The 144179-nt window shown below is 42.0% G+C and overlaps 1 protein-coding gene across 6 annotated transcripts; it reads right to left on the reverse strand.

The window, feature by feature from the left end:
• Positions 1-23788: 23788 nt before the first annotated feature.
• Positions 23789-118422, reverse strand: carmil3 (capping protein regulator and myosin 1 linker 3). Of its 6 annotated transcripts, none has more exons than XM_030403180.1 (40): positions 118081-118422; positions 113600-113694; positions 101457-101507; positions 99578-99637; positions 99365-99486; positions 95789-95883; positions 95299-95369; positions 95030-95103; positions 88603-88678; positions 87257-87345; positions 84216-84310; positions 82713-82799; positions 79475-79584; positions 75749-75826; positions 71472-71548; positions 64302-64406; positions 60367-60436; positions 60175-60256; positions 56595-56691; positions 56452-56506; positions 53754-53926; positions 52725-52793; positions 52215-52308; positions 49254-49352; positions 48999-49118; positions 47050-47163; positions 46223-46398; positions 46026-46113; positions 43240-43365; positions 42328-42394; positions 41568-41701; positions 40655-40734; positions 34455-34574; positions 33260-33428; positions 31470-31836; positions 29132-29232; positions 28815-29028; positions 27426-27494; positions 26994-27113; positions 23789-24584 (listed from the first exon to the last, which is right to left on the reverse strand). In XM_030403180.1, exons 1-40 carry the CDS (start codon positions 118136-118138, stop codon positions 24544-24546), a joined length of 4188 nt encoding a protein of 1395 aa, XP_030259040.1. In that variant the 5' UTR covers positions 118139-118422; the 3' UTR covers positions 23789-24543. The 6 variants fall into 6 exon arrangements, with proteins under 6 accessions (XP_030259040.1, XP_030259039.1, XP_030259038.1 ...); XM_030403179.1 differs by having other exon boundaries at positions 33260-33425; positions 41514-41701; XM_030403178.1 differs by having other exon boundaries at positions 41514-41701.
• Between the last annotated feature and the right edge of the window lie 25757 nt (positions 118423-144179).

The raw sequence follows: 144179 nt of genomic DNA on the forward strand, positions 1-144179 counted from the left end.
CAACTCTGTAAGGACACTCCCACACAGAGTTTAAAAGCCAGCCAACTCCCCTCCAGTTAGTTAGAACTTAAGACGCCTCTTGGATCAGATGTGAAAAGTCTTCAAGACACTGAAACAACTCCAGTTGCTTACGATACAGCACTTAGACTTACCATGACCTGAATGACTCAGAACCTTAATCAACATAGAGATAATGGTATTTTTGGCTTGAATTCATCTGAAGTCTCTGATACAGCAATAGCAACCAACATCAGAAACAGTCGGTAGTTCTCATTTCACTAACTCACGCAAGATTTATTAATATTTTGCGCGCCTCGTTTATTAGAATTATTTAAAAAAACATCACATCGATGTCACCTCCCTGGCTCTATACTAGTGTTCCTACTGGAGACATGGCACATTTCAAACATGCTACAAAACTAAGGGTAATCCTTTAAAAAAAGGACTGTTATGCATGATATTTTTGTAATGGATAAATTTAGATTTTTTTGAGACTCAAGACAGACATATTTAATAAATGCTGGAAAGGATGGATTGACTTTATTAACCCATATAGAGCAGACTTCAGGTAAAAGAGTCATTAGTACTGTAACTCCACCTGGCTCTCCACTACACAGACTCTTTGTTTTTAGGATTTGTTTTGTGTTTTGTGTTGTAATCTGTTAGTTTTTTTTTTGTCTTTGTCTCTAATGTCTTCTTTTGTTTTAAAAACAAAAATGTACAGTGCAAGAAGCATGTCCTGCTGACTTTTATTTCTTCAATAAAAATAAAATATAAAAAAAAAGGACTGTTAATTTCCTATAATAGCATGGCACTTGCAAGCTCACCTCTACAGGCAAAGTGATACTCACACTTGTATCACGCTAGCAGGCAGTCTCGTCCGCGGTGCCACAATACGATACCGCAACACCGACAGCGCTGCCAGGCTGAAGATCTCAGCTCCCACCGTCACTGAAGTCATGAAGCCCAGGAGGACGCAGGTCCCGCCACCGAGCTGCCAGTCCTGGAAGCTCGCACTCAGGAGGACGCAGGGCAGGGTGAACAGGGCGCCCAGGTCGGCCAGGCTGAGGTTGAGGAGCAGGAGGGAGCTCGGCTTGGAGCGACTGCGAGGGTTCCTCACCAGCACCAGCCACAGCAGGAGGTGACCTCCGACCCCGACCACGAGAGAGACCAGGCTGACCATGGGGAGAACCACGGTGAAGGCGATGGTGGTGTTGGTGGAGACCATGTTGAAAAGGAGGTTGACTATGGCAGGCATGGTGCAGGCGCTGCTCTGGGTAATGAACAATATTGCTGGGATGAGGCCAAGATAGAGAAAAAAATGGTGAGTGAGTGCTTCAAAAAAAAACCAAACTGGAGCAACGAGAATGGAAGTGCCATATGAAGGGAATCGAGAGCATTGAAGGTGATACGGGGTCGAGAGGAGAGAAAAAAACTGTGCGAGAAAGTAGAAATGAGACGAGACAGGAGCCGCACAGAGATGATGAGAAAGCGAATGAGCAATAGAGAATATTTAGAGGTGAAGATTGCCAACAAGTGTGACAGCAAAGTAGACGAAATCAGAAATATGGAGTGACTGCAGGGTGATTATAGTTAGAAAACTAATTTAAATAATGAACCTTCTCCCATGTATTATTCATGTTTATAATAGTCGTCGCTCCGTGGGTCCCAAATCACCTGTAATTCAGATCTCACCAGGCTCCCCCTGCCGCCGACAGGCCTGATGAGCCCCCCCACCCTTCGCTCAGGAGGATTTAGCAATAAACACTTGATGACATCGGCGAGTCGACTGCATCGTGTCAGAAAGAAGGCAACTCGCCCTCATGGCACAGACAGAAGACGGGAGCTTGACAAACAACACACAGACTAGTCGTGCAATGGTAAAAAAAAGTGCGGTCCACGGCAAAAGAGCAGACGGTCAACCAGAGTGCAGAGCTGCAAGTACACAAACCACTTATCCCCGTCAGTAAACATGGCATTTATTAGACGTCTTGGCTACCTATTCACTGACATTTAGGAAGGATTTCTGAATTAATGATTTTACATCAGTGCCTGAGCAGAGTGTCCGACGTTTGCCTTGATCCTTCAACCCTCAAACGCACAAACAGGAGAATACCACTACATTTTCGGCAGCGTCGCCGGTGGCTCTGCTGATCGATTGAGCCTGTCGATGTTAGCATCCCAGAGGAACCTCAGCGACCAAACAAACCACAACGCTTTGAAGACAGATTAAACCGAAGGGTCTTTAAAAACACCCAGGGAGTTGTCTCCTGAGACACGTCGTCTAGAATCTCATATATTCTACAACTTTTACTTTGACGCATTTTGTTAAACCTAACGGATACAATATGAGGCGAGACAGCCACACCGTGCTCGGCAGTTGAACGCTTAAAATGTGAAGCAGTAGAATTGGAATGTAACCAATTACAGCTCCGGCCTGGTGTTAGGAGAGTGGCCGCAAGCCAATATCAATGAGATAAAATTGCAATGGATTACAAGCGTGCTTCATTTTCCGGTAAATCCGCTCAGGTTTAGGTAGATAATCCAAATCCAGAGGGGCTTTGCCTGGGAAATAGCAGACTTCACCGTCAACATTAAAACCTCCTACATAGACACATAATAACATAATGTAAACAAACTGAACAGCTATTACAGGAAAAAGGCTTATAATAGATTAAGCGATAAAGAATAATAAATGCTATCAGAATTAATTAATTTCAAATTATGAAAGACGTTCTCAAAGTTACTGTAGTGTTTCTCAACTTCTTAAAGGCATTAATACTCATACTCCGCTTGGGCAGTCATCACCATGCTCTTTATTTACTTCTCTCCCGTTCCCAGTATACATCACGTACTCTGACGTCATTACGTTTACACAACGTGAATTGCCAGACACTACATCCCTCCCCTTCTAGATAATGACTTACATTACAATAACTCATTATACAACCATTAACACTTTTTAACTTGTTGCCAATGGACCAACCTGCAATAACATCTATAACCTTGTAATAATGTTTTTTTTTTTTTAAAACCATCCTACACTTGTAACAAACTCAATTATAACTTTACTTTGACACGTCCTCGTGTTAAATACACTTGCATAGAAAACATAAATTCCACTTCATTGTGCTGTAACCAAAATAAGTCTGTTAAGGCTAGGGATGTATTCAAACTTATCGATTTTACAAAAAACCTTATTACAACCATAAACTCAATTTCACGGAAACTTCTTCAGTTTACTCAAATATAACTACCAAATATATCAAAAAAGAATCTTCAGTTTATAAAACTTAAACCTTTTCCTTTTTACACAAAATGTATCAAAACAATAATCTTCATTTCAGAGCTCTTACTTTTCCAACATTACCTCAGATACATTTTCTTTTTATGTTATAACAGCCTGAATGGCGAGGGGTAGACTACCCTGCCATTGAGACATGCGCCGGGGATTATTCTGCCCCTTTATGGCACTGTCCGTCTAAGTGACAAAGTGTGTGAGATGAGCCGGCAGCCTCCTGGTTCTTTGAGGTCTACTGTCCTGCTGGGGAGCGTCATCAGGCACTATTTCAGCAGGTCCCGTTACACGATTCGGCTCCATAGTCTCTTGTTCAGGCTCAACCCACAGCTTCACAAATGATACATGACGCATCATCTTCTTGCCATTCTTTTCAATAATGACTGATTGACCTTTCCGATTTATCACTGTATAAGGGTCACGTTCATATGGTGTTGACAATTTGTTTCGCTTCTGCTGCCGTAACAGTACTTTGTCACCCTGTTTCACTGTACTTTCTTTTGCTCTTCTGACTCTGTTTGCATGTACACGTCCCTTCTCCTTCCTCACAGCATCAGCTGTACGAACAGCAGCATCCTGTCTTGAAGGTTGTAGTTGAGATTCTGACAGTTCAGGAAGTTTGGTTCTGATCTGGCGGTTGAATAGTAGCTCGGCCGGACTGCGACCCGTGACACAGTGCGGGGTGCTGCGATAAGCCAGAAGAAAACAATCCAGCTCGGTGCGCCAGTCCTTCCCTTCAGCGTGAGCTGCACGTATGGCCTTACAAAGTGTTCTGTTCTGCCTTTCAACTTCGCCATTTGCCTGAGGCCAGTATGGCGTGACACGGCGATGCATTATCCCATGTTCCTGCAGATATGTTTTGAATTCCTTTGACAGAAATGGAGTGCCGTTATCAGTCACTATGCATTCTGGGAGTCCATGTGTTGCAAATGAGTGTTTCAAACGACTTATGATGTTCACAGAGGTGGGGTTCTGAAGGATATCAACACTCACCCACCTGGAGTAATAGTCAGTCAGTACCAGCAGATGGTGTCCTGATGGAAATGGTCCACACAAGTCCATAGCAAGCATCTGCCATGGTTTTGCTGGGAGCTCTGTCCTAGTGGTAGGAACCTCCTGTGAAGTCGGACTGTTGATTTGGCATGCGTGACATGACCTCACTAGCTCCTCTGCTTCTCGATCAATTCCAGGCCACCACACTTTTGTTCTCAGTCTCTGTTTCGTTTTTACTATTCCTTGATGACCTTCATGTGCCAACATCAGTGTCTGTCGTCTTGCAGCCTGAGGAATTACAATTCTGGAACCTCTCAACACTATTTTCCCCACAGTGGAGAGCTCAGATTTAACTGTCCGATAAACAGGTTCACATTTGCTCCAGTCACCAGTTTTGATACAGCTCTGTAAGGCAACTAGAGTGGGGTCTGCTGCTGACAATTCCTCCATTTGTTGTGGTGTGAAAGCATGTGGCACTGCATGTTGAGTCACCCAGTAAACGTGGTCCTCCATTGTTCCTTTCTTTACTGGCTGGTTGACTGTTAGGCGTGACAGCGAATCAGCTGCATTCTGTGGGCCTGGCTTATACACGACCTTAAAGCAATAAGGCTGCAGCCGCAAAGCCCATCTTTCAATCCTGGCAGGTGGTTTGGACTTTGGTGAATAGATTGTTTCCAGAGGTTTATGGTCGGTGATCAACACAAAGTCTTTTCCATAGAGAAATACGTGAAATTTCTCACATGCCCACACAATAGCGAGGGCTTCTCTTTCAGTTTGGGAATAGCGACGCTCCACATCAGACAAGGCTCGGCTAGCATAGTAGACAGGCTTGTGTGTTCCATCACCTTGTTTCTGGCTCAGTATCGCTCCTAATCCCACTGGACTAGCATCCACAACCACATGTGTCTCTGCATCTTGTTTGAAATATGCCATTACATGAGAACTGGCCAGCTGTCTCTTTAACTCCACAAATGCCGTTTCCTGCTCTGATCCCCATGTCCATTTACAGGACTGCCTTGTGAGCCTCCTAAGTGGTTCAGATGTTGTGGCTAAATTAGGGATGAATCTGCCACAATAGTTCACAAGTCCCAAAAAACTCCTCACCTCAGCAGCATTGGTTGGCCGACGTGTATTCTCCACCGCCTCGATCTTGGACTGAGCTGCTCCTATTCCATTTTTGGATAACACGTGTCCCATGAATTCCAGTTGTGACATTCGGAATTGGCACTTTTTGCTGTTGACTGTCAGATGCCTCTCTTGCAACCGTTGCATGACTTGGTGCAGCCTCTCATCATGTTGCTGTATGGTTTCTCCTGATACAATGATGTCATCTGATATGTTGTGCACTCCAGGAATGGCTTGTAGTACTTGTCCAATGATGTGTTGATATATCTCGGGTGCAGATGAGATACCAAACATCAGTCTCTTGTAACGCCATAGCCCTGTGTGTGTTACAAAAGTGGTGAGCGACCTGGACTCTGGCTCCAGCTCTATCTGATGGTATCCCCACTTCAGATCAATTTTTGAAAATACTGTGGCTCCTGTCATGTCCTCCAGTATCTCATCTATGACGGGGATGGGGTGCCTTTCTCGCACTATGGCCTCATTCGCTCTGCGCATGTCCACACACAGTCTAGGCTCTTTCTTACCATGTACCACAACCAGAGGTGATACCCATGGTGTTGGTCCGTTTACCCTTTCAATGACATCAGCTTCCTCAAGTTGTTTCAATTTCTCCTCCACTTGTTTTCTCACGCTGAAAGGTATTCTGCGAACAGGCTGTGCAACTGGTCGTACGCTGTCATCCATATGCAGCTTCAGCTGAAAGTCTTTCAGCTTTCCTAAGCCCTGAAAACAGTCTTTATATTTGTCCTCAATGTCAGCTGCAAAAGCTGTCATATCTTGTGGCTGGACTGTGTTTACATGTTCAATAGGGCCGATGTGTAGAAGTCCCAATTTCTCAGCAGTGTGTCTTCCCAACACACAGATTTGTGCCTCTTTAATCACTTGGATTGTCGCTGTGACTGGTTCTGATGTTTCATTAGCTTTGAATCCAGCAGTGAAAACACCTTTTACACAGAGTGGTGTTGTAGAGCCGAATGGATAGACTCTCTTCACTGGACGCCGTAGCTTGATGTGACCTTTTGACTTCAATTGCTCAAACTTGGATTCTGTCACAATATTACATGAAGCCCCTGAATCTATCAGCATGTCTACTGGTTGGTCATTTATTAATATGGACAGTGTTCCCTCAGCAGCACACTTATTTACTGTAAACACATAGTCATCTTCACTGTCGCTGGGTCCTTGGTGTGTTACTGTGGTTGTGACTCTGTTTACTTTATGTGTTTTCTTTGTCTTACACATCTTTGCGAAATGTCCTTCTTTCCCACAGTTATTGCACTTTTTGTTCTTTGTCACTGTGCACTCACGGCTCATGTGTCCTGTACGCCCACACCTGTAACACTTGATGCCGTGCTCATCACGTGGTGACTGACTTTGGCTTTTGGAGAATCTGGATCTTACAGATATATCTCTACTTTTGTCACATTTCTTTTCCACAGCATTAACTGTTAATTTTTCCATCCTTTCAGCTTGATAATCTGCTGTCTCCATCACTCTTGCAATTTCTTGGAGCTCTGGGAGTTTTAAATCTTTCTGTCGCAGCAAGCGTCTGCGCAGTGTGTTTGACGAGCATTTATCAATCACTTGATCACGTATGAAATCATCTCTGTTGTCCCCAAACTCACATGTAGCTGCAAGCTTCTTTAATCTACGCACAAAACTGTCAATGGACTCTCCTTGTGTTTGCTCTGCTTGTCTGAACACGTGTCTTTCATAGGGGATATTTTTCTGCGGTGTAAAATAGGCATTCAGCTTGTTTACTGCACCGTCATAGCCACCGTCGCCTGCAGTTTCATCCATAGTGAAGAAGATGTCTTGGACTTCAGCTCCTGCTAAATGTAGCAACAAAGCCCTTTTCCGTGCATCGTCGCGGATTCCCGACGCCACTAAATAGAGTTTAAAACTATTTAGCCACTTTTGCCAGCGGACGCCAACATTAGCTGAATCGCTCAACACATCAAAGGGAGTTACCGTCGGTAGCGCCATGTTCACGGTCCGTTCACTTTTCTTCTTCCTCCTCGTCAGATTCAACTTTCTTTTCAACTGGTTCTGCTTTCTCCGCGTACCATTTTAGATCCTCGTCGCCATTTGTAGTGTTTCTCAACTTCTTAAAGGCATTAATACTCATACTCCGCTTGGGCAGTCATCACCATGCTCTTTATTTACTTCTCTCCCGTTCCCAGTATACATCACGTACTCTGACGTCATTACGTTTACACAACGTGAATTGCCAGACACTACAGTTACAAATCATCACTTAGTGTTGTAGGTCTACAATAGGCAAACTCAAGTTAAAAACAGCAATACTATAGTATACATTTGATAACAACATGTTACTCACCATGCCCCTGTCAGTATTATATTAGTATGTTATAACTATCGAACTCTTCTGGTTGCTCTTTAATCTTTTTGCTAACTCTGCTCTTTAATTTTGGAACTAACTCTTCTAGCTGCTCTTCACTCTGTTGGCTAACTCTGTTCGGAGCACTGCCGTTTTTGGAGTTGACATGTACACAACTAGCGTTGCCACCCGTCCTGTTATTTCCCAGAATTGTTCTCTTTTTTCATCAGCTGTCCTGGGAAAATATAAATCTCTCCCGGGACACAATTTGTCCTGTTTTTTTTGGGAAGATGTAAAACCTTAATTTGGTTTCCTTCGTTCTGTAGTCTAGAAAAGCTCCCATCAAAAATGTCTCTGTTTTCTTCCCGTTTATAGCCTACGTCTACGTCAAGATTCCAGTCACGTGATGGAGTGCACTGTGCACGCGCCTCCATCCAATGATCAAAGAAGTTTTAGCATCTTCATTTGAAATGGGAGGAGAGGCGACAGACAAGGAAGGAGATGGAGCAAATACATGCAAGCCACCAGCGTGAAAAACCGATATACTATTTACAATCCTGACTGGGCGAAACTTTCGTAGTTTGAATGGGTACAGCCGATCCAGCGAGACAAAAATTCCACCACATGCGTTTTGTGTCCGGTGAAAATCTCTGTACAGTATGAAGGAAAAAACGCATTGAAAATCCATGCAAAACCAAAAAAACATCAAGGTGTCATATCAAACAAACAAAACCATGCAGCCATTTCAACTTGTATGCAGTCAGCATCAGGGGTGTGTGTGTGTGTGTGTGTGTGTGTGTGTGTGTGTGTGTGTGTTTGCGCGCGCACACGTGCACGTGTGTTGCACGTTGTGTTAATACAACAAATTGGTTATTATTCTCTTTATGAATATATGTATGAACACATGATTAAAATTACTATGTGTCTGTCTGCTCATGTTGATTGGTCAGTCTGAACTGGTAAACGTGGCCAAACCCCCCTCCCCCCAACATTAGGTCGAGTGTTCCTTTTTTCCACAAATCCAAGGTGGCAACCTTACACACAACTATCGCATCAGCTTTGGACCGCAGAGAGGTGGACATTTTCAGGTGCAGGGCCTGAATGGGAACCAGAACCAGGTGGCAATGGCTCAGAAGCTTCTACGGACATCATGGCAGAGGTAAAAAGAGAGAGAAAGAGGGAATGACCAAAGATTAGCTAAGTCACTAGCTTGTAGTCATTGGTGACGGCTTCGCTATATAAAAGGCTGCAGACAGACACTGAGCTGGACTTATTGCTGCTGTTGCACGATGTACGACTGTACTAGCCACGCTGGCTAGTTTTTGAAGGAAACCACTGTTGTCATCCCTCGGTCAGGTTGGTCCGAGAGAAATCTGACCCTGTTCGCGTATAGGGATTAGACCTTAGATCGGGCCCACAAAATCAAGCCCGACCCGACCCCATGTAGTTGTGTCCGAGCCCGGCCCGGCCCGACACATTAACTGTAATTATGAGCCCAGCCCGATTTAAACCTGACAATTTGTTAATACGTGGGCTGTTATAACTGACATTCTCAAATACAATTCCGAGTTGTTTGAACTGATCTGTTTAGAATTATCTGAAGGAATAATGCAACAAGTGCCGCACTTAACACACTCGACAAAGACACGTTAACAAATTTTGAGCTGACCTCTTTTTTCAGTGACGAGTAATCTAACGCCTTAATATTTCCAAACCAGCAATCAGATTAAAGTACCTATTCAAGTCACTGTGCGTCACTATTATTTTTGTCATTTTCCTTAGTAAAAATATATATTTTTGCTCTCTTCTTGCGTCTCGGAGAGTGATGTCACGTATGTGACAAGCCACCTTTTTCAACATGAGGTCAACTCACATGTACACCATGCAGCGACACAAACACAAACAAAAATGGAGGGAGGAGAGACATTCTAACCGAAAGTGGGTGAATATCAAAATACATGATAGAAACATTTTGTTAAACCGCTTAGAAGTGTTATGTTGACAACACTATTGAAACAATTACTTTTTATTACAACTGTACATGAATAAATAGGCCTATTGGCCCTGGACTAATAGGGTATTCTACTGTATTTGTCCATTCTATTGGCTCCATTCTATTTTAAAGACTTGTGTTGGCTGCACAAGTCTAATTTAAGGCTCTAACAAATAAATAGTATGGGTATATTATACATTTTCTGAATCATCAGAGTGCCTTGAGTATTGAAATTGTTGAGTTTTGTGTCCCTGGTGTTCTTTCATGTCACAGGGATAAAAGAAAGCATACAGTTTTGGCAGAAATTGTGAGAAAATGTGTGTTATTTCTGGTTTAAAGAAGTCATGTGACGTCTGTGTTTGTCAGACAGACAGTACTGGGCTTAAATAAAAGCCTAAAAGGTCCCCTTTCCAACGATACCAAGCACCATATTATAGAATATTGACAATATCCCTACCATGAGCCTAAACCAGATATACACCAGATTTCAAAAACGGAACTTATCTTAGGGGGTTAGTAACTTCATGAGCTGAAAAAAGTGATTTCGCTACCACCCCTGCACTGCTATCGTGATTTTTCTAGTACTAGGGGTGTATACCTTGCCAAAAAACAATGATAGCATTTGTCCCCCCGATGATACCGGTCAACCCCCCTGGCTCATGGACTACATCTGGCATTTTAACTTTGCTCCACGGATAAGCTCCTTAACCAGTAATCGTGTTCGATGTGACATCATCAATATAAATTGAAAATGCCAGTGTGTGGCGGTGGGATGCATCATTACTCCCACTTCTGTCAAAACCTGATCAACTGTGTCCTCAATACCGCGTGAGGGACAGATGGACAAGCAAATGAACAAACGTTTGTTCGTTCGTTTTCATCCATCTGTCCCCTTTCGTGCTGTATCTCACTCAAGCTCAAACATGCCTGTCCAAATCTCATCTTCGGGGATGTGTTATAATGTGGGCTTTACACGCAAAGCAAAAAAGGTCAGCGAGGCAGCCCAGTTGGTGTTTTGGACAAAGATTCATCACTTACTACTCACTGTTTATGTTGAATAAAGGCCTTAAACGAACACGATTAAATCATTTCTTTGAGGGGGAATGACAAATTAGCAACCTGCCTCCAGCCTTACTAAATTTGACATCACCCATCATAACACAGAAGCTGACGACAGAGCTTCGTAGTATTTACATTTGTCTTGTCACTCTGGTTTAGCACAGCACCAGTTACAGAAACTGTACGAGAAGTGGAGAAGAGCTAAAAGGGAGAGCTGTAACATGACGGATGAGGAGAGACAGCCAAGCACGCTGTGATAGGAAGTGCACGGACAGGAATTGAGCAACACAAGGCTAAACTAATTGTGTTTCATTTTAAGACACACTGACCTTCATGTGAACTGATTTACTGGTTTAGAAGTTGTGATGGGCTCAGGGCTATTTTTAGTCCAAACACTTTTCACTCCTCTGCCACAGTATGGATTAACACTCGTCTGCAGCATGAAAATCAATCAATCCCGGGTTGTTTTCAGAGGAAAGCAGAAGGAAACCGTTGATATGTTGACAAAAATGTATTTAGAAATACAATTGGGTGACATGTTCAACGACAAACCTGAATAAATGTGTGGTGAAACTTTAAGAAAGCAGATGCTTCCATACAGGCGTAAAGAGTTAAAGATTGTTTGATGTCTGTAGGAATATTATGAATCATTGTCTCTGGTGAGTCAGCAGGTCGAAACTCAAATGAACAGATATATGTACAGTATGGGAGATTTTGGAGCATAGAGCAACACAACACTCTCGATCACCATCAGTCATCAAAACACCAAATAAGGGGATATGGCATTGATTCCTCTATTGCAGTTCTGCAGTTTGCAATTTGTTGAATCTATGACCGGGAAGCTGTCTGGCTCAGCCAGCCAAGTCTCATCGATCTGCATACAAATTTTGCACGCAGGTGATACGCCAGTCGTTCCCACTGACTTCTGTGGAGGGCAGATGTGTCCAAATAACATACATTAAAACAATGTCAGGTGACATAGTCTTAAGATTGTGAAAGCCCAGGTATAGGGTGGAGTGGGACAGACAAACATTGGACTTTAATCAAGGTGACGGTTGTTATGTCCAGTGTGAAAACAAAAGTCAATATTGAGTTTTTTTAACTCTCATCCCAAGGATGTAATTTAATGCAAGGTAATGTAATGTAAAGTAACGTAACGCAACATTATGTAATGCAACATAACCCAATGTATCTTAACCCAGTGTAACATAATGCAATGTACCATAATGCAACTTAACTTAGTGCAGTGTAACACCATGCTATGTAACATCACGCCATGTAACGTTATGCAACATACATTATAACCCAACCCACCATTGTTTTCTAAACCTTACCAAGTAATTGTTGCCAAAAAACAAACAAGCTGCGGCCATTAAACATTAACCACAATTATTTTTATTATCATAACAAACTTTACCTGACCATCAACTAAACTGATATCTAGCGCCACAATGTTTGAGAAAAACGGTCCAGTTCGTTGGATTGTCACCAATTACTCGCAAAAATGACACACAATTCCAACCAGCTCCAGCAGTAACATTGTGTTCAGTGCTCATTGGCAAATGTTAGCATGCAAAACTGAGATGGTGAAACAGTTTAATAGCATCATCATGGTGAATATCTCAGCATACTAATGTGGGTTCAAAGCACTTAGTGTGCCTACAGTAGGCGTTGCCCCCACTGAGCTGCTTGCATGAGGTTTGATTGAAGTTCTTTATGGAATCGTCAATATTATGTAACCCTTTCCCCAATAAATGTATATCTAAATTAAAGTTAATTTAAAATCAAAGCAGAAAAAAGTCTCCTTGAAGCATAATTTCATATCCAGTGGTTTTAAGTAGATCTAGGTTGAACTAGGTCAGGCAATTGGGTCATAGCTCAACTACACTGTATAATGCAATTATCGGCAACAGTTGTGGCCACATCCACAAAACTTTGTTGGAGGAGATGCAGGTATGTATATATATACATATATGTATATATATATATATATATATATATATATATATATATATATACACATATATATACGTATGAACTGATCAATAAAATACAAGAGAATAGTTGCACATTGGAACCAGGCCTACCTCAGGCTTTACTGGCAACATTTCAACCCAGCGCTAAGTCCTCCTCAGCACAACATGTAGACCCACGACAGGGAAATTACGTAACAGGCTGTCCAGTCACATCATAATCACTTAATCACATTCATATGTGCCAGGACATCCTGATCAGGATTTAAATGTTAGGGTGCTACAGTAGCTCAGTTGGTAGAGCAGGCATCCCGTGTTCAGAAGCCCTGTCCTCTGCAGCGGCCCAGAGTTCGAGTCTGATATTTTCCTGCATGTCATTTCCCCCCATCCCGTTTCCTGTCACTTTTCAGGGCTTTATTGATACGGTTGTATCAATAAAGCCCTCAACCCCCCCCCCCAAAATGCATTAAAAATGAAACACTTAAGTATGAATAAGTGCACAGCGTTAACTATAAGATTTGCTACACAATCATTCACTCGGCAGGTCACAAGAGCATACACTGAAAATGTCAATAAAAATAAAAATTTCATCAAATCGTCAAACCTCAAGTGGGTTAAATCAGAAGCCAAGCATTTAGTGCTGCAACTCTGGCCCAGGTGTGGACTGAAAGTAGAACTTTAAAGCAAATGCAGAGGTCTGAAATGTGCAGAGAGCCAGAGGGAAGTATAAAGAGGTTAAACGTATGTGCCTCACTTACTGCTCAGGGGACAAGCCCTCCGCTCACCGTCAGCTGATGTGCTGTATAAAGAGGAGAAAGAGAAGACACACACCTGCGGTCCTCTCTTTCCCTGTATCCCCTCCTCCTCTTCACTCCCCATGCTGCCCTGTATGCACACACATACACACACACAAGCCGTATAGTGTATTAGTGCAGTATGCGATGTGACAAGGAGGGAGGCTGTGCTTTCGTTTCTCTTTACCCACAAAGTGTAAGGATAATGTGAAGTGCCAGTCCAGTGAGCTACTGACTGTATTAATGGGATGAAGTCCAGATTCCATAGACTGTATAATCAATAGTGGACAAAAACCAATGTGTTTTTTGAAGTCTTGGTAAAGTGGCCATATTTGGTCAGGAGGGTTCATAATGTACTAAATGAACGAGCGACTGAGACAATAAACTAACCAGGACACTGTTTACTGAAGTCATATATAACTAGAAATAGGGTAATTTTCTCATAAGCTTACATACAATTGGACCTATTGCAACCAGTGGATTTTCCCCCTGCTAGTGAAAGAATGGGGCTACTTCTTTTATAGTTACTGTTTTATGAGCAGCCATTTATGCCTTTGTTGACTGGAGGGCTGAAGAACTGACAGGAAAGAGGGGAGAGAGAGGAACCATAAAGCTTAACGCACCGCTAGTCCAAGAAGACCCGCCTGCAGAAATATACGTTTGAACAATTAAATCCTTTGTTTTGGTCTCACAGCACCCGATACTGTATGAAAAAAACACCACAGAAGAAACTACCTCAACAACCAGGTCAAGGACAATATATGGCTTGAGATTGCCCAGTGAAGATGGTAAAGAAGCTGATATTCACTTGATTACACTATGGAAAGGGGTAGGATGAGGACGGAGACGAAAATGGAACACTGTGAGCATAGTTTTGCATTTTTGGCATCGCGCTGGTGGGAGAGGTTTTTTCTACTGTCAATGTCAAATTCTGTAACACCTTTATATGGCCAAAGGTATGTGGACACATGCTTCATGTGCTTCATGTTTGGCATGTTTTGGGCTTGTTTCCATTAAGGTCTTAAGGTTAGGAAATACAATGATATTTTAGACAATTGTGTGCTTTCAGTTGGACCAGCAGGGCCCTCTCTTGTTCCAACATGACAAAAAGAATAAGATGCATATAGATGTGGTTTTCAGGGATTGGTGTGGATGGACTTGACTGCCCTGTCAACCATAATGAACACATTTGGAATGAATTGTAATGTCGACTGAGAGGCACGTCTTAAATCATATCAGTGTCTGACTTCACCAATGCTGGCTGGATTCAACATAACCAAAGGCCCAAATGTCCTCCCAAGAGGACACGTACATGGAAAGCTGCTGACATATGGTCGTTCTGCTTATAATAGAGCCTTACAGATACCTGATTTTCAGGGCCAGAGTTAATACCAATATTTGCGAATAAGAAATTCAGATATTGACATATTGGCTGATATAAATACATGCTTTGCATTGATCCTTCAAATGTGGTTCTCAAACACAAAGATATGTAATAGGACAATATATCTACAGTAATTTAATCAATGCACTGAAACAGCAACATTTACTGGAAATGTAATTCTTTTTGTAATATAATAATAATAATAATAATAATACATGATTTATATTTAATACAAAATACCCAACGTATCTTTTACTTAATAACAATCTTTATAGAAAAAGTTATACAATGCAAATCGAACAGCATATACGGTACTTCCACGATATCCACATTGGCCAATCAACATTAGCCAGGCTTTCGCTTAAACTACCTTCTAGAGTTCACTTGGAGTATGTGATTTACATACAAGTAGCCGCATTCTGTAGCTTGTTGTAGCATCGTAGCCAAGATGGCATGGACTTTGCTAATGTTGGAAAAAAATGGAGGTCTGTGGATGTCCACACCCTGGCAGACCCTTCCGCACTCGCTGACTCGGAAAGTTTCATTTCACCTTAATTGTCTATTGTGATGACAGCAGCTCTGTGAGGCTGTACACAGGCACGGTAGCTGTTTGAGCTAAATGCTTACACTGACATTATAACATGTATATGGCAATGTCAACATGCTGATATTTAGCAATATACAATTTACAGCATTATTGGTCTTTGTTTAGCATGTTAGCATCGCTAATATTTGTTTGCCAATTAGCAGCTGACACAAACTAAAGACCTGACGATGGCGCTAAAGAAAGTCTGGTGATCGCCAGTGTTTTTAGAGTTCATCCTAGTTGGGACATGAATGTCTGTAAACAAAGATGCCAAGTTGTTCGACTGGATAAGTGACAACTCTGGCAAAAAATTTATAAAATTCAAATCAAATCAAAAAGTTCACTGAGATTCATCCTCTGAGGAACATGAATGTGCGTACAATCCAATCGTTTTTCTGATATGTTTGAACGGAGGACTTAGAGTTACACCACCAGAGAGGCCAAAACTCACAAATGTTTTTTTTTTCTGTAGGGTTTCCACATATTTTTGCCCATACGGTGTTTCTTGAGTATACAACTTTGCCGTCTCAAGTGTGAAACTTCATCTCTTCTCCATGGCTTTGTCACCTCAGTCGGCCTCTGTGCCTGCAGGTATTTGTTGTCTACAAAATATCTCACTCCCACTAAACCTGACACTGCCTCAGCTCCTCTAACACAGACCTCACTATCGCTTTCCTTTTCACTCACACAAACTGACACACACACACACGCACCTAAACAAAGGGAGCGCACAAACACAACACCTACACAAGTGCAGAAAAACACCTAGACATCCGCATACAGCTTTAATCTCCACTAATTGCTGGCAGCGGTTATTATGAGGCTCATTTGTCTGCAGGGAAAACAAACAGGTATAAATGAGAGAGAGAGAGAAAGAGCAGGGGGATGAACAGAGTGAGAGAGCTTTAAGAACGAGGCAGATGCAGAGATGAGACGGACGGAGGAGGGAGGGAGGGAGGGCAAATGACTGCTCCCACCGAGGCCTGCGTGGAAAGTGTCAAACACGCCTCCTCAGATCGTAAAGATGGATGCGAGCTGAATAGCAGTCTTTTATGAACCTGAGAGGAAAAACACAGCGACAGCTGCGTCGGTGGGAGATGTCTGAGGGTTCAGCGCGGAGTCAAAGGAATCCAAGTGCGTGGCGCTCTGTTACGTCATGTTCATTCTTTCATTGGAGGGATAAAGGTTCTAACCTGAGCTGTGGCAGGAAAGTGAAAGCAGTAAAGTTTATGGGTTTACTGGTTCACTGGATGCTCTGGTTGTTGCCTCTGGTAGGTTTTACAGCACAGTGGGGTTCAAACCTAGACTTGGTTTGACTGTGTGGTTGGTCTTTGTTTATTGTCTTTGTTTTTGCTCTGTAATCTGATGTTTCTTTGCTGTATATAGTCTGTCTGCCTGGCTGCACTGTCATTCAGGTACAGGGGGGAAAAAATCACTGTGGCTTGATTGTATTTTTCTAAACCAATCACAGTTTTCAGATTGGCTTAAAATTGTCACAGGTGCAGAGAACAGCAGTGGTGCGCCAGAAAAAAAAACGTCATGGGGAACTTATTTTGCACATGGTGAGGCAAGACCTGGCAACAAAAACATCGACATCGCCTCAAAAGAAAGTATAGGAGTTATTGGCTTGTTGAGATTTGAACCTTCAGCGACCACGTTAGGGTTTGAGTAACCTGCCATCTTCAGGACATAGGTTGCTCAGTCTGAGGTTAACATGCAGACAGCAGAATGAAAGAGAATGCCATCTGAACCAGTCGGCCAATGGAACATTTTCACATGGCGGCCATTTTCTTCTGACATCGCTGAGGGTGTGAAGCTCAAAAGTCGTCCTGCTGTATTCCAGGTTGTAAGTCGTGTAAATTAGCGAATCTGGCTAATTATCATCATTTCACTGCTTCCTGATTGATCAGCAACTGAAAAGGCAATTGATGGTGAAAATACAGCAGGACATCAGGCTATATCTCAATGTAAAACAACATGTTTGATAATGTTAGCATTCAGCTGCTTCGTAGCTAACGTTGCTGTATGACAGTGTTACACGATACGTTGGGAAAGGCATAAAATTCATTCTAAAATACCAACACACATCTTGGACACATTTATTTAAGCCTGGAAGTGAAACACACCCTTTTGTAATGCTAACGTTAGCTAACTGGTACCTTGAAATAAGGCCGGATGTCCCAACAGATTTTCACTATTCATCATAATCGCAGTTGCTGATCAAATCGGGAAGTGGTAAAATGATAACTATTTGTCATTTTGCCTTCATGAATTGCGACCTGAAACACAGCAGCTGAACATTATCCCAGTTGTGGGCCTCCCACCCTCAGCATGCTCCGAGGAAAATGGCCGCCATTGTGAATTTGGTCTACGACTGGCTCGTACTCACAGTGTACATGAAGGGAGTCAGACTATACTCTTTACTATTGTTTAGCAAAACATATGGAAGTACTGACATATTTCTATCGCTGACAAATGCTATCAGCTAGCATTTTTGTGCTAAAACGTTTTTTAAAGACACCTTCACCAATGAACACCAATAAATGACTCAAGCCCTCAACTCGGTTTGCTTCTGTGTGACAAACAGCTCCACTGCTGCATTCTTATTTTCCACTTCACCAAACCTAAATGAACTGGAGACCTCAAGCTTTTTTTTATACGTCCACAGCACAAACGGCTACGAGGAGATTAAAAAAGAAGAACTGCACGATCAACCCAAACAAAAACAGCTAACCTCAGCTTTGTTGTTTTCATCAAAAGACTGTGCAATATTACCACTGCTCCTAAATACCACAAGGACCATGATAATAAAGTCTCAGTCATGAAGGATGTGAAGGTGAGCTGCTGATCTCTATCATTCATTCAGTCTGTATTTTTACTGTATTCCGCATGACAAATGTCAGATAATGGTCATGACGTTGTTGGGGTATGTTTAGTAAGAGGACATTTTGTGTTCCTGATAATCTGTGACAAACTTGTCTCGTGTGTTCAGAACTGACCACCTGTCCATACTCATACTAACAACTAGAACGGGGCGTATATATATATATATATATATATATATATAAAGAACTGCTAACTGCTGCTAGCTGGAGCTGCTGTAGGCTAGGTTGCTCAGTTAGCTGTGCAGCTAGTGGTCCGGATTAAGAGTTCAGAAGACGAGAGATGTGTTAGTGTTGATGCCACTAGCACAGTCACTTTGGACTAGTATGGGATGGGACTAGCTGGTTGGTATGCAACACAGTACACAGACATCATAACGTCAAAACTGTTTCTACTGTTATTCACATTCACATTCCTTTAAAGGGACACGTATGTAGTTTTGGAGAAGAAATTCAAAAATATGGATGTTAGATTCTACAGAAAGAGCAAAATGTCTGAAAATTGACTCCCGTTTCAAACATTTAAACTTCGACCACATTGTTCCATTACTCACTGACTCTATGAATACACATAATTGAAAGCTTAATGACTTTTAATCTTTTTTTTTTTTTTTTTTAACTGGTGGTACCCACAAGTAAGGTAACACTGGTGACAATATTCATGAAAAATGCATCTTGCAAAGTGGCTGCTACAGGGCATCAAACCACATGGTGTCATTCAATCCATTCGTATTCTACTTTTTTATTTTTTATTGAACAGAGCCCCACTACTAAAGTAAAGTAGGTCACACCAGTGACGTCAACTAAAATGTCATATGAAGTCTTGAGATAAATGTGAACATTTCTTAGAACTGAAAAGAGACAGTGGACTAAGCCATGTCCTTTCTCCACAGATCTTCAGGAAATAGGTCAGAGGAATTAACGTGATGTCATCAGTGTGATTGTACTTCAAAATGATAGACTTTTGGTAACACCAGTGACGCGGCCACAGCTATGATTACTTTCACAGTATATTTTCTAATATTTATTTGGAGTTGTATTTAATTTCTATCTATCTATTGATTATTGATTAAATAGTAGAATTCAGGCCAATCAGGTCTGGTTTCTATGAACTCTTTCATTCGCCTCTTTTCTTTGAGACTCATCCCTCTGACTTCTGTTTATTCAGTGTTATATGCCGTCAGCCGGTATTTGCATCCCAGCCTCACTTTGAATGCTCGGCACATAGGATGCATTACAGTGATCAGAGCCCCTAATAGTACTTCATATCCACTCCTATAATGTGTGATTAGGGTCATTCAGAGCTCTGACAGCTGAACGTGTCCAAATTATTGGTCATAAGCCCGCAGAGCTCTGACTGGATGGAGTTTAATAAACACTGCTCGTGTGCAGGAAAACTAGGATGCGCTGTAGTTGTTTGGAATTACACTGACATCGGACTGAAATCCCTTTTTCTTTTTTTCTCCTGATGTTATTGCCCACAGGAGCTTACCGTGCACACAGAGTAAGCCTCCACGTGTCAGTCTGTGTCACCTGGTTCTGTGCTGCACAGCAGGCTGCACGGTGGAGTCCGCGGGCTCATAATAAACTCATTACCAGCCCTCCACTGTTGACACAGCGAGTCAAACTGCTCGCTGCTGACCCATCTGCTGGTGCTGAACACATGCAACTCACCAACACGCACAAGCACACACACACACACACACACACAAATGTTTGAAGATGATGATACACACACGGGAAGGATGAGAGATAACACACACACAGTGTACAGCAACTTCTAGTGGCTCAATTTTCCAAACAAAGTTAAAATATGCAAAAAATGAAAATGCCACATTATACTTGTGTATAACATCAGTCTACACAAATCACTTATCAGAGCATCAAAATGTTCCGTTTCTCATAATGTTGAGATGCTCTACATTAAGCTATTGTTTTATATTAAAGTGGTGTTCATCAAATAATGACGTCAATAGCATTGTTAGCCCCATTTACAGCGGACTAGAATTACCAGGGGACCTTGTGATTTAGAAATTGCAGCCCTCCATCAGTGTTTCATGTGGCGCATTTGCACAGAATAAACACTTTCGATATTTTACTCAAATTTACTGACATTAAGCCTCGAATATGATGTCGAGGCATCAGCAGAACACGTTTCAGAAGTGCAGCAGCTGTTTTTCAGCAGCCACATTAACAAAGTAGTTTACAGTTGTTTCTCCCACTTTTCACGTGTTACATAAATAGATATACATTTGCAGCTCGTTCAGGTCTGATGAATATGATCCTGCTTCTCTGTCGTCACTCAGTTTAAACATCTACGCAGCCCATCTCAAAGCTCAGCTGTGGACTTCTCTACACGAGCTGCAATCACATTTCCAAAATTGTTCAGCTGTCTGGCAGCAGAAAACAAAAGCTAAATAAAATGCAACCCCAAACCACAGAGATGCCAGTTAGTATTGTCGCATGACCTCCGTGTTGAACAAAACATGGACGGTAATTTGTGGTGGAATACTTTGCAAAATGATGGACGACTGCTCGGGATTCAGATGGCAGAAGCGGGCCGAAATTATTTCTGATTACTACAAATCCTGAGGTAATACTAGTACTGTGGGAGTATAACTCTTTTCTCACCAATACAAAATCTGCAATAGTGATTTCCTCAAGATTATATAAATGGCACCGAGGACAGACACACACACTTCTTTAGAAGAACACAAACTTCCCCTCCAAAGCACAGCTCACATCATCAAGATGAATGAGCTGGGTGATAACGTATGCACATCCACGCCGGGCTGTGGAAACGCCGTTGTGTTCATGCATGTGTGAAGCGTGTAGGTTTACATACAGTGTGATGAAACATTCAGCTGAGCATACGGTGTGTGGTGACTGTGTGCAGATGGAAAAGACTGAGCGGGGGAATTAAGCAAGCTTATCCGGTGACCCAGTGAATGTGAATGCGACACCCCTGGCTGTGATGTCGTCCTGGCTGTGTGTGTGTGTGTGTGTGTGTGTGTGTGTGTGTGTGTGTGGGGGGGATCAGGTGACCTGGATGGAGGGAATTAAAGGGCTTCTCATTTTCACGAGACAAATGGGGCTCATCATTGTTTGGGGGGGGAGGAAGCTGTCCAAACCTGATCTCACCTGCATGTGTGTGACAGAGGGCATGCAGGTGTAATCTGCTGCTTGAGCATGTTCGTTCTGACAGTTATGTTTGTGACGCCGCTCATTAGGGAGCCTCATCTGCAAACGCACCACAGCTGCTGCAGCATCGTGCATATTCCGCCTTCGTCGGTGCAGCGACGGCGACTGCTGCTGTTGAGATTCCATGTTCACGGTGATGTCAGCGCATCATGACATGTCATCGGATCAGCGAGCAGGCGCCTTCAGGGTGGAGGTGCGCACAGTCTCTGCCGCCATCTGCTGCTCGGAAACTGTAACAGCCCGTCTAAAGAGTGGATCTGAGGTCACCAAGAAATAACATATGAGAGTCATCATGTCACCGTTAGACGGTTGTTCTGGGCCTAATGACTTTTAGACATATTTTTCAAACTAGCCTTAAAAACTATGGCCCAGATCCAGGTAAACCAGTTGGACAGTGGCTTTTTTTTTTTTTTAAATAGACCTGGTTGTAGAATGCTTAAAATTTCCCTCAAGTAGAGAGAAAAAAGACAATCTGTTGAGTTGAGGTCTGCAGCATGTGAAGGAAAGAATCAAAACGCCTCCACAAAAAGGCACTGGTGTTGTCACACCCCCCCGATTGGCTGTGAGGGAAATCCCCCCCAAGCTGCTTCCAATCATTAATTAGGAGCAAGTCTTCTATATATATATATATATATATATATATATATATATATATATATATATATATATATATATATATATATATATATATATATATATATATATATATATATATATATATATATATATATATATATATATACATATATATATATATAACCACCGGACATAATGGGTACTGCATTTCCTTCCCCTCACTGAGACATGTAATAGAACAGAGCCATCATTAACGTCCTCTCCCACTGTGAAGGGGTCCAGAGCATCTTCTCTTCAGAGCCTTCCCTGCATAGCAAATGCCTGCATCTTTCAAACTCTGCACCCCCACTTCATAAAGACGACTGAATGAATGACGTGTAATAAATGTTCTTTTTTAAAAAAAATATTTTTGCCTTATTGCGATTTTTATCTAAGCTTCCTGTTTGTTTCTTACAGTGCAGGGATCGTTGGGATATTATTTTATACTCTATACTGTACACGAGATCTCGGCAGGGCAGCTGTGGCTCAGGGAGGAGGTAGAGCGAGTCGTACGGTAATTGGAAGATCGCTGGTTTGAATCCCCGGCTCCCCCCCCAGCTGCACGTCATAGAAGTAGTTGCTCCTGATGTGCAGTTGGCACCTCGCATGGCAGCCTCTGCCATCAGTGTATGGATGCGTGTGTGAATGGGTGAATGTGACCAGCGTTGTAAAGCAGCTTTGAGCGGGCAGGAGTCTATTGAAATGCACGTCCATTTTACCACAGTGTGTTTAGAGGAAATGAATTCCCCAACATGTCTCACTGCTCTTTTTCAGATGAAGCTGTAGCCAGGAGGAGGTTAGCTCAGCTCGGCAGAAGGAATGGAAGCCAACAGACACATCTGTCCACTAGCACCTCTGTCCCTCACTCATGGGTCACCTCTTCTGTGTTATCCATACATGAATAAAAACAACTAAATGTCGAACTATAAGATAACCACCTCATGGCTACAGCGCCATACTTGACAGATCGACTTATCAGGGTGTCTACAGGTATGAGAGGCGGACATTTAATGTTTTTAAAACCTTTTCAAAATAATCGACATTTTGCCAACGTGTCAGTGCAACTGAAGAGACAGTTTTAGTTTCAGAGGTAGATTTAAAGATCAGCAAAATCAGAAAGGTGAAAGAGCTCGACTCATTTTGACGAAAAGCAATTAAAAGGTGAATATATTAAATTAAAATGTTTGCAGCAATTAAGACCTCACAATTTCATAAGTAAGACTAAGACTAGAACGTCCCCCTGAAAAGAACCACCTTAAAGTTGTATCAAACTCTGGGAAAACAAATGAGTGCAAATTAAAATCTCTAACTGTTCCTTTAAAATGTGTAATCAACCAGTTCGAGCCAAACGAGCCCAGATGATCTGATTAGCTCCATCTGAAATTTGTTTTGCCTCGACAAAAGCTCCTCTGCAACAACGCAACACATTAAACAAATGGTAAACCCCGTGAGTGATAACCTGACCTTCGTGTGTAAAATAAAAAAAAAATAACTGTATATGCAGAAAAATGTACACTAAACATAACTTTCAAAGATCCAATGACTCCATGTGTAAAGTCAATTTTATTTATTCTGATTCATAGAAGCATTTTTAGAAAATATACTTGTTTTCAGGCCTGCAAAATCAGATTCAACCTGTACGTGATCCACCGACTGACTTAAATACTCTTGGAGAGATGGGAGTGCTAAGTGCATGAAAACACATTTCTCAATCATCAAACGTCAGCATACACCAAAAGCATACTTACAAACACAGTTATCAAATGGTACATCATCACAAATAAAAACATGATTGTTAACTGGCAGAGTACCACAATGGTTAGTGCAGTTTTATATTCAGTATTTACACCTCCATTAGAATAAATACAGTACAAACTCACTCTTGGTTCATCACAGATTGTCAGTAAAAGACAGGGAGGAGGGGGGGAGGAGACGGGAGTATTTTCATTATTGAATGATTCTGCACAAACGCATGAAACAACGGTTCGTGATGAGCATACTGGAGAGACATTGAACTACCGTGTGTGCTTGTGTGAAGGGTACTTTATGGACTGCAGGTCAGAGCCTCCCTTATGCCTGAGAGAAAAAACCATAGCAAGTGCAACCAGTTAAAAACAGAAAGCATACAGTACATGCATTTTCAGCGGACGAATGTCTATATGGATTAAAAAGGAAAAAACAGCTGCGGAGTGGAGTTTTGTCAGTTGAGTCCACAAAAGTTTTAAAAGCTCGTCTCTCTCCAGTCCTCCACGTTCCAGCCTTCCCTTCCCAGCACACCTCCTCTGCTCCGCTGGTAATGTCATAACGCGTCCCTGTTTCCGAGCTGGGGGCTTTCATAACCTGAGGAAGCAAAAAATACACTGTCAACACATGGCTTTAAAGGCAGCAGTCATCAAAATAGTGCACTCACAATGCATCAAGTGATTATGTGTAATAGGAGCGACAAATCCTCCGTGTATTTTCGCCCAAATCTGCAGTCCTCTGGTTCTACGGAGCATTTTAGCACACGGTCAGGTCCACAAATTCCACTTTCATTAATGATGTCTCCGGCAGCAGAAACATTTTTCGGCAAATACCTGCCGATAACGTCCGTGCACTACCTGCTCGGCACCAAACAGACAGTTAGTGGCTAGCTGGTGAACATGGTGGAGCATTTATCTGCTCAGGAGGTGGTGGAGATGAACACGCAACTAAAAAGAAGAACACAGTCTGCAAAGAGCAACAAATTAACTGTTGAAAAGCTTTTATCTGATAACCACAAGTGGCCAAAAAGACCACTTGTTGCAGGTTTAAAGCTACTTAATATTTTATATTAAGAATGGATCAAATAACTACTCAAGGCCCAGATGTACCAAACAGTTATCAAACAAGACAACTAGAATTTAGTAGACAGCCGGCTAACCTGAGCAGAAATAACCCTCCCTATCAACCAGGTAGCTGTGGTCTACATTCATCAGTGAAACTGGATGACTCAGGGCTGTGGATATACAAACCACTGTGTTTTTACTACCATAACCACTTCTAATCAAGAATCATGTCTGATAAAAAGTTGCAAATGGCATTGGTGAGGAATAAGAACCTGCTCTAAATGGGTGAATCATGGATACCATTACAACAGGCTTTAAAGTTTTATAATTTCTCTTCTCGTACTTTGCTAAACAGCCAATCAGAGGGATTTCTTTCACCACCGGGCTCCACTGCAGATTCAACATGCTCAGTCTGCCTAAAAGCTGGTGACAAGGGCTGACTTGCGACAATGGAACGGGACACAATGGCAACAACTGGGGCCACAGACGCACACCGATGGCCCCGACATTGACCAATGGCTGACCGTCAGCCTGTCTGCCTGGTGTGTCAGGGCCCTAAAGTCAAAGGGCTCTCCCAGACTCCTGAAGTCACGTCTCTTCTGGTGGACCCCAAGGGACCTTATTTTGGAAATACTTTGTATGGTAATGGTTGGAGAAAGACAAATACATTTGATCTCGCTTGCTTTGTGCCATGAATTATACACTGATGTTAATCAATTTAAAAGATCATTTTAAAGTCAATAAAGTCACAGTTTGTAATTAAATAATAGATAAAAGAACAAATAAACCAACTGTACTCTGCCTGCTCAGGAAAGACAAAGTCAGCTGAGAGGCTAGTTAGCATGGCAGAGCATTTAGCTGCTAAATGGAATAAGGAGAATAAAAAAATCGGATTCACATTCATCAGGTGGAAGAACACTCAACTCCAAATGCGAGTGCTGCTCAGTGTGTGCCGATGTGTGCCAACACATCAGCCGGATCAGTTTTATGTCTTCCAAGATGTTAACGCTGTACGTCAGATGGGCTTTCAAGTGGCCACAGAGAAATCAATTGATGCAGCTTAAGTTTGTCAAACTGGGAATTAAGAGCAAATTGATTTAGCCACAAAGATAATGAATCCCTCCAACACAGACGTTACACAACCAGCGGTTACAGGAAACACATGTGCCTGTCCCAGTCTGCGCTCGATGCATCAGCCTACCTAAAATGTACGCAGACAGGACACAGAGGAGCACTCAGCTTTCACACCCGCTATATAACTGCCTTTTATGCCGTCATTTGTGACATGTGGACCCTTTTATCATTCTCACAGTGCTGGTAATTGAGTCCCCTGCAGCAGGTTTCACACACACACACACACACACACAGTTCAGTATTACAGAGCTTATTGGCAGTAGTTTTGCCGTGTCGTTAGTGGCCCTTGAATTCAACTGCCTCAGGGTTTTCATCTTCAATGCCAAACAGCTCCATGTAGAAATGGCTGATTAATCAGCCGTACATGGCTGCCAATTATCTCAATAACGGGACATAGTTGTTTTAAAAAAGGATCAGCTCCAATTAGAGAGATACAAGGTCCTCGTTTCAAAAATGCTAAAGTTCTCGTCTATTAGCACACTCATCCCGGCAGTGTCGCATCTGGCCGCCAGCTGCAATGAGACCTTTTGAACAACAGCCAAATTAGATTGTTAAAATATGTTTTTATGATCTCCTTTGTTTCTGGTCAGCCATTTACAAAATACCGCAACAAGCATGCTTTCAATATGTATGGTATGACTCAACCATATGCACCGCCATGAAGCAACTTTCCCCTTGCTTTTAATTGACTTCACAAAGATTAAATTGAATTTCTTGCAGTAAAATTTAGACAAAACATTTTTTTGTTGCAGACGGCCACATGGCTGTCATCCCACACATATTAGCAGGAGGAGAAACAGATACATACACCTGGTCCCAGCAGGGCAGTCCAGAGATCTGTTTCTGTACTGGGGGAAACAGGGCTTTTTCAGAGGGAATCTGCGATCTGAAGACCTCTCCAGATCGTAGGGGGTGTCCGGTTCCATGCCTGAGGGGAAATGGCATGAGACAGACAAACAGAGAGGGGTGTAGGAACTGAAAAAAGGGAGGTTGCAGGATAAAGCGTAACACAGTACACAGCCAGCAGACTCTACGGGTCTTGGGAGCACATCAAATAAGAGACCGCCTGCTGCTTCCATTTGATAAAAAAATAACAAAGGCATTGCACCATTGTTATGAATTATGAACAAAAGCAGCAAGACGTGCACTTGACTCAGACAGCCGTGTGTGGAACTGAACAGCATGCGTATTGCGCCCGTCGTGTGTGCACAAAAGCAGGGGAGTGACAGGCAGACGGTACCTATGTCGAATGAGTTGGACTTCCTGGTGTGTTGTGATGCCGCCGGAAATCCATTACGACCTTCATCAGCTGGTTGGTGGAACAATCATAACCATCATCAGTGTCATCATCATCATCATCATCATCTGCACCATCCTTACTCTGGCTCCCACTTACATCAATAACATACAGGCTAGGTTTGTTCTACCAAGCAGACTTGGATATTAGCGTTGCCAGCTGAATCCTCTTCAATAGAAATTCCAAATAAAGAAAACTCATAGTAGGCCCTCTTCAGACCGGGTATTGACATCCGTCCTGAGTGATCTGACAGCTGTATGAAAAGGTGTGAAAGCCTCTGAGGACGCACTTGAGATCCGATCAGTAAGACAGCATTCAGAAGTGATCTGGGCAACACGTGAGCACATTCTGTTAGAAGTGTGTACAGACACGTGTCCTGGGCCGCACTGGAGGAACGCCTGCTCAAACTGACGTCCTCTGCGTAAAGGCAAGAAGCCCCAACAACAGGCAGAATGGACTACACCCTGTCTGACTTCCATGCAGTTGTAAATGTAACGTAAATGATGTGATTCTTTCAATCTGCCCATATTTGCAGCAGATATTTGTGAACTCACCGTTTCAACCAGTGAAACCACTGAACTAGGAACCATAATATCCCCAGAGTCCCTTATAAATTGCTCAATTTTGAGAGTTTTTAAGTGAGGAGAAAGTCTGCTAAACAGCTATAGCAACTTCTAAATTATTCATGCCTTCTTGAACAGTCAGCATTAAATGCATAAGATTAAGTTGCATCCCTTGTGAAAAGCGTTGATTTGCCACAGCATTGCTGTACCGGCCTGTCTGCTGCTCAGTGTCAATAAAATGTGTCGATTCTCCCAACGGCAGAACTTGCAGTTTTGACTGATTTCACAATTTACACTAAATCTAAGAAAGAAGACAACATTTATTGAGTGAAACATGTCCGATTTTCAAAAAATAAAGTTAACAGTAACCAATATATACACCCTCTTTTTTACCCATGGGTAAAATCCAGACTTATTGAGAGTTGTTGAGGTGAAACTGTATTAACATTGTGAAAGATTGTCAAATGCTCACATTTCAGCCATTCTTGTAAACTCGGCACTTAATATATAGAGATATTTCTTTCTGTGTGTAAAAAACATTGTGTCCATTTGTCTCAGTAATGTACGTGCTTATTTGCATATAGAGCAGGAAATGCGATCTGATCACAAGGTCACTTGAGACGCACGGCGAGAGACGCCGTTAATGCCAGAAGTGAGATGGCGGATTGAGGAGGTGGGATGTTAATACAAGGTCTGAACTGGGCCTCGTACCAACCAGGCTGTCAGACATTGTAAAGTGGTAGATCACTCATGATAAAACAGACGGTACCTTGAGTGGCAGGATCTCCTGCTTCTGTCCCCGGCCTGGCAGATGCTGGTGGTGGGCTATTGCTCTCAGTTACCTCTTCTTCAATGATTGGCTGAGTAGAAGGCAAGCTCCTCTGCTCGTTGGCTGCTGCTTCACCTGGACTGAGGGGTGAGCTTTTGGGAGAGGTCACAGCCTTTTCCGGAGAGGTCTTGTCTCTCGAGAGGTCGAGACTGGGCTAAAGGAAGAACACAGAATTTGTATACGGTGCATCTCAGAGAGTTACTACAAAATGTGACTGTTTTTCTTCCTTCTTGATGTTTCACTTGCTGCACACACACCTTATTGGGTATAAGAGGACGCTGCCCCTCTGGCCCTCGCGCTCTCTGCTTCTCCTCATGCTTTCTCTCGTCTTCTTCTCCCATCAGCCTTCCTGCCTCTTCTGTTGAGACGTAAAAACACAGTGAACAATGATGACATTACAGCGATGCTTTAATGCTTTGTTTGAGAACTACAAGTAAAAAACAAAACTTTCATAAGTACTTAGTAATTGGAATGTTGGCTGGGACTGAATCTTTGCCAAACATGTACAGCAAAAACAAAACATCAATATAAAGCAGACAGCCAACATTATAATGGACTGAGTTGCTGCTACATTTGTGTGTTGAGCGCTTTCTACAACTTCAAGAGAGGGACACTGATATCTATATTGCTAATTGCCGAGGAAAAAATAACAGCAGCAGCTCTTGTTAATAACCTTTTCGCTGTCCACATCCATAAGCTGGGTTTTCAATCAGAGGATGAAAGTGCACTTTTCTGTATTCCACCTCTATCCTTACTGTCACTCTGCATATTTTCACATTGATTTTTATGGTCTGACCCGTTCTGGCCTCGAGCTATTGTACTGACCTTTTGATTCCCTCTGAGCCAGAGTGCAGTCGATGGCTACTTTTGTAACTTTGATGGTTTGGCTCATTAAAAAGTCTAGACTTGAAACTGATAAAAAGACTTTAACAATGGCCCTCTCTCTTTAAAGGCCTCTGAAGTTCGGAGCAGCGTACCTTTTCAGACGAAGCCAAAGCAATCTCTGTCCTGAGCCATGTCTCTGACTGAACTCACTTTGACAGAATTGTTTTGAACGAACCTTCTTTTAATGACGCTGATCAATTTTCTTTTACAGAAGTTTGTTCTCTTACTTTTTAATGTCTTCTTCAGAGCTTTTTCTCCAGAATAGTATCACAAAAATGTCTCATCTGACATCCTTACATTTCTTTGTATATGTAGATCTGATAACGCATCATTAAAGTAATATTTTTGCCTGTACTTATTTGTAATTGAAAGTCCCAGCATGATAAAAACAGGTGCCATATGCTGCAATTTAACATCAGCTTAAGTATTTTGGATAAAGTGTGTAATTACACCGAGGCGGCCAGCTTTCCTCCTCATTTGTTTACAGTAATTATATATGGTACTGCACCGCAAATATCTGAATGACACACACACACACAAAAAAAACGTTTGAAGATGGGGATACACACACGAGAAGGATGAGCGATGACACACACACACACACACACACAGTGTACAGCAACTTCTAGTGGCTCAATTTTCCAAACAAAGTTAAAATATGCAAAAAATGAAAATGCCACATTATACTTGTGTATAACATCAGTCTACACAAATCACTTATCAGAGCACCAAAATGTTCCGTTTATCATAATGTTGAGATGCTCTACATTAAGCTATTGTTTTATAATAAAGTGGTGTTCATCAAATAATGGCGTCAATAGCATTGTTAGCCCCATTTACAGCGGACTAGAATTACCAGGGGACCTTGTGATTTAGAAATTGCAGCCCTCCATCAGTGTTTCATGTGGCGCATTTGCACAGAATAAACAATTTCGATATTTTACTCAAATTTACTGACATTAAGCCTCGAATATGATGTCGAGGCATCAGCAGAACACGTTTCAGAAGTGCAGCAGCTGTTTTTCAGCAGCCACATTAATAAAATAGTTTACAGTTGTTTCTCCCACTTTTCACGTGTTACAAACATTGCTCGAGATTCAGATGGCAAAAGCGGGCTGCAATTATTTCTGATTAATACAAATCCTGAGGTAATACTAGTACTATGGGAGTATAACGTTTTTCTCATCAGTACAAAATCTGCATTAGTGATTTCCTCAAGATTATATAAATAGCACTGAGGAAGAACGTGTACAATTTTGCGAAGATCAAGAGGCTGGCTTTACGTGAATGCAAGCCAAATTAATGCTTGTGATTGTACATCACTGCATCAACTTAGGTTTCATCATCACTGTAAAATAAAGAAAACTATAATAATACTGTCATGCCGCAGAGCATAGAAAATTAAACCACAATTTACCCTGGTGCAGCAGGGAATCAAACCATTGTGACTTTCTGACAGTGGTCAAAAGGAAAGAAACTGTGCTTTTTGTATGTTGTGATCGTAAAGTACAGTATTAATTATTAATTCATTAATTATCTTACATGCCTGCATTTTATTAAGCAATCTGTACCTTTGAAAATAGAAGCTGAAACTAACGGTCTGTATTCTGAGGAATGAACATGTGATTTATCAACTCTATTGATCAAACTGAGCCAGATCAATCAGAAAATACTGTGATGCAGCTTCACTTGCAGTCTAAGTTGCAGTACCTAAACTCTCCTGCAGATGTCTCTGCCTCATGACAGTCAGGCTGGGCTTGGTGCTCTGTGGAGGAGGCTCGGGCCTCGTCCCAGAGGGGGCCACGTTTCCACCGCCGCTCTGTCTGTCCTCCTCCGTCTCAGTCTGTGAGTCTGTCAGGGGTACGATCCTCTCCTGCCGGCCTGTCTCCATCTGTCTGTCCGTCTGCTGTTTGGAAGACGGCACGTGGCCGTTGCTCCGAGTATCGGCGGGGGCATCTGAGACGGCGGTCGATCTGTCAGTGTCGTCTGTCACTTTGATGTCACAGGTGCTGCTCCCATCCGAGTCCTCGATTTCTGCCCCGATGCAGCTGTACACCATACTGACCAGGTCTGTGGACTGCAAACAGATAAAAATACATCGATAAATTAGTCAAATTCAACCCATTGTTCACACACCTCTGCATTCCACAATAAACTGACTAGGATTCCCTGCTACTGATTACGTACTGAATTATTTAACTATACAGTCTGGTGCTGACAGTAGACAGTGACGGTGATGATTACAATTTGCATTTCAAGCAAATTCAATTATACCGGAATTCAATTATCACTCATTTTACTGGTGATGTCCTCAAATCCCCTCATGGATCAGTGAGGATCCCTGGACTCTACTTTGAGAACTAAAGGGATTTGGATGACTCCGGGTGTGTGCATGTTTTGGCAGAGATTTAAATAGGCCATTTAGTCCTCCACACCTCTGACAAGCTACACAAATACAACAGATAAAAAGGCTGGAAATAGCAGGTGGTGGACACAGCGTGCACTATGTAGTTCCATGTTAAACTACAGAAAACCAGGAGCAGGACTCCAACATTTTGGACTTACGGGTTTTATTGGAAAGTGGCAAAAGATGTAAGAATAGTCGCACATTTGCATTCAAACTGTTTGTATTATTATTCCTTTTTTTTGTAGAGAAATGCAACAAGCTGGTGCAACAGTGTGTGCCACAATGTTTGGGCTATTTGAAAGTTGAAGACACACTTAAGGAGTGTCACTTTAGACCACATTCACAGGGCCATTTTCCTCTGCAGGGTGGGAAGCTAAAATGTTGCGTTCCAGGTTGCAAGTCGTATAAAAGTAGGGAATCAGACAAAATATTGAAAAATACAGCTACCTGATGGATCAGCAACTGTAAATAGAACGGATAGTGAACATCTAAAAGGGTCATCAAGTTGTGTTTCAAGGTAAAACAACAAATTCGATAACCCATTAGCTACTGTTGGCCAACAGCTAAAGATAGCTTGCAATTACTTCCTAGCTAACATTACACTTTGATACACATTGTTACATTAATCAAATAACTTAATTCTGATAGATCAACTCTTAAGAGACATTTATTTCAGCCTGGATGTAAACAAGCTTAACATAAACTGTCTTGCTGTCTCCTTCTTCACCCAACCTTCCAAATATTCTAGTTGTCAGCAAGCTTATGTGACATTACGCTCACTGAAACGCATATTTCTGCGTAAGGTTCATACATATTACATTTAGCACAAAAGCACTTTAACAGTGAGTGTTGTGTGTGGCATGAAGAGACCAGCAAGACATGCCTGCTTCAATACATTACATTGAAAGCTTGATTACATTTACAGTACATTTTTTCTTCAAGGCTTAAATAGATTTGTCCAAGATGTGTGTTGATATTGATCTGTATGCTGGCAAAGGTCACAGTTGGCTGGAGCACAGTCCCCTTAGAGCTGGCTGAGATTCACTGTCTGTAGCTGTTTGCTTTTCATAAGAGTTTGGATTTCTCTCTGCACCTGTCTTTGGATGAGGCAGGGGGGGCTGGCAGCCCTCAACCCGTGCACAGGTACGCCCTGTGTCGGCCGAGGTGAAGACATGGTCCCGTTTGCCCCTGGAACAGCGCTGTCTGGCCTCCCGGCATCCTTAGGGTGCTGAATCATTGAGTAGACGTTCTCTAAAGCGCTGCTGGAACAGACAGAAAAAACTTAAGAAATTTTGATGACCGAGTCATATTTACTCACTTATCGGGCTCGGATTTGAGCTGAGAGGTGGAGGTGGGTAAAATTGCTGTATTAGATCTATTTTGTAGATTAAAAAACTGTATTTGTCATTTATAAATACAGATATGTACTGTGCAGTACAGGAACAAACTTCATCCGTCATCGATTTGAAAATGTTGTAGTTAATGAACACATCTTTGGCCCAGATGCTGTTACACTTCCCACACACACTGTGCTGTTGTAGAAAGACAAAAGAGACGGATGCAGAGGGCAGCCAAGTGAATGTTCTGACAGTCTCTTTGATTGCTTAGCAACAATATGTGAGTGAAACACTATAAAACATGCTAAACGGTCTTTAAAAAGCAGTTTCTATCTATAGCTGGCTTTAAGGTGAGTCATCCGTTCTGTTATGCCTCTCTGTCAGACAGCTGTAGGCTGCTGTAAAACTTTGTGTCCGTGTAGGAGCAGAACTCCTGCAATCCAGCAGAGGCGATGGCGTCACCCCTTTTTAGCCTTGCCACAGTTCCTTTAAGTTGAACTCGTTAGTGCCTCCGTTAGCCGAAACACACGCTGTCACTCCCACTTAATGCCTTTTTCCCCTGCATTTTGTGTAACTCCTTTTAATGGGGAAGTTTCTAAAGAGTGCCGTCGGAGTGTTGTTCTCTCAGCTACTCATCTTTGCAGTTCAATTTTAACAATAAGTTTGCCGCCTTGTACTTTCTTCCTCTTTGCCACTCTGCTGTCTTCTTTTCAACTATAGGCCTTGTTATGTAACAGCAGATTAAATGTATATAATGCCATACTTTTGGAGTGAAAGAAAACAGTTGAAGACGGCGAAACATTTTCTCCCATTAAAATATTTATGAAGCTGGGAAGTGACGTTAATGCCCTGCGCTGGATTAATTTAACAGCCATCTCATTCTGTGCGCCTGTGCACTTAAATGATACTTCCTTCCCCTTTTTCCACTCAGCCCATGTGCTGCAGACTTACTCTGAGTCCTGACTGGAGATAGTGGAGTTGCGGTTCTTGCGGAAGCCGGAGAAAATGGACAAGACACTGCGTCTTTTCTTTCTCCTCAGTGACTGGGCCTGATGGAGGGATGACAACTGACTGAAGTGGAGAAAAGAAAGGGAGAAATGAGAGAAGTTATTGGCGGGAACAACAAAGTGGAGATATAAATCCTATATAGATCATCATTGGCTAGCAGAGTTCATTGTTTACTGCTGACTTCAATGTATGTGCTACTTATGTTTAGGTTTTTTATTTGTCACATGCACAATGCTTCCTTGAAAGCAGCTTTAGCAGGGTGGACTTGGGTCCATTCTTGTTATGCTAATGAACCATTTGACAACAACAGAGTTTGTTCTGGCTGAGACCGTGCACATAGTTAAATATATTTGACAGGAGGCATAGTTTATGCTCCCTCGCTGAATCTTTTTCATGCGCTGCTGGTGCACATTAAGCACACACTGTCATCTTGCCTCAGATAACAGTGTTTGTGAAAAACTATTTTCCATTTCAGTTGGTTAGTCAATTCCGTTTCAGTTGTGAAATCTGAGCCGTGTGTGATTTTCCTGCGATTTCGGCCAGTATTTTTAAGGCTATGATCAACACAAAATAAATGGCAGGCTTAAAAACAGGACTTTGATGTGTCAAAATCTTCATTACACCATCGCTAACATGTAGTTAAAATTAGTGAGAGGTGTGTTTGCCCCTAGGTGGTGGAGTTTTTGTTGTAGGCAAAACTTCTGTGGTAGGTTTTATTTTCTCGGTAGCTTGAGCATTGTCGGATTTCTAAATAAAATACACAGAGACTCAAATGAAGTGGTTGACTGAGGGCAGCGACAACAAGCTCTAAACGTTAACATTTACATATCAAAATGATATGGAAAACTTGTTGGCAATCAGTTAACTTTTTATACACACTGCCAACTGTATACATTAGCATAATATTAGCATTAGCATTCATTTGGAGCTCTGCATCTGTCCTCTTCCTCCTTTTAGCTGTATTTCCACAAACTCCTGAGGGAATTATCTGACCTTTTAGCTGCTAAATGTTCCACTATGTTCACAGATAAAAGCCAACTTTGTCTGGCATTTGGTGCCAAGTGTGGAGTGTAAAGTGTGTTTTTCTAGCTTAGTCAGTGAAACTAGCCACCTGCTGAGGGCCTGAAAACCAAAACAATTACATTAAAGATGCACTTTATCTGTGGGCTCATCACTTAACCCGGCCTTTTTCTAGTGTGGACAATAAGTGTTTATAAAGAAATATTGATTATAGCTACCTTAAACTGACCCAAAAGGATACAATCATATCTGCACCGCACTAAGTGATGACTGAGTGAAGTGTATTGATTATGACTGTAATGGTTACAGTTTCTCTGCTTTCTCCCCTGTTGATGAGCAGTTTCTTACTGAGCTTGTCACGCAATCCAGGACCACCATAAACTCTCTTGGGACCATGCCCACTCCTCTGATTAATACAAGTCTGCCTGTGCTTTGCCCCATGCTGAAAACTATTAATGCATCTCTCTAGTCTTGCTTTGTTCCCTACAGTTTGAATAAATGGCTGGTATTACCCAAGTCCTGGAACTGACCTGAAGGTCTGTAACAACTTCAGACCAATTTCCCATTTCTTGCAAAATCTCTTGAGCAGACTGTTGCCAGTCGGCTCCAGGCTTGTATGTCTAGTAAAAGAAATATGGGAAGAGGTTCAATCTGGGTTCAGGGGAAAAAAATAAAAGAAGAGACTGTCCTTACCAAGGTTAAAATGACCTGCTTTTAGGTGTTGACTCTGGTTACCTTAACACAACAAGTATCCTCCTAGATATTACTGCAGCTTTGATGGTCTGTCATAGTTTTCTTCTGAACTGGTCAGTATCACTATTTGTCACCAGTACTCTTCTATCCTGGATCAAATCCTACCTCACAGATAGACAAAAGTTTGTTTCTATTAGTAACTATAACGCCCCTTTCCTATGGCAGTCAAAAATCTCATTTTTTATTCCAACCCTTTGTTTTGACACACATAAAAAAACTTTACCAAAACAGCATTTTGCTCACCTAAAGAACTCCTCCTGACTACGCCCCTCTCTTTCCCATTCTGTCGCTGAGACACTAATTCACAAATTTATCAAATCAAGACTTGACTACTATAATGCTCTTCTCCATGGTTTACCTACCGAGGGGCTTAAAAGATTAGTCCATCCAAAGTTCAGCTGCAAGATTTCTTTACCGCAGTCCAGGGAGCACATCAAACCTTTCTTTCAACAACTGCACTGGCTCCCCGTCAAATATTGCATCTTGTTTGAAGTACTTCTACTTATCTGTGGGTCTCTAAATGGTTTGGCACCTGTCAAGTCTTTTACATCCTTACTGCCTAACTCTGTCACTACGATCATCTGATGCCCATCTACTCTCCCCTCTGCCCATTGAGTTTGCACTATGGGTGACAGAGCCAACATCTGAAATGCTCTCCCCTCAGTGTTGGGGCATGTTGTTTCTGTCGGTTGTTGTTGGGGGCATGTTGTTTCAGTCGGTTGTTGTTGGGGGCATGTTGTTTCGGTCAGTTGTTGTTGGGGGCATGTTGTTTCTGTCGGTTGTTGTTGGGGGCATGTTTCTGTCGGTTGTTGTTGGGAGCATGTTGTTTCTGTTGGTTGTTGTTGGAGGGATGTTGTTGCTGTTGGTTGTTGTTGGGGGGCATGTTGTTGCTGTTGGTTGTTGTTGGGGGGCATGTTGTTTCTGTTAGTTGTTGTTGGGGGCATGTTGTTTCTGTTAGTTGTTGTTGGGGGCATGTTGTTTCTGTCGGTTGTTGTTGGGGGCATGTTGTTTCTGTCGGTTTTTGTTGGGGGCATGTTGTTTCTGTCAGTTGTTGTTGGGGGCATGTTGTTTCTGTCGGTTGTTGTTGGGGGCATGTTGTTTCTGTCGGTTGTTGTTGGGGGGATGTTGTTTCTGTCGGTTGTTGTTGGGGGCATGTTGTTTCTGTCGGTTGTTGTTGGGGGCATGTTGTTTCTGTTGGAGACATGTTTCTGTTGGTTGCTGTTGGAGGGATGTTGTTGCTGTTGGTTGTTGTTGGGGGGATGTTGTTTCTGTTAGTTGTTGTTGGGAGCATGTTGTTTCTGTTAGTTGTTGTTGGGGGCATGTTGTTTCTGTTGGTTGATGGGGGCATGTTGTTTCTGTTGGTTGATGGGGGCATGTTGTTTCTGTCGGTTGTTGTTGGGGGCATGTTGTTTCTGTTGGTTGTTGTTGGGGGCATGTTGTTTCTGTTGGTTGTTGTTGGGGGCATGTTGTTGCTGTTGGTTGTTGTTGGGAGCATGTTGTTTCTCTTAGTTGTTGTTAGGGGCATGTTGTTTCTGTCGGTTGTTGATGGGGGGGATGATGTTTCTGTTGGTTGTGTTGGGGGAGTTGCTACTGTCGGTTGTTGGCTGTTGTTGCAGGATTGAATGATTCATTTTTAATGAGAGCAAGTAGTTGTTTTTCCTCAGTATATAAACACTTTAGCACAAATCGGTATATACAGACATTCAGTACTGTCTGTAACACAGAAAGAAGCACAGGAACAATTTTGCGTGGGCCACTGTAAAGTTTCAACATTTGTTGAAGAGAAGACTGGACTGTATCTGTAAACAAGCATTTATTTTATATAAAGGAATATGTTGGATTTATTCAAGAAATAGGGCTACAAATTAGGCTTCTATTTAGGGCAAATGGAACATCTTCCCTACATCTGTATTCGGCCGCTTTAAGAGCATGCTGTTCATTCGTTATACCGTAACATGAGATACAAAAGCATTACAGAGAAGGACATCAAACAGTTCTGGTTTTAATGCGTGCAGTATGTCTTTGTATTATGTGGGTTCATATTAAGATATTGCTATTCTTGATGCAGCAGGTTGATAGATGTACTTTTATTTTGTGTCTAGTAGATGTACCCTATAGTCAGTCCGTGCATCTCACCCACTAAAACCAATCTGATTCACACAATTAATTTGATGGATCTAGATGCGTGTTGAGCAACAGCAGTATCTACATCACTTACTTCGCAATGTCTAGATGAAAATGATTCTACTCAATTCAATACAACGTGATGGACTCTGATAACATTTTCATTCTAATTATACTGATATAGTACTGAGGCACATTACACTCACGATAGGGGAAAAAAAAAACAACCTCAGAGGCCTTCTAACGTCAGTATAAATCTCTCATAATTATGACTCAGTATCTCATGATTATAAGTTTGCATCGTATAATTATGAGGACACATTTTCATAATTAGGAAATCTTAATGTGATAATGATGAGAGAACTAGCCCATATTTCGGATAAAGAAGACCAGTCACCATTGAGAAGACAGACTGTGAGACACAGTAATGTATCCTGCTTGGTTAGGGGCTTAGGAAGACACTGAGTCACTGACTAATCCTTGCAGGGACATTCATATTGCATGTCAACACTGCCCCAGAATCTTTACAGTAGTTATTGGAGTTTTTAATGTGAAGAACATTTTAAGATTTACTCAGACCTGTGTTAACTGATTTGCTGCCCGCTCAGGGCAAGCTTGACATGGCAACCTTGCTTACAGTATTTACACATCTATCAGATACTGAGCAGGCATTTGCTCTGTGTCATGTTTGTTGCCACCTTGTGACTTTAAGTCTGACTTTCACTCTTTTACCACTGTTTCCAGTAAGCTTCTAAATGCTTCACTGTGTCCATAAGCTAGTTGTTAACTTTGCATTTTTGCCATTGAAGGTGTTCTCTGGAGTTTTCTTGTAAACAAAGACAGCTTGTCTTCACATCAAGTGTTACTCACTAAATGTCTGTATTCTTTAGTTGTTTCAAGTTGCATTTCCTACATTTTTAAGGCCAATTGTTCTTCAACATTTAAAACCAGAATTGTTTTCCTAGCTGGCAGTCTTCCTCCTCGTTTTAACTGCCACTTTGTTTAATTTCTAGTTCATTTCCCATTGGCTGGAATGTGACGTATCACTCCTGTGTGCATGTGTCCTTGTGCACAATAACAAACAGCATAGGCCCTGTTCAGAGTGAAGGTAATTTACATTAGTTTCTCGGGTAACATCTTTAAGATAGACTGTCTGCACTATCCCTTGCAATTTATCAGATTGGATTTTTGTGTCCAGACACCACAAACCTATCTGCATGGGTTTCTGTGGTTATACCGCAGGCATCAGCAACTACACTGAAGCATGAGAAATGAAGATCCATCATCCAACTCTTCAAACAATCGCGCTTTCATGTCGGGGAGTAAACAATTTATATCAGTGTAACTTTCCACAGAATATTGCTCTCTGTGTTGTCTCCCATTTCACTTTGTTGGCAGAAGCAGCTCTGATGCACTTCAGTCTCTCTGGATTTGACATCGTCAAAGACACTTTGAAATATGATATGAGAGCTCAGAGCGTCCGGACTGAGATGCATCTGTAGAAATTTTAAACCACATTTCAAACCACCTCTAAATAAGGGTTGGATCTGAGCGGCAAAAATCACATGTTTTTTCGCTGTCCAGACTTCCTAAGATCAGTCTGGATAAAATGTGGATGTGTCGAAATATAGTTTTGGGCTGGTAGTCTGAACAAGGCGACCCTCATGCTGGTGTACAGTGCTTGGTGTACTGTAGTGTATGGTGAGTTTTTTACTTTTTCACTCAAAACAGCCGCCTGCTGCTGCTGGAACCGACACGGATAAGAGTACTGAGAGGGGAAAAAGATAGTTAGCTGTGCTGATGGCTGTGGGTTGTAAAACCAAAACAATGACCCGAAAGACAAAAAATGCTCTGGGGAGCTGAGGGGAACTTTGTGTTAATGATAATTCACTTTGGGTTCACCAATACAATGACTACTTCTGATCCACTGTTCATATGAAATATTGATTTAGCTGCTTTAAGGTTTCTCTAGTAATCTACAAGCCCCAAGTCACAGTCACCAGTGTAACACTAATGAGAATTCTCTTACATAATAACAAGATTAAGTTCTTGCATATCTGCTTAGATGCAAAAGAATAAAATATCAGGTTACTGATCCACTCGATTTGGAGTGCAGCGCCCTGAATGTTTGTGCTTTCACTCTTGTGTGTGTGTGTGTGTGTCGTCCTCAGGGGCCAGTGGAGTAATGATACAGCTACTGCATTTTTAAATGACTGCACAAACATAAAACTGAATCTGTAAGCTACCTGTCTGGTAGAACTCTCTTGCTGTAGAAATCAGGCAATCCATCCTCCAGCATATTGACGCCTCCATTCTCTGAGCAATGCTACACACAAACAGACACACAAACACACAGGAAACGGATGGAATAACAGGATAACAATGATCAATCCACCATGTCGTCAGAAAGCTGAAAGGCTGACAAAAGGTATTATCATTTCGAATGGCTGGCTGGCTGGCAAAATCCAATTGACTGCCAACAGAAGTCTGTTTGTAAAACAACTCCTCATCATGCCGCGCTAACAGAGTTTGTACCGATTTAGAAAAAGCTTTTTACAAAGTCTCAAAACAAACAAGCTGCTAAGTTAGAGGCTGCCCTGGGGCCCTTGGGAGATGCTTGTTCATGATTAACATTTGAGTCACAGAGACACATGTGACAGCTTCCTACTTTAAAAGGAGCTTATTTTTGGAAAGTGCCACTGGCATGGAAAAAAAGATAAATAACAACAGTTCACACAGAGCAGTCACAAGATTAAAAAAAAAACAAAACTAAAACCTACACATGTCAGGTTTACTTTTTCACCTCTGCACCCTTATGAACTCTTTTGTGGAAACAAGGACTACACTTCAAGCTTCCTGATGAGGTTAAAAGTAAAAATTAAATTGGCACAATAAAAACTCCTTTACCTCCTAGGTGCCATAAAAAAGACCAGACAGCATTTTAAAAGTGCTAGCTGTTAGAAGCTGGTGAGCACAGATCTTATACACTTGTTCATGTTGGAGAAACTTCACTGCAGATTGTTCCCCATCAGCAGAAGCTCGAGGGAAAGGTGAGTCGTGCCTACTGGAGCTCATAATGAGATCAAAGGTTTGCCAGCAACTTACAGATTCTGGGGGCAGGTGCCCTGCTCTGTGTCTCCGCGGTGGGCGAGGCCTTACGTGGGTCACGTGACGCAAGGGCGAGCCGTTGGTGGGGAGGGTTGACAGACACTCCCACGATGCTGAGTGGGTGAGAGGGGTCGAGTGCGGTGGAGCAGAGGGCGTTGGAGAGGGACTGGCCTCATCACCTAGACCTGCAAATAAGCAAAACATTGATTGATTTTGAATACATAGACAAAGTTGCAATCCATAAAATGAAAATCTGATGAAGGCTCCTTGGATTCCATTTTGTAAAGTTCAAATGAGAACCTTTAATGTTTTTAACCTTTGTTTTTAAGAATGATTTTGCATTGTTAAGAAGCCCGTAGCCACACTCTGAGGCAGAAAATGGATGGAAATGGAGAGGGGACTCTCTGTTATTCCTGGATCATTACCACTAATGGGGCGAAAAAATGTCAAGCTTGGCCTGAGGGCAGTATCAGAGAAAAGGTTGTGTTATTGTTAAATAGGGTTTATCCATTCATTCCAAGATATCACATGCTAAAATACACTTGGAAATAACGAAGTTGCTATTAGCATTAGCATAAGTATGACCATGGGGTGAGAAAAGTTAAAGGCAGATTAAATATTGAAAGACCTGAGTCATTACAGTATGGCAAGGTGCTCACCACTTATATGGCTGAAGAAATACAGTACTTCTCCTACTCATTTTACTACAAATAGAAAGTCAATTGACCCTGACCCTGCTATCACTGTAAATACATCATGCTAGATGAGCACTTCAGGGAAATTAGCAGCACATCGGAGCACAAAGACTCACTCAGTCTGGTGGAGACGGGACGAATCCTTCTAGTTCTGGAGCTCCGCTTCTTAATAGCCATCGTGTCCTTTTTGTTAAAGCAGAAAATGTTTAATGAGCGGTGACTTGTACCGACAGTGCATTTTGAAGTATTAGCATAAATGTTTTAACAACAAACAATGACAAACACTGCGCCTTCATTTCACAGGAAATTAGGAGAAAAAGGCTTTCAAATGTGTGGGAGAAGAGCGGAGGGAATGAAAAGCTGATGAGGGAATTACTTTAAACAAGTTTGTCCTTTTCAGTGAAGAAAAGAACACATACAGTGTACAAGAGTGAAAGAGGGGGGGAATCAGCAGCGTCTTTGCAGTGGGAATCAACAGGGATTATGGGAAATGATGTTGTGATTTTGAGAAAGACTCGCACTAAAAATACAGTAGTACATGTATAAGCACAGTACAATAACATAATACATTAGGTCTGTAACAAATGATAATTCTATATTAATCATGCATCAGTTTTTGTTTTGATTTGACTGATTCCAATATTCATCTATTAAAATTCCAAAATAGGGAAAATGTCAAGACATGTAAGAGGACAATGGCCCACTTTCAAATCGCAACAGCCCAAAATCCAACAGTATTTAATTATAGTATTTACTACAGAGGAAAAATAGCATAGTCTCATATTGAGAAGCTGAAATTGGTAAATATTTTTCTTGAAATGATTTATGGTTTATCAGCTGATTGGCAAAATTGTTATTCACTTGATGCAAATCAACCAATTGAATTAAATATATCGGTAATTTATTCATGATGAATAATTCTACATTTATTTTCACCTTCCAAGCGCGCGCACACACACACACACACACACACACACACACACACACACACACACACACTCTCTATCAGCATGTCCTCAGACACTTACAATTCCCAGGTTGACGCCCAAGTCCTCATCAGGAAAATCCAAAGACTCTATCAATCTGGACTGTCTGATCGTGCGCCTGCCTGTCCCGACGTCATCCCAACGCTTCGCCTGCGACACCTGCCGCAGCTGATGCAACACACACATCAAACACACACATGAACACACGCACACACACAGCAAAGATGACACCTGAGACAACCTCCTTCAGCACAATCTCAGAGGAGGAGTGTGTCTGCCCTTGCACTGCAGAATTTCGCAAACAAAACAAAGGGTACTTTGCTGCAGTTTGGGGAGCCCAAGAAGAATATGAATAAAATACAATATCTTGATTATCAAAGTGGAGGGAGGCATGATAGAGGACAAACTGGCACTGCGGTAAAACAGAGGCAGGAAAATGAGATGTAACAGCAGAGGCAGTGAATGGAATGTAAAGCAGAACGGGGCAGGCGGTGTTATTGCCAAAAGTCTATTTTTTGCCTCCCTTTCCACTGGCTTCATTTTAAACAATTTTGTTTTATTGAGAGGAGAACCTGCAGGGTCTAATCATGGCCATAACTGACTCAAATCGAGTTGTTATGTTGCTTCCAAGTGCAATATTCTCCTAAAAAAAAGCTGCTCTATACTCATAACCCTTCGTCCTGATATGGTAATGACACACAGCAGCTCGAACATGGTGCCTACTCCATCACTTAAAGACTTCAAATTAAAGACACAACCTCATCGGCTGCGCAGACGATTTCTATCACAAATTTGAACACATAATCAGAATTTTATGGCTCCTCTGTGCTAAGGGAAGCCTTTCATACGAGACCAGAGACTCGTAAGGAGCTTCTGTGCTTAAATCAAGTTAGCCCACTAGTGTTTCTGACCAAATTATAACTTTTACTTTAAGTTTTGATTTAGGAAGCAGAGTGTTGACTTTACGATGCACCTGATCTGTGCTGTACATTGATGTGCCTGGAGGCAGTGTTGACCCATTTTGCAACATTTAATAATTTATGTGTGTGATACACTGACATTTTCCATAGTTATTGTGAGACTGTTCCATGACTCATCATACTGTGGAAAAATATTGACCCGCAGCCCAGATGAGTGAGCATACACAGCAGTGATTCTCCTGCAGACGGTTACTCAGATTATATACAGAAGCAATTAAAATAAATTGTTTTGGTGAGCAGCAAGAGAAGATATGAGACTATGGCCCTTTTCAAACCACATACCTCAGATTAATGTAAGAGCATCATTCACTGCGTAGGTTTCAATTTCTGTCGATTTGAATGCTTCACTCCAAAAATTACTTTGATTAGATTGCGGATATAAACCTAAAGGAGTGAGCTAAAGGTTTGGGGAAAATACTTACTCCCTTTTTTGCTGAGAGTTAGATGGAGGCTTGTCAATCGCTGTGGCAAAGTCTCCAGGAAGTAGCTGTTTCCCACTTATCATTTTTAAATTTAGGTTTTTGTTAATTACACAGTGTTGCAGGGGCAGCTTATAATGGAAAGTTCTTCTCTCTGCTTCCAGTCTGTATGCAACGTTATCGTCTTCTGGCTCCAGCTACAGGTCACGTAGATGGAGATCAATTTTCTCATCTTACATGCAACTCTCAGCAAGAAGGCAGATAACGCTAGTTCCCAGGAAACATAATTTCAAAAATATGAATTTAAAGCAGAAATCTGTGGTGTCTTGAGATTAATATAAAGCCCACCTTTTAGTGAACATTTACAAAAAGGGGGGGGATTCTTCTGTGGATTGCACCAGTGCTCCAGTCTTTGCTGTGAAATTTCAGCATTTCCTTCAGCAATAAATAAATCAAAATCAAGGAGAAACAACTTTGTGAACCTCATACTAGAGGTGGGGGAAAGAAATCTTTGTTATTGTTCTGCTTCATTTCATTGGAAAGACTGTCTTGATGCAGTCAATAATTTGAAGAATTAAACCCAATTCTCATCAGTATGATTCTCCCTCTAGGTTCCTTTAAGGGTACCTCCACCAATAGTACACATAAAAGCGTTTTTACAGGTCTTGGGGAGTACTACTGCATATGCGAAAAAAACTAGAATAAAGTTTTTGTGGCTCCGGATGCCTTCAGTGAATACCGGCCAACTTCGATTGTGGGTGATGTAGTGGGCAGGTTTTGAAAAGTTAGAGGAATATGTGAAATAAAAAAGGCGATGTGGATCATTTGTTTTCAAATTGTCTATAACACATCTAACAGTGTTTTATGAGTGCAATACTAGACCAGTGATTGCTTTCCAAACCCTTGCTCCTACATTACCCACGATGCAACTCATCCATCTCGCCTCGTCACTGGAGGCAATTTATCAGATCAACTGCAATATCCTTTGGAGCAACAACAGGCTTTTTCATATATGCAATAGTACTCACCAAGACCTGTAAACACACTTTAATTGGTGGCCTTACCCTTTAAGGTAGAATCAATCACGTAAACGTCCGTCATGTTAGCGTTCTAAACTAGGCTACTTCATGAGTTTTGGTTAGGACAGTGAGCAAAGATAACAGAAGTAAATTCATCTGTTTAGTCATGGGTCATTAAAAGGATGCTTTAAACTAGCAAGGAGTGACACAGGAAGGAAAAAAATAAATCATGTATAGAAATCAAACATTCTTATGCAGTCAAATGCATCAAAAATCAAGTTATAATCTTAGACCTCCGAATCAGAATTGAATTGTGAGGTTCACCCCAAAGATTTCGGCTTTAAAACTGTGAAACAGTGTTTTCTACATTACTACAAAGAAGTCATGCAGTAAAGCGATATTACCAGTACCAGGGTTTTATGAGTGGTATACAGCTCTTGTAGAATCTGATCCACGATTGTGTTGGTCAGATAGGAGACTACGGACAACTTCACCTCCCTGAAATGAGGAGAGCACAGGACAAGAGAAGAGGGAATACCAATTAGACCAGTGTGTTAGCTCGAGTTCTTGGCTTGACCTGAACTGTTTGACCGGCTCTAGTTCTTACTCCAGGGCTCTGTTAATATCCTCGGCTGCTCTCTCCATGAGGGCGCTGCGGATGGCCGAGCGAGGGATGGAAACTTGTTCGGAGATGGACGAGAGAGGCGGGCTGAGTCTCTCGGCGGCCGAGCAGGACATGGGACACAATTCGCGGCACAGAGACACCATAGAGTCCACGACCACCTGGACACAATTGACCCAAACACACATTATATTTCTTTTATCTTTAGATATTTTTCCCCAAAGTATTGAATTATTTATCCAGTAGTTTTTTGGTCTCATCTTTTATTTATGTGTATTGTTGCAATCCAATTGTCCATGCATGTGTGATCCATTCACTACTTATTCCAAATCTCTAACTTTATCGGTTCACGCCGAAGTTGAACATTTGTGCAGTAATAAATCAGTCAGAATTCCCCAGATGATGTCATTGCAATTTAATTTATCTTGACCTTCAAATTAGAAATGTAGCCTGGTGCATACACACTAAACTGTAAATTGAAACGTAAGTTGTGCTCGAGAAAGTTGCAATTCAGTACAAACCATTCAGATTTGTCTTCAGGGTGTGCCATTTCTTTATCACTTGACTCCACTGTGGTACCAAACCCCAAAGGGAACAGAATGGAACTAAAAAATATTAAATCGTTCCCTCCCCGTGAATTTAAATGCTACATTTCTTTTGAAGTCAGCATACCTGCGCCGCACACACAGCCGCACGCTCTTAATGGGCAATTTAAATGCAACTAGTCCACAACTCAGCTACTGTTTAAAATACAGATCCATCCGGGAATGGCCGTTTCTGCAATTAGAGCCTCGGCTTCACCTCCCACCTACCTGAAGCTCTTTGTCTGCAGCTTTGGCCAGTTCTCCAGCCAGAGTGTCCAATCGCTGTTTGACAGGGCCGTCCACTGACAACACATGGGCCAGCTCGCACAGAGAGGGATACAGCTGGCACAAGCACATAACAAGACAGGGAAGAGAAAGAGTTAAAAAGGATCGTTAACAAAAGGAAAACACAACGCAGAATGATCCTTTTCTGAAACTTCCAACACTATAAATATACTGTTAGTGTTATCATTAATGTGTAAGTATTTTGATGTAGTAGCCAGATGGATTTACCTTTGACTGTATATACACTGTTGATTGGTTTAATAACAGTAAAAATCTGTTTAATCAATAAAACAAAATCTCCATTTATAAGCTGCATTGGTTTGTATACTAATTTGGTACCATTTTCTATTTAGTCATTTCATTTTTATTAATCATTTTGATTTAATAAACATAAAAAAACAAACAAAAAAAAAAAACAGAACATGGGTTGCCAGGTTGGGAAAAATCTCAAGCTCTCTACTAACTTTTGCTTATTAGAAAGAGAGAGAGACCTGTGAGCCTTATTATTATGATTTAAAAAGGTACAAGTGATTCATAATCTTGAATTTCTCGCTCAATAGGTGATAATATGTCTAAAATACAGTTTATGGATGTGAAATTGCTTTGTTACTGTACCAGTGTTGCCATAACAACCGAGACGCCCGTAACTATTTGTGGTGATTTTCAGTTTGTCGTTCAAATGCACTGCAGTGCTCACAGTAAGTCACGTGTACTCCTACAGTACATATACTGTATTTACTGTAGGGTAGACACACGACTCTAAAACAAGTTGCCTTTCATGTTAAATGCCGACCTGAGGGCTTATTTTATGTATTATTGAATTTATTCATGAAAGATGTCAACCTAAAAGATTGTCTTTCCTCATTCTTTACAAAACAACTGATCTATAAAGTGTAAGTTATTAATTAACTGATAATGAAGTCAGCAGTTGCAGCTTTTTAAACCAATTTATAAAGGGTGTCTCATTTAATTGTAAAAAGAAAACTTTATCTGCAAAATAACTAATATTCGTATGTAAATTAGCGTGATGGAATGGAATGGCCTCTACAATATTCCCCAATGAAAGCACAAAGTACAAGTATAAAGTACAAGAACTCAAAATTGCACTGAAACAGCTACACAAACACATGTTTTGGCCACTTGCCGTCATTCACATATCATCACTTAATAAACCGATGCGGTGAACTTGATTATGTGCACGTTCCACAGACACGGAGCAGCATTAGCATGCATTCCGAGTCGACTCCTTCCACAAAGAGTCATGTAATTTATTTCTAATCTAAAAAACACATACAGCAGTGTAGAACCCTTAAATACAGTGCTGGCAGTCTACTTATTGTCTACCATTGGCTAAAATATATAAAGGTGCAAACAATAGACAGCTGACTAGAGATGATGCACTTTCTGGGTGCCTGTACCACACATTACAATATAAAACACTCACACGGTTGAGATATTGATAATCTAATGTAATCGGATGGTGTCTGGGATTAGCTGATAACTCTTTGTAGACATCATGATGCACAAAATGATGCTTGGTTTAAATGATAACTGTTACATTTCCAGTGAGGTTTACCGATCATTGCACTGATGTCATTTTAGATAATAGTTTATTGTTGAACTGTAAACTGTCCTGCCTCACTGACACATATTTGTATATCAAGTGTTTCATTACCACATTTGAGGGATCATTGTAAAAATGTGTGCTAATTGGCCAGTAGATCAATATAGGAACCGTTTACTCGATATTGGCTGGCTCTGGTGAGTGTACACACTGTCCAGAAAATATCTGCACTCTGTTGAATAAAAATCAGTTCCAGTCCTCACTATGAAGCAAGAACACACACATGACCACACACACACAGATAAAAATAAGGATGTGGTCTCCTCACAGCTCTCGAGTCCCTGGCTTCTTTGAGGATCTGTCTGGCTGTCTGCACGTCCTCTCCTTCCTCGCAGCCTTTCAGGACACACACCTGCTGCTGCACCCGCACACACAGCCGCTCCATCACCTACACACACATCAAACACAACCAAAACCGAACATGTGAATGCACGTTATCATGTGCCGAAATGTCAGTCAAATAAACATTCAGACAAAACATCTCGACTTGTCCGCCATCATGTGCATTAACAGCAACACACACCTGTTCAGCGGTGCTGGTGACGAGGCCCTGGTGCAGCCTGAGAGCCTGTTTCTGGGAGAAACGCTGAGTCTGGTTGTTCCTAAGCAGGGCACGTTGGATCTGTCACACGCAAACAAACACACACACACGCGCACACACACACACACACACATTGAAAACAAACAAGCAGAGAGAGAGCAGTGGAGATGACAGGTGTTTACAAAGCGCAGTATGCAGGAGACAGGAGATGAGTCCATTTGCATGGTAATAAGGAGACTGGAGAGAGAGTTTCGATCCCCAGAAATAAACGGGCTGCTTTTGATTTATTTTCTTGACTCAGCAGGTGGGAGTGTTCACCGTTTAATCATCTTATGTAAAGAAAGGTGGAATCAGGGGTTGCTCAAGGACTTAGAAGCTTCGCTGACAACGCGCAGACAAACAAGGACCCCGACCCCCCGAAGGAAAGCTTTGTACGCTACATACTCACTCTTAGACTACAACCAGAAAATGATCCACTAGGCTAGTTCCACAGCAGATAGAAAAATATCGTGTTAAACTAATGTACGGATATGGTGTTCCTGGAGACTGATCAGAAATCCCCCTTTAGTCTCAAGGCCTCTGGAGAGCCGAGATGTTGGGCATGATTGACTGACAGCCGAGCCTGCCAGGGCAACAGTGTTTGACATGCTATGTAAACAGACTTGCTCTGTTAACTGCAGTCTACAAGCCATGTGACAAACAGCATCTGGCTAGTGATGGCACTAAAGAAAACTGACCGTACCACTCAGTATCTAAGATGACAGCTCCTCATATTTAGCTACATCCACCTCTCCTGTCTACTCGGCCCATTTTTCCATTATGATTATTTGTTTTGAACAAGTCAAGGTGCAAGATAAGATATGTGTCGGGGCAAAAGGAGACAAAACGCCCAAAAAGATAACATTCATTGTCTGCACACAGTCTTTGTCTCTTTTGTACATTCATCATGGGCTGCTGTCAGCCTGTCACTAAATATCAGTCAAGCCACTGAGAGAAGGTTACCGCTTTAGGTGGATGTGCCTTGAAAGTTAGGGTTTCCATTGTCTGTATGATAAAAAAAAAAAAAAAAAAAGATTTCCAATTATTTAGCCAGATAACAATCTGGGAAAGGACAGGGTCACCACCTTCACCCTAACACAACCATATCAGAAATGCTGTGGCAATCTCACAAATCAGGACCTAAGAACGGTATGTTAGCAGTCGAAGAGATACACCATTAACAGGCCGACACCTGAATAGCAGATGCATTGGTTCGTCATCGACTGACAAACTGCTAGACGATCTTGACCACACGCCATATGGCAAACAGTCACACATCAAACTGACAGAAAGACACACATATAGCTGCTAACAATAACAGCATAAACGCACCAAGGACTGACAAAGTCTTAACACCCCTGATTTTAAATAGGACCTACTGTATGATAGAGTTCCCAAAATGAAGCTGACCTCCACTTTAAGATAAACGTGCAGCAACCTGCTGTCGAGCCTTTTAGACAAGCAGGTAGTAAAAAATGACCCTCGTTAAAAATAATATTTTGTCGGCTGATGATGAATTCAATTTGTTTCTCATAACAACTTTTTCCAACAGATATCCAATTTATTATGACATGTCAATGAATACTCACATTTAAAAGAATGATTTAGGAAATATTCAAAATATTTTCTTGAAAAATTTAATGAATTATGAGTCAATTATCAGAATGGTTTTGTCAATCTACTCATAGTTTAAGCTCCAAGCATGGTTAAGACATGCTTATTTCTATATCTCAAAGAATCCCGGACACAGAGCTTTGAAGCATCAGTGTCCGCATCCAACCAGTCGGTCCCTGACTGTTTATTAGTTGTCACAGACTGCCCCCCACTGGTTGGCTAGTTTTGAACATTCAAGTAACGCAATAACCTGAAAAACAGAACACAGTCTGACAGCCTGTGCTGTGCTGTGAGCCGAGAATAGATGTATAGAGCCCAGCTGCGCTTGCTAAGCTGAGGTGTTAGCATTCCTCTTTTTTAAGTAGGCTATAGCAAAAAAACAAAAAATGGATACTGGAATAGATAAGAAACAGAGGACCTCTTTCATTCGGAATAGGAATATTTTCTTCGTCATGTCAAATTGAAATGTTTGTTGTGCTAGCAGAACGAAGGCTGGATTGTCAACTTAAAACAATGCACAAAACCTAAGAGAAGGATTTTTCTGCAATAAGCACAAAGCCCCAGCCTACAGTGATAACAAGTAACTGTATTAGACAAGCCAAGTGACCGCGCTGAACGTAGCAAACTAGCCGTTAACACATGTCCAAGGTGGCCAGCGAGAGATACGGGGTACTTTGTCGATGCAGCCGATTCTGGTAAGTGGCTCTGGAGGGAGGCCTGGAGGGACAGGGTGGGATTTTTTCTCGGTTGGCCACTTTCAAACTTCAGCTTGCTCTTGCCGGTTTCAACTATCTTAACCAACCATGGCTTCAATAATTGGCCTTTTTTTCCCAAGGATTTTCAGTCAGTCCCTTTGAATTTAAAGTAGCTCTTCTTCATTCCCTAATTAAGAGAGACCAAGAGATTTGCCTGCCATGTGAACATGATAAACTGAACCGCTACGGCAGGTATCAAGTGCTTCAGTTTATATAAAGGCATTTGTAATCTCTTCTGTTGTAGTGGTTAGATACAGAAACACGAATATTCAGAAGGCATTAGGAAGTCTGTGACAAGTAATTGATAAAATTGCCATTGCAGGTGCGGCGTCCCCACAACAGCAATATAATAACCTGTGAGAAACATTCACATTTTATCATCACCTCTCTTGCTCATGCAAATTACAGTTCATCAAAGCCATTATTCACTCTGAGCCTAATTGTCAGGTAATGCCGTTATTCACCACCTGCAATTTTCAGAACATGACGCAGTAAATTCAGACGCCATAAAGCGAAGGAACAAAGCTCCTCTCACCTTGGTCAGGGCCTGGTCCGTCTTCTCTGGGGCGCCGCGGTACGCCTGGGTGACATCGCTGAGGGGGAGGGGCATGTACTGAAGGGTGAAGTTGCTGTTTAGCGGAGGGAGGAAAGAAAGATTACCCTCACAATAAGAAGGTGGAAGAACTGTGACGTTAACAAGAACAAACAGGAAACACCCGGAGCACTTAGAACACTTGTCTCCAATTCCCTAATACGCAAATGCGCAAATCCCACAGACACACACACAAACACACACAGACGCAGACGAACACAAACTTTACACCCACGCACATCCAAAAAAACAAAAAAAACAAGGGTTTGACTGGCACGCACGTCAGACGACTGATGAAATGCCGTGTAATAGTAAACACTGTACAGAGATGGGTATCAGCCTTTCATATGGGTGTATGTGTGACTCATCCTTCTCGTGTGTGTATCCCCATCTTCAAACGTTTTTTTTGGGGCGTGTGTGTGTGTGTGTGTGCGTGCGTTGTGCTCATCTTACTGCTCCAGCGCTCTCGCCACATCTTGGAAGCCCGTCGCTGTGGTGTTGTTGCGATCCCACGTCACACTCCTGAGAGGGATCAAACCAGCAGGAAATCGGTGAGGACAGGCACAGAGAGGAGGAGGAAGAAGATCAGTTGATTTCCAAAGCTCCAGACACACACACGCACACACACATACACGCGAGGCATAGTATCATCGTTACGGCACTCATCTGACCATGCAGCTGCGCAGACACATCACAGACGGATTAACAAGACATTTGTCAGGACTTTTATTCCCCTTTTTTTGTATTGCTACGTGCATAAAATGAGTTCATATCACAACATTAGCGATGCCTGAACAACTGCCTCGCAACTAATGAGCTTCTGTCATTTCTCAGCGCTGGTTCTCCACCTACACTCCACGCTGTCTAACTATCGTTTTTAATGTATCCGTCATTTTCAGCCCTTCTTCCCTTTCATCCGTCCTCCTCCTCTCCCTCCCCTCCTTCCTTCCCCCTCCCCCGACTTTCTCTGCCCTAGAAATTCAATCAGCTAAACCAAAATCTCACTCCTTAGGTGGTCTCCCTCTTCCTTCGCAACTTTCTTCCTCTCTTGCCCACATCCGTCCTAACACTTGGATCTTACCCTTCTGTTTCATGTGTGTCCTCCTTTACCCCACTCTATCTACTCCTTCCATCCCCTCCACCTTCAACACACCCACACACACACGTCTCCATTCAGTCTCTTCGCTTTTCTAACATTGTATGCCTGAAGGCCATCATCCCTGTTTTCCCTTCTTCCACCGATTCTCCACGCTATCCCTCCAACCCCTGAGTCTTACCTTCTTATCTCCTACAAGGTTTACTTTGAAGCGCTGCGTTGAACTCACTGTTCTGCCTCTCAGCAACCTCTGTATATCCGCTCCTCAAACCATACCAAACATATTAATTCTCTCTCTGACCCCATTCTTTCATCCGTCCTCTCACACCTCTATAGCGGAGTCCTCTGATCTGCAAGGAGAACCCTCCTTACGAACGCTCACACACCTGAGTGTTGTGTTGATCTGCAGGGCTTTGCTGAGCATCTTGGCCCCGGAGTCCTCCAGGAGGTTCCCGCTCAAGTCCACCTTCCGCAGGCAGGCGTTGGAGCCCAGAGCGTTGACGAGCACTGTGCCCCGCTGGCGAAGCCTCGAGTCAGCCAGGGAGAGGGACTGCAGGGCCTGGAGGAGATCAGATGGAAGATGTTTTGAAAAGGAGAGCTGTCGTAAGTGAAATAAATGTGTGTGGTCATGTCTGTGTTAGAGGAATGGAGGCTTTCAGGAGACATGGACCCGTCCATTAGGAAGCATGGCTTGTTGAATTAAACTTTTATTTTCAAATTATCTGGACATTTATCTGTGTTTTGATCCTTTTTACAAAAACGTATAAAATTTTATTTTTTAATAAAAGAAGCTTGATGAAAATCTGATTCTAAATAATAAAACATTTTCAGCTCGAACCCTCTGCAACTGAATCTTTTGTTTCATTTTTTACTTACTCAGAGATGCCTAGTGCATAAAAATGCCCCGCTTATTTGCAATTTTCTTTTTTCCCCCACTTTCTTTTATCGGAATAACTTCCTGAGCCGTGCCTTGTGCATTAGGGCCTCATCCACTATAAACTTTTAACACGGAAATCATTTTGGTGTTAAAGTATGTCTTAACTGACCAGAGAATTAAAAAGAAAAACATTTCTTAGTGGAAAACAAGGTTAGGCTAAAGTGTATTCACATTTTTCAATTTCTGAAAGCATTTTTAGATGAGTTCAACATATTCTACTGGCAAGTCATTTTTAGGCATAGACAGCCTCCCATAAACATGTATGTTTATTTGTTATGGAAACAGAAATTAAAGTCCCTGGTAGGTTAAAAACCATTTGCTACTCTTGTTTACTGCCTATGCAGGAGTTAAGACACCATACAACTCTCATGTCTATAAGCTAAATTTGAAGCTGGAGCTAACAGCTTAGGTCAGCATAAAGACTGGAAACAAGGGGAACCTGTTACTTTTTTATACTTTTTTGCGCAGGTTATAAATAGGTGCATTAAGTAAGAATTGGTGACCTTGAATTCACACTCTCAACAAATGGAGGTAGCATATCACCAGAGAATCTAATAACTGCTGTTGACTGTGTGCTATCTATACATCCTTGACTGTAGCTACTGTTAGCTTGTTAGCTCAGTCAGCTGTGCAGCTAGCCAGTCTACCAGGGGAGTGCTGTTGTGTACGCCACTCGCACAGGGGCTTTGGACCGCTAGGAGAAGGAGGTTATGTTTCTCCTTTATAATGTATAAACTCTTCTTTCTTTACATTCTGTGATAATATTAGTTCATTTTTTCATGTTTCAAACTAAAACTGTCACATATTGCATCTTTAAACAAACAAAATACAAAATGTTTATCAATATTTTCAGAGTTGATGGCTGGTGGAACTTGTTTTCACTGGAATAAGGATGGGACAATTATCGATGTCGCTTTCTTTTGTGATACCATGATTGATACACTGGTGGAATAGTGAAATTTTCATTAAAGGGTGCAGCTTCTCCAAACAGATTCCCCTGATGATTTGACTTATCATCAGTACTTCATTACTCTTTGTGGTGTAAACTTGTCTAAGTCTCTTTATAGATTGAAAAGAGTTTAGTGGGGCATAGTTGTATCCTTCCTTTAAACATTTGAACAATTTAAGAAGTGTTGTACTCCACATATGGAGGACGACACACATGGACAAGATGCAGTTTGTTTGTGATAGAGGCACAAAGATAAGAGGCTCTGCGCTTTTTTTATACGTTGTTTCATCTCAGTTGAAGTCTGTGAAACTGACACAACAACACAGTGAATAAACCCCCAATTTGTGCACTTTGAAGAATGCAAAATAACAACAACAAAAAAAAAATATTAGACTTCTTCAGATATTGTATGAATGGCTGTATCATGATACTATTGTTATCATGGACATCTCATCTTTAAGTTAATCTGATTCCCACCCCTACTTTGAACAGAGCCTCCCCTGCTTCCAGTCTTTTTACTAAGCTACTGGAAGTTAAGCGCCTCCTTTTTGGGTCTATTTTCTCAATTTTGAACCTCGCAGCGTTCTGTGACTCACATTCTGAAGTGTTAGCATGGGGCACTGGACCAAAGCTGTGCAGGGTACACACTCAGATGATTCGGATGTTTGTGCCGTTATGGCTTGCTGGGCGAGTTGACTAACAGGCCAAATCTCTGACAAACTTGGTGTACTTCCTTTGAACTTGCATATTTACACCCGTCTGTGCCCCTGTTAGTGGGCTCGCACAAATGCATCAGACCGTTCTCACTGCGAGAGCATAGTTGTGAGCTATCACCATCAACAGTGGTAAATAATTGAGTAAGCTACTTGTCATGCTGCATTTGCAGAGTGGAGAGCGGAGAGAGCCCCGGGAGCATCGCAAATAAACTAAGACCAAATGAATCATCCGTCAAGCAACAACAAGGTGCAAACATGGCTTGTGTGCATGTTTGCACCTTGTGCGGGAGGCAAGTGGGACGGCTTAAATGCACATGAATGAACGACACAGGAATTTAAACGGTGACAAGTGTGTGTTTGCGCGTGCACAGAGTGTGTGTGTGTGTGGCTACAAATCTGTCAGCCGTGTGTAGGCGTGCATCCAGAATGTCAGAGGATTTTAGTGCATGTGTGCGCGCAATATGTTACATAATCCAACTCACACACTCTTCCTCTTGCACCAAATGAACCAGTTTCTGCAGAATCTCATCCAGCACTCTGAGGACGCAGAGAGAAGAGGAAAACATTCATCATTAGTATCATCTTCGCCGCCATCTGTACAGCTGGTTCCCCGCGTGCTTCGTACCTGCCCTTGATGTTGAAGTTCTTCCCCAGCATCAGGTGTTTGAGGGAGGGGTGCCTGGAGAACGCTGGGATGACAGCCAGCAAGTCAGCATCCAAACCTGCACACAACACAACACACGCACAACACACACACACACACACACACGTGAAGTACAAGGTGCAATAACAGCATTACTACACTCCATGGAGCTTTTTGTGAAAACTCACTTCTAGGTAGATGTTTAATTACAAGCTTGTCAGCAATCACACGAGACAACAGGCATGAAACGTTGAGTTAATCTTCAATTCCAAAAGTCAAAATATGAACTGAAACATTGAAATTAAGCAGTCACAGTTTTACTACAGAAAAATTATCATAGAAGAAGAAGAATATCTGAGTTGTCATACCAGTGAGTCACCATTTACTCTGCCAGGTGCTAACATTTCTGGCTTTAAAAGCTCAATTGCTCATGGTCTCTTTTTGAGCAAAATCTCACTGCCCACTGAGATTCCAAAATACTCCCAATTAACCCTGCACACGCCCCCCAACTCACGCCTACTCACATTTACAAAAGCTCAAGAATGGAGGATGCTGCTAAAAAGGATGTAGTTACCATGGCAAGATTTTCCAGCCAGAAAGACCGAAACAGCTCACTCACAGACAAAAAATATCTCATCTAAATGACCTTATTCTTGTGGCAATGACAGGAAGTTATGACACGACAGAGCAGGAGGGGCACATTAATGTTTAACACTACTAGATTTTTATTAAACTAATCAAATGCTTAACGGCTGTTTAGTAATTGAGGCAGTGGTCATCTGGTGGATCCTTTCAGCGAGTGGGAGGTGGTTGGAAGTAAAAATGGCAGAAACAGTACTCTGTCTGGAATATATGCCAGGATGTGCAGTGATTGAGGCTCCAATGAATGCTAGCAAGCAGCAATGTCAACTCATGTGAAAAGAACTCCATGGAATTTTAGCTGAAAATGTTGTAACTTTCAAATAATACTGTTTATTCAGATTTATCATGGAGACAGCTCCACTTACACTTGAATGAAGGGTATAATAGGTATAACGGGCCAATCATTCATTAGAAAAAGTATATTATTGGATATTTATGGGTATTATTTGTATCACTGGCTCTATTTATTGCTATTATTCATTTCATTGCACAGTATATAATATGTGTAGACCCCAGGGACACTAGTTGTGCTTTAGGGCGTATTTAATGGGGAGCCAAATTGCTGCCACTGACTAACAAGCGCAGCATCTATACACTCTGATGCAGTGAAATTTGGTTTGCAATTCGCCAATACACACAGAAGAAGCAGGAGAGGGAGAGGAAGCAAAAAGAGGATGATGAAGGAGAAGCAGAAGCAGATTTGCCTTCATTAACTTAACAAGCACAGGATCAAACAACTCTGATACAGTTGGGGGTAGTGTTTAAAGTTGTTTTGCAATCTGCCAATAAATGCGGAAAAGAAGAAGGAGAGGTAGAAGGAAAAACTGCAAAAGAGTAAGAGGTAGATGAAGGTGGTATTGACCTGAGCCAGGTAATTATCAGTATCAGTCGAAAGAGAACATATCATGCATCCCGTGCGATTACTGTCTCGCTCACTGGCTGCCTGCCCGCCAGCTGACGAGTAACATCCAATCATATTCATGTGGTTGAAAAGCTCTGACAGTTCTAACTATTCCTCTGCCGATACATTAATGTTAACATGTTTTCCAGATGTAGCTCCCTCTTCCAGCCCCGGTGCCCCTTATGTGATTAGTTTAATTGGCATTGTTGATTAAACTGAGCTTTAATGTTCATGTATGTTTACTGAGGGGACTTAGCACTCCCAACAGAATCCTTATTGCGGCTTTTTTCTTCTGAGATTCCTCAAGGAGCAGAGCCCTTCTCTCACAGATATAACTCTTAAAGTATTTGCTATACATGACTGAATCCTTTACTTACTTTAGCGTCTCTGACTGTTTTTTGATGTGGTTTTAGTAAAAACATTTCACAATTCAATTTATAGAGTTAATGTATCTTTTATGTAGGCACCTGCCCCCCCAATGGGACCACAAGCCAGAGCTGAAAGATTGTTTATTTCACCTGATTTATTTGCACCTCCTTCATTTCTCCTTTTCTCCGCTGCTTGTTTGTGTGTTTCACGAGGGGTCCTGTGTTATCTACTACAGCATGTTAGATAAAGTGGGATATACTGCAATTCATCTTCAGTTGGATGTTATTTGTACAAAAAAATAACTCAGTCTAGTAGCAGAGCACTTGAGATTTCCTTCAGTGAGAGTGAGAGACGTTCCTGCCACCTCGTGCAGTTTTGGAGAAAATGTAACAGTTGTTAATTGTCTGTGTTTAATTACGAACATACCAATGTTTGTGTGTGCTGTCAATTATTATAAAAACTGGAATTTGACAAGAAAACTGCAATATATATATACACTTCAATTCGGGCAATTTAGGAAAAAATCGCAAAGCAGCAGAGGCTGAGATGTGCCGACTTGGTAATCGCTAGTATGGGTCAAGCTCCAAAACGCTGGCTCCTGCATGTCCAAAAATGCAATTCAGTTCAAGATCTCCATTAGACCCCCGCTGCCTCCTAAAAGCCTACCTCTTTCAAACCCCAGGCCTCCAGTTTGTAACCACCAAATTCTACCGGGACCGTCACGGCCACAATACCGTCACCAGGGAAGATTGCACCCATTTTAGACAATGCTTGTATTTCCAATGGCTGCAACAAAGCTCATGGCAGCAGCATCCCAGCTGCGGCCCTCTGATCTGTACGTGCAAGTCTGTTTTTTGACGACCGCAGAACACAGCAGTGCCATTCTGTACAGAACATGAGCCAGACAGGGAGCCCGGCAGTAGAATGGCATATTGCATCTGGTACATTTTCAGGACAGTAGTAGAAAAATAATGACATAAATACAATATGTGCAAGACAACCACATCAGGCAGGCATGACGCTCCGCTTTTGAATGCTCCCAGTGGGATATGAAGCTGTGTGGAGGACGGGACTAAACAGTGTTGGACGATGCAGGTAACAAAGATGTGCCCAGAGGAATCAAGGGGGAACTCAGGCTCCCAGATAACAATTTTACGTCTTAAGTCGAGTAGTCCTTCACATGAGGAGTAAACCGAACTTTGTGTTTAAAATCTGTGGAGTGGCCCTCTTGGAATAAGCGGCTGTTACGCCAGATTGAAGTTTCTTCATGAAGGCAGTCGAAGGAGTGTAAAAGGGAGCCTGTGCCCGGGTGGTTGAACACGTCTGTCACAGCTGGAAGAAAATCTTTTTTTGACTGGCACAAGCAAATCCAGCCGTTCCACTTTTTCCATATTTTGCATGATAAACGAAAGGTTGGGGCATGTATAGTATGTACAGCCGTGTAAACGGTTTACTCGGAATACTGGCAAAAACCTGAATAAAATTTTGCGTTTCAAATTAACATGACATGCAGACCGTGATGACCAGGACTGACAGGATTTCAAATCGTCTGCATCTGTTCAATTTGAAATGTGTCCTAATCTAAGATACCCAACTACAAACTATTTCAGTCTGTCCCCTGTGGGTGAGTGTGCAGGCGTTGTCTCTTACCATTATCAGAGATGTCTAGAGTCACCACGCATGAAACCCGAGGAAACAGCTCCTGAATCACCCCGGCACCTGCTGACCTCAACTGTGGGAGGAAGACAGACAGGAGCAGGGCATGATGAGGTAGCCCGGAGCGTTAATCTATGAAGAAGATGAGTGAATATACCCAGAGCAGCACAGACCGACAGAGCGTACCTCACAGCTGCTGATGTCCAGGTGTAAATCAGTGATATGAGGGTTATTGGACAGACCTAGGAACAGAGCCCTGAAGAGAAACCCAGCCAGCGTTGGATGGGAAGAGAGAGAGAGACAGAAGAGGAAAGGGAGAGAGAAGGAGAGATTAGTGGAAAATCAAACAAGGAAAAAGAAGTGAACAGAATGATGGGTAGATAAGAAGAATTGTGAGAGCAACAAAGGGCAATTAATGGGCAAAGTAGGGGCGAAAATGAAACGGTGAAAAAACAGAAAAAAGGAAGATCAATCCCACATAAATCCAATTGCTTCTTTTCCTCCCACTAACAACCTGAACAGATGATCCGACCCCTCCCCGCCAGCCCTGCGTTCTCCTCTGCGCACCTAAAAGTTTTAGAGTCATCTTAAAGGATTTAGAGAAAAGTAGCTTAGAAAGAAGATTCATAGCTCAGTAACACCGCAGCAGAAATCACCTTAAAAACCTTCAGCATTTATTCAGGAGAAGTGGCCAATTGTTGCCAATATACGCATGCGCACACACACACACACACACACACACACACACACAGCTGGATGCAGAGAGGAAAACTGCATTTGCACATCAAGGCTCTGCTGGAGGTTAGTTCGTGTGCACTGAGCAAACATTTAAAAGTTATGCACCATGAGAAGGTAATGAGGAGAAGTGCTAAGTGGGGAGCCCGCTCTGTCCATTTTGGCTGAGATCCATCATGCAGCACACAATCATCTCAATTGTTGGCGGTTTGCTTTGTTTACTCTGCTATTGATTGTGTTTCTTTGGCTGTGAGAAGCTAACAGCAGGCTACACACCTAACAGAGAAACACTAGTATAGCAATATCCCATTCATCCCCGGAGGGGAACATGCTTTTTTGCTCGGCCGCTCTCTCTGAGTCGGTATAGCAACAGATCTCCTGAAGCTGGTAGGCACAAACACACGTCAGCACAGTGGATGCCGGCCAGCACGGGGGGCTTCAATCTATCTGTGTCCTCTGATTGAGGGCCAGTCTACTGACATCATAGAGAATGGCTCCGCTGTTGAGGAACAGCGTTTGAAACCTAATGCGGGCCTTGACGATTAAATCTCGCCAATGGCTTGGATGCAAACTGCGCTCCGTATGGTACAAGCTATTTTAGTATTCAAGCATGAGACAAAGAGAAACCGGAAAGTAACATCCACGTGTGCTTAGAGGCTTTGCTTCTCCTGACGGTAGAATACAGCTCTGCCCTCTCAAGGCCACTGTGCATCAGCTATGCATTAAGGGGCACAGGCTGGGTAACGCTGGAATAACGCATGTGAATTATCATATTCTAAGAGTCTCATCTTTAGCTGGTTGCCAATAGGTTGCGTATAAACATTAGAAGGCCTTTTGTGTCATTAAACAGTGTTTCAAACTAAAGCACTTTACAGCATCGCGAGTGGACACATTTTTAGTACGAGCAGCACCAGTGGGAATTCATCTCACACTTTTAACACTTACACTCTATGTCTGACTAAACATTGTCAGCAGCACAAATGGTTGTTGACTCAGAGAGGCGGCAGTGGTAAAAAAAAAAAAAAAAAAAAAACTGCTGCAAACACACTCAAAGAGGTGGGGAGATAGAAACATGAGTCATGTCAGATAAGCTACTGTTATCACAAAACTATTTCAGATCTCCTGTTCCGCCGCCACACTCACATTTATAAAAGAGCATACAGCTAAACACTGGCTCCAGCATTACAGTCGTGCCTCCTACTTTTCACCTCCGAATTGGCTCGTTTCAGTTATTAATTGGATTATTTTCTGGATTTCACTTACTCCTACTCTGTGTGAAATTCATTACAAAAATGCTGGAGGATGCATTGTAACAATTAAAATATTTTTTTTAATTTACTTGTTTAATGATTTCAAAGCCTTGTATATTAATCCCCCTTCCATTTAGGACTAATCATAGTAAAATTTGCATCTATACTGACTTACTTCAACATACACTATGACATACTTTCTGTTTTTTGCTCCTCAGCAGTGAGTTTATGGCATCTTTCTCACATAATATCAGTAGAGTATCACAGGACACATTGTTGTGTATATTATCGCACCCTCTTGGCTTTAAATGCAGTTTACTTTGCCAACTCAGAGTTGCTTGCCAGTTGGCTGTCACGGGTGGTGACACACTAGTCAAGGCTGATCACTGTCAGTGGAACATCCATCAGATAACCACAGCAGAAAAGTCTGAAGTAATGTGGCAGCAAATACAAACAAAAATAGAAGACTTGCTAACAAGACTCCCACTTTAGTTTAGGGTATTTGTAAATACTGCAGTGTATAAACCATTGGGACGTCACCTATTGCTTTGGAATCAAAACTGACCGTATTTCGACAAGATAGTGGAGCTGGGGAGTACCCAAATTGCTGCTCTTCTATTCCAATTGGATCTGAGAACCTGCGGACATGCCCCGGTAGACACTTGACAATCACAAGGTATCCCCACCATAAAGCATATGCTGCTTCATTATCCCTTTTACTTCAAATGGGACCAGGATTTACAACATCGTGCTCATGCAACATCAAGACTTGAAACTAGCAAATGAGACAATAAACTCATTAGAAGTGTTTTGCTGAGGAAACAAATAACATTAGAACTAGGGTCATTTTTGCATATGCTTATACACAATGGGACTTTTTCTGCCATTAGTGTTGCCATGAGTTTGCCTTCTGCTGTCTATTAGAAAGAGGTCCACCAACATTTTACACTCCTATTAAGTAAACTGCACCTTAATATGTGATGTATTGCCCTCTCAATCAATCTCAATGTTAACCAAACATACTAAATGTAGTTCCCTGTTCATGCCCAATTTAAACTTGAATATGTCCTTTGATCCAGTTTATATGTGGAATTAACCTCGATTAAATAAATACTGATTGCACAGTGTTATGGCTGTAGAGAAATGAAACCAATCCTCTTTAGTAAGCAGTTGTTCTGCCACCAGGCTTAATTTCTTTTTTAATTCAGCCTTGAAAAACCGAGGCTGAATTAAGACACAAAAGAAGCCGGTCTGCCACTGTGCAACAAAAAAAAAGCACAAGTCGCTGTTGTACCCGGTTGCTCTCCTGAGATAATGGTTGAGCAACTGGAAAACAGAGGAGGCAAAGGAGGCACGGAATGATACAGTAACCAAGGTTAAACTAGACTGAGCGGACAGGCATTTGCTTGATGGAGAGCACCAGAGTTGTGTCAAAGCCTGTTCCTCTACTGATGCATGTTTTTCTCTTGCCACTGGGACTTGAGACGGTTCAAAACTGGCATTCCTTCTACTGGATCAATAAGTTACAAAACCTGACAACTTAACGATACAACTGGCTGTTTAACTCTGACCTTTCATCGCACTGAGATCAGGGTTTCTGGTTCAAATTGAGATTCTTGCAGGGGTTTTTTATGCTTTGGACAGTAGCTTTGGCTGCTAATGTTAGCTATGTTGCTAACATTGCGCCAACGGCAACACCACAGGGAAACGCCCTCAGAGGGAGGGAAAGTTTAAAAGTTGTATATTCCCCGCATTAATGTGCTTCTTTGATTGATTTGTTTATTTTCCACCAGCTTATTCATATTCTTGATTACAGAGATTGATTTTGAAGTAGCATGACCATATGCACCTGTTACAGCCTTCCAAGGTCTTTTGGGGATCACATCGTTATTACAGCTCGGGTGCATTTACATATTAATTGTATTATATTTTGCTGTACAATCTGATCAGCCTTGCTTATTCATATAAATAATGGAACATGCAAAGGGGGTCAAACTGAATGAGGTTACTGTAGGATGAACAGCTGCTCCTTCTTCATCTGTTTGCAGGTCAGAATTTATTTGCATCTTACACATGCTTGAGGAAGTTCAGAGTCTCAGAGGTCCCTTTGAATCCTCGCCCGTGACAGTGACTCACCTCAGTGAATCAGGAGGGACTTTCATCGAGGCCAGGCTGACATGGGTCAGGCTGAATGCTGAGCTGAAGAACTGCCGGAAAGTCGGCAGAGAGTCTCTCGCTTTCCTGGAAAAGAGCAGCGAAGAAAAGAAAAGACAGATTTTAAAGTCTGCGGGGACGCGAGAGTGAGCAATAAAGATGGATACAAATCAGACAGTAAGACGGGCAAAAAAAAAAAAAAAAAAAAAAGGAGGTGAGAGAAAGACGACGGCAGATAACAGACGGAGACGGAGGGAGATGGGAGGACTTGATATGCTGATGGAGAGTGACAAGAGACGAATGGAGCAACATGAGCGAGAGAGAAAGAAGGCGAAAGCAGACAGATGGCGGCTGTGACATTTAGGTCAGTATTATATCAAGCGGGGACTCTGATAAGGTGAAGTTGGCATTAATTACTGCCAGAAGTTAAAAAGGTAACACTGACCAATTATCCAACCATCTGCTTGGCATATACAGCAGATTAGCCTGTCATCAGAGGAAGGACACAGAATATGTCTGCGCGTACTCACGACATCCATCCGAGACATAACACATGAGGGGACTATCCTCTGCAGTCACAGGATGGATGTTCTACACTGGTGCGGATCTGTGTTTAGAACTTGTCAAAGCAGCCAATCTGCCACTTCAACCCCCACTGCACAAATAATTCACCACAGGGGAGGATGAGGAGGGGGTCTGGAGACAGCAGGAGAAAGTGATGAGAGGCAGGGGAGCACAGAGAGACGGAGAGAGAGAGAGAGAGAGAGTGAGACAGGGAGGATGAATTCATCTTCCAGAAACACGAGGCTTGTTTTTTCCAGGGAAAGATTACCTGCTACCTCTCTTCGGGCAGCTGATATGTTGTTTACTTGAGCAGCACAGAATCTGTTTTTCACTGCTCGATTTTTTCACCCTCATCCTGATAAATAACCACTATTGTTTCTGAGATGAGCCACTTTGAATGTCATGACGATGACATTCAGCGTTTGAGTTCCTCATAAAGTACAAAGTCAGTCTATCGGTTACTCCATTAACGGGGAAAAAAGTGAGAAATTTGACATTTTCCGACGTTAGCATTCCATGTAATCCTATTTGATGGCAGACATTTAGACTCATCATAGCAAGAAAAACACAGGTGTAACTCATTTTGTTGATGGGTGCTCAGCTCTGTAAATGGATTGCAGTCATCAGTGCTACCAACTACAGCCATGCCTTTCTGCTATGACATATTTATTATTTATTTCTTTCACCACACAGTCAAGATATGGTTGGTCATTTTCACATCACAATAAAGAGTAAACGAGAAGAACTTGAGTCCACGGCCATATTCACAGCTTTGATGTTTAGGAACGACTGCGCTGTAAGCTTAACTATACCGTTGTCAGCCAAGGGTGCAAAAGTGCACACTTTACTCAATGCAGAAGCACAGGCACTGATTCCACTTGTTTACTGTATTTGTGAGACAGTAATGGCTCTGAAATGTACTCAAAGGAAGAACGTATAAAAGTGTCCCTCTGAAGGACATTTCTACTGGCCATTTCTGTAGAAGCCGAACTGGAACCGAGCACCCGTCACAAGACGCCTTTTCTCCCCATTGAGTCTCCCTCTGTCTCTTTTCATCATGCTACATCTGCCTTACTTATTATACACTGTGTTATATATTGATAGGTTGAAATCAGTCTTGTAATGTTGGAAAGGCGGCGTGCATTGACACGAAATAAAAAGAATACATACAACCTGGTTTTGAAAATGTAAGGAAGGAAAGAAGAAATCATTTTGTTAACATGCAGGGAGTAAAAGTAAAACGTTTGTATTTGTACTTTGTTACTTCCCACTTCTGAGAGTCAGAGGTTGATAGTAACAAGTGTGCTAAAGTACCGATTTTAATTTAGCACATTAGCATTCCAACATACGTTAATTGGCACAACAGCTAGGGGGCGATGTTGTTCATTTTGTGGGTAATTTGTGATAAAAAGTGATTAAAACTGAAAAGTTGTGAACCCCTTGCAGTTATGGTATCACCAAAATAATTTCCCTTCATCCTCTTGGCATTATGACCATCTGTACAAAATTCCACGCCAAATTAAATGAAGTCTGGACCGAAGTTGTAGACCAACAGCCTGTATGAACATCAGTTCAACTGGCCTTACTGGCACAACGTTCTGAGTGAAGCATGTTGCCAGAGCAAAATGTCTCAAACAAAGAGTAGAAAATAATAAATAATGAAAATAAAAAAAATAAGAAGAATCTTATGTTGAAATATGCCTCACTTTGTGTCAAGCAGCACTATATTCTACTTCTGTAAACACGTCTTCTACCAGGAGGGTTTAAATCAGTTTGTTAGGAGAGTAAGACACTCAGGGGTTTTCTGGTTGAATGCGAATAAGACGCCGTCTCTGTATTTTGGACAACTTTTGACAACCTTTTTCCCTCTCAATGGATACAAATCACTTTGCTCTATCAAGCCATTCTTTGTTGTAGATCCGATTGTAAATTCGTGGTCAGTTGGTCTGTTTATTGAATGTTTCCTTTGGGTTAAATATGGATCGAACTGAAGTTCTCTGTTCTGTAAAATGTATTAAAGCAGTCTGTTCTTATTGATTGCACTTCTGAATTCCCCTGTTTAAAACATCTTAGTTATTTATCTTTGCCTTTGTGTTTGAGTTGAGGATTATTTCTCATAGCGTAATTTGTTCTGTTACAGAGTTTATTTTTTAAACTGCAATCAGAACAACATTACTATCCCTCATGTAATTAAATGACCTCATTATCTGTGTAGTCTATTTACGTATACTGTATATGCAGGACAGGTCTGTAAAGTTTGTTACATTATTAAGATAGTGACCTTTACTATTTTAAATCCTGCTGACAGGTGGAATACTCTCTAAACCATAAACTGTATCTCACTGTGTTGACTACTACATGATTACTGAGGCAGAAAATTGTTGAATTGTGCACTGTAAAAATAAATATTACTACATGCTTCTGATAATCTTAATTCTCTCCCTTCAACTGATGCTTCAACTCATTTTAGTGACTCCTCAACGGCTTTCAGCACTTACACTTGAAGCACTTGCAACTGAATTCAGCCGCTTCACAAGCGCTACAAGTCATCAACTCCTTTTCATGCTTACATTTCAACTGTCACTGACACTTAGAGCGCCTTGAGTGTTTCAACTGTAACTGACAATTCAACAGTTGAAACACAAAAGGCTACAAAGACTCAACATGACCAGATATCTAAAATCCAAATGTTTCAACTGCAAATTCTCAGCTTTGAGCAGACATACAGTCACAGTCAAAAGTTTACGTACACTTGTAAGGAACATATCTATCAAAAATATACATCTACATTTTTGGCTCAATGTCCCTTGGCAATTTTCCCCCCAGTTAGGTGCTTTTGATAGCCAGCAACAAGCTTCTGCTAGTCCTCTGGCTGATATTTAACACTCCTCCTCACAGAATCGGTGAAGTTCACCTAAATCTGTTGGCTTCCAGGCACGGACCTGTTTCTACAGCACAGTCCACATGTTCTTGATGGGATTCATGTCAGGACTTGAGAAGGCCATTCCAAAACCCCAGTTCTTACCTGAAATAGCCATTCCTTTACCATGTTTGGGACCATTGTACCGTTGGAACACCGAAGTGCACTCAAGAGCCAATCTTCTGGCTGGTGATTTCATGTTTTTCTGAAGAATTTGGAGATTATCCTCATCCTTCATTATTCTATTTACTTGCAGCAGATCCACTGGCAACAAAACAGCCCCACAGCATAACACTACCAACACCATGCTTGACAGTAGATATGGTGTTCTTTGGGTGAATGGTCAAGCCTTCTCTCCTCTAAAAATATTGCTGCTCATTATGGCCAAACAACTCAATGTTTGTTTTCCTCCGAAAACATAGTTTTCCTCCAGAAGGTTTTTCTTTGTTCATGTGATCAGCAGAAAACGTCAGTGGAGGTGCAGCATCTGGACTGGGGGGTTCTTTCTTGCACAGCAGCCTTTTGGCCCATACTGAGGCAAAACACACTCGACTGTGGAGACAGACCATCTTCCAGCAGCTTTCAATTCATTGCAAACTTGCTTTTTGTTGGTTTTTAGTTGACTCTTGACCACCCTGACCAGTCTTCCCACAGCAGCATCTGATAGCTTTTGTTTTCTTCCTGATCACGGCAGTGAAACAACTGTGCCTTGCACTTTTTACTTACAAACAGTTGTTTGTACAGTTGATCTCGAGACCTGTAACTGCTTTGGAATGACTCCAAGTGACTTTCCTGGCTTGTTCAAATCAATAATGTGCTCTTTCAGATCAAAGCTGAGCTCCTTTGAACACTCATTATGGTGTTTGTGGCTGAGTCTAATGGGTGTATCAAACAAGCCCGGGGCCTAGAAAAGTCACCAGCTGCTATCAGTCAGAAACTTTCTATAATCACCTAAATTGATTGTTGAAGTTGCTGTATGTATATTTTTGAGCCAGCAGATTTGGTCACATTTTCAGAAGACCATTAATACATTCAGATTTAAAGCAAACTTCAACCATTGGTGATGAAGACTGCTGTGATATACACGTTCTTTACAAGTTTATGTAAACTTTTGCAGTTGTCCTATGTGTAATCATTACCATTTCACCAATTTATTTGCATTTTCCCTCAAAAGAAAAACTCCACATTGCTATACATTAGAAAAGCATATCTACGGCTTTCAATATTTAATAATGAAATAGTGATATTGTGTTTGTAATAAATATATGATAATATCGTCTAAACAATACACAGAAACGGACTGTTTTTCGACCTCCCTAAGTTGCATTTGGGTGTCATTCATTTGCCAACAAAGTCGGGTGACACAGAATAAAAGCTTGAATCCACTGAGGATTGTTTTTCCATAGGTATTGCAAAAATATCATTAGTGTGAATTCTTAATGCCATCATAATTGTGTGGTGAAAATCTAATGTCATGACTGCCCAAATCGCCACTGATGCAAATTCAACCCAAAACAAAACATCATCTGCCTTTAGCATCACATTGGTGGCATCTCTGAACCTCTAGGACGTCATAACTGAAAAGCTGCTCTGCCCTGTGATTACTGAGCCAGCATTGGCATGTGCCCATGTGTTTGGCACAGCTGTTTAATAGGTATGAGAGCCGTAATGTGACTGGCTGAGAATATAATGAATGATCACTCCAGTCCTCCAATTTCTATTCTGCTTCGCCAAATTCCTTTGTGCATATTGCACTGTGAGTCTAAGCCCTTATTGTCCTTGTGCACATGACCCGATGCTTAACGCTGATTGTTATGATTGCACTGTTATAATAAGACCATCACAATTTGATTTAAGACTTGCACAGTTGGCTTGTAACAAGAATACCAGCCATCATTTGGCTGGTGTTCATTCTTGCCAAACACGTGCGCGCGCACACGCACACGCACACACCCACCCACATACACACACACACAGATAAAAACCATGTTCAATTGGTTTAAAGATAAAACCGCATGTGGCGAGAGGAGATGAATAGAAAGGGACAACGTGAGATAAAGACAGGAAAAAAGTTGGAGGAAATGAAGTTATGAGGGGTAAAAAATGGAAAAGGTCATACAGGAGTGAGTGATGGCGGAATGCAGAATGAGAGAAAAAAAAAGGACGAAGGTGAAGACTATAGAGCAGGAGTGAGGGAAAACCAGGCGGCTGCATTACAAGCCCCTGTCAATCCTATTTTGATAACCTCCCAGTGTGTGGAACACCAGCTCTTCTTTGACCCATTTGTAATGATTAGCATACAGCCTGTCAGGACTGCGCCGATACAGAATGGCTTCTGTCGCATAAGCAGATACTGTGTCACTGTCTGTCTCACAAAACACTCTCTGGAGAGCTGTATCAGCAACTCGTTACCACACGTGTGCATGTGTGCAATTCGATCTGCACGGGCCGCTCATTGTTTCTGGAAAGTGCCATATTTTTGTGTGTAACTTTGGTGCGCGCGTGTGTGTGATGGGTGAAGGAGGTGTCTTAAGGCAGTCCATTCCATATTCATGAGCGGCAGCCGGGCGGCTCTTATCAGCTCGGTTCAGCTCTGTGGCTCCGTGTTGTCACCACAACACTGCAGCTGTCTGACCGTCAGCACTGAGCCAGAGTGCATTTAATACCACAAGACCCATGACCGTGAGGAGGTGGGCCGAACACAGGGATGGAGGCAGGGAGAGGAGGAAGATACGAGGAGAAAAGAGTGCTGGTAAGGGGATGAAGGGAGGAGGAGGGGTGAGGAGAGAGGAAGAGGAGAAGGGACTAAAGCGAGGGAGGAATCAAAGAGGAGCGGAAGTAAAGGAGGTGATAGAGCGACGGAGGCAGTAAGCAAGAAGGGAGGGATAAGAGTGGTAAAAAAGAGATAAAACGGCTGTGGAAAGTAAAAGATACAGCTCCAGCTAGAGCAAGAATTTCCCATCATTAAGAATGAAAGAAGAAAGGTGAAGAAGAGGTGCAGCCAGTGGAGAGTAGAAGATGGATTGAGAGATACAGTAGATAGAAAGAAGCATACAGAGCGAGAGAGAAAAAAAAAACATGCAGGCGTGGGAGCCTGGGGATTGGAACAATAATTCCTGTCTAAAATTAGTCTCATTTTTCACCAACTTCTCCCTCTGTAATTCTGTAATGTAATATGCTGAGCAGGGAAGCTCCTGGGCTCCTGAGGGACACGACATGATGAGAGCCGGAGCTGCTTCTGCCTGCTAGCTAGGTAAACACAGACGCACGCATACACCCACCCACGCACACACACACACACACACACACACACACACACAAAGTATTGTTACGCGCGAAAAAAAAAGACTTGTGGGCAAACAAGCGCTTGACAGATGGGAAACTTGTAAGCAAACAGAGACATGTGTACATTAAACTAAGACAGGCATTCTGCACACACGCACACACGCAGCGAGCCAGAACAAATGAGCGGGGTGAGCCGAGCGTGCACGTTAATTCCGTCAGCGAGGTCCAAGGCTAAACACTGATCTACAGCAGAAAATAAAGGATGACGCTCGCGCTGCTCAGCGCCTCATGACTGGAATTCCTCCAGAGCTATTCGGCTGAGTCAGAGGGAAGAGAACAAAAAATAGGCGCAACAGGAATTTACATTCGAGGTGAACACCCACCTGTGAGAGAAGGAGTTCTTGGACAGGTTCAGGTAGGAGAGGTCAGCGCAGCAGCCTCGCAGCAGGGCCCCGAATAACTGGCAGGGAAACAGAGAGACGGACAGGGTTCTGTTAGGTTCACTACAGCGAAGTGATTGAGTTGTATAACAGTTATCTTGGCTCTTGAACACTGCACAATGGTTACAGTACAGATTAAAGCTGACACAAATGCAATGTGAAAGCACTACAAAAAAATGAGGCTACTGTATTCCCATCTTGGCTGAAAAGACATCAATAGAACTGTCCAGAAATGGATCATGATAGCATTACAGATGGTATTAAAAATAGAATTTCATTATAGACGGCATTAAAAAAAACCTGAATTTCATAGAAGTGGCCTGACTCTGCAGATTGGTGCGTGTGAAAATGGACCAGAACAAAATATGTTACAGTTGGTCAAATGAGGACAATCACAACAGTCACTTTGTTTTAGGACTAGTTTGATCCTTTTTAGTACCATATGGTTGGTAATTGTATCATTACTTTCATACATCCACAAAAGTGTATTGAGCATTTATAACATGTGCCTGCTAAAGGACATGGAATCATCTGAGGTGAATAACGTATGTTCTGGGAAATGGCACTTTCACCAGGTGAAAACAAAGACATATCCGTTCTGACCACTTGTTCAGAATATGCTTAGAGTCCTTGGTAAGATGCTACATTATCATGACCCTAAAATGACTAAACTGTTTAGTCTCGGTTTCAGTGGGACACAATGACTGCTTTCAACCTATACGGTGGTGGACAGTAACATATAGTGCAATGCATTGCACTTTATGCTGTACACTTTTCCCTCCATTGCATTTATCTGACAGATTTAACTTCTGGTTGCTTTTCAGATTAATATTTAACTTAAAAAAATACAATGAATTGTTAAAGATTACACCAGTAGCTCAACACTGATGACCTGTGAGTCCTTACAGAATATCTGTGAAATTCAGAGAAAGGTCAGTGCGGGGGGCACTTCAATGACCTGACCTCCATCAAAATCCAGCAGAGTTAGGCTTCACATTGCCAAGGGACAAAAAGCTCACACTGCTTTCCATACTTTCCACTGCCAGTAACTTTAATAAGGCTTTCTACGATTTAATGGCCACACAATATTGTTAGTTACAACAGTTTTGAACTGTTCTACTTAAATAAGTACTTAAAAATTAAAAAAATTAGGTGTTATTTCAAAATCCATGTAGCAGCTCTACAAGGTCACACCAAGGCACAGCAATGACTAAGTTAATGTCCTGATGTTAAGCAGCTATGAGGTTTTCTGTGGACACCATCTTAGTTTAGCATTTTAGCAAAGCAAAATGTCAAACAAAGTACAGCTGAAGTTAATGGGAATGTCATTAGTTTTGCAGGCTTAGATCATACTGACCTGATGATGGGGCTACAGAAAAAGTCAGAGGAAAAAGATCACCCAAGCGGAAACATTTCATCCTGAGACGAGTATTGATGTGTCAACCCAATTTTCATGGCAATACATCCACTCGAGTCGTTGAGACTATTCACTAAAAACCACAAATGTCAACCTCAAATGAAGCAACTAAAGGTAAACACAGACACAATGAGATTGTCATCTGTGGAGCGGTGCCACTAGCACTGGTTAAAATACAGTTCAAAATTCAAAGTTGTTGTTGTTGTTTTAAATTCTATATCCTGAATGGGCAATGATAAAAATTAAACCAATATATTTCCAAAGGAAAAACGCTATTTTAGGCACTATAATTTTGAATAAAACAGCGACTGCAAGTTGCTGCCCATTTTTAGGGTTAATGCTGCAGCTTCAGCAGCCGGGCGAAATACAGCAGAGGCTGTGTTTCCACCAATCTTTCAAAGTGTGTACGGAAAGTGCTCATCCGTCACAGAAAGTCTACTAATTCCCGATAGCTGGACCAAATGGGCAATAAGAAGTGTAATTGTATTACACTGAGTCAAAGTCAAGCTGAAACCATACCAGAAAATAATTACTTACATTCTTCAATTTGTTATATTGAACATCCATCAAACGTCAAGTTTCACATTAAATATGGAAAAAAGTCACTCAAAACTTGTGTGGGAAATTAAGTCTGCTGCGTCACCTGCTTTAATGATCAATGTAAAATCATGCAGCTATGCAGCCATTCATCTGCCATCCATCAAAGGACATATCCAATCAAGCTCTCATCTTGTGAAGATATGGCTCCCATTCAAACTACGGGGCTCTGAAAGTACCTAAATGAACGTTCAGGAATCTGTGAGCCAATTAATCTAGAAATAAAGATGATATATGTGTGTTTGTCAGACAGGAGAGAGCTCTAGGCAAATATGATCAGCATCAAACCCCAATTTCTCCTAAGACTTTAAGTAGCATCTCATTGCTTGCGAGAGGTTAAACTATCGGACAAATCTATTTTTTTTTTCCTGGCAGTGTCATCCATCACACAAACTGACTAATCGACCATTGTCGGTACATCAACGCAGATTAAAACAGGAACTTATTAATAATTCAATCCAGCAGGCCAACACTAAAAAAGACAAATCCTCCCTCAGACGGTTTTCTCTAAAGGATAAATGACAATTAGCCAAACAGGACAGGACATGAAGCTGCAATCACAGAGAGCTCTCTTTTAGTCTCAAGGGGAGTTTTAAAGAGAAATAGGGGGGAGACAAAGTTTGAGAACTTGCAAATAAAGCAGAATAGATGCAATGACTTCCATTCATGCACATAATTTAATACAAAATTCATGGCCCACGTTTACAGGGCGGGAGGAAGATTAGTTTCACAGGGCGGACTATTCCTTCCTGAAACAGATACCTGCTCGGCATGCTGCCTGCTCATGGGCGTTTAAAACTGCTCAAGTGAAGTGCAGCAAGAAAAGAAAGCAAACACGGGCACAGTTAAGTGCAGGGCGCTGTGGTGATGAAAAACCAGGGTGGGCTCAGTTTCTTAATGAAAAGGGGTGAACCCATTACAAGTCATAGTGTTATATGTATATAGTATACTGTACATAAATCATAGTATAATTATCACTGTTTTTTGTCGAGGTGGAGCAGTTTTAAATTTCTTTATAAGTATTGGGCAGTTTATAGTACTACACCTTGTTTTTATGTTTTTGAATGGCTATTTGTGGTCAACATTCTACAAAAATAACTATTCAATACATCAACATTTTATGACTTATACGGTAGTATTTCCATTCTCAGTGGAAGGGTCTGCCATTCCTGAACTGAATGAAAATTACCTTCACACTGGAAAGTTTCACACAGTAAATGCTCTTAAATTCTATTCTACCACCGGGAAGAACACAGTACTGAAAAATAAGTTTAAAAAAAATTGATACAAGAGTTGGCGAAAGACCTCCAGTGTATTTTTAATACAATGAGGCATCATGGCAATACAAGGAGTTCAGACACTACCCTCCTTGTCAGCAAGCCCTGCTGAGATGACACTGGGCACGAGTAGAGCTCAGAGTAGATCTGTAGTGCATTCTGACCTCCAGGCAGCAGAGCATTTATGACTGTTCTACCCAACCTTGCTCGTCCCTGCCGCACATTATCCTGCCAGCAGTAATTCAGCACTGACAAACCAGCAGCAACTGCACATAAACAATAGATGTGATCTCCCGTTCAGCCAGCAGTTTTCACAAACCTCTACATCTTCCAGCGGGAGACGCACACTTAAAACATCCTGGAGTACAGTTGTTACAGTTTTTTCGATTCACAGCGAGCCAGGTCGAACTGCCATCTCAGCAGTAACCAGCAGGGGCAGACACATTCAAGCGTGGTCACTGAACACTTTCCGAGAAAGAGAGAGAGCTCCGTCATCCTTTCAGCTTTTAGTGTATCTGCTAATGCGGCAAGACAGCGTTTTGTCACAGTGGCAGAGGTGCTATATTTAGACGCAGTAACAGCACAGACAAAGTCATCTCTCTGAAGTGACAAGGTAGTGAACAAACGCATGAAACGCACAAGAGGCTCCTGTATGCTATTCACACAATGTATCTTTTGGATAATTCATCAGCGGTATCGTTTCTATTGTGGTGCCTTTCTAAGAGCTTCTACCAAACACTCAGATCAGTTGACTCGCAGGCTTTCTTCGAGCTCCTCTGTGCATAATGCTCTAACATTGTTTTTGTGTGGTGGTTGATTCGTATTCAGGGCACTACCCCTTCCCGTTTCTTGGCCGGAATCCCATCACAGAGATGAGATCAGAAAGTGATGGGTGGATAGTAGGTGTACAAGAGATGGTAAGTACAAACCGAGTCCACGGTGCAGTCTGTTCCAGACAGGTCCAAATGGACCAGGCAGTTAGGCTGGGCCAGGAACAAGTACAGGTTCTGCTCAGGAAGAAAGAATGAGTCTTTTAGAAGATGAACATACAGTCCCCTCCAAAACTACTGGAACAGCGAGGCCAGTTCCTTTATTTTGGATGTACACTGAAAACATTTGGGTTTGACATCAGAAGATGAATGTGGGACAAGAGATCAGCAGTTACAGCTTTCATTTCCAGGTATTTATATCTAGATGTGTCACAGAACTTAGCAGATAGCATCATTTGTAACGGAACACGAAAGCAAAAGAATAGGAACAGGTAGACCTAAAATATATTAGAGTGAATAATACGAAATATTAAGTCGCAAATCCGTTGCTTGCAATAACTGCATCGAACCAGCAACCCACTGACAACCCAACCTTTGCATTCTTCTTTTGTCATGCTTTTCCAGGCTTTCAGCCAGGGGCTTTTCTCCTTTCAGTCACATCTTTCGCAGGTAAAATGCTCAATAGGGTTTAAGTCTGGAGACTGACTTGGCCAGTCTAAAACCTTCCACTTCTTTCCCCTGATGAACTCCCTGGTTGTTTTGGTTGTGTGTTTTGGGTCAGCTTGGTTTCATCTCTTTAAATTGGCAGAGGAAATGCTTCTGTAGACTTCTGAGTCTTTGTGCTGCTGCCATCATTTGTTACATCATCAGTGAAGATCAAAGGCTGTGTCCCAATTCAAGGGCTGCATCCTTCGAAGGGCCTGGCCTTTGTGGCCTTCGAAGGCGAGTTCTTTGGAGAGACCTTCGAAGGCTGCGTCAACCATTGTTAAATGGGACGGCCTAGCCTTCAAAGCATTTCCTGGTTGCGTCACCAGATGTTCCGACACTTACCCTTGCATCACGATTACCCTTCTCAGAAGAAGCCATGCACGCCCCTGCCATTATATAACCTCCACGTTATGTGTTTTGGATCATGAGCAGATGCTTTCTTTCACCACACTCTCTCTCCATCACTTTGGTAAAGGTTCATTTTTGTCTCATCAGTCCATAAAAACTTTGTCCCACAACTTATGGGCCTCATCTCTGTACTTTTTGGCCAATTCCTATTCTTATTTCTAATAAGTGGTTTGCATCTTCTGGTGTGACCTCTGTACTTTTGGTCCTGAAGTCTTCTGCGATCGGTGGATTGTGATACTTTCACTCCTGCCCTCTGGAGGTTGTTGGTTGTTTTCCTTCATCTACATCAGGCGAGTTGGACATCTGTTGCTGAGTACACCAGTGGTTTCCTTCTTCTTCAGGACATTTCAAATGGTTGTACTGGTTATGGTCAATGTTTGTGCAATGGCTCTGACTGATTTTCTATGTTCTCCAAGGTTGGTTACACCTTTTCAACTATAAATGCAATTTGCAATGGCAAAACCCAAAACTGAAACTTAGAGCAGACATTCAGCGCTATATATTGGTTAAAAAATAAATGTCATATGGCACACCTGGGCAGTAAAAAACACCTGTCAGTCACATGTTCCAATAATCTTGCTCACTTGAAAAATGGGTGGGTTCAAACTAATTATGCTATCTTTTAAGTTTTTTTCTTTACAGATTTAAATGTAAATACCTGGAAATGGAAGCCGACATATTGACCTCTTGCCTCATATTCGTCTTTCGGTGTCAAACCCAAATGTTTTCAGTAAAGGAATTGGCCTCGCTGTTCCAATAGTTTTGGAGGGGACTGTAAAAAATATACATGCATACAGTATATACAAAAATACACAGTGCTTATAAAAATTAATCCTCTTTTGAAAGTTTTCATGTTTGGTTGTTTTACCACATTAAAACAAAGTCGATTTAATCTTTTTGGGGCACTGGTCAAAACAAAAAGATCCCTCGATCGCAGACAAAGAAACACAGGTCTGGGAAAATGCCCAATTGAATATAAAATCACCTGGATAGAGTTCAGTTGCGTCAATCACTGAGTAATGGAAAGAAAATGGCACAGCTATAAATCTGCTGAGAATAGGCTGTCCTCAAAAACTGAGTGAGTGAGCATGAAGGAGGCCACCAGGAGATCTCTGCCAAGTCTGAAGGAGATCCAAGTTACAGAGTCTCAGACTAGAGAGACGATGCAGACGACAAAAAGTTGGCCAGGTGCTTTGCCAGTTGCAGGCAGGAAAAGTAGCCAAGAGAAAGTTACTCAGAAAAAAAACCCTCACATGACATCTCAGCTACAATTTTGCCAAATGACACGTGTGAAAGTCTGAACTCAGCTGGAAGAAGGTTCTTTGGTCTGGTGAGATTGGTAAGAAAATTTCGATTTTTGTTCATCATATCATCATGAACATACTGTAGCCTCCTTGGTGTGAGGCATGATGGTGGCAGCATCATGCTGTGAGGACACTTTTCTGCAGTATTTCCTAGAAGGCTGCATTCATTTTACCCTCAGTTAAAATGAAGGCAGAGAAATAGAGAGATATCCTAGATGAAAACCTGACGCAGTCTGCAAAAAAGAAACCCTGCAACTTAGGACAATATTTGTTTTCTAGGAAAACAATGAGCCCAGGCATAATGCCAATGCTAAACAACTAAAAACAACAAGGCTCAGGTCTTCCTGGAGAGACTCCACATCTCAATTCAATTCAGAACTTGTGGCAGGATTTGAAAATGCTGCTCACTCACAATCCCTGTATAGCCTGTCTGAGCTCGAGCAGTTGTGCAAAGAGGAATGGGGTCAATACTTATAGAGCGAGCTTTTTGAAGTGAATTTAGATCACTTTGCAGCAATCTGTTTTCACATTGACATTCGAGGCTCTTTCCCCTTTAGATACTTAATTACATTTTAGTCAAAGTTCTAGAAAAATCAGCAAAAGAAAATGCAAATGAATGTGCATTTCGAACACTATCATTATGCAAATATTAGGAATTCATTCATTTAGATTAACAGCTGGTGGTGAACATCTTCCAGTCAGGTGCTGTTAAAACATTGCAGGGGAAGACAGCAAAGCTTTTTAACATATTTAAGGACATGACAGTCAGACCTCAAACTATGCAGAAAACATGATGGAAAATACAAACGGGATTTTTTTGACTGCTGCCATTTTTATCTTCATGTTTAAAACAGTCTTTATGGACGTCAGTATAGATTTGCCCAGTCTGTTTCCATTTGACTTTGTTGCATTTTTGCGGGGTGGAAGTGTTCAGATGAAGTAGTAATACAACAGTATCAAGAAAACCTTCAACCTTCAGAAAAAGGAGAAGCATTATCATTCACATGTAACTGAATGAACAAAAGTGAGAGCACTCATTCGGAATGGCCCGTCATAGTGTTTTATGTATATACTGAGTAAAGGATTTGCAACAGTTCTAGTCCTTGAAACCTTAATGAAATTAAACCCTGTTTTTTGTCATATTTATGGCCTGCTCTCTCTAATAATCACCATTCCAATATATGTACATCTTATAAGTTTAGTTTTCATCAAAACTTCCTCCACACAGTAAACTTGAATTATGTTGGAATTTGTTTTTGCAATGCAACAACAAAAAAAAAACTTTTGGGGGGATTTAAATTTATTCTCCTGTTGTTTCAAATTCAGTACCATTGCTCTCAGGTTTTGTTATATGTAAATCAGAATGTGTGCATAAAAACAGTTGGATGGAAATGCACTAGAAAAGAATAGAGGGTTGAAAACTTTTTATAAGCACTGTATGTGTGACTGTATGTGTGTTCCTCACTGTGGCGTCCTCTCCAGACAGAACCCCGGGGTTTTTGCTGAGGTCCAGATGCAGCAGAGAATTGGAATAGTCGTCACTTGAACACAACGCCTGCGACAGAGAAACCACGCCTAAAGGGGGGAGAGGAGATGGGACAGAGGGGAAGAAATGGGGGAGAACGGGATAGGGAGTTTGGATAAACAACTTAATCATCTTATAATGATCCCTTTTTTTCAAATGAGCCAATTTAATGCTCTGGATGTGACTTATTAGCAACTAATGAATAAAAAACTACATTATGAAAGAGGGTGAGCAAGCTCGGTGGCAAAAAAATGAATAATTGAGCACAGACTCGTATGGCAGGCGAGTTATGAAAGAAGCTTTTGGAGGAAGCCAGCCATATATTTTTTTTCCCTATCCAAGTATCCAAGTGTACCCTGAAAGCCAAAACAAAAGACGATCATTCTCTCAAATCAGATCACTACACAATTACACCCACAGGCCCAGTGGAACCCCTCATTAAAATCCTCACCCTGCAAAACTCAAGCGAAGCGAAGCACAGCACAGCGCAGCACGACATGGCAAGTTGAGGATTAAATATAGACACAATAACAACACAGGAGGAATATCTAGCAGCAGCAAAGTCGACAAACATAGTTACTTTGTGTGTCACTCGCTATACGATGTGTCAGAGTATAGCCGGTGGTTACAGGAAGTGCGTTTCTCCTGTTCTCTGGGATTGGGGGGAGTTTACGCAGAGGAAGACAGCTACTACATGTGCCACTCTGAAACTAGCAAGGCGCTAAGCTCTTCATCCCTAATTTGTAGCGATTAGGAAGGAAATGAGGGGAAGAGGGGACAGGGTGTCTAATCCCCCCTCCATCCATCCATCTATCAGCTGCTTGATTCTGCTCAAAGTGGAGACTTGTAGAAACCATCAAGGTTCTGCGTGACAATGTCAAGTGTGTGTGGGAGCACGGGTATGAGCGCGGGGCTTGATATATATCTGCCTATTTGCATGTCTGATCACATCTATGCATGCGTGTGTGTGTGTGTGTGTGATGACCAAGCATGCGTGCGTGCGTGTGGCGGCATATGTGTCGGTGTTTTAGGGACAGACAGAAGGAGGTGGAGAGGGAGAGAGATCTATAAATATTCAACAAAAAAATACTCAGCCCCTGCAAAGTCATACCACCACCGACCATTCAAGGTCAGCATCATCACTGCATTCCCTGTGAATCACTGTGTCAACACAATGCCATTTAGAATCCCACCTATTGTGGGCTCCCCATTCATAATGTACGCTGACAGTGCTGCTGTTTGTGGCGTCCATAGATAACACTCAGCTTCAGCTTTATAATTACATTCAACACCACCTCTGCTATACTGCCCTACAAAGGCAGACAGCAGTAACTACAGAGGCAGAGAAGTCAGATAAAAGAGTGTAATTTTCGAGCTGGCCATCAAACTGCACAACAGACAAAAAGGTTATAATGCCTCCATTTTATGTCTTTTTTAGTCTCCATCTCCCCAGTGCTGTGTCAGCTCTGGCGAAAGGTCTGGCTGCACCCATTATCATTCTGGTGAAGGGGAGAAAAAGCACTCTGACTTGGTTGTACTTCTTTAAAATCAATCACAATCTACTTTTATGGCACAAAGCCCTGAATGCAGCAACGGTGCCCCCTAGTGTCAGGGGGAACTTGTTTTGCACGTGTCGAGGCAAGCTCTGGCACTGAAATGGCTAAATCCCGCAGAAGAAAAGGTGAGAGCCACGAGCTTGTCTAGGTTGGTACCGCTCATAATCACATAAGGGTTTGGGTAACCTGTTGGTTGCTAGTTTGGAAGTTGCTGTTGTTACGTCCTTAAAATTTGGGATTTTGAAAATGCAGACAGAAGAAGAAGGAGAATACCTACGGAAATAGTCAGCCAATGGTAGACTTGTACCCAGTTACACATGCAGTGAGTAAGACCATGTCATGTCATTTTGGGATGGCTATTTAAGACGCCAAAATACTGCCATAGAACATAAAATACTAAGTAATGGTCGTTCCTTGTCAATTTTAACGGTTGTTTTAGACAAGAAAATATTGTCTATAATCAGTACAACAAACACATTTACAATTAAAAGCTTTTAAATATGTGATACAATGAAAGTTTTACCACAACAAATGCCATGTATTCTACTGAATCAAATGGCAGTTACTCCAACTCTGCTACGCTAGTTAGCTTTGGCTGGAGCTGTTTTCTTTGTCCAAAGAAAGTGGTTTCAGCTACACACCGTCATCTAAATATGTTGGTTCACAAAATGTGCTACCAGATATCACTTCGTCAGAAAGGATATTTTTCGATTGCAGATATCGAAAATGAATCATGTAAAAGTTGTTTTAGCTTAAGCATAGGCTAGTCATGGCTAACACACTCTCTTTACGGAATCCGTGCCCAACACTTGAGGTGAAGAGATAATCTCTTCAATGGTGGAAGCAGAAAGCTCACACGGAGGCAGCTAACCCCACCTCTCTGTTTTATCATATAAAATTGTTTATACGGGAAAATAGACATTAAAAAGTCATACTGTGCACTTAACACACTAATGATCAAAAATGTAGTTACTGTGTCTGCCTTTGTGGGGCAGCATAACACTATTTTGTAACGCATTGTAAGAAGTTATTGTATAAGCTCAATCAGATAAACAGTATCACCCATAAATGCGATAAAGGATGAAAAATGCAACAGAATACTGTAAGCTATCCTGAGCTAAATGCTATCAAGACCAGGCTATTAATTTATAGAGTCACATCTGTACCAATATGATCCTTTTGGATCTGCTGTAATACTAGTAGAGGGTTGTATTGTGTGGGATAAAAGCAACAGAACTGGGACAGCGCGCTAATTCCTCTGTGGGATTTTAGGGTGGGGGAGGGGGGGGGAGATCAACTACTTATGATTGTGGCCCGAATATCATTTGGTTGATGAATCATAATGTACGGCTCTTTCTTTTATCCATGGGGGTAAACGCCAGCCCTAACAAAACTGCGTGTGCGGCAGCAGGTCAGCCTCGTGGTCTGAGAAACTGTTGCATGAAAAGATGAAACCGCATTCCAACCCAGATTTGATGGAAAGCTTCTACTCAGGGTGTACTCAAGTGTCTTTGAGCCAGACGCAGCTCTAAAATTACATTACTTTACTTGACGATAGAAATCTGTGTTTGTTTGCAGGGTCAGCCACTAGAGGCTGCTGCATCTCAAAGGAGCACTCTTACCCTTGGAGGAGAGGGAGGTCTTGGAGAGATTGAGGAGGCGCAGTCCCTTGTTGAGGCGACACACTTGTTGAATCAGGTTAGAGACTCCTGAAATAAGGGGAGGAGACGGAGAGAGCTCATAAATCACATGAGAAGCAAAACAATTGATTAGTTGATTGGCAATGAGTAAGTCACAACTCTTCTGACTACCAATGAAATGTCTTTTTCTATAATAAAAAAATGACAAAATGTTACTACTGCCAACCTGTTGAATGTTAATATTTGCTGGGTTTCAAAGCTCTCTATGACACTGGACAGATAATCTCTGGATTTTGGAATGACAAGACCTAAAATTATAACAAAATAACTGACTGATTAGTGGATAATGAACATATTTACAGCTCTACACTTGTCCACTCTTCAAGAGTGAGCAGCCCACGCAGAGCTTTGCCACATAACTTCGAGCTAAAATGCCGCCTCTCTCACTACACCCCCTCCAAAACATACACATACATATCCACAAGTATACTACAGCTAAAAAAAAAACATCACACCAACATACTTTACAATCTCACTTTCTCCCACACACCCAGTGCAGAGACAAACTCATATGAGCACCATATGCCAAGCTGAATTACGCAGCAACTAGCTTCAGCTCGACGCTTTGATTAAACACATTACGGCCCTGATGATGATGATAATATGAAACGCTCTGCTTTATTAAAAATGGAATTCACTGAAGTGCCAAACCTTGTCTCCTGGTTCTCCGATTTTCCTGGCTGTCTCGGATTGTATTAACGTGTACTGAATGGGCCGACCTCGTACTTTGTTGTTACAAAGTGTATTTCATGCTTTTTCAAACAGGCACAGCACAGAAGGTCATGGGTTTTACGGGGCATTATTGTGATGGTGGTTAAGAATGCAACACATTCGTGGCACGCATGCACACACACACACACACACACACACACACACACACACACATACACACACAGGGCAGTGTGTTTGAGAAGAAGAACTTACTGAAGCGAGTTGAAGTGACAAGTGCCAGACAGGAGGACAGAAATTAGCTAATGAGTGATGCTGGTACACACACATTCCCCCTGTGCCTCCTTCACACTCACACAATAGAGCAGGGGGGTGAATGGCAGTTGTTATATTACAGAGGCGACGGCATGCGCAATTCAAATGTACGTGTCTTTATGTGTGTTCATGTACAGAGAAAAGGCAAGAGATCACAGGAGTTTGTGTGGAGAACTGTGGGCGAGACTGAAAATAAAAGCATTTTCTCCAATGAGGAGGAGCACTCATAGACGCACATTATGAAAGATAGATGAGAAGAGAAAGAGAGAAGGAAAAAAGAGAAATACAAAGCGAAACAGAAGAATGAGGGTTCGGTGAGGACAGGGATTGATTTTGAATTCTTTGAGCGCAAACAAAAGCCAGAGCAGGAGAACAATCAGCGGCGTCCTGAGAGAGACGGCAGTGGGAGGGAGAAAGAATTCACAGATTCCAGGATGCTACCTTGGTTGTCTAGCGTGTTATGAGCCAGGTTGAGAGAGTGAATCACAGAGGCGGGGTTCTCCGACAGCGCTGACGCCATCTTCTGTGGAAAATCCCTGGAGACAGAACGTTAAAAGGCAAAATTAACTTCTCTGTAGAAATTGCTAATTCAATACTGGTCTTAAAGACGACTGAGAAATCTGCTGGAGAGATTCCCCTAATTCAATAGAATGAAACTGATAAAGTTCCACCATTACACCTCTTGAAAATGACGTCCGACACCAGCTGCAGTATTGTCCCTTTGCAGATATGTTAATGGGGATGAAGTACTTTTGTACTTAATTTGTTCTATCATGGAAGAACATAAAGGAAGTCAATTTAAAATGTACTTTTATGCATACTGTAAAAGTTGACTCAACTATTAAAATGTACAATAATGTCGGTCTCTGATTCACGGGGATGGGAAGACGGAATAGAGCTGAGATTTAAACGTTTACTTTTGGGGTACTGAATGACAGAAATGTTAAGCACTCCAAAATTTAAAAACGCGCTGACAAAGAAACAAAAGTATTAAAAGATTGGCGATATTCTAAATCATGTATGTTTTATCTTTGACAAGCAATTTCCTGACTTAAATAATAACTTATGCTAAGTTGCTAATTGCCAGCTGCGACAGCATCAGCTGTATGTGTGTGTCATCAAGGCAACATGTGGAGCTGGTGACACCTTTTGCAGCGGGAACAACCACAGATGTGATTTTGACAGATTTTTGTCAGCACAGCAGCATCATGTGCAGGATACAGTCACCTGGCACACATTGAAATATATATATATATATTCCCCGTGAAATCAATATCTCCAGGGATGGACACCTGTAGATAGACGGATAGACACTTATCACAACCTAGCAGTTTTGAGAACATTTGAGGACTATGCATCATGTCTGTGTGTCTGCCTGCAGACAGATTTTGTAAACATGATAACACCGCAACTTTCAAGATGCAGTCATAAAACTTCACAGGAGGTGTAGTGGAGATTAAGAATATAGGCAGAGTTCAAAGATGGATGTCGTCTGACCCATGAGTACTGAGTAGTCATGTACTAATGTAGTAATCATTATTCAATACCCAATGGCTTGGAGCGTGTGTGTGGCGTGATCCCATCGCAAGACAGTCTTTAGTTTTGCTTTGTAATTCTTAATAGGCAAAAAGTTCTTACATGCCAATTCATTTGAGGTGTTATTTGCATACTGGTATAGAAACTCAAGTACGGTACTGGCACTAGTACCAAAACATGTCAAAAGAAACGCAGCCGTTAAACGGAGGTAACATTAAATTTGCTTCTCAATTATTTGTGATCTCTGATGGCAGTGTATGGATAAAATTGGGGTTCAGCTCTACGGGGGCTTTTTAGCATCTTTTAATGCAATGTTTTGGTTCTGCGGGCTGTAAATGCACCATTCTCTCTCTCAGCTCTCATCAACCATGTTCCAGCTACAGCAGGCAGCTGTTTTCAGTGTAAAACCTGTGATAAACCCACTGCACATCACCTGCACAGCACTAAATAGCAGAAAGACAAAGTAAGTCACTAGCCGGTAAACACAGCGGAGCATTTTAGCAGCTATCGAGCACGATATTTCCCTCAGGAGTAAGTGGAGACCTGAAACAGCTAAAAAGAGAGGGAATATTAGGTTTACATTATTAGGTGGACAGAAACACAATGCCGTTGTTGCTGTCTGTCTGCTGAATGTGCACTGGGTAATTGTTTCCTAGCATATTTATTTATTTATGTTGTTTGTTTCGGACATGTCAATTCATAAGCATCACATTTCATCATTGTTCAAATAATACAACACACATGGCCGAAAGGGAAAAGCGGGAGAAGCCAAAGCTTATCAAGTCCCGCCCCCATTACCCACAGTATAAAATCTTCATTCTGATCTTTTCTTGTCTTTTGCAAATTACTTTTTTCTTTTCTTCTCTTTTTTTCTTTTGTTATGACCTTTGACAAAACATATTACAGCAGTAGCATATAGAGCTGAATTCAAGCTCTAGACAGTACATACAGATTACATATGAACCAACTTCATGAGATTATCATAGATTATTGTTATGTTTATTCTTGGCAAAGTGGACAAGAAAAAAAGTCAATTAAGGCTGCTATAAGTAAGCTAGCGAACTCCCACTAAAAATACTCACATCTATTTAAAAAAAATCTCCAAGCAGTAATACTTTCAAATTCTAGACTCACATTTGTTTTTACTGTGCTGTATTATTATACTTGTGCTGGCAAAATTGTTTTCTTGTTATCACATTTTTCAAATCAGACACATCAGAAATTGTATTTCTGTGGGAGTCAGACTTACAACACGCTGTTTAAGTTTCTTACTTACTCACTTAATATAAAAGTCTTTAGGTTATTATTTTCACGTCACTGCTGGCTTTTGGTGCAGTGCTCATGGAGAGCCTCCAATAAAAAACGTCTCTCTCTATTGGAAGTGATTTAACACAGGGGAAGTATAAAAACTTGGTAACTTCATCATTATGCTGCAGTAAATCATCTCGCCCTGAGGCAGCCAATTCATCTCAATTAATCCTAATAAGGAAACTGCTTTGCTAAATGACGCTATCCATGCATAGAAGGTGAAACGTCTTGCCAGGTGAAGCCCAAAATTTGACTAATGTTCCAGTGGAGAAATAATACAGTCTGCCAGAGGCAAACAGGAGGCAGCTTTATTGGAGTGTGATTTGATGAAAGAGCAGAGGTTAAGAGAGGTGAGAAGGAGAGGAAAGGGAGGAGAGGCAGAATTGGAAAAGGTCAAGACAGCCGAGGAGGGGGAAGGTGGGGAGGGGTGGAGAGGTGAGATGAGCTGAGGTGAAGTGGTGAGACGGAAGAAATGGAAGTGAGAAGAGAGGACACGGGCAAAAAAAGGAAGGGAGAGAAAAGGCTGGAGTGAGAGGAGAAGTGAAAGTGTGAGGAGGAGAAAAGGTAGAGGAAATTAGATTAAACAACGGGAGGTGACAGGCAGGGCTGAGGATGATGACAGGGCAGAGGGAACCTACGATTTGAGTCCAGCATTCTCCAGAGTGAGCTCCTCCAGACTGTTGGACTTGCTGACAGTGTGCAGGACCTGGTCCACCACCTCCGACCCCTGGAGACAAACACAACAATCATCTCAAATGGAGCAAGAACCTAGGTGTGGGAAGTAAAAAGCAGGCAATGATCTGAAGCAGTAAAAATTAGATGATGTTGTCTTCATTATTAAACAACCACCATTGTAAACGACAATTTATTTTTGAGTGACACAGACAGAAATGTTTACAAAGTAATGTTGAAATTCTTTTTTAACCTTGAATAAAATGATGGCTTTGAACATCGTTTTACACAACGCAACAAAATAAATATCCAGTAAGGTCCATTGTTGTTATACATTTCATGCAGAAATGTCAAGTATAATGTCTTTAAGGTCAGCAGCTAGAAGTATTCACGTTAGAGATCATAAAAAGAGATGCAATCTATCCCTACATAACATGACATTTTCTACCAGAAATCGTCTAATGGAACAACAACGGAATTCTTTTTCTCTGTGTTCCTGTGTTTTGTCTGGGGAAAAGTAAATACATTCGGACCTCAGTTTGCCTGCAAGTAAACACGGATGAAAACAATTCAGGATTTAAAGCATTTCTCTGCTCTGCAAATGTTCCATGAAGGACGAAATGCATCTGACAAGTTTGTTTGACCTCGGGGATACACGCGGTGCGTTTCGGTGAAAACACTGACTGTCAAAACAACTTTTGTTTGTTTACAAAATCTTCCACGGGGCACCTTTAAAATTCAAAAGCCAAGTTTCGAGGGGCTTTACATATATTAATACATTCAATTCAATACCTTTCAAATATTTATTTGTTGAATTATTTTCAACAGACGATTTTCATGTGGTTCACCTCAGATGGATAGCACTTACTCTAATGCATAATATGAATATTTAATAAAGATTGACATTGATACATAAAACTATGCCGAGGGTAACTTGACTCGGTGTCCTCCGTCTCGCTTCCTTAACTTGATTTCCATTTAATGTATTATCTCAACATATTAAATGACAGTCCGGTAAGGTTTTATGTACATGATGCATTGGCCCAAATCACCAGCAAATTGATTCAAGTTGATTTAGGAAATGCCAGCCAATCCCAGAACCATCCTTTGACAGAAGCATTTTTTATGCATTTGGACAGCAGTCGGCCAAATGAGCAGATATAACAGCTGATTCAATAAAAAAAGATGTAATCTGATCAAACACAAAGGCTAGCTAGAGGAAACATGAGAGAAGGTAACTATAAAAGGGAACTGATTAGTAGTCTACATCTGGCAAGAAGGTTTACAAGTGAGGGAGAAAAAAGATAGTTACTATGCGCATGTCTTTGCAGTACAGCTTGGTGAACCAGGTGTTGTACGCAATGGATGCCACGATCACTGCCAAGTCCCTGGGATGGAGAGACACACACACATATTAGAGACACAATCTAAAAAAATAAAAAAAATGTTAAATTAGCTAACTCCATCTGCTCAGAACCATTTGATGTCATTGAACCATAAATCCACATTATCGTGGGCCAAACTTTTTCTTTGCTCCCCGTTTGGTAAAAAGCAGTTCATCATTGTGACAAGGAGAACACGGTGGGCAGGGCTGCTTTCTAAAAGATGACTGATACTGCAGCCCTGCTGAGGAGAGGCTGGGAAACAGAAAGAAAAAAAAAAAAAAGAGAGAGTGATGTAAAGATCGATGGCTGGGTCAGTGGATTATTCAATAAAGCCACAGTTTGATCCCAGCTACAGACCTCAAACACTGCTACATCCACTGCTACACAAACAGACCCAGAGCCCACAGACCAGCCTTTGTGGGTTTGTGACGGAGACAGAAAGGGGGAGGAGGGAGAGAGTTTTAAAATCCTCCAAGGTCCAACTAAAGCCATACTGCTGCTACACCTGCTATACATCATCTGACAAACAGGCAGCAACACGGGAGAGCAGGGAGGCACGGGGAGAGAGAATAAGCCCAGAGAGGGGAAGAAAGGAGGAGAGTGAGACAGAAGGGAAAATACAGAGCGGGGAGAGGAAGAAAGAGTGTAATCTAGCCAGGGAGGGTCCTGTTGCCAGTAACTGCAGTAGCCAGGACATTACAGTATATCTCGGAGGAGTAAAATGGCTACAGGCTGTGTTCCTTTTTCATTACCGTGCCAGCAATCAGACCAGTCCATTCTTACTACCACAGCTAACAGAGTCTGTGTGATGAGGGAGTGTTCGTGTGCGAGCAGATGACGCACATGTCAGGATTCATCATCAACACTGACTGCTGATTCATGCTTTGACAGCAGGACATGTAATTGACCTCTACGATGCGTCACTCAGTCATGCAGCGCGTCGGTGTTGATGGGTCGTCTTGTACTTGTACACGACGACTTGTTGGCACAGCAGGTCAACCTGTCGCCGTTTTCTCCGACACGCAGCTCAATTTAGGTTTCGGCGACGACATGACTCCGGGGAGTGATTATCCAGCTCTCCGCCCGTTCCCAGTGTTTATGCTTTAAGCTAGGCTAACTGGCTGCTGGCTGTAGCTTCATATTTAGCATACAGATAAACGAGTTCACATCCAACTCTTGGCAAGAAAGTGTATTTACTACACTTTTATCCTAAGTGTCAAATATTTTCTAAATTCTGATTATACAGTGTGTAGAATCTATTGGTGGAAATGGAATATAATATCAAAAATGGTGTTCTCATTAGTGCATAATAACCTTAAAGAAAGATCAGTTGTGTTTTTTTTGCCTCCGAATGAGCCTCTTACACTGCATCTACAGGGGGACCGAGTCGTCTTACATACAGTCCGCCTAGTCGCAGCGGGATGTTTCTGCAGTAACCCACAGCGCGCGCGCACACACACACACACACACACACACACACACACACACACACACACACAGACACAGCTTGTGCATTTTTCACAGCCACCGCAGGTTATGAAGGAAGGAAGGAGAGGATGAGTAGGAGGGTGCTCGTGGTGTGTCCCATTTTCAACTCAGAAATTCCAACTTCCCGGTCAAAAACTTCAACTGGAACGATCCCCGAGGTTGGATTTCCAACTAGCTAAATTGGTCGCTCCCCCCATCAACCCCAATCTCAAAATCCAAGATGGCTGCTCCGGGTAACAACAGCTGTGAAAGCTGTAGGTCATTCTGATCATGAGCAGTCGTATACTGCCATCAGTCGTATACACAGCACTGTCCAACGTCCATCTGTGGACATATTGCTTCTGTGTTTGTATGTGCAAGATACCGTTTAATGGATGGTTATCAACTGGTATTACTTACAATTGCTAACCTGATTAGAACTTGTTTTGGACTTGCTGTATTAGAACCTGGCCAACTTGGGTATTCCCAGCAAAGACAGCAATTTGATCTTCAAGCCATATGGAGCCATTTTATGTTTTTTTTATAAGCCCCCATCTACTTCAGTTTTTTACACGTGCTTCGATTGTTCTGTTGAGAGGCTTCGGAAATGTTTTGTGCTCTGCAAAACTTCACCCGACTTTAAGGTTCATCAATGCACAAATTAGGTCAGCTGCCCATGTAGACATCTGCATTCAGCCCAAATTTAAGGGACTACGCCGGCACCCAACGCGCTATAAAAAGAAGTAGCGCAAGCGTTCATAGTGCACATCATGTCTGAGTGTATATCAGGCCTTGACTGACTGTTCAACGTTACGCAGTCAAACGTTACTTTTTTTTTAAGGCTTTCTCAATATGACCTTCTAGCAACAAATGTTGAAGGCTTCAACATTTGTTACAGCCCACAATCTGCAGCAGTATGACCTCTTTCTGCTAAGGTCTAGCTATATCAAAATCCCAGCTCTGAGATGGAGTTTGTCCTGAGGTGGTGAGCTGGAGAAAAGGTCATCGGGTCATTCGAATCAAAGTCTCCCCGGGAGCATGAGTGATCTCAGTGCATTTCATGGCAATAAGCCTATTAGATTATTAAACAGTGTGTGGGTTAAGCCGAGGGAAGGTCACTGAGTGTCCACTGGGGACCACGAATATGCTCAGCAAATATCCCAGCTATCTGTCCATTGGAATTTCATATTTATTGTGTACAAGTGGAATATTATTCTTAATGGTGTGATAGACAATAGGTCGGCGAGGTCAACAAAAACACGATTCACTCTGAAGGGAATATGAATATTCAAAGCACAAGTTAAAATATCCTTCAACACACGGAATGGGGATATTCTGACCTGATCCGTGGCATTAGAGTGAAAGATCAGAGGACATTAAAATCATTAGGAATCATCCCCTGGGGAATTGGTGCTGTATTGTAATAAATCAAAGCTACAGTCTCAGCCTCGGGTCCGGTAACAGTGACAGGGGTGGCAGATGGTAGCAGTGAGCTGTTAAGCAGCTGTCCTGCTTCAGTAGCAAACGCAACTAATCAAACAGAAAGTTGAAGAAAAGTTGGACAGTGCATCCAGACTACTGGAAATTTGTGAGTATGTGTGTGTATATGCACACAGAGGAGCGACTGTCAAGCCAAGAGGTGCCCAAAGAAGTTCTTAAGGCATTAATAACATGTCACAATTTCTCTCTCACGCACTCAAGTCAAACATAAACAGAGATGTATGCAAGCACAGAATCCCTCCACCCACACACACAAACACAAACATGGTGTCAACCTGCAGTGGCCAACAGAGACAGATTGTGTGTTTGTGTATTTGGTGGGGGTTCAGAGAAAGAGAGACGGAACAAAAGAGCTGGGGAAAATGAAAGGGTAGAAAACACAGGAAGTGGATAACGGGGCCAGAGAAAGAAGGTGTCTGCTTTCAGTCGGGACGAATGAGCGGAGACGATGTTGGAACGGACAGCAGTCAGCAGAAAAAGCATGGCCCTGTCGCTCGCAGTAACAGTAGATGGCTCAATCGGAGAAGATTGTGGGGTTGGAAATGTGGAAGGATGGGGAGGGGAGGAAGAGAGTAACACACCACAAATAGCTCCCAGCGTCTGGTCATGGAAAGACCGATTCTTAGATCCTTTCTGTGGGCATTTGCATCCCTTTTTAATTGCTTCTTTGCATTTTTTGAGACTCCTAGTGTTCTTTTCTCAAATCTTTGCTTCCTCCATCAGTTTCGATTTAATACAACCTCTCCTGAAGAGCAAGAGAGAGTCTTAAGTGTCGGACTGTGGGCTCCAGGGAACAATATGTTAAAAAAAAAAAGAAAAAAAAAGAGCATAAGCAGGCAGCTCCCCCTGCAAAGCCTTTCTGTTTTATCACGCACTATATAAAATATAGGTGCAAAAACAACAGCGGTGCAGTGATTTTGGCTTTCAATATGTAAGGCATTAATATATTCATGAGTTGCTGCTGCAATCATGCTCCTATGAATGGCCTTTTTGATTTAGCAGCATAGCAAGGCTTTGCTCCTATGATGAGATATGCATTTTTAAATGTGAGTGTATCCTCTCCAGTTTGGATTGTTGTTTCTACACGGGAATGTTGAATAAGTTCCATAAGCCTCGGGGTGTTCTGAGGACAAAACAGTCTTCAAACAACAGACAAGCAAGCTAGGTTGAATTCTCCATGTGCACGTCAGCTGTCAAATCTTTTATGATTGGCAGCACTCGAGCGACACGTGCATTCTTCCACAATATGTCTAGGGACATAAGATAGCAGTGGGGAGGCAGAGGAGAACACATGTGGCATCTTACAGCTGTTTCCAAGCCCTGTATTCTGCCTCCGACAAGCATATTTTTACCTCTCTCTATGATCTTCCCAAACTTCGAACAAATCGGAGCTGAGAAAACACAGCCAAGATTAATGCACTCAACATTTCACACCCAGGGAAGCTCTTGTTAGACAAACAGCCTCTCTAATGTCAGATAAGACAGGGGCTGACAGATGATGGTATGGGAAACATATTTTTTTGGGGAAAACATTGTGATAGATGAAAAGGAAGCAAAAGTCTTTCAAAAGTACAGTGTAGTCAGAAAGTGTTAGGACAATGTTTTGTTCTGTACTCCAGCACAGTCGATTTGAAATGAAACAACATTCGAAATGTTGGTTACAGGTCCCATGACGACTGCATCGACCACTGGCAGCAAGCGAACCTTAAGCAGCTACTGTACTCTGTCAAAAATAGAACAGAAGAGAAACTTGTGTATCTGTTTGCAACACATCCAGAAAACTGTGGAGGATGAAGCCCATCACATCGCTTCATGAAATAAGGCCGGGTGGGGCAGTCAATAATTTGGTTTGCGTCTTCTGCTTCATGCCCATGTGCACCGTTCCTGTCAATGCCTTAAGCCAGCAGGAGGAGTGGGGAGAAAATCTGTTCACATATAAATCTAATTTCTTCTCTCCTATCATCCTAAAATCAATTTACAGATGACAAAAAGTGTATTTTGTACATTTGTAATGCTATGGTTCCTCCTCACCATGTTGATGGACTGGGAAAGTTGTAACTGTGCTACGAGGGCAAAGTGTAGCCCCAGGAAAGATTATTGCATTTACACAGTGTAGTGAAGCCTTTGGGCATATTCAAATTTCATAAATCCCCTGGAAGAATTAGTAGGATACCGTGTGACTCGCGCAATACGTAAGCCTTGCAAGGTAAAGTGTGTTGGGAATGTTGCAAACCCGACAGGTCACGTACATCATCACCCAGTGAATACTGCCAGCAAACTGTAACGCTGAACTCCAGCAGTAGCAAGTGTTGTAACAAACGTTCAGCCAACTCTGACTGGGGGGAGAAACAACTCAGTCCACAGCCTGTTTTAGTTCAAAAGACCTGTGTCTGTGCAGTGTAGGGGATAACAAAAGTTCTCACTTGTACCAGCCTTGCAGCAAGAGGGAACCGTTTATTTTCCACTGCTTGGGACATATTAGATGAAGCACAGTGGCCAACTTCTGTTTCTAAAAAAGAACCAGACCCACTAATTGGACAGCTGTTGCTCAAAAAGGCAGGCCATAAACAGCTCCAAATCTGTCGACCTGATACCTCAATTAGATGCTTGAGCTTCACTGTGCAGAATGATTGATATTTGCAGAGTTTGACAACGAAAAGCTCTTTCAAATTCATCTGTGAAGCGGAAGAACTCCAAGTTCAACTTAAATGTGAGTTTGGGATGTATACACAGCAGCGGGAGTTTGTGACAATCATTACAAGTTTGGAGGCCATTCATGCTGTAATATTTAATTTAAAAAAGTGTGATGTGGAAACGTCAACCTCCAGCATGACTGAATGGACCTTTAGAAAAATGTAAAAAAAAATGATTTCCAGTCAACTCTTTAGTTATTCATATGTACACTGAGCCATCCACTGGAACATTGCAGTTAAAGAAGGTGTCTTCACTTTCCCAAGACAAGACTGAGGAAAGACAGGGCTGATGAAAACAGGAAAAAACAAGGACAGCTGCAGGATGGTTCTGGCAAAGCAGCATCAACAAGTATGCCAAATGTCCTCTGAGGTTTACAGCCAGACATTGACTGCAACAGAACAAATATCAAACGTAATGAGGTTGTGTTAATTCGTCCAATTACTTTATGTCACCTAAACGTCCCCTGATGTAGATGTTAACACCCTAAAACTCGTGCTCAAACTCAGCACTTTACCTTCATCTTCATTACAAATCCAATTTCGCTGGAGTACAGAGCCAAAACACACACAGTGACTGCGCTGTACACTGCTGCTGTCTTAGTTTGACACAAGCTAATTGTTTCCCTCCAATCAGTGTGCGCTAGGGTGCTGCAATCAGCCTGGGTGTGGTTAAGATGCCAGTTAACTATGTCACCTGCTGTCAAGATGGCTGAAATCCAGTAAATTGAACTCCCTGTTGTCCTGTGAGTGGTAGATGGTGTCAACATCCTGGAACAGAGAGGGAGAGCAAACGAGAAAGAGAAGGATAATGAGAGAAGGAAACAAACGGCAACAGCGAGAGAGAGCAAAAGAGAGAAAGGTTACATAAAAAGAGATCCCACTTTTTTCCATTTGCACAACAGACGGGAGTCTATTAAAAAACAAGACGAAAGCGCTTTTGCACAGCTTCCTAAGTTTCCTCACCCACTGCACTTCTTCTTTACAGCCGATTCCATTGTAGTCACAAAGGGCTGCATACGTCTCAGAAAAACCTCCTGAAAGATGGAGAGACAACAAATCAATCCAACAAAGATAAGAAATGACAAGGACAGGATTAAGACGGGCAGAGGACGTATGAAGGAGTGAGAAGGAGAGAGAGAGCGCAGGCCAGAGATGAAAGAGGAAGTGAGGAAGAGCGCGACACAGATAGTCAGCACGGAGCGAGAGAGATTGGCTGTAAAAATTGAGGTGAGATGAAAGTATTGCACCATGAAAGAGCTCTTCTTGTAGATTAATAGGATTACCAGCAAAAGAGGAGTGCATCCAGCAACTTTGGTCTTCTGACCCACTTAAGGATGAGTCTCCGACATGATGTGCTGCAAGTCGGTGAGTCAGCGAGAGGATGGACTGAAAAGCAACCGCGTACGTCTGTATGCATTGTGTTTGGTGCGATGCAGACAGAAACGTAGCTCACCGCAGGTTTTTTGGGGGTCCAACGACGACTCAGAGTTGGGTGAAAACTTGTGACCTCCATCAGTAAGGTCCCCCTCTGCTCGACAAATAGGAGGACTGAAAGACAAAGAGCGGGAGAAGAGGTTCAAGATACATATTGTGTATCCCGATTTAGCTTAAAAGGTAGATTTGCATGTATTTGCTCATAAAAACAAAGTACTGAACTCATTTAAATGTTGGCCTGATGATGGTACAAGATAAAATCTAAGGGGTTACCCAAGTGATTACATTATATCTTAAGGGGAACGTGAATCTGTGCATCATGGGGAGATTTGAAGGAGGACACAGGGTGAGAAAAGTGAGGCTGGAGGTTTTAATAGTCTGGCCTGCAGAGTTTGGCCACTTATGAACACAATCAGCAGTTGCAGCACTGGCTGTGAGACGCAGAATGATTAAGGTACGTGAGGCAGGAAATAAATGTGAGTTTTAATAGCAAGGGCATTGCAGGCTGAAATTGCAGGAGCCATACTAAAACATCAAAAGCATGATGTACAGTACCTTGAGCTAAGTTAACTCTGGAAACTTTACTTTGTAAAAGAGAGCTAGCTAATGATGGAAGGAAAGCTTGCCACAAATCAAGATTGAGGTTTTTTCCAAGGAGAGTAATGAAGGAGTTTAACAACATGAACTGAAGGTAACTGAGGTCACACAGAGTTGCACCACACACACTGCAAAAGCAGCAGCAAGGTTTCTACAGGTATCCAACACATAAACAGATTTTTTCTAATTCAAGCACTGAAGAGTATAAAGGTATGTGGTATACAGTAAACGTGGTCCTGTGCAGAGGTAGGTATTATGAGGAAATTTGGTTATTAGAGTACGTAAGAGCCAACACATAAATACAAGTGTAAGTAAAATTACAGTGTTGTGTTCAGTCGTAGGTTTCAAAATTTGCAACATCAGATGTGTGGATTTTCATGCAGAACAGCAGAGAATGAATTTAGATCAAATGTTTGCAGTAACTGAGACATCAAACATTAATTTCAGACCTTTTCATGACTTTTAAGGCCAAATGTTTATCCTCATCTTAATCAATACATTTTAATGCCTTCATTTAACTGCACATGTCTCTGAGTCCTCACTGGTGCAATTTAGTCTTATTCTGTCCTCCACACAGCCTCATTCCTCGCTGGAAGTGTTTCAGACGCAGGGTGCAGTGCCTGCCTGATGTTGTGCATCCTGCTCAGATTGTGTTTATTTCATCCTTTTCCTTGATTTTTGTGCTTCTACCACGGGTGTGTAGGATATGTAGTTAAATTGATTCTTTTTTTTGTCTGTTTTTGTTATCATTTCCAACTCTGTTGTGCTGTAGATTGCTGTAGAAGTCTGCACAGGGTGTTATTTTGAAAATTGATCGGACGCTCTATGTTGTTTCTGTGTATGACTACCTGCCTTGCTTGATTTGCTGTATGCACCTTGACGTGGCTACTGTCTGCTTCCAGCGTGTGGCTCAGTCATACCCAACGAAATCTGGGGCAAGACTCTCTCAGGACCTGCAGACACCCCGGCCAGCACAGTGTCTGTATTTTGTGTGAGGGGGTGGCCACAGCATCAGACTGTAACGACAACAGTTGATCACCACCACAGTCTTTAGGAATTATCCTCTGGGCACTATGTCCTTCTGTATCAGGGTGATCCGACACATAACTATGATGATATTTCAGCCGGGCCAAAGTGGGGGACCAACCAACAATCTGACATTTGCACACACTGAACTGCCACGAGTGGGACCGAGAGTGCATCATCTTCATTATCTATATTTTCAGGAGAGGCGATTTCTCTTACTTTAGACAGCGGCAAAGTTATGATTAGAAAGCCTCTGCTCCCAACAGGTTGGGGTGGACATGGATGGTAATTATTATGTTTTCACTTCCCTTAGCTGCTAGTGTTGAAGTGCCTTTAAGCAAAACACTGAACTCCCAGCTGAATAAGTGGAGCACTTCAGTGCCCAAGAGCCGGTACACTGGTACAAGGCTAGTATAACCCTCCTACTCCCTGCTGGCACTCTTCCTACAAGACATTTCATGTAATAAATTCTCACACAACTTAGCAAACAAGACTACAGAAAGGGTATTTGACTTACAAAGATTCATAACCAAATGTATCTTATGCCTACTAAATGAAACACAGCTGCATAATGTTTTCAAAATGGTAATACTGTCTTATTTGCATTGGCAAGATGCTAATTTGCAGCAGACTTGGTTTTCATTGATTATAGCTGCTCCAGTCAGAGTTAAGATGAAGAGTGAATGTCTCCAGTGTCGAAACTGCTCATGACATTGCTTTGGTAGTGAATAAATAACCCGTAAACTGTCAAATTGGATCCCTGGGATGCTGTTTGATGCTACCTTTGCAGTTATATGAAAAGAAACATATTCCTTGGCTTACTGGTTGTTTTCTTTTAAGCATTCTCATTTACAGAAAAGCATCCAGCAAGCAGAAAAGAGTAAGGACTGGGATCACAAAGTAAATACTGTGCTCGCACATAATGCTGTGCTGTACCTGCTTTGGCTTTTTGATAGGATTACACCACTATACTGTTGCATTCAACACACATCGCCCTTAATCCCATTTGTCAACAAAATCACGCACAACACCTCGCTACATCCGTGACCTTAATCCCTACCTTATCTCCACAATCATCACCCGCCCCTGGATGTGTGCGTGTTTGTGTATGTGCCCGTTATCTTGATGCTATCTGCATTATGTACTTCAGCGCAGCGGTACCAATCAGTTACAAGGCTGCACAAGCAAACCCTCAACAACATCCCTCCCTCTGTCCTCCCCTCTCCCTTTATTCTCTTTAAATGTTCTCACTGGAAGCAATCAGCTGGCGTGGCCCTAATGGAAAAGAGCCATTCGGAAAAATGATAGAGTGCGGAGATAGCCTCGTGCAGGTCAATAGTCAGAGCACGGAGTCAATCCAACTGCTTTTAGGAAGTGGAGATGAGACCCACGAGAAAGAGGAACAGGCTCTCCCTTGCTGTCCTGCTCACCCTAACACTCACGTGACCAACGGGACAAGAAGGTTTTACCACTTGAACTGAACCCTATCCAGGCTTTTTCTTTAGTGCGTGTCCCCTGAGCTTCCCTCTTCAGAAGAAAGGAATTGCAGGGACGTACAGCCCGAGTTTTTTGCTTCGTCAGTGACTCTGTGTTCTGCGACTCACTCCTTTTACTAAATAAGCTGCTTTAAAAAGAAAAAAAAAGAGGCAACACAATGCCTTCAGGTAACCGCCTACTCAGTGTCAAGCTGGCTGATTTAATCCCAGTGATTGCTGGGTGTTATAGTCTACCGTGACACAGAAATGGGTCGGCTGCAAACTACAGCAATACAAGAATGCATTTGGCTGCTGAAGAGTAAAGCTGGACGAAAGTGAGGCTGCCAACTTGCCAACGTACTGTCTAGTGCTGTTAACGTCGGCCAACTTGTCTTCACTCCTCAGCGCGCACGCACGCACGCACGCAATCACACACACACACAACAACAGAGAGCGTAGTTCCTTCGCCGGAGGCAAGGATGCTCGGAGATGCTTACGCGTAAATGGAGTTGTTGAAGACTCGGGAGAGGGCGTAGTTGATGTGGTTGACCATGTGATCCAGCTGGTCCTGGGTCTGTAGTCTCAGCGAGTAGGTGGTCTTGTCTGTGTCGATGACAACCTGTACACGGACACGACAGTTTGTTGAAAATGATACTACATAGTGAAGAGCCTAACAGCAAGGAAAAAAAAAACCAACGTAAGCGCGTCACCTGGTGTTCTGGATAGGTGTTCATTGCTCGGATTTCCAAGAAGTTGAAGGTGACCTCCATCTAAAAACAGCAGGAAAACATCAATGTGATTCACACTGACCTGTTGTTGGAATTCATCGTCTACTTCATCTTTTTTAGGAGAACCATGTGAGAAAATGAGACCCAAGTTGTAAACACACTAATACTGTACTCAAAAGTCTCTGCCCAGATTGGTGAACGCAGCGACATAACTTAAAAGGTAAAGTATGTAACATTTCTGCATTAAAACATCTAAAAACAACTACACCTTTCTTATATTTTGTTGAGCTGTGTATTTAATCTTATCTGATGATTAGTCAGAGAAGCTAATGTGAGTAAACATAACGTCGATACAATTTTAAGACGTTAACATTGACCCTGAATGCTTGTGCCTGGGCCATGTGGATACAGTTTCATAAGCAACGGTGAGTGTTTGACAGTGAAGAAAGCAACTTTTCTTCTTTAGATAAGACAAGTAACACAAATCAGTCATGTTACGAGCAAACAGAGAAGTTTGCTGAAACCTAAAAGAAAATGATTCATACTGCTGTGCTCGTTGTAAACATCAATCACAGGGTACAGTCCAATTTGTTTCTCAGTTTTGACCTACTGTACTAACTGTAATGTGCACAAAAATGTGCAAAGAGGGATTATTACAATTTGGGCTCTGTTCAGTTTCAGTTTCAAGACTTGGTTTAATGACTTCTAGAGTCTGGCTAATGATGGGGCAGGGAGGGAGTTCTGTTAAATCTTAGACTAAGCATGAGAACAAACTTGAGATTCAATCTATCGAAACTTTGTGCGTAAGTTTACTTCCTAACAAAAGCTTGTGTAGAGGAAAAACATTAGTGAAAATGAGGATGTGCAACAGCCTAATGCTAGCCAGATTAATGCTGCACATGCCCCCAGAGATTGACAGATCTGCATAAATCTGACAAATACAGAGGAACTATTGCCTAGTCTGGGAGAGAAAGTCATTTCTGCCTGCCATGCCATGATAGATCAAATGCAATCCACTTGTGCCCGTCTATGAAAGAAAATTGAACACTTCCATTGCCGACTTATTTACAGCTGGCCTGCTTTATCTCTCGTGTTTCTTGGCCTGTTGTCCTTGATTGCATTGACCCAGATCTCAGAAATTATTCTGGTGTGTACAGTGTTATCAGGGTTGATTTAAATGATGGCAAAAATAAACTACATAAATAAGACCCTAGCTTAAATAAACCTGAATTATTATTTAAGGAGTCATTCAACAGTTTGGTAAATGTGCTTATTCGATTTCTTGCCGAGGAGATAGATGACAAAATCAATACTGCTCTCATGTCTGTGTTGTAAATATGAATCTACAGCCAGCAGCTGGTTAGCTTAGCTTAGCACAAATACAGTGAGCAGGGAGAAACAGCTTGGAGGGCTCTGTCCAAAGGCGACAAAATCCACCTACCAGCACCTCTAAAGCTCACTAATTAACATGTTGCCTCATTTACTTAATCCCTACAAGTGTAAAATCAAGAAAAAAAGCTAAGCCTACCAATTGCTGTCTGCATCTTCGTATGAAAATATGTGAGCAGTATTGATCCCTTCATCCAATTCTCAGCAAGAAAGCCAAGGAGCTCATTTTACCATGATGCCAAACTATTGCTTTAGACCACTGACTTAAGCCACCTGACACCTTATCATCTTTATTGTGAGCGTTGTCATGACTCCTATCACTCTGAAACATCATCACCACAGTCATCGTTATCTCTTCTCTCCTGCTCTGAAAGTCTGCTACTGTTTTTGTCACATCTCTTGCGAATTACCATGAGATCAAGGCTGGCAAGTGAAAGCCATAAAATTCAACTGAGAGCGAGGGAACATTTACCTTGGTGGGCACTTTGACAGCAAAGAGATACAGCCTCCATGTTGCCAGGACCTGAGGGGAGAAACGCATTCATTTTTCTGTCACAGTGCAGGAAATGCAAAATGCTAATCGCAGCAAAAAATAGCACAGCACAAACACCCCATAAAGAGAGCAAATCATCTCTGCAGCTCATCCGAATGGCTCGTAAGTCATGCTAAGCACTCAAGACATTAGCAAGCTAATGATGATAGCGCGTGAGAGCGTGCGTGTAAAAGAAATATTGTGGCGAGATTGAGAGTCATATGACAGTCCGATTCATCGCGCTAAATTGTGTTGATGGAACTAAGTAGCACATATTCAACAGATGCTTCACTGCGTCAGGGAGGAAGCTGATGGTGGGATGGTAGGGAGGAAGAGGAGAAAGAAGACAGGAGGAGTAAGCACAAAGAGAGGTGAGCTTTTGCCAAAAGAAAGACATTACCATTTAAAAGTGTCTGGAGTAAAGAAAGGGAAGGAAAATGTGAATAAATTCACATCTGCCTATGTAATTAATCTCATTCATAATTCAAAAACCTATAATTAGCATACCCCATCCATGCACTGTGCATCTCTATCTCTCTCCAGCTCTTTCTCCAGTCTTTGGCCACACTTTCCTATGCTCTTTTTCAGCTGGCTCAAAATCCACTCTTCTCTTGTCCATAATTCTCTCCTTTGCATCCTGTCATTCCTCTCATTTCTCTCCTCATCTCCATGGAAATCTGTTCATTTCGCCCCCCATCCTCTTCCTTAATCCCTAATCCCTCCATCTCCCCGTGCGCCACAGTGCCCTGTCTGGATTGCTCCCGCCTTAACACCTCACTCCATCCCCTCCGCCTGCCCTCACCGCCTCCCTTCGCTCAACTCCCCTGTCTCCTTTCCCGTTTCAGTTTTTCTATTCTTTTTCTGCTCTGTCGCTTTCAATTCCTCAAGGCCTCTCTGTGCTGAATGGCTAATGGCGCCCCGCTGAGTGGCGGTGAGAGGAAGAAAGAAAATCAAACATACAAAGAGAGAGTGAGGAAGAGGGAGAGTTAGAGGAGGGGAGAGGAGGACAGCGACACCAGATTTCCCTCGTGATAATGAAGTCCTCGGATACTACAGTCCCGGCAAAGCTGGCCTCACAGATCAGCCCGGTGTCTTATCTATATAGACATCCATAACAGACTCCCACAGAGAGGAGACAGAGGAGAAGGAGACAAATGAGAATAAGAGACTAAAACGAAGGAGATAGAATGATAGCCCCACCGAGAAAAAAAAAAAAATCCCTTCTCAGAGAAGCCTTCTCAGAAGATTGTTAGTCCAATCACAGCTTCTTGACAAGTTTGAAAACTCTGTTATATAAATCCAGAGAGGAGCAGAGGAAGCGTGATGGGACCTCGAGGCACACAGAAAGAGGAAAAAGAGGCAAGAGAGATCTATGGAGAGGGAAAATGAAAGACAGAAGCATCTCCTCCCTTCAAGAGCCTTGTGAGCTGACAGAAGGTCTCATCGTGTAAACAGACGCATCAATAATGCAAAATCTCAGACGGCTGCCGATTTGATCCTCCGATGCTCAATAAGGCCTCTTGCGTACTGTTTCTCCTCTCTTGATATAACATTTACAGCCCATTGAAGTATCATTAGAGATGATCAATACTAAGGACCATTATTTTTGCCTGCTTGGACGGGGTATGTGCAGCAGTAATGGAAAAAATCTGCAGGATATTCATTCAATATCTGTACCAGACACAGTGTTTAAGCCAGAGCACACCATTGTCTCCTTTACTACAACCTCCCTGCGCCCAATTGTCTCTCAAATATCAAGGACAGGATCTGTGCCGTTACCAGGCTCATCATTTTTACAGCATATCTACACAGTACATGTCAGTGTGGTCCGTCTCACGCACGTCTAACGGGACGGCTCCTTTGTTGAGTTCTGAGCACTGTCAAAATCACTGGTGGCCTATATTTATTACAGTGCCTGAACGCATCGTGTGTAGATACAGACTGAGAACTGAACCTGTTGCTGATTTTGCTATGTGGGCTAGACACAGTGTTAGATTATTTTTTAAGCTGTACCAACGCGCATTTCCAAAGTTAGCCAAGATGAACTGTTGGCTTTTATCTGACAAAACCTGCATTGCAAGCCAGTGTCTGTACACTCAGCCAAAAATGTTTTTTAGGGACGGAAATATCTGCAAATACCTTTTCTTTTTACATTTTTTTACATTTAAATGTTGGCGAGATTCTTTTTACTGTTCTCGAAGATCAACAGTGAGAGAAGTCTGTGTTAGCTACACATGTCATTTTCTAGCCCGTGCATGGTAGCAAGGTGTACATGGCAGCTGTGGCTCAGGGGTGGATCCAGTGTTTTGTTATCAGAAGGTTGCTGGTTCAATTTCCCTGGTCTGCATATCAAAGTGTCCTTGGGCAAGACGCCTAATCCGAAACTGCTAATGTTGCATGGCACCTTGCATTGCAGCCACCGCAATCAGTGTATGAATGCATGTATGAATGTGTGCAAGTTGCATGGTGCTAATTGAGAGCTCATGCTAGCACAGCTACAGTTAACATTAGTCAGCATCATGAAATCCTACATCACATCAGTATTTAATCACCTTATACAGGAATCAGAGCTGAGCAGCAGCTTGTCCCGTCAGCCTGTGAAATTATAGCATCAACTAATGTAGTATTAGTTAAACATTAGCTAGCTACAGTAGGTAAATTGGTCCATATTTCCAGGCACTTATGAACTTTGTAGTTGACCACAAGTGGTCAATCATAATAGGGCTGCGCAGTTACTACAAATCTCGTTTTCCAGATAAAAGAAAACATGTTTATTTACCCAACAAATGTCACATCATTATAATTTCAACACATTATTGGATGCATAAATTACCATTGCCACTAATTGCGAATAACTGCGCAGTCATAAGGTCAGTCAGAATAAGTTAAGTCCTGATGAAAGGGGAATACATTCACTCTATTTTTCAAGGAGACTATTGACTATAGACAATACTAGATGTATAGAATAGACTATATAAAAGGTTGATGTCCTCAGAGTAATTGAAAAGAAAATGAGTTGTATTTAACAACTATATATAAAAATCTCATACTGTTTTAATATTTTTATAGCACTCACAGTGTGTATATTTTCATCATATTCTAGATAGAGTTTTACATGAAGTTTTTGCCCCCTAGAAAAGTACCAATGGGCCCACTGGACAAGCCTGGTTCATACTCTGCAGATAAATCAACTTCCAGAAACAGGTGAGACAATGAAGGCTTTTTTAAAGTAGCATACAATTGTTTCTCTCGGAAGTATCAGGCCATAGTGCTAAATTATATAGCTATGAATATTAATTGCCACAAATAGCCAGAGCTAAATTCAAGCCCCACGAGCCAGAAGCCATAACCAGGACTTTTTTTCCCCCTTGTGTAGCTTTTTGGCAATCTCCTCTGCCACGGATCAATCAAAAATCCTAAAAGCTGCACAAAGATTCCTTTCCTGCCAAGGAAATCCTCCGAGATGAGATGATTCAACTTTTTGACCTGTGGTCAGCAAAGGATGCGGCAGGTGACAATCTCAAGAAGTGATGAGGAAGTGGCAGGGACTGCAGGACAGGGACTGGTAGGGGAAGACGCTGGGATGGGGGGGGTACAGAGGTGCCCTTGCTGTGACAGCACAGTGTCAGAAGCACCAGTTCAAAGAGCCAGCGAGCTGGCCAACCACTGAAACAGCCTGCGAGGGCAGGCTGGGAGTGTGTGTCACACAGAGAGAGCACGTGTACAGTACGTGCACCAAAAACAACAAATGTATCTCATTCTGGACGTGTGCGTTTGCGTGCACTCGCAGCTGAGAGGGCAGAGGGCGGGGGCTTATATTAATCATAAGCTGTCAGGCTCTGGGTCTTGCACTTCAAACGAGATGGTGCAAATCAAAGTGTGTCTCTGGGTCGTGCGTGTGTGTGTGTGTTGCAGCGCTGCCTCTGAGGGAACAAGCTAAGGATCAGTGCCAGATTTTGCCGCCTGCGGTATTTCTGGCTCGTCCACAAGGGCATTTTAAAACACACACACACGTGCACGCATGCACTGCAAAATCAGAAACATTCCGATACAGACATTTGCATAAGTCCGACTTGCTAGAACAACACACACTCGTTTTGACTCTCATGCACGTATAATGATGCACAATAGCTTGCTAAGCTGGCTTTGGACTACACTTGCGCCTCTCTCTCTCTCTCTCTCTCTCACACACACAAACACACACACACACTCACACACACAAACTGTCTCTCTCACACACACACACACACACACACACACACACACACACACACACACACAGTCAGCTCCCATCACTCAAGTGAACTCAGCATCACAAAAACACAACCCTGCCATCAGTCAATCTGTCAGCTTACAAGCGTGCGTGTGTGTGTGTGTGTGTGTGTGTCCGTAAGTGACGGGGGTTTGAAAGCACAGATGCCCCAGGTCCAGCTTTATAAGTGGACTTTAGAGTGGTTGAAAGAGAGAGAGAGAGATGGAGCCAAATGAGAGGAAAGAAATGCAAAGCTCAAAAACACATCTTGTTCCAGATTCTCTCTTAAAAAAAAAAAAAAAAAAAAAAAAAAAAAAAGTCCAACGCGTCGAAATCAAAGAGATGGCAAAGAGAGAGCTCTGAAACCCAAAGGACCTCTTAAGGGAAAAGAAAAAAGATAGGGTAAGAGACAGATAATGGGAAGGGGTTGCAGGGTTGTACTGGAGATGGGATAGAGTGCACACAAGGAGAAACAGGAGCTGAAGACCGGCCACGATTGGGTGAATGGGCCTAGAGGAAATAAAAGGGGTTGAGGAAAATACAAAAAAAAAAAATGTGAGACCGTGGGATGAGATGGAGACAAGTAAGTGAGCAGCGAGTGTGGGAGAGGCCAAACAGATGGAGGAAAAAAGAGAAAAGGATACAGGAGCATCAGGACAATGAGAGCAAAAGAGCAAAGGAGAGAGAAAAGGATAGGCAGAGATACTTTGAGCTGCCTCAGTACACACACACACACACATACACACTTTCTCGCCTTCTCATGGGGGAAAAGAGAAGGTCAGCAGTCACACTTCATAGCCCTTCCACCATAGGCTACCAACATGTGTTATGATAATCAAAAGAAAGCACAGTCCTAATTACAGCACAGAGCGCTCTCCACGCACCATCGGATGCTAAATCCCGAATGCTCACAGAGAAAACGACTCCATGCTGAGAATCTTGCAGCGAAAAGCCATGAAGAGAAAGCCGTGGATGATGCAGTGGTAACATTCGCAACATTATGCAAGCATATTACACGAACAGATGGAAGTGTTGTTGTCGAGAGACTGAAAGAAAGAGACGATTCTGCTGCGAGCGCGGGCTGTCTCTGATTTCCTGCTTCGTACGCGCCTTTCTTTCACAGCCCAGCGCACCGTCGGAGTCCCTCTGCAACAGGGTGTCATCTTCAAAGCAAGGCCCAAGTTCACCATTTAAAATGTACAAGATGATAATTTAATACAGTGAGCGTGTAATATGTTTGACTGTTTACCATCAAACACGGTTTTCTGAGCTTACAAAACAGGTAGTTTAAAAGATGCTAAGAAGCTGGCTCTGTTAAAGCCCCAGTGATCGTGTATTCACCATCCCGCAGGCGAATAAACAATGTAGAGTACAAAATTGAATCTGGCCTGGGACCGTGAGAGTCAAATACATTCTCCCTCCCCAGATCGCCGCTGTCTGGTTGTACAGTGTGAAAGTCATAAACGTCAGAAAAGGAAAGGCGCTTCGTAAATCTTCCACGCTGTTTGGAGCACTTTTGTTGCTTGGCCTTGCTACATTTCTCTCTGCACCTGCAAGTTCACTCACATTTTCTAGGAGTTGTCAAAAGGCATCCTGGGAAATGTAGCAAATAGGCAATTGAAAAACATGAGGCAAGATCCTGGAGAGTGGGGTTCAGTGACAGAGTAAATTACAACACCTATCACTGCAGTCACAACATAATGATCATGGATTGATTGTGACTGAGATCAAGGTGTTTGGAGGGCGCAAACGAATAAGGCTCCTGCTCATCGTCCTCGATCTATGCTGGCCATGGATTGCTACGCTAACATCTCTGCTCTGCCCGCAGTGTTTTAGGAGGAGTGCCGAGTGTGCAGAGGGGCCCGACTGCGGCTTGTAAGAACTCAAACTGTGCCGGGATGCATTGCTGTGATATTCTACGTTCTTTGTCTTTTCTAAAAGACATATTGGCCATTTACGCTCAGCAGCTAACACCTGGTGGTTGAATCTTGCATCTCAGACAGGCGTGTCAAATCATATACTGTGAAGAACCCAAAAAATCCTGCACGTCATAAATTTCGAGCACAAACTTAATTTTGGATGAGGAGGAACCGTCGTGAGGCAAAATGAACGAATTGGGGTTTTTTTTTTAGGTAATAATTGTTAATGGGAGCATCATCTAGTGTGTACAGATCCTGTTTTTTGTACTTTTTACAAAATGCACCGAGTGGATTTCAACTAAACTTGGTCTGAGGATGGGTCTTGGCCCAGAATAGACCCTGTATTCTTTTGGTGTGGTCGGGATAAAGGCACGGACTCAGGATTGTTTTTATGACTTTCTTTAACATTGTGATATAAGGAGTTTTTTAATAATGCGTGGATCTTGATGACATTTTTTTTAAATCAGGCGTATTTAGGTGGCTGGTATCTATGAGTGATTACAATCTCATGCGGCTCCAAATATACACCAAATAAATAGATCTTATTTAAAATTGGATTAGGTTTGATTAATTTAAAAAGGGGACTGTTGGGCCTTAGAGGAGGTCAGTTGATCATTTGATACATCCCAAATCTAAACTTGAAACATGTATAAATACTTGGACTGTGACTCTGACATACAGTATATTAGACCATCTCTGCCTGGTAAATGCCAGTGTCTTTCAAACTCTACATCTCTGCTTGAAAGGCATCTTGTCATTAAAAATCTGTAGTCTTCCGGCCAAGAAAACTATGACAACATCATCAGTGGTATTTTTTCTAACTTTAGAGAGCTCCTTCCAAGGCCACAGGAGACACTATATAATAATAAGAATGACAACAACAATAACAAGGCTGGGCAAGCTGAGCTGCCCTGCTCATGATGAGTAACTAAACTTGATGTGTAAGTTAATACACATAATTTAATGTCAGTTGGCTAATATGAGAACTCCTAACTACGCAGGCTTGAATTGTGCAGCAGCGAATTACCTCAGGGCCTGGACAAATCAGTTAAGCACAAGTCAATGATGTGGTTTACACAGGACAGACCACTGAGGAACAGAAGCAATTTAACAATTCCAAAGAGCGATAACATTCAATAATTAAAAAGATGCAGAGCGAGGAGACTGAAAACGCTAATTCATGCGGATGAGGTTACAAGACCCCAAGGAGTATAAAGAAACATAGACGCTTCAAAACAATAAAGGAAGAAAAAATAAAACAACAGCAACGCCATTACACTAAAAAGCAAAAGGCAAACGAGAGAAATCTCAGAGAAAGTTGCTGATGATGTTGATTCACTACAAACTGGTGGCAGATCTTAAAACGACCAGCTTTTCACTTTTTTTTCCAAAACACAGCCACAGATATAGATTTGGCAAAGTTACTGACTGCCAGTTGAAATAATTCAAAGTCAAACTGATTTTATTTACAGCATTTAGCACAAAAACACAAGTTTCTCTCAGGGATTTTCAGTCTGTTAACTGAAGAAGCGCAGGAGGGATCCCTCTGCAATGCAACGTGCAGGGTAGCTAGAAGTAGCAGTCAATTAATCATAATATGGTGAAAGAGTATTGGAAGAGACTTACAAAATAAAAAATATGAAGTATTCTTAAAAGTAAAGAGGGTTTATTAACCCTTGAATTGTCCTCTCAAACATCTGGTAGAGGATATTTTCAACCCGTTATATGTTGAAAAATCATCTTTTACACATTATGCCCAAAAAGAGTCCCAGGGTGCACTGCAGTTTCCCAAAACATTTTCTAATACCAATTCTGCTAAACTATTTAGCAGGCTAGAAAAATGATTTAGTAAATCCCAATGCTTTGTATATCAAATGCATTATTCCCAAAATACATGAATGTCATATCTGGTCAGATTTTGCAGTTTGTAAGCCAGCCTGCTTTTCTGACTATTCTGACCCAAAATCGTCTGTGCGGCAAAAAAATACGCCACATCTATTGAGCCACAGACCGATGACAGCTCATTGGCTGTGTTCCAAATCCCACATTTTCTACTTCAAAATTTCGACAGATGCTAGAGCAATAGGGTCAAAGTTCAGTGCACAATGTTATGACAAAGTAGTGTGTCCTAGTTATATGCATACTGCATGAAACGGTATGTACTTTGTGAGGGCAGCTGCAATACCTTCTCAAAGCAAAAAGCTCAAGTATGTGATTTGGAACGCACCTCAGATGTTTTCAGGGGGCTGCCTTCGAGGAGAAAATCGCTCAGCATGCATCCTGCTTGTGGCGAAGTTTTTATAAGCAGTTATATTGTTTGTATTTAGTTTAGATACAGGGGGTTTACTGCGCAAAAACTGTCTAATTGGATGCCCCAAAAATGTCTAAAACCTTTCTCAAAATTCGTACCCAGTGAACCACCTCAGAAAATATTCCGCTCTTGAAGTACCACCTTTATGACTGTCGTTGAGTCATATCATGCTGCTAACATTAGCAGGTGGCATGAATGCCTCAGCAGCACTGCTTAAAGTAGCCACTGGCACTGATGCTTGGTACACTGCTGTCAACTTCAATTCAAACAGGGCTGTTTGAAGTATTCTCCTCCTGCCGCGCACTTATCTTCCTGATAGTTCCTGTTTAGCCACATCTGCAGTGTTTCTGAACCTTTCATATTACCTCCGTTCACTACGTTCCCTTCACAGTTTGAGATTAGATTTGTAACTAATCAGGGATGATGCGACGTGCATGAACGTGACTAGGTAGACTAAAAGGCTGAAACAAAAATAATAGAGCATGGACAAAACTTAATCTGAATTACATTTCAGTTCAAGTATTTTCATTCCAGTGTCTGTACTATGGACATTAAGTGTTCACTATGATTTTTGGTATTCTTCATTTTATATATTTTTCAATGTAATGTATGTAATTCATCAGCAAAGTCGGCTAAAGTTTATAGCAGCCGCAAAAAGACTATCTATCACAGAAAATATTTCATTGCATTATAAAATGTTTTATTTCTTGCGACCATAAACTGCTTCTCCATAAAAAGAGATCAATACAAATCTCTTGTTTTACTTAAATGTAGAAAAATGTATGCAGTTTGCTAAAAGTGTACTTTAACTGCAAATGGCAATTTCTATCATTTGGTATTTTATAAATGTAAATATATCTCAACATAATTTATTTTGGTTGTAAGTGCCAAGGGAACTGGCTGGGATGATTAAAGTGTTAGGTAATGCACAATGATTTCTGTGCAGAATAAATCATCTATAAAAAGTGATCCCTGATCATAAATTATTATTATTATATAACATTCAACAACTTTCTAAATAACAGCCCTGCTGTAAACTTCCTCGGACAGACTCTGAACACGCAACCACAACCAAATCTTTAAATGCTGCACCACTGACTCAACCTCAAACCGCAGTACTACAAGACTCATGAGCGGGGCCTTCGCGTAACCACACAATCTAAGTGGAAATAAGCGTCCGAAGCACCCTAGTGTGCTCAGGACTGTCAAACAGTGGCAATCTCAGCCAGTAATAGGCCCATTATTAGGTAGGAGCGAGGGAACCACAGAGTCAACGGAGGATAACACAGAGTGACCAATCAGGATAAATAAGTGGCGGAAGAAACAAATCGGCAACTGGGGCATCACAACACATCAGAGATCTCCTTCCCCCTGTCTCCCTCCTCCATTCCTTTTCCTAATATGGGGTGCCCTCCCCTCCTCCTCCAACACACCCGCCCACTCCTCCCCCCGCCGGCCTCCCTGCGTCTCTCCCTCTCTCTGCCTTTGAAGATGCGTTGTTTTCTGACTCGCCTCTAATCTTCAAATAGGGTGATCTAATAATGGCCGTAAGTGTGTGTATGTGGGCAAGTTTTGATGCACTGAACCATGTGTGTCTGCGTAGATGCCTCCTGCACATGTCAAACTGTACGCACGGGTATGTGTGTATGTGTGCATGTTTATATGTGTGTGAGCGTGTGTGTGTGCGCGCATGTACGCCACGCGATAGAAACATGAATGTTGATGCTCCCCTTCGCATTGCCTTGGGTGCCGTTCGGATGTCATGCCGAGCACTCCATGTGTCTGTCTGCCATTGGGGGGGGGAGTCGACCCTGGGTGTGTTTTTGTGTGTCCGTGTGTGCGCGCGCGCGCGCATGTGTGTGTGTGTATGTGTGTGTGTGTGTGTGTGTGTGTGTGTGTTTGTGTGTGTGTGTGCGTGTGTGTGTCTCGCAGCATGATGGCTGGTACAGTCAACACACACAGACAGCTGGATACCAGCAGTCTCCGGAGGGAGAAGGGGGCCAAAAAGAAAGAGCGAGATGTAGAACAAAGACTTTGATGCAGTCAGTATAAACTCGATAGATAACGTAATGAAGAAAACTTCTACTTTCCACAGACTAAACTAAACAAACGGAAGAATTGAGATGAAAGCTACGATCCTGTCCTGCTAAATCTACTTCAGCCGTGAGGGTGGAATCAACATGAAAGGGAAGATGAAGGTAGGAGAAGGCTTCGATTAAGCCTTCAAGGCTTAGAAAAACTGTTTTTACGACCGAGTCTCGTCAACGTATTAGCAAGCAATCCTAAATTACTCCACCTTCTCTAACAACCATGTATGACATTTTCAAGCATGAGTGAACATTTTGTACACAACACCCAGCGAGACTGAAACAAACAGTCTATTTACAAACCCCCTCATCTGTTCACCTTTCATACATCCAAACAAATTTATCCATTAGAGTGAAAAGATTGCCTTTTAGAGGGGGGGACCTTGACAACGAGCTAGAATGAATGCTTACATCAAGCCGCTCCCCCCTAGCCTGCTTTCCCTTAAAAGAATTTGGAGCAGTAGCAGTAGCAGCAGCAGCCAAGGCCCATTTGGGTAGTAAAAAAAAAAACTCTCATAAGGCAGAGAGAACTAATTGAATTGCTTCTGATGGAAAGAGGAGCTCAATACCCTTTAACAGGTTTGAGTAAAGATGGAGGGAAGGGCAGAAAGGGGAGAGACGGAGAGAAAGTGAGAGGCGACTGAGTTGGTAGGTGGGAGGAGGGGGGGTGATGACGGGGAGGAGAATAATTGAGATGGACAGATAAGGAGGGAGGGAGAGAGGAAACAAAGAGAGGAGACGACAAAAATAAAGGGGGTGGTGGTAATGATGGTGATAGATGGAGGCGAGGGAGAGGAAGAGAAATAATGGCAGATACGGGAAACCAAGAGAAGTACTGATTAATAGTTTTGATTGGCTTATCAGCTTGTCTTTTCTGTCGTCCTCAGGGGAGGAAACAAGCTCGCTTTCGCCCATTGCTGTAGCGACAAAGCGCGTGAGTAACTGATCAGTCACTAATGTGGCCGACTAGTTGACAATTTCACAATAACGGAGGTGGCCTTGCCTCTCACAAGCTCCTTCAACACGTCACAGGCTGCCCACACACCCTCTGGCATACACTCACATGAGCTTCTTCAAAAAGAAATAAAACAATGAATGATGCCCCTGTATGTACACTGTGTCAGGCTTGCACATACACACACACACGCCGAAATCTTGCCTGTGGCATTAAGGCCATCCTGCCACATCTAATAAACTCTGAGGATAGACTCAGTAGGCCATGGCATGGTGTCCACTTTGCTCTGCTTTGGCAGCATCTGTCTTAAGCCTGATTTTCAGCACGTCTGTTGGGTGTCTGAGGATGTAATCTGCCACTTCTTATGCCTCTTTCAACTTGCTGTAATTAACTTCCATTGATTTCCATTCGCTCTGCAAGTGCCATTCCATTCCACATTCAGCAACTCGGATGTGAAGACGCTTTCACCTTAACAATAAAAACCCCTTCAGGTGACCTGGTATGACAGCAGACGGAGGAGGGGGGTGACGGTGGGTGTGAGGGTGTTGGCGTCTCTCACCAGAATCCTGTCCTCCGTTTTGCCGCTCCTCGTGTCCTGCTTGATGGCTCGCACAAACTTAATGGCCTGCTTGTCCAGCACCTTCCTGATGCTCTCTGCAGAGAAGAGCAAGGAGAGAGAAGAGGGGAAAACGGGCGAGCTAATTACATAATGTAAACACATAACAGAGTGAAAAGCGCTGCCCTGAGATGCACTCTGAAACACTGTTAAAAGCTTTTATGGGGGGGAATCAATAAATTCAAAAATGCAGCTGGTTGATGAATGAAAGGAAAAACCGTAATAAATGAGCAGAGAAACATTAGAGATACACAGATTTGGTCTGCCAATACCAATTCTCATATCATAACTCAGGATTTTAGAGTGACGCTCCTATAACAGAGCCTTTTTTTTTACCCCTTTGTGCTTCACTGCAAGCAACTGATTGGGTCATTCCTCTTACATGACTTATTAACTATGTGAAATTAGCTCTCTACAATAAATGGAGGGAGCAAAACAGAAAAAAAATGGAGCTCCTGCTGTGACAATGCTGTTTAAGTGGTGAGAGGGAATAATAACTCCTCAGTAATATTGATATACAAGACAATATTGTGCACAAGGGTTGTGCACTGCGGTGCTCAAAATTCAGTTGACAACCCAATTAGATCATGTGATCTACAACAGTGACTTATAAGCAAATCTGAAAGTGGATCAGGGCAATACACGATCTGCTTAACAAGGTCAGTATTGGTGCTGATGCTGATCATACTGGATGTGTACATAATACCTATGCACATACATCTATAGTGGATCTATAGTTTTGGAGTGCGTCAGACTGTGCTTTCCACCACCATCATCAATTCATCGGAAGATCAAATACTCGACATTTAAGCCAAAATGGACGATAGGTTTAAAAAGCGCTCAGAATAATGAAATGTTTTAACAACAGTGCTTCACGACAAATATGAAAAAAATCTGTTGCTGATGAACACAATGTGTGAAGCTGCTTCCAGTGAGCGATGGAATATCCTTGTTGAAAACCTCCGACCTCAAAGCATTCCAAGCGCAAAACACAGACAATGAACAAAGAACCTGGCTAACCGTAACACAATGATGTCTCTCTGGTAAAGCGTACACACAGTTGCACCTCAGCAGTGCAGCAGTGCAGATATAAACTAAATAAAGAAGGAAAAGTGATACATGAGGTCAAACGGACGCCGTTATACACTTTATCATTTTACGGCACTTGGAAACGTACCTGGAAACGTATCTAGATATAATATTCACTCGCCTAATAAAACAACAAATGATTGATTCAGGGCTTCAACTAAAATGTATTTTCATTATACATTAATCTAATGATTATTTTCACAAGTTATCACATATAACAATTTTTATTTGTAATTGTATTAATCATTAAGCGTATCCACGTCAATACATAGTGAAAAATGCTCATCATAATTTCCAAGAGTCCAAAGTGACATCTTTAAATTGCTTATTTTGCCCAACAAACAGTCCAAATATCAAGACTTGTCTTTTATCAGCTTAAATGACAAAGAAGCATCTCCTCACTTTTAAAAAGCCAGAAACAAACATATGTTTGATACTTTTGCATGAAAATTATTAATCGATCCCCAAAATAGTTGCAGCTCTAAACTGATTAAGCATTTATGTCAAAACTAAACTAAAGATCTTTGATTGATTGATTGATTTTTGAGAATTAAACTTGAAGACATCTTTTTGGGATCTTAAACATTTTGTCAAAGTGTCCTTACATTTATAAACCAAACAATTAAACTGAGAAAAAAAACAATCAAGAGATTAATGAAAATACCCATTACTTGCAGGCCTCGTCAAAAGCCTGTAAGCAGCCCGCGAGCTCAGATTGTTTTGTCACCCAAGAATAATGTTTATCCCTACGGTAGCGCGCCAGACACTGAAAGGGAACAGACACCAAAGTCTGTTCACAGATCTTAGGGGGATACCACGGCACATGAAAATAAAGTTATACAAAGCCTTTTGTGAGGTCCAGAGGGAGTGAGTGAAGTTTAATAAATTCCCTCAGGTGATGTCATTTGAGTCGGTGTCAGTTGGAGTCGACAAGTTTAAAAATATAAAAAATGTAGGGGTGTGGAGCGAGAAAGAAGTGAGCCTATTAGACCTCTGCAGCACGCTCCTCGTCTCTGCTTGGGGCAAGTGGCTCGAGGCTACATTAGCCACTAACACATTAACACCATAACATTCGTTACACATTGCACGATCCCCCTTTGTGGACAGACGGCAGTTGAATTGCATTCTGCGTAATCGAGGCACCAGGTTTTGACAAGAAAGAAGAATGCGCAGAATTAAAAAAAGATATCTGCAGGGTTGCTGCATTGATTTCTTTTCTCTGTCCATCATAACTCTGACAATGTTACAGGAGTGCAATGCTAAATCAGTGCAGTGCTCTCAATAAGCTATGCCAAGCAGCAATAATGCTTTTCTAAAGGACAGTGGTGGCCAAAGCGCTCTCTAAAGCACTTTATGTTGGATTTCCTTTCATCACCCACCAGTACATTGTGCTATTAGTACAGTGGCTCATGATAGTACAGTAAGCAGCACGTCAGAGTATTAGGACAACAGCGACTCTTATCTATGGGCCTTTGCTTGAAATCTTCCATCCAAATTAGTTCTACAGTGTCTGAAATATAGCCGAGTATTAGAAAGAGTTCCAGTCTCCCGATAAATTCACTGTGTTGGAGCTGCTGATGCTGCCATCGTATTTTGTCTTTGATTTCCAGCTTAGGGATAGACTGCTAGATTATTCCTTTAAAGACAGACGCACAGGGGTGAACCGTCACAGAGACAAGTAGACAGCTACAAAGACACAAACATGAGCACCGGGAGACACATGCGCATGCACACATATATCCTCTAGCTGAAGAGGACTGGGCTATTTTTAGCCTCAGAGAAAGAAAGAAATAAAAAAGAAAGAAGCAGCCCGGCTCATCTCAATGGAACCGACCACAAGACCCAGAGCTGCAGTCTTTAGGGGCCTCTACTCCACCACACGACACGACCCTGCTCAGGCTCACTGAACCGCACCAGAGGCCTCCACCGTTTACATCCCCTTCACAATACGACCCGCTCTTCACTACCACAATGTCAACCTATAAACTCGGACGGCGACCGCTCGCATATGCCCGCAAGCCGTGCGATGTTCACACTGCGGGCACGATGAGCCACCCGTTCTAAATGTGAGCCCGCCAGATGGAGATCCAGCGCGCCATGCTGTGTCACGATGCTCCGCTGTGTCACAATCTCCCAACTTGCTTTCCCTCTCTCTCTCCCTCTCTTTCACTACTGCACACTCATAATTCTCACTTTGCACATCCAGCAACAGCCATGAAGTTGGCTCTCACACTTGAGCGAGCAGCAGCAGCAGCAGCAGACGCGGGGAGGACGAGGCAGGGACGGGGCCGAGGTGGGGTGTGCGGGGATCGAAGGGAGGATCAGCCGAAGACAAACAGAGAGTTACTGACATTAAGCTGGGTAATACCCAATCGCTTAAACCTTTTAACACACTCTGTGGTCTGTCCCCCGCCTCCTAAAGGCCGGCTGGTTGGCGTGACCTCAGCATCTGCTCCCAAAAGAGATTGGGGGGATGAAGAAAAAGGAACCGGGAAGGGTCAGTCATCTTTTACCTCCACAAGTCTCTCTCCTTTTTGCCCTTTTTGACACTTTGAAGGATCCTCACTCACATCCCCTCCACCACTAAACTTCCCCCCTCCCCATCTTGTCCTGAACTGACAGGTGTGATTATGGCCTAATGCCGCCTGGCTCTGACCACCAGGCCAGACAGACGGGGCTTGAACAGGTTGAGCTGGTAAACATCGGGATTTAACTCACCGCGTCAGGATAATTAGCAGTGAGAGACACACCTTCTCTAACACCTGATCATCCAAACATGTTGGTGTGTGTGTGTGCAATCTCCCACTCGTGCAGCTGAACCCATGCTGCCTGCTGCTGCTGCTGCACGCAAAGCGCTCCCAGTCTCACGGTGACTCCTACGCGCACGCACGCAGAGGAGAAAAGAAAAAGAAGAAAAACTAACGAACACGCACGTGGGAGCCACGACACCCGCACGCACGCGCGGACAAAACACTTAAAAATAACTCTATGGGACTCTTGTGCGCGATAAATTTCACAGCAGATCTTCACGTCAAATCAATCCCGTAGCTCCCCCCGCCCTCCGCTCCGGAGATCTATGGGATTACGATCTTCAACAGCCATTAACTCTGCTTTTACCTTAGGGGGAAATTTCCTGCGCTTTGCCTGCGGTGATAACTCGTTACAGATGAAAACGCGCTGGGAAAGATTTAAAGAGCAGCCGAGCGACGGCAAACTAACCCCCGCGCGTCCTGAGACGGCTCCTACTTTCAGGCTCATCCTCTCAAAGAGAGGTTAAAACACACACACATACACACACACACCAACACCCCCGAAAAACTAGTGCTCCGGCTCACCTGTGATCTCCCTGCTGACGCTGGCGAAGCCCGCAGCTGCGGTCTCCTTTGAGGCCATGGTGCGCTCCTCACGCCGGTCTGGCACCTTCTCTTTCCTCCGCTCTCTAACGTCCCCCGAGCGCTTCTTCTCCTTCTTCTTCTTTCTCGTCTTCTTGTTCTTCTCCTCCTCCTTTCTCCTCCTTCCTTTTACCGACCTTCTCTTTCACCTGCGGATGCTCCGGACACAGCAACAGTCCGTACACAGTGTGGCGTGGAGCGACGATGCCGTGGTGCGCACTGGCGAAAAAAAGAAAAGCCGAGGAGCGCGAGGACTTCAGCTCCACTCAAGGAAGCACATGAGAGCGAGAGAGAGAGAGAGAGAGAGAGAGAGAGAGAGAGAGAGAGAGAGAGAGAGAGAGAGAGAGAGAGAGAGAAGGGGGGTTATGAGAGGTGGAGGGGTTACAGGCTGTGCCATTATGTTTGCATCACTATGTTTAAAATTCTCTATATTTTTGGGTCAAATCTGCCACTTTTCGCCTCAATCTATGTTTCAATGACAGGGAATGACATTCAGGGGGGGCCCCGAAACAGAGAGTAGTTTTGGGGAAATAAATTGAAACTGAATTTTGATATTTACAATATTAATGAGGCGATAACAAAAGAGTCAGAATTATTTATCGTTTCCATAACTGCGTAAACAAGCCGCACCCGGGAGGAAAAGGAGGTCCCCAGAACCCTGTTTGAAGCCGAAACGAAGAGAGTTTGTTTATTGAGATTGCTTAGGCATTTAAAAAAAAAATCAGTCTTTCTCTTCGGATTAAAATGTATTTTCCTAAAACTATATGGTGCACCTTTAATGTTAAGATCTTACGAAAGTGAATCAAATGCAAAGTGAGGAGGGGGTTTTGATTTACCTGTCATTTGGTTTTGTTCAGCATGGATGTAACACAATGGGATATGCGGCACTGGCCAGTGTTTAAGTGCGTTCAAATCACTGGGAGCAGCTGAAGGGCATCCGAGATTTATAATCAATAAAATAACACACACTGATTCCCCCTGGTAGTGATTAAACTTGGGAAGAACCTGTAAGTTAGTAATTCCGCAAGAAAGATGTCTCAGAATGGAAGTGATCAATCAATAAATAATCAGAAAGGGGGGGGGGGGGGGGGGGGGGGGGTTCAGGAGTATTACCTCAGGGGATTTCTTGACCAACTGACCGATCCATCATTGACAACATTTAGTAGAGGTGTGTAAATCTATTCAAACCATCCACTGATATTTTGATAGTTCTAAGCAATTATTTTCTTACTTTTAATGGCTGTTTATAAAGCAGCAAATTGTTCAACATTACATATTTAGCATTAAATACATGATACATTATTAAGTATATTATTATAGTATAGTTAAAATACAGTAAAAATGTTTTAAAAGGCCACTGTCTTGAAAGTATTTTAATGAATGACTGAAATTAATTATTTATTTATTTCATTATAATTTTTAGTTTTGCTCTCAAAGACTTTTCCATAAAAACACTTTTGAGTTGTCACCTGTGCCCGCCCCCATCACATTTCGTCCAATCACTGAACAGGCCAACAGTTACCGAAATGAAGCCTGCTAAGCTAGCTCCTGGAGTTGAGGGCTAAACTACAGCCTAAACGCAGTGCTAAGTTACAGCACAACCAATAACTTCTCCCTTTACTGCTTAATAATGCTACAAAAGCTACCCAACTAGCCAGATAATTGACTGTCAATTAGTTAATTATAGTTATTATCCAGCAATACAATAAAGAGCACTGTCAGTGACATTTAGCTAGCTAACGTTAGTTAATTCAGAGTTACCTTGGCTGTGCCATGATTTTAAAGATTTTCTCAGAGAAAGACACAACTCCGTGAGTATAAACAGACATGGTGTATGTATACATGGCCTCATTTACTCACTTACTGGGAATTACTTATGTAGTATTTCTCCCCCTTTGTTGCAGCCAAAAAGATCTCCTGAGCTAGTGGCGGTTTATTAAGTCCACTGGGAGCCTGAGGGCACGTGATTGGCTGATAGGTAAGGGGGGCGGTCGCTGATGACAGCTCCACTATCATGAACAGTGACATAGGATTGAAACAGACAAACGTTCACAGTACATTTTTACATTGGATTTAAGTATTTCAGAATTTCCCAAGATATTTTACATACATTCATATGTTAATTTATTTCAATCAATCAATCAATCAAATTTCCCAAATTTCATAGTGTTTTACTATTTTAGGCAATATTTAATAGTCAAGGGCTTAATAATGTTTTTCAGTGGTTATTCTGGAAATCCTTGTTGAGATTTAAAAAAAAATATCCTGACCGAAACGGACGGTTTTAACAACCAGGAACAGACTGAAAGACACAATATACGTTCAGTCAGAAATGAACCAGCCTACTTCTGATAGATGTCTTCCCACTAAGTATTCCTGGTTATTTGTTTCCTCCTGTTACCAGGGATCCTTGCCAATTGTTCAAACTCAATAAATAAAAATGTGCTTGAAAAAAATTATTGATCGTAAGTGTGATTACAAAATAATGAATACAATTTCCAATATAATGATACAAAAGATTTTCATCCCAAAGCAACCTAAATTACACCTTAATAAAATGCTGGCTAGGCCTATAAACTCAAAGACCAGTCACAAACTTAATGAAACTCAGTCAGTTTATACATATAAAGACTCTAAAATTCCCCAAACATCAGCAGCAAGAGGAGCACATTTTCTGGAAAGCACAACATTTTGCTAGTTTATATCAAACTGTGACGATTCCAGGCAGAGGGAGCAGCATACATAAAGCTATAAGTCTGATAACCAAATGGAGGTCAGACTACATGATGTTTTCATTCCCTCTCCGGAATACTGATGACAGCCTTGCCACGACGGCCTCACATTCCCCTGCAACATGAATGGAAAAGCACACATGCATTGTGTGAATGGGAAGATCAAATGAATTGATCTTCAAAATGATTTTTAAAAATCTAGGATTAGATCATTAGAAAGGCTTTCATGTATCAAAGCGCACACTTAGATCCTTCCTGTGTCTGCTTCTTTTTGGACAGGATATAAGTAATCACATTATTTGAAAGGGTTTACACTATGGCTGCTCAAAAGTAATGTTTTATTATGTCAGAGCAGAAAGTTGATTCGATGCTGTTGATAGATGTGTTTTCGTGGCAATATTTCTGTAATGATGTGAGGACACTGAGGGAATAGAGCCATATATCAAACCGCTTCATTCAGTGCCTTTCTGCTCGGCGTTGTGAGATCACCAATCATGGCTCTGATAGGATTTGGGATGGAGAATTGGGAGGCCAGGTTGAAGCTCAAGCTGTAGGTAACAATGATATATGATTCATCCACTCATCTGAATGGCTGCTACTTGTCAGTGTCATCGCTTATGCAACACAGCTCAGCTGTTCTTCATAGACGCAGCCAAAATTAGCTCGGTGTTTTTAACCCTTTGACCCCACATATCACTTCCTAATATGACAAATGCGTTCATGAAGACATAAATGAATGGGCTGTGGAGGGTGCAGCTGTGTTTGGTGTCATCTCCGAGAATTGGCCCCTCAAAGCCATACAACAGAAGTGCAGCGTCTGCTACATTATATGCATGTATGCGTCTATATTTGCACATATTTGTGCGAGGGACCTTTGTGTCTGCGCCTCACTGTTACTTCACCCTGATGAAAGAAGACCCAGTGGGGGGCATCATGCCAGCATAAGGAGGGGGTGGGGACGCTGAAGGAGAAAGGCGGGGGGCCAAGACAGCTTGAATAAGAGGTTTATAGTCTGGGGGACTGTAGCTGTCTCCAGGTTTGATCGGGTTAAAAACTTCAGCACTGTTCAAAGAAGCAGTTGAAAAGACGCTACATTATTTATTCATCAATGCAGCATCTCGTAGACAGGACTCGAGATGCTCAATATGCCCTCAATTACTTGTCTGTCTAGGTGTGCGCATGAATCTGCTTGCATAAAACAATGCCGGAATGAAAGGGGCTTTTACAAAGGCGCTTCTGTTCAGGCAGCACGACGTTTCCCAATGAAAACACTCATTTGTTGGAAATGTGTTCCGCGCTCCCACTTCTGCAGACGTTTGGTAGTCATTTGGCAGGCAATAACTACACAAGACAACGCAACATCTGCCCATAGACGATGAGAGACAATCCACATATCACAGAGACACTTTGAGAGGCAGTGAGGGAGAGAGAGAGAGAGGGGGAGCAGAAGAGGAGGGATAACGTTGTATAACACACTGGCAACCACATCCAGTTTGTAACAGCCAGCGGATATAAAAGTGTTAGCAGCCGCCGTCTCACTGTTCTTCCTGATGTCAGTAATAACTCAAGATAATGCTTCAAAGCGGGCTTTCGATCAGTCCCCAATATTCACCGCAGGCTGGGTTCTACATCAGTGGTTACAATGTGCTGGAGTTACTTTGAGGCTGTGCGGCAGAGCTGTGGTACACTGCCCTCATCTGGCTGAATACGGTCAACATCTCTACCACAGAGGAGTTTATTTCATGTAAGAAGACGGTACATTCTGAAATGCAAGTTAGAATTATTCAATCTGTTAACTGTTTAACACTTCTTACCAAAATGTTTTTCAGGTACTTTATTTAGGTCAATGCACTACGACAGCAGTGTAGAAATAGTCAGTTGAAAGCAAAACTCCTGCAATCAAAGTCCTTAAGTTAAAAAAAAAAAATATTGTACTAATGGAGTAAAAATGGTCCTGGTAACTGATATTTTTTCATATATGACACTTACATTTTTGCTGATCAGTGCGCAGTATAATGCTGTTGGCTTCTGTCTGCGCAGAGATCAGAAGATACTAAAAGACAACACCCACCCCGGTCACAGTCTGTTCACACTGCTGCCCTCTGGCAAAAGGTACAGAAGTATCCACTGCCATACAACAGGACTACTAAGCAGCCTCTTTCCTCAGGCTGGTAGACTTCTGAACTCATCCTCAACACTCCACCATAAAAAATAGTTTTTCCACCCCAGCCACAGTCTGTTCCCCCTGCTGCTGTCTGGCAAGAGATACAGAAGCAGCTGCTGCCACACAAACGGACTAAAGAACAGCTTCTTTCATCAGGTTGAGACTCATGAACTCATCCTCAACACTTCATCGTGAAAAAATAGTTTTTCTACCCAAGCCACAGACTGTTCACCCTGCTGCTTTCTGACAATAGATACAGAAGTATCTGCTGCCATAGCACTGGACTACTAAGCAGCTTCTTTCCTCAGGCTGTGAGACCCCTCAATTCACCACCAACATTCCACAATAAAGAAAAAGTTTATCTTGTGTAGCATGAAGAGACTACAACTTGCATTTCTTGGTACAATCCTGTGCTGTTGATTTACAAATAAAAGAATCTAGCTAGATTCTAGATAGGGCGTGAGATAGTTTAGTCCATTGGTTCCAAATTTAATATTAAGGCCCAGCGCCCTGTGTTGCCAGTTTTGTCTTATACCTGGTAGCCCAGATCTGTTGCCTTTTAATCTACTCAGTTATCATAAAGTGTTAATTATGATCTATGAGAGCAGCAAGAAAAATGCCTATGAAAGTAAGGAACTGCACAACATTCATCATTTTGATGGTCATATTCTTTGAATCTAGTTGGACACATATTTTAATGATCCGCTGCTTTTTTATTGATGAACTTGTTTGTAGTATTTTATACTTGTCCGGCTGTATTGTTACTTTGAGATTGTTTTCACAAAGTGTTCTGTTACATCTCATCCCATTTATTATCTCTCTCCGTCTCATTGTAATGTAATTATGTAGAAAATGCTTTTTATCATTTGTCATTTTTAGTTGTGTCAGGGACAGCGGGTGCAAATTAGCTGTCAAGCTGAAAATAAAGCACATTTATGATGTTATTCACGTCAGTGTTGATTAATGTACGCTGTCCCATACAAACAAATACCAAGCATCCCAGTTTTTATTTCTATAAATGTACAAATATATATTCCGTGGCTGAAAACAAGACCTTAGATTTGCCTTTAGTCTTCTGTTACATGGATGGTTGGCTGTTAAAGGCATACTATATGAAATGAAATAAGGTTTTTCAGCCCAGTTGAAATGAACTCAACTGTCATTAGGTTTTTTTTTTTTTTTTTTATCATATCACTCTCCAAGTGTCAAGCCTGTTAGACTCTGTGCATTGTCAATCTCAATGATAAGTATATACTGAGAGTGGAACATAGCCAAATTGCCTCAGTGGGGAAACCAGCCGAATGGTACAAAAAGCAGTAAAATGATCACAGGCAGCCCAAATCCCAATCTGCAATCTGTAGGCCCCTTCAACTGAGTATCAAGATAAATCTGAGGGGTTGTAAGATGGTTACTGGGGCAGGGAAGAGAGAAAAATAGAGTTCTGCTGCATAAAATTGTATTCTCTTTCTCTAATCTTATCTTTTTTGGGACAATTTTACCTCCATTGGCCTCAAACATGGATTTAAATGAAACCACCTAAGGAGTTTATAAGCCTCTACACACACACGCACACACGCACACACACACACACACACACACACACACACATACACACACACACTCTTCCCAATGTCTAATTTGGACGGTTGCACCCAGTTATTTCTATATATACACCTCATGTCATGATTGGTCGGCTGTGCGAAGGTGAGAAATTAAGCTGGGCTTAAAATTCTCTCTCAAGCTCTCTTTGATCATTTGTTACGGAACTATTTGTGGGAATTTTCATGTGTACAACGGAGTGCAAACACTGTGAACACCTTCTGGGAGAGACTGTCAGAAAAAGCACACTTAAAACAAAAGGCTTTGTCTCCTGATGTGGTCAGACAACACTTTGCATGGACTACTTCTTTTTGAGCACAACTGGAATAGGTTTACATGCTTCAGTGCTCAGTAAACACATCAGTTTTCTCACACTGTCCATTTCAGCAGCATCTCTGTCTGAAATGCTCTGTTTTAGTTTCCCGTCTCTTTAAGAGAGGTTAACCAGCCTGCTCTGATTGGTCAGCTCACACACGCCTGACCCAACACCGCTAACAACAACAGGGCAGCTGTGTTGAATGTATTTGTATTAATGCCAAACTAGCTGCTAGGTATACACTATGCAAATGCGTGACATGGTGATAATGCGATGTCACAAAGTCACGTAATTAAAGGCGAGGCTACTGACGAGGCGTTTAAGGCCCTTCAGGAGCAGTGTTTTCAGTCGGTGCTGACTTTTTGACCTGTTACAGTTTCAAGATCTTAAGAACATAAAACACTGAAAGAAAGGCAAAAAATAAAAAAAAAACAATAAAAGTTCTTCTTTAACCTTGAAAAGTGACACTGTCAAAAAATGTTGTACAAGTATAATATTTCCCTATGAAATATTGTGTAGTAAAAATATTCAGGTAAAGTACAAGTAGCTAATAAATATACTCTGTTACTAACCACCACTGCTATCCTGCCACCACGTTCACAGATGTACTCCGGGGTTCGACTCCCATCTATTTTTGGGGCCTCCCAGGAGCATAGATTTTAACTGACCTTCACAGCAATGACTCTGCCTGAGAAAACCAAATCCACAGCAGCCCGTTGCTAAATGAGCCTGCATACAGATTAAGAGAGAGTGTCGAACAGCTGGCTACATGGAGACATCTTGACTGCCTGCATGTGCTGCACTCCACCAGAGGCTACACACTCTGCTTTGTCAGGGTTCCTGCTGTTACAAGGCTTTATTTCGTCTGATTCCCCCACTTACTGCATTGGCACCTCCGGAAAGGAAAAAAAAATAGAGATAGCAAGTCAGTGACTTATTGGAAGTAACGCGGAAGATCACTTTTAAGAGTGGAGAGTGGATAACAGCATGAGCTGAACTCTTTGGCTTTCTATTTCATGGCTCCACTGATCTGTTAATGTCACACACCAAAAAGAGTATTGATTGGACATGATGCCTAAAGGGCTCCACTGTCCTTTCCCAGACATCTTTGAGGTCTTAGATGTGTCATAACAGGCAGGATTTGACATCGTGCCAGAACGGGTGGAGGGCCGAGACCTTCACTTGAATAAATTTCAGACAAGACGTTCACATCAAGGATTTGACTTTTTATTGCAGCAATCGTTCTGGGTTTGGTGGTGGCTCTGCCCTCGAAATGCTCCCAACACAAACCTAAGAGGGTTTGACTGTCTCTGAGCTCACAGACCCCTCCGGCACGGCCTCAGATACAAAGCATTTGAATGAACATCCAACAACATCTAAATGCTAATGTAGGGGGAGGCAGGGGAGGTGGAGGGAGCATAAAGAGGTGGTGTGGCAGCAGGGATCTGTGCTGAGCGTAGGAGTACGCAGAAAGAAGGAGCGCCGAAGATAAAGTGGACATATATGTCTGGACAGTATATATACAGTGTGTATAACCTCTGACACATTCATGGTGATATATGCAAGAATTTTCCTCCCAACATGTAGGAGCAGCATATCACCAGAGTAACTGCTAACTGCTGCTCACTGTATTCTGTTTATACGTCCATGACTGTGGCTACTAGCTCAGTTAGCCGTGCAGCTAAAAAAGCTACTAGCTGTGGGATTGATGGCTTTTACATCACTAGCAAATGAACTTTGGACCACTGGGAGATTAGTTTAGATCATTTTTGTTTACTTATTTTTTTCACAAATTGCACCTTTAAACTATTTTTTATCATGAAATTTTGTTTTTGCTTTTCAATGTTATAAATAGTAGTGTGACAAAAAATGGATGAGAGTAGTTCATTTCGTTCACAGAGTAGTTTCATTAACGTTTCAAGTCAAAACATGAGGGGATGTTTACATTGTCGTGATTTCAAATATTCCAAAACAGATTAAGATGTGCCAGAGTTGGCCCCCTGTCTAATTCACACTCCAAACCAACAGGGGGCAGCATATCACCAGAGTAACCGCTGACTGCTGCTAATTTTAGCTGCCCACTTACCCGTGCAGCTACCAGTTGTGTTTGTTGACTCTGCCTGGACTGGGAGCTCAGAGCACCTGGGGAGTGTTTGTGTTGTTCATAATGGGACTATCATCACCTCACAAAGTGGCTAGGGGCTAGCTGGTTAGCATGTTAACTTGAATAGATATCTATGCAACACAATACATAGACATCTTTGACATAATATCAGAAATGTTGTGTCTTTGCATTCGGTTGATAACTGTAATTCATTTTTGAACATCAAAAAACAAGTCTTACATATTGCACCTTTAAATAAGCAATAATCATTGAAATTGCTACTTTATTAATGCGGTTAAATGTAAGTGTAAGCTTGCACAGGCGGCAATTACCCCGGATAAAAACAGAATCAGTACATGGTGTGCGTGTGTATGTGTGTGTGTGTGTGTTCTGTCCTTTACAACCTAAAAAAAAATATATATGTGTAACCATTTATCTTACAAAATGTTTATTCATCATTTGTTTTAAGACCAATATTTACTGGAACATTCGCTGAGCCCACTGAGGCCATGTGATTGTAATTTTGGGCTATGTGAATAAAATGGATTTGATTCATATGGTAATAGCCTTAAACCGGAGGCTTTTAAAAAAATAATGGAATGAATGAAAATAGGCCTATATTATTTGACTTTGTCCAAATACATAATCTTGCACTAATGTCTTTCTTTTGTCAGTTTTTCAAATAAATCCTCATAACAAATGTTGACGGTGTCATTTATAGCTGAAAGGACTCACACGTCCCTTCTGCAACATTTACTTTTCAAAGACGAGCCGAGCGACAAATATATATATCGACTTTTGGACAAATATTTGCTGCTTGGAGAGAGTCGATAAGAGTGTTCGGTAAATCTCAGCTGCATCCAGAGAGCCGCTTTCAGCAGCTAACCACACTGCAGCCACCAGCAACTCACAAAATGAAGCAGCATTACATGTCTCTTTTTGTGATTAGAAGCCAAAACCAAAAAGGGAACGCATTCTTCTCTGTGATTTTTATCTATTTGACTCGACCAACGAGGTTATCTGATCCTTTCCATCCATCTGTGTTTGTTTTCTTTGTCTGCGCTCAACATATTTTGAAGGCTAATGACTGAATTGGCATGAGAGCTGTTGTGTACGTTCACACTCCCACAAGGAAAAATCACCACCATCAGGCCACACTTTGGCTTCTCTTATATAACTATTATGTCAGTGCAGTGAAGACCGCGAAAGTGGTAGCTGATAGCGCGGGCTGTCAGGCTTCAGTGGTGGTCTGGACTCTGTTGACTGTGTTCCTGTCTGGTAACTTTGACAACAATGGCCAGCTGCCTGGTTGTGATACGCACTCCCATTCTGAGTCGATTCAATGGAGCCCAGACCCCGAAAGAACTATGTGGCATACAGCAGAGGGCTTTGAGTTAGAGCAAAGATAATTATTCCCGGTCCTTGACGCAAAAAAGAGGAATTTTAAGGTTCTTGAAGTAACACATGAATAAAGCAAAAGACAGAGTGGTTCTAACGGCTTAAAAAGTCCATAAATGTATTCAAGCATCAGGTTTTAATATCTGCACGGCCTGCATTAGTTTGGGCTAAGAGTTTAAGAGAGACATAGTCAAGCGCACTCCATTTAAATTAACAGCATAGCTCGAGTGGAAGAGTGGGCAAATGTTTATGCTTTTAAGGACAGCATTCACGGGTGTGCGATCAGTGGGTGCTGCAGGGGAGGATTACCACTTCCAGCTTACAGAGGGTCATTACGACACCTGTGGTATTGAGAAGTCTCTATTTCGGTGTGTGCTCATCCGTCCGTCCTCTTTTCTTTTTTTCCTCCAAGAATCTTTATCAAGGGACACAAAAGCAAGAGGTACATTAAAAACACAGTCGGGTAGACTAATACAGTGTAAGACATTAACATGCAGGAAAGTGTTACGGAATATTAAGTTAAGGCGGTTGGCAGGGTTAATTTCCATCCCTAACTGATAACAGCACACTTACAGTAATTAGGTGGTAGTTGTTTAGGTGCTTGTGCATTTCATATGATACTGAGAGGAGGGGGAGTACTGTCAGTCCATCAAAACAAGCAACTGAGATCTTAGAACTTAAAAACTCGCGTCAAAAATGTCTTCAGTCTTTAATCTGACCAAAATGTGTTTTTGTTGTTGTTGTTGTTGTTGCTGTGGTCATGTTTCACCTGTGTTTTGGTGTATGAGAGCTCATTTGTTCATACTGTAGTACGGTGGAGAAAATTTAAACAGAATTATTCTAAAGGGTAATTCCACCAATTTTACACGCGTAAGTGTGTTTACAGGTCTTTTGGAGTAGTACTGCATGTGTGAAAAAACAATACTAACACTATATAGACTAAGGTTTTTGTGGCACTAGAAGATGCGTGTAATCTAATGAAGTGATGGCACTCAGTGGCCATGTTGCATTGTGGGTAATGTAGTTCTTGAAAATGAGTCCTCTGCTCAAGCATATCTCCTATCACACGAGCCGCATTCGCACTGTCTTTTGATGGCGTTCAGTCTGACAATGAAACAGATCCTTTATTCATCAAATCACTGAGAAATGTCCCACACTTCAACCCACAGACCAGAGTTACATGATCAGACAGCAGTAGTGTGGTAGCAGGTAGTGTTGTGAGCATCTTATATGAGGAAGAAAAATACTACATTTAAACGTGGAAAAGTGGCTGTCACCTTGCTGCGTCTCCGCCCCAAAAACATTGTCTGTCCCCACTATTGTGTTGTTGTGGTGACTGTGTCTGGCAATTTATGTAGGAAAAAATTGCATCTGCAAAACAGTGTGCATGACGTTACTCAAAAATGCTCTGGTCCTTGCTGCAAACAGACACTTAGAATTGACATGTAATATATTGTGGGGAACAGCCGTGATCGGTGTCATTCAAATGCTGCAATAAACACGTCTGACAGGAAAAAGATTGTAAACATTTGGTACAAATGTATAAATGGAAGAGTGATCAACATTTAATGTGACACATTAGCAGAACAAAGTAGTATTTGTTGTAGTATTGACATGAAAGCACCTGCTCTGGAACATGTTTACATAATTACAATCTGAAAAATTATAATCTAAAGTCATAACAATGTAGAAGTTTTAATATAAGACCATAGATGGATGCATTTGAACTATTTAAGTGTACTGTTTCTTCAGTCCTTTAGAATCCCTGTGCAGGCTAGTCAAGCATACCTGCAGCTCCTCATTTATTCACTCATTAATTTTCTTTGCCCATCTGTTCCTTCTCAGGGGCAGGAGGGCTGGAGCCTGTCCCAGCATGCACTGGATGGAAAGCAAGACCAGATCGGTGAAAAAACAAGTTATACTCAACACAAGAAGAGTGCAGTTTTATGCATTAGAACTCATTCCTAGGAACAAACACATGCCTTATTGCATCAGGCAAAACATAATGTTGTTTCTGTGTCAGCCGGCTGATACACACTTAATGCAGTTGGATTCTCTGCGGATGTGGATCTGCATCCCGAAGTTAAAAATTAAGCAGCACAGCGATGTAAACCTAATTTAGCGTATAAATGCCACAACAAACCAATTTAGTCTATTCCACTCAATAAAGCAGCCTCAGTGCGTCTCCTGACACCAGAACACTTCAGAAATAGACTGAGCCTCTCGCAGAAATGTTTACTTTTGCGACCGCTAATCATTTACAGCATGAAGACTCAAGATCGTGGATAAGAGCACTGTGAATTACACGCCATTTAAAGTAGAAATACGTCAAACTTGTGCTTCCTTCTTTTTTCATTCTTTTGAAAATCACCTGAGTCCATATGTACGACACCAGGGACTCTGAGGCACGCCACCACAATAATTATGCACCACTTACTGGTTAATTATAACTTAACAGTTACTCAGTCAGTGCCTTTAAACACTACTTCCAAAGTGACTGATTAAATTTGAACTTGAATTATGCAATTATAGATATTAGTAAAAAATGTGTGCAATTATATGTGCATATATGCTTTTATAAAACTGTAATTCGGGGTGCAAATTAATAATTCTATTTCATTAATCTGCCCTGAAAAGATGAACATGGTTTTTTCATTAACATTAAAATTACCTACATTAATGTATTAGATAACCAATATAAGGTTTTAAAACCCCACTCTAAAGGCTGCATTTATTTTTGTCATCAAGGTAGCTGACAAACTCCAAAACACACAGCCCTGTCATCTGAGTGAAGCAGTTATGGCTAACAAGTTGACTTCTTAGTCGTGCATAGAACAAAGAGCTGTCTCACGCGAGTCCCATCTCTAGATCAAGTCCGATATTTCCTCTGCTTTTAGCTCTGTTTTGGTCTTCACCTCCTCCTGCGGGATAAATCTATATATCTTTACCTGCTAAATGCTCCACTGTGTTAGATTCAGAGACTAGAGACGCAGCTGCGAGAAGGTGATGTGGGTGCTGCAGCAACTCCCCACTCCCAGGTTGTTGAGGAATATTAAGTGTATAGGTTTTTCTTTGTCACAAACACCCCCTCACAGGACCTGTCCCCCATGCCTTTTGTTCAATAATTGTGAGCAGCATGAGTTGCCCACATGGTTTCCTATGATAGTCTGTGTAGTTTCCTGTAGTGAATTGTCTGTAGGCTCATTGATATGTTGTTGCCAAAAGTTTGGACAAGATTTGGACAGCCTGTCATTTATATCATGTTCATCTATGTGTCAGTACTCGATTCTGATTGGCTGCAGGGTGTTAAGTAACACCCATGGAACTACTTAAGAGTCACAAAGTCACCTACACTGTCCCTTTGAATACAAGCAATAATCTCAATTTCCATTCATTGTTCAAAACAGCTTCTTCAAGCGGCCATGCATCACGGCCGATCGTTTGTGAAAATCTTGACACTGATTTGGAGACAATAACTTTGCTGGCTAGCTAGTCTGGTAAACATACCATCAAATTATATGTACTGTTTGGCAACCGTACGCAAGGCTGCTGACTTTGAATCTTGCTAGCATAATGTTAGCTTTCTGGTTAATAGCTGAGCTTATCTCCTGTCATCAAGTCATATCTGAAGTTCATCCTATTTACTGAAGTTGTGGACAACTTTTCCGGTGCATAATAACCTCAAGGGATTGCAAATTTAGTTGGACCCCAGAGTGTTGTCAGGGAGTTATTGCTTGATGTTAAAAATGTTCTATTTTGTTTGCAAAGTGCATGAAAATATAAATTAATGGTCCAATTTTTTTTTTCTTTGGCATGTGGCCATGGTATAAGCGGAAATATGTCCTTCAAGGTGACCGTAATCAGGAATCAATGGACTCTGTGGAGGCTGCCGTTCGTCCAATAATTCCTGATAAAGGACATCTTGTCAGACATTATCCCTTACCAATACCCTTACATAGTTCTTTGAACCATCAGCCGCACTTCTAAAATGTGGCTTGATGACTCTCTGCTGACAGTGAGCAGCCAGCATTTCTTAACTATGATGTATTCATGCTGTCTCATCGTTTCTCTAAAAAAACACCATATGGCTCCATCAAGATGTGATTTAGAATGTTGCAAGGGCACAAAAGTCAAAAGTGTAATTTAGTCAGACTCAAATGCTGTGCGTTTATGGACTAAATTACCATGTATTGCATGTTTAAAAAATTGTCCCTGTTGAATTCTGTCCAACAGTATATAAGAAGTCAAAACTCTTCTTGACTGCTTAATGAATGCCCTGGACCATCAGGTACACGTCCTCCAGCTACAGGACAGAACCGATTCGTGCACTTCTTATGATCACGCACATTATTCTGTCCGCATCGCAGAAATGCAGTCTGTGCAGCATCCTTCACATCAAGCAACAATTTTTTTAAATTGGAGAGACGCAATATGTGGAGCACTCAGGAGCTTTGTGTTAGTCAGCACAGTACATCCTCGAGATCAGGTCTAAGGCACTTATATCTTTTTTTTTCATTACTTGAGTCTTTCATCTCGAGGGAAAGATGCGCAGTGTAGCATAACAGGAAGAACGATGTAAAAGGTTGTTCTCTCCAATACATCCGGTGATGCTTGGTTTATATGCAAATGTCCCGAAGGGTGAGCACAGCTGTGACTCTTTAACAGACAAGTTCATTTGCACATGTCGCAGGATACCGGGTCATCAGTTTTGAAGACCTTAACCACTCTGAGAGGGGAGCTGCCAGGTAGTGTCTTTTGTAACTCAGAGAGCCGGTACAGAAGATGTGAGATGTGACAACACTGTGGGTAAGGGGTCAACACACCTGTCATTCCTTTCAGGGTGGTGTGGTGTTAACAGCTTGACAACACATCACACTCTCACAATGAAGGTGAAGGGCTATCTGATATCTGATACAACCTTCCTTGGTGGACACATTTGGCATCGTGGTTTTCACTGCATCACTTTTGTTGGAATTCAACATCAGGAGTAGACGGTGGAGAGCAGTGTAAGTGGGAGGATGGAGGACTCACCAACATTTGAGGGAATTCAACGTTTTAGAACCATGGAGCAGAGAGATATAGCAGCAGCAAACAACTGTTTCCCCGAGCCTCCCCCTGCTGAGTTTTGACATAGAAACGTTCAACATTTAGCACCACTGGGCTATTTTCTTATGTGAGTGCTCTGATTTTAAAAATCATTCTTTGATTCTGGAACACTAGCTTTAGGACTTGTGTCCCAATAGCATTTTTTTTCTATCACCACACACGCGCTTAATCCAAGCGCTCCCCGGCGCCCTGCCAGCACTCTTCTGCCACAGAAAAAAAAATGCTGTATGAACACCCACCCATGGAATGTTTCTTAGCCTTTCTGAAGATATTAACTCTTGCTACTCCTGAAAATGTACGTTAAATTGTCCTAAAACACCTATCCCAAAGTCAGTTCAAAGCTTCTGTTGAACCCTTTGGAGAACAGGCGTGGTTAGGCTCTAAACTGTGTAAGTGCTTCTGGCATTGCGCTTGAACACACTGAAATATTGGAAAAACACAATTTGAAAACACAACTCATATAGCCTTACATCCAAGTCCAAGTTCGATAACAATCTCACTGAAAAAGAACACATAACATATGTTTTCCTAAGGAAATATCCAGGTGCCTGCCAACAAAACAGCATCAACATGAGCATAAACCCATTATAGTTCTTTATTCTTTGTTCTTATTTCCCTAACTTTATGCATATGAAACAAATATTTCAATGAAAAAACATCCTATACAAAGAGCAAAACAAGTTTTGGCCTTAAATAACCGGTAGAAATGGCATGTTGCCAGATCTGAAATCTCATTGGCTACACGTTGTGTCAGTCATCCAGGGATTTGCGTGTGAGTGGATCAGGAGAGAACAGAGCTGTCTACGTGATCACTCGTTGGCAGTTGTAGGCTCCATGCTGGACGTAGAAGCTCACATCTGTTCAAATGAAATATCAAACAGCGGCTAATACGGATCTCCTGTATTGAGAATAATAGTGTTTGGAAGGAGTTTTTTGATGGATAAAGGAATATAATAGCATCCACTATTACAGTTGGTCACTATCTTGTCATCCTTCATGCATGGAATACTCTTCTTTTGATTAAACATTTTACTGGTTTAGATAAACTGGACCTTTGGGAATAAGAGAAGACACTTTTTGTTGTAGCTTGATTCATGATTGAAACAAGAAAACGCTTCATTGGTGAGTCTGCCTGATGTGGATTTATCTTGAAATGCTTTGTGTGAAATCGAAAATACAAGGATCTCAGCTTTCTAACACTGTATTTCCTGAGTTACCATTTTAACTGTCTAGCTGGGATGCAAATAAGATAGACCGCGTTGGAAAACTACGAAGTTAAATGGTTGAATGAATTCATTTTATATGAAGTAGTAAATAATTCACCTCAGTCACTAAAGCCTGGTATGGGTGGAGTTCAGTGAATCTCTATCCAATATTGAGACCGAACGTATGCTGTTGAGTTGAATATGAACAAAACATTGGCAAAACAGATGGCGTGTTTGTGAATACGGACAAAGCTCATGCTTGTAACTTATCATGTCACACATAGAGTTGGAAGTTTGGGTTTTCTGTTTTGAATTTGCATTCTGAGTGTTGAACTCTTAGGGCAAGGTGTCATGTGCAAAATCACCGTTGGTGGATATGTGCCTCCCACTCACTTCCAGTCTATGTGAGCAAAAGGTCAAATACAAGTTTTGTTCCCAGTGGAGAGGGGAAAACCGCATCATGGTTTTGCGTGGAGTTCAACGAAGGCGAATTCTGTCAGGCAAAGTCGCGCGCACGACCAATAGCAGAGGATGTGTGTGTGGCTGACCCCTCAAACCGACCAAACTCAGTTCCGCGCGTGTCGCATCCTGCACTCGCCACATTCAGCGCTGGTAGGCGGCATTCACGTATGCATGACCACGTCTAGATCTTTGTGTGTTCCTTCCTTTTCGAAAATCAGTTGGTGTTATTCTCACTTCCTTCCATCTTTTCTGCAGATTCACAAACTTCACTCGTCAGCCGGTTTATTTTTCACAGGCTCGCAAAAACTTATATCCAACCACCAGCTGTGTTATTGTTTCTGAACATCATTTCAGAAGTTCCAGAGCATTATGACCCTTATTTAATCCCATACAACATGATTTGATCTGATGCACTCGAGTGGTTGTGAACTCGTGATATAAATCTCTGGGTGGGAATGTGAGCTGCAGGAGTTTTTGCTGTAGCGACAAATGATCAAAGACTCCGTTGTTTTTTCTGGGACTATTTGCGCTGCAGACCCCTGCCACGATCTGCCCTTCAGCTACACTGTCTCTCAGAGAGAGGCGAGTACATGCAGGGGTTTTCTTCAGGATGGTAGTCAAACAGGTCAAGCTGAAAGAGACAGGGCTGCAGAGTACAACAGAGCTGTCATCGCACAAGTACACCTTTTTCCGACGGTGTCCCGTGTCATGCTATCTCATATTCAGCCAAAAGAATAGTTCCACGAGTTCAAAAGTTCGGCCACTCAAGTGAGGAAATATGGGGCTCATCGCACAATCCTGAACAAAATAGTCATCTGTCTAATTCAGAATAACTGCAGTCGAGCTGAAAAGAGGGCTTGAAACAAGTTCTTATGCGCTGAAAGTAGAATTTTCTCAACAGATTTCTCAGGGGTGGCTTGGACGCAAGACGGGATTAATGATTTATTAAGGTAAAGATTTATATGCAGCACAGCCTTTTCCATTTATTTGAGCATCAAAGTAGAAATGTCAGATGAAGGACTGCTAGTTTGGTGGATTGCTAGTATCATCAGCAATACTACATACTTGGGAAAGAGCTCATCTGAAAACAGTTGTACCTTTTCATATTTTTGCTGTAGAAGCGCAGGTTGAACAAGAAGTTACTCATCGATCACAGACTCCGAATCAAATTTCTTTCCAATAACCAGAAGGCAGCAAAACAAACAGAGGAGGAATTGTTCTCTTAGGCTTTGGACAAGTGATAAATGTTCTGCTTCCTTTATTTTAAGTCTGGGGCTTCAATAGAAATCGAGGAGAGGAGAAGGGGAGATGTGAGAAAAGCGGTCATTGAAGTGTTTTAACGGTGACAACAGAAGACAGATTCAACTCTTCAGCAGCCGCCTATTTTCAAAGTTATTAAAAAAAAAACTACCTCTCCCAAGGACTCACCTCCTACAGTGATGATTAATTCTGCACCTTCTTTCACCGTGTTTCCAAAAAAGGAGGAAATGTTTTATGAAATGATCCAAGGTAATTAGCCGCATCCTTGAAACTAATATCAAAATGTAAAAATAAACTAATTATCTCGTACGGTTTTACGTTAGTGTCCATGTTAGTTTGAGTGTGTGTGTAATCCCCTAATTAGATCTAGTTATTATTAGACAAAGTAGTGGATTCATTAATGGTAAGGGTCGATGGATGGACGCCAGCTCAGGTAGTTCATGTCGATGTCCCAGAACGTAGCAGACATGAGCTACATGCTGAGTATCAGAAATAAAAGAGCAAATGAGAGTACAGGCTGAAATATTCAGGGCATGTTCCAATGCCATATTGCTGGACAGGATGAAGACCGTAGTAAAATCTTGGTATTTTTAGAGCCTTGCCTGTGATAATGCAACATAATTTGACTTGAAGGTGGTGCTGTAGGAAAGGTCATTAGAACATTATACTTACAACAGTGTATCCCCATGAGAGCACTACTGTGCTCGGCAAATTAATAGGCTATATGCTTTTTATGAGTTACACTGACTTCTTTGGAAAGGTGACATTATAGCCTGAAGGTGGTGCAAAAGGGCTGTTGATGGGCCGTCCAAAATGGTAGGGGTTCATGCTCCCCAATGGATGGATACCCTAGTTCAACTTATTCAAGGTATGATGTGATGGTGGTGTTAAAGCTGGGGTCAGGTGGCACTAGAAAATGTAAGGTTTGTCTACTTAGGACCTTGACCAGGCAGAGCAAGGTAAAATGAACCAAAAATGTTTTCTAATGTTTTAGCCAAGTGGAATTTCTGACCTGATGGTGTTAAAATTATTAATGAACAATGAAGAGGTCAACTTAAATCCCCAGGAATCATCTTCTAGGGACCATGACAATCTCAGATGTAAGATTTGCTGCAGCAGTGGGTGTTACTGCAGTTTATTCTTTGCTACCATCATACATTTTAATGTCAAACCACTTGGACAACATCACCTGTGGACATTTGGACTCATCCTCTGGGGACCAAGACATTTTTTAGAAAGACCATCAGCCAGTACACTTTCTTTCACAAAAAAACCCCAAAAACCAAACCAGATCAACACATAAAAGAATCCCAAAATACCCGTTGCCTCTACCACCTAGCATTACCCCTCCATGTTGTGGGTTCACACCAAGGGGAAGTGTGTCCTGATTCTTGTTGGGATGGAGGTGTAGGTCAAATCGATAGGGCTACATGGCCCTCCAAGCTCTCTGAACTCTCCTGAGATGACTACCTACTGGCTAGCTAGCTACCTGCATTGTTATGGCTGAATTGAGCATGACAGTTCCGCATTTTGACGTATGTAAATATTGCATTCCCCCTCTTTGATGGCATGTGACATTCAGAATTTAACTGTAGTCTAGCAAGTTGCTGGAAATGGTACCGCGCCTCTAATATCAGTGCAGACTGGCAGGGTTAGAGCACGGGTTGCTAATGTTAGCCTATAATGCACCATTAGTGGCTGAGTAATTAAGCAGTGTTCTTTTTTTATTTGATGACTTGATCCATGTTTTTTCTGTCTCCATCAGCAGGATTTCCACAGTGATGCAAGAAAAAATCTCCACAGCTAAACGCCATTGACAAGAAGCGATGACGTATGCAGGTCTTGAGGGGTAGTAAGATTTCATCAGACATTTTATCATGGTCCCAAGTGTTTCACCAAAAGTAGACTTTGACATTATGGTGTTACTAGATGAAAGGCGAGAAGGTCACTGGAATTAAAAAAAAATGACAGCACAGGTTTAATTTGTGAAGTTAATTATGGTGGCATTCCCTTTAGGTGAACTAGTTTCAGGGTACATGCTCACTGATTGACATGGCCCTCTGAGATGCTTATTAGAATGGAGCCATCGCTAACCTGACCGGTCATGCTTGTGCTTCTCCTGCCTTGCCAAGTCAAAATGTCCGCTGTATGTAGTATGTTTGGGTGTTCTGTGTAAATGTAACGGTTTGTCCAGATTAACCAATAGTTAACTCAAAGGACCCTGTCTGAATGGTAGTAAAATGTGCATCCAATGAATGGTCAGAAAATGACTGGAAGAATATAATGTTAAAAAATAAATATGCGCTAATTAGGGGATTAAAACCAAATGCCTGCTAATTTTTCAGGGGACCATCTGGAATCCACCCAAGGATCCCTAAGTGTTCCCGTTTCGACACTTTCAAGTGTCCACTTTCAATAGATTTATTGTGGCCCTAATTATGGACCGCTTGCTCCACTTTTATTCATCTGAGTCGTGCCTTTCATCTCTCTCTGTGCCCATTCAGAATTTCCTCCTTCTCTGCCCTTAATTTTATTGACAGCTCTGTTTGCCCATCCTTCACAGCAGCCATCAAAAAAGCAGCTGTGGTCTATATTTTCCACCGCTACATCAGCAGGGGACTGATGACAGCAATCACAGGAAAAGGATTTGAGACAGCTGGGTTATAAAACCTACTGAGTCTATAAGTCTGTAAAATGTATTAAATTGTTATCTGGAGACCGAATAGGGGTATTATCTTCAGTGCTTTTTGTGCTGATGTCTCACACAGGAGTGTCACTTGACCTCTCGTGGTTGTCACTCAATAGGGAATTGAGCCCTAATGTGGAAAATGCAATTATTGAGGCTTGGAGGTGGAGAAAAGTGAGTAGAATACAAACGGCAAACAGAAGAAGATAAAAGATGCCAAATCCAGCTCTATTTTGCTTACCAGGGAGTAATGTTTTGTATTATTAGCCCCCTGTATGAAAGAGCAGAAATTGTGTGTCTGTCAGATAGAGTGTAGGTATACGGACGGGCTCAAAAGAGTATAAAAATAACGATTTTTCATCTTCCAGCAGCAAAGCTATAATCTGAATCATGGCAACCATGCCAGACGTTTTCCTGTATCATGCTGCAAAACGCCTGAGGAAACTTTACATGGTAGTCGCTCAGCTTGTCCCACTTTATGTTACTTGGGACCAAAACTTGAATGTGATTGTTTGAGATGATGGCCAGGGGGCAGAAGGTAGGAGGCAGACAGGGGTTTGGAGTAGAGCAGATTGATAGACATGGGATGAAACAGAATGATCACTGACTGAGAGGCCTCAGCCTGAGAAATAGAACAACCCGTGGTGAGCAAGAAGTCGGAGCAAAAGTGAGGGCAAAAGTACATTAAACACAAAACTCTACCCAACACATATATCCACAGTGCTGCTTTTCCGAGTGACTGTGTTTGAAAAAAAGCAGATGTAGCTCTGCAAAAACTCATAAAAAGTTTTGTGTTATAGCCTCCCAAGGAATTGTTGAAACACCAGACTGTCTCTTGAACCGTATATTGTCATAAACAAAGCGTTGGAAGCTTTAAACGTCTGTGATCCAAATGTGAACAGATCCAAGCTTTGAAAACAGCTATCACTCCCAGAGGGACTGACAGGCTCTCTAAGACAAAGACTCAAACTAGATGGCAATGAGCACACAGCTTGAGGTGCTCGCTGAAACTGTTTAAAAATGGCATTACATCAGTATTTTTTATAAACTACAAATGAAAGATTCGACAAATAAAAAAATCCTAATTTTGATCCATCAGCCAAACTCCAATTATATTATATACCTAGTCAAAGGGGTCTGATTGGACTTTTAAGGTAGAGTTTAATGTTTCTATTTGGGATTCTGGGGACCCTTCCACAACTGATCTTAAATTATATCTAAAGGCTGTATCGTAGGCAAGTGGACGTGTTTCAGTTTCTTGAAGACGGTTCACCTCTCATCCAAGAGGCTTCTTCAGTTCTAACTAACTGGAGGGGAGTTGCAGGCTTTTAAACTCTGTGTGGGAGTGTCCTTACAGAGTAGTTTCGTATACGTGAGCTCTGAGTTTCAGAGTTGTTTGGGCCGTTTGTGAGTCTGTGATTCAACCAGCCTTCATGTGGGCTGTTGGGGCTATGTGTGCCCAGGTGTGACCGGTTGTTAAACTGTCTCTCTGGGGAAGGAACTCAGTACTGCATTGTAGGCGGATGATACGCAATGAGCTAGGCCACCTCCTCTGTTCAAAGACGGTTGTTCCAGCCTGATGTAGATGGATTCTTTCACTCCTCTTTCATCTGTCTTCTCTGGCCAAGATGTTGACATTGTTGTCCAGGTAGCAACAGTACAGCACTTAGATTTACCATGACCTGGTAACTGAGAACCTTCATCAACATCTTAACTCATACATCGTTTGATCAACTTGACAGTCCACAACCAAAAACAAAGTGTTAATTAGACCCCAACTTTTAACCCATTAAAACAACATTATGAATGAATGAAGGTGAATGGCGTCTCTGTCTCAGCCAAACCGGTCAAAGATGACCAGTGTTTCATAACATTGTTTTTTTTAAGTCTTTAGTATGAAGGGATCACATGAACCTGTATTGTCACTCAGGAATTTATGAAAAAAAAGTGAGAAAACCAAAATGAACAATGACCAAATGTTATGATACACACATGGCTTTATCGAGAATCTACAAAGAGTGATATGAAATTCTTGGTGCCAGTGGTTTTAGAAGTCTTGCATCATTCAAGGAAAGTCAACTTTGTCGACCATTAAAGGTAGACCACCTGTCAAATATCCTCAAAACAAAAAGGGGGCAACCGCAGTAACCGCTTACTGCTGCTTACTGCGGCTTCCATTAGCAAGTTAGCTCATTTAGCCATGTAGCTAGCAGTCCAGACTGGGAACTTCAGGGCCAAGGGAGTTTTAGTGTCTACACTGCTAATAGGATCTTTTGGACCTAGAGGGTCTTGGGCTAGCTGGTCTTGGGCTAGCTGGTTAGCAAGCTTACTTCATTAGAAATCTCAGACACCTCATTAGTTCAGAAGAGCCATTTCTTTACATTGTCTTGTGTTTGGTTAATTTTCGAATTTTTTCAACTAACACACTTTACATGCAGAAAGAAAAAAAAGGAAAAAAAAAACAAAAACCAACAACTCAATTCTGCATTTCTAGCTCAAACAGAAAAAAATCTGGGGCTTTTACTCCACATACTCAATATTGTCATTAGTCATTGATAGTTAAAGTGAAGTTATTAAGGTTCGGGAACAAGGCCTCACCACTCTGACTGATTCACCCTCTTAGTTCAATCATCTGTGCGATCTCCCTCTCCTAGATTCTGCAGCCACACCATGACTCCACTCACCCCCAGGCGACTGACCCCTATTCATTCTTCTACATGACAGCAATCATCTATCGAACACGACCCTCATCCTCTCTACGTTGTCTACTTTTAGACATCTCAAATAGAACTACTTTTATGCTATATAATCGGATAGTCTTTGTTGGTAGACATGGTATATGATTATAAATTATATTATAGATCCAAGACGGAACTAGCAGAAATGTGGGACTGAGAGAAAAAAAAGGGCGCTACGAGTGCTACTTCAGCACCACGGACAGCGTCGTTGTTTATCACTACACAGCTCCTGCGGGGAAGAAGATAGGGGATGGCAGGTAAACGTGGAGGATGATTTTTAACATTTTGCTGACAAGGGGGAACAGCACAACACTTCAAATCCCTTGCAGAATACAATGGATTTTAATACATGCTTCACATTGAAATTAACCTGCATTCCTGTAACTGGAGTCTGAGAATAGTTTGTTCATAGAAGTTCAAACAGGGTCCAACTGACCCAGAGCACACAGTCACTACACTGTACATCACTGTGCATGATGAATGAGGCATATGTCCATGCAAAGGCCCTACTTGCTGTCATAGCAATGCTCTCTTATCATGCCGTGCTTTGTCACCTTCACCAAATGCACCACTCAAGCTTATGCAACGGGAAAGGAATTTTTTACTGCAAAACTTTCTACAGAAAAGTTTTAAATATTAACATCTATGATCCATTAGAATCGCGGACCACTTTTAACTCGCTCCAGTGACTGGCCGGTTCTTCAGGTGCCTGGTGCCTTGGACAGACTCCTTTTAGTGTTAGTGCTGCAGTCTCCTGGAAGCTCGCACAAAATGACCTTAAAACTGAATTTTCTTTCGCTTCAACACTTCAAGTCTTTACTCAATAACGGTCCACTTTGGGCCTCATGGCGAATTCAGCTGTATGGTGTTTTGTGTGTTTGTAGTTCCATTTTAATCTGTTTGCTTTTGATTGTTTGCGCGATGTCTTTGTTCCAGCTCGGCAAAATTAAAAATGAGGGGTCTCCCTGAGAGGATCATTTGTTTTGACATTTTGTCAAAGCAGGAAAAGCTCAGATGTGACTAATAACATTAACGATGGCTCCATTCTATTAACATGCTGGCAACCGTTGACCACTAATCGTATCTCAAAGGGTAACTCCACCAATTGTGCACATTAAAGTGCATTCAGAGGTCTCGAGGAGTACTACTGCATATGTGAAAACAGTAGTATGAAGCCTTTTGTTGCATTTATGGTTCTACTGTATCTATTTGCATTACTGGTTTTCAGACTTTCCATATTGAGTCCAACAGTGTTATAGGGGTGCAATACCACTGGACTGTTTTTCTAAAACTTGTTGCCACAGTGCAACATGGCCACTGAGTAACATCACTGGGGGCAGTTTATCAGATTACATACAGCTTCCTCTGGAGCCACAAAAGGCTTTATACTGCTTTCTTCACACATGCAGCAGTGCTCCCCAAGAGCTGTAAACACACTTCAATGTGTACAATTGGCCGAGTTACCATTTTAGTGTCCCAGTCAGCCACGTCTGCGATTGAGCACGCACGATACCAGAACCATAAAACTAGATCACCTACGTGGCATGCGGCCAACGTTAATGTTGTGAATTCTACCTGTGCTTTTCTTGCTCTGACAAGTCAAGATGTCTGCGGGGGAAAAGGGTGGCTGACTCACTGAATCTTAAATGAAAGTTTGAATAAATAAGGTCAGAAAAAAAGGAAAAATAAAAGATAAAAGTTAAGCAAATGTCAGAAAAAGACAGGGGGTTAATAAAAATATACAAATGCAAGTAGCGGCCACATGTTGTGATTCATATATTTAAGAAAGTCTGTGATTCTGCTTTATTAATCATTAACTTTTTGCAGGGGTTTTTATTGTATGATCCGATCCCTTATATAACTTGTTTTTCAGACGCATGGTGGAAAATGCCACCATCAGCCGTCTCGCTAATAGATCCCTTCATAGGAGAAATGATCTCCAAGCGCTGAAACCTCGTGTAAATTATGCTATAGTCACGTATACTTCAGGGTTTTTAAAAATAAACATGACATTTCACGGCTGTCTTTCAGGCCACACAAGGCTGCTCGTCGTCAGACTTCACAGAAAGCCAATAAAACTCCCATAATCTCATTAGAGCTGTCATGCAGGCGTCATACACGAACTGAAATACTTTGAGGGCAGTTTTACATTGCCAAAGCAGGATTACAGCTCCTCACCCTCCTGACATCCGTCCCCAACATCAGGATTTCTCACTGGATTGACGGGAGCAACATGAGCTGAACTGTACTGTGCTGTAAGTTCATCAGTGTC

This window comes from Sparus aurata, chromosome 21, assembly GCF_900880675.1.
Source record: "Sparus aurata chromosome 21, fSpaAur1.1, whole genome shotgun sequence".
Taxonomy (NCBI): Eukaryota; Metazoa; Chordata; class Actinopteri; order Spariformes; family Sparidae; genus Sparus; species Sparus aurata.

Excerpts from the sequence above, each read along its gene's own strand:
- carmil3 (XM_030403178.1), bottom strand. The coding sequence starts at position 118,138 with ATGGCCTCAAAGGAGACCGCAGCTGCGGGCTTCGCCAGCGTCAGCAGG. Across the intron at positions 95,370-95,788 it reads GGACCCCCAAAAAACCTGCG|GAGGTTTTTCTGAGACGTAT; the intron begins GTGAGCTACGTT and ends TCCATCTTTCAG. Across the intron at positions 24,585-26,993 it reads CTGCCCTGCTGGGACCAGGT|GTTATGAAAGCCCCCAGCTC; the intron begins GTATGTATCTGT and ends TTGCTTCCTCAG.